Source organism: Haliotis rufescens, unplaced genomic scaffold (assembly GCF_023055435.1).
Source record: "Haliotis rufescens isolate VD_foot unplaced genomic scaffold, xgHalRufe1.0.p SCAF_6, whole genome shotgun sequence".
Taxonomy (NCBI): Eukaryota; Metazoa; Mollusca; class Gastropoda; order Lepetellida; family Haliotidae; genus Haliotis; species Haliotis rufescens.
The window spans coordinates 39,986,662-40,125,782 of record NW_025964334.1 but is presented as its reverse complement, the minus strand read 5'-3'; the positions used below and the strand labels follow the sequence as shown (position 1 = coordinate 40,125,782).

The following is a 139,121-nucleotide window of genomic DNA, read 5'->3' as shown; positions in this document are numbered from 1 at the left end:
TCTGGATCATAGTGACTGCTTGGTCAAACTTAGCATACTAAACAGAACAAAATGCATCATCAATGTGATCATTGACAGAGGAGCCTTGGAGTTAAGAGAGGTGACGAATAAGCCTGAAATCTTGTGAAAACTTACCATTGTGGCATGATGCTGTCGTCTTTTTTTCTTTTTTTAACTCAACCAACGGATGATACGTTGAGCCTCTTAGTAGGACGTGTAGAAAAGGGACCTGCTACCCTACCTAAGAGTATTTCTTTGTACAGGGAAGTTGTACTGTTGTACTGTACAGAAATGGAAAGTGTAATGTGATTTATTTAAATCCCCAGGTAAAATTATCCTGATTACCTGTCGCCTGTTTGGCAAACGTGTTACCTGACTTACCAGTATTTTGACCCCACCGAGATAGACCCTGCTTGGCTGGAGATCACCATCAATGATCCCCCAGTTATTTTGAAGGGTTCTTGCCATCTTTTGACGAACGTCCAGCGTCGTGTGTTGTAATCTGGCTCCTCATCCGACTGTAAAGAGAAGCAAAGTACATACTCACCATTCCAAGTCTTTTGCCTTATTGCGTCTCTGACGTGCACTGTCAGCGTATCTGCCTGGTACGTCAGTTGGGTGTGAAGTTGGGCTGCCGGGTTATTACTAACTTGACATGTACTGGTGACAACAGACGATAACCATGCCAAAGTAGGCTGTATTTCTGATGCTGGGGGTGGATAAGGCAATGTGTTTTGTATCGGATGGCACTGTTTTCGGCCGGTTTGCAGTTAGATCATGTGTGTAAACGTTTGGGAATGAATTGATATTGCTATCAGGGGGTGCCGAAGTGGTAAACGTCTGAGACCTGCATCACTTCGAGCTTTCCTTCCATATGAAGCTAATATAACTTGAATAATGTTAAAAGCTGTGTTACAACTCATTCACTCACTATCAGGTGGTATTATATCCCGTGGGTCTACATGAACCCCAAACGATGTGTCTATACCCGAACCAAGACTAATCATATTCATACCTGATACGTCTGGAGCTCGAACGGTGGCTGCCATGTTGATGTTGGGTCCCTCGGTAGTTCAGCCGGTCCGTGCTGATCGGGTAGTCCGGGTTTTTAAGAGCGCTCTTTCGTCCGCGACTGCTAAGTCTGAGGCTGAGACTTTACCAACCTGTGATTTAGGATTGCTTTCCTTTTGAAAGACACGTTCGAAAGAAAAGGCCGAACAAGAATGGCTTAATCTGAATTCGGTAACAGTGTTCAATGTTTAAGTAGGCGAAGGATAAGGCTTCATTATGATATAGTCATGTCTCGAATGTGAACATATAAGATGTATATTTTATGGTAGAAATATATTTGCATTCCAGGACCTCCAGAGTCAACCATTGATTCGAATATGCAATGTCACACTCAAATATTCTATATGTATAGGTAGATGTTTTGTGTCCAAAACTGAAATCGTAACCTCTGAAATGACCCCCTGCCTGTTCTATCACTTTTGTATTTCTCTCCTTCCACGTGAACAGTTCTAAGTACAGTTGAGGGAAAGTTGTCTTGGATATTATGGGTTGTACTAACATGATTAAGGTGGACACACAGTTCTTTGTAGGATAACTAAGATAGGTAATGTATCTTCAACCCTTGTATTCTCTGCTGACAAATCGATTGCCCTTGAAAACCTATATGTTTCCTCTAATCCGGAGTAAAGTTGTACCTATTTTTACCAGCTGTTGATTTCAGTCGTCTATTTGCTGGATTTTGCGTGAGACTACCTCGAAGAGGTTTAAGAAGTTCATCATTGTGTGCACATACACTATAATACCCATCTGGTAAATGTAGATTCTTTGAATTATTACTGATGTTTGGTTGATGTGTCCCTTTGAGCTATTCACAGCAGTGTAATATGCATATTGAATATCTAAAAATATAACATCTAATATATTTAATCTGACTCATTAAGCATTCAGTTATATTTCATACCCGACATGGGGACAATGTGTGAAGCCCATTTCTGGTTTCCCCGGGCGTGATATTGCTGGAATATTGCGAAATAACGGCGTAAAACCTCACTCATTCACTCACTCACTCACTCACTCACTAAAAAACTTGTTAATTATCAGTCTTATAAAATACAACAGCTCTAATGTTATACGTTCACTAGCCATGTTGTTGAAAACATATATTCTCTGTCAGATAGTTTGATGTTGGTATTGCGTTTCAGCGTGGTGCGTGTGCCATCTTCATTGTAAATAGCATCGAGCATGTCATTATAATAATTGAGTGTATAAAGTGCTGGAAACAAATACAATTACGATTGATGATTTGCCATTTATGATTATTCGAGGTCATGTACAGCATTTAAACATCGTTTATGTACCTCGATTAATATTCGTGTTTGTAGGAGTTATTGTCAGGTTCTAACCACCATTTGCTCCTAATTAAGAAGAGCGAGTGTCCATTCCTAATCCTAAACTACAGCCTTGTTTAGCGTGATGCGTGTAGCATCGACAACACCTCAGTCAAATCGAGAGAATGCTTTATACATACATCATTTATAGAGGAACATAAGATGTGATAATAGCAACATAGCGAAACACAAAACCAGGATAACGGCAATGTAGTAGACTATACAATGATGATATCATCAGTGTAGTAAACAACCAAACTATGATAACAGCAATGAAGCGGGCGACACAACCATGATAACAGCAATATAGCGAAACACAAAACCAGCATAACGGCAATGTTGTAGACTATACAATGATGATATCATCCGTGTAGTAAACAACAAAACTATGATAACAGCAATGAAGCGGGCGACACAACCATGATAACAGCAATGAAGCGGGCGACACAACCATGATAACAGCAATGAAGCGGGCGACACAACCATGTGACAGCAATGTAGCGGAACACAAAACCAGGATAACGGCAATGTAGTAGACTATACAATGATGATATCATCAGTGTAGTAAACAACCAAACTATGATAACAGCAATGTAGCGGGCGACACAACCATGATAACAGCAATATAGCGAAACACAAAACCAGCATAACGGCAATGTAGTAGACTATACAATGATGATATCATCCGTGTAGTAAACAACAAAACTATGATAACAGCAATGAAGCGGGCGACACAACCATGATAACAGCAATGAAGCGGGCGACACAACCATGTGACAGCAATGTAGCGAAACACAAAACCAGGATAACGGCAATGTAGTAGACTATACAATGATGATATCATCCGTGTAGTAAACAACAAAACTATGATAACAGCAATGAAGCGGGCGACACAACCATGATAACAGCAATGAAGCGGGCGACACAACCATGATAACAGCAATGAAGCGGGCGACACAACCATGTGACAGCAATGTAGCGGGCGACACAACCATGTGACAGCAATGTAGCGAAACACAAAACCAGGATAACGGCAATGTAGTAGACTATACAATGATGATATCATCAGTGTAGTAAACAACAAAACTATTATAACAGCAATGTAGCGGGCGACACAACCATGATAACAGCAATATAGCGAAACACAAAACCAGGATAACGGCAATGTAGTAGACTATACAATGATGATAGCATCAGTGTAGTAAACAACAAAACTATGATAACAGCAATGAAGCGGGGTTAACGACTATGAGAACAGCAATGTAGCGGGCGACACAACCATGATAACAGCAATGAAGCGGGGTACACAACTATGATAACGGCAATGTAGCGGGCGACACAACTATGATAACAACAATGTCGTGGGCGACACAACAATAATAACAGCAATGTAAGGGGGTTAACGACTATGAGAACAGCAATGTAGCGGGCGACACAACCATGATAACAGCAATCTAGCGGGGTTAACAACTATGATAACAGCAATGTAGCGGGCTCGTGGTAAAAGTCCCCCCCCCCCCCCCCCCCCCCTCCATTAAGCTTAAACACTGCTCAAAGTGACGTATATAAAAAGATATTTTCATATAAGCGGTCACAGCGACATGGATAATCAAGAAGCTATTTGAGTGCAGAACATTGTGGCCATGGCGTCCAGGTCCAGGTCCAGGTCCAAACCTGGCTTTAATGACTTCATCACGCTTCTTCCGTCAACGTATTTTAACCGTTGGAATATACAGCCGATCAGATTGAGTTCATGTGCCGAGAACTGTTGCCAGGGGATCACAATAAACTGTGGTCGCACCAGATGCACCACTCATATGGACTCAATACACGTATAACATGTGTTTGTGTATACAAAGAAAACATGGCACTATTTTCTATATATTGTGACAATTTACTTCAATAATCAGGCGCGTATAAAATATGGTAATTGCGATCAATTATATCTTTAGACAAACAATGCATTGTCAGTAGCAAAGTGTAATTAGTCACAAAAATGACTGCAGACACAGACACTGCAGATTAGTTCAAACAAATTATAGTGTTCAGAAATAAATTGCTCTGTTACGAGATAAATATAAAATACAATTATTTCCCTCGTTACAGGCAAGTAACACAAAAGGCAATGGTGGGGGTAACTGACACTTGTTATCATCGCAATTTAGCGGGGTACACAACCATGCTAGCAACAATGTACTGGACTACACAACTATGATAACAACAATGTACCGGAATACACAACTATGATAACAACAATGTACCGGAATACACAACTATGATAACAACAATGTACCGGAATACACAACTATGATAACAACAATGAACTGGACTACACAACCATGATAACAACAATGTACCGGAATACACAACTATGATAACAACAATGTACTGGACTACACAACCATGATAACAACAATGTACCGGAATACACAACTATGATAACAACAATGTAGCAGGCGACACAACTATGATAGCAGCAATGTAGCGGGGTACACAACTATGAAAAAGGCAATTTAGCTGAATACATAACCATGATAACAACAGTGTTGTGGACTACACAAACATGATAACAGCAATCTAGCGTCCCCCCCCCCCCCCATCCCAACACCCCCACCCCCACCCCACCCCACCCCACCCAACCCCACCCCACCCCACCCAACCCCACCCCCCTCCCCATGCTGAACACAGCGGTTATGAGTTTAAATCCTTAAAAAAGAGCCCAGGAAGTCAGTTCTTAATAAAATTAAAAAATTAATGAACTCCAGCAAAGTTGAAATCTTAAATCATGAATCAGATACCGGTAACGCTTTCACTCCGCAAACATTTCTTTTTGTATCAAAGCATCAAACAATCAAACAATACCAATCCCAGTTCATCTCGGTACCCCCGAGCATCTCCCCCTCCCTCCCCCAGGTCCTTGTTTACCACACAGTAGAGCGTTATACTGGTAATATACTGCGTCAGATACTGTCTGTGATATTTGTTTATGTGTCCATTCAAGTGAAAAATATGCTCCAAGTTAACCCTGTGACTGGAAGGAAGGAGAGGAACTTGTTCATGTGTAATGTTTATTCTAAACAGCGCCAGTGCCGGTAGTGCTTGGCTGTTTACCCAGATGTACACCCCACCTCGCTGAAGGTTGTCTTGACCCTTCAAAGCTTCACGGAGTGCAAGTATATGATCGAACCTGGAGTAGACACACCATTTATTGATAGGCAAGGTTGTCTGTCTGCCCAACTATACTAAGCTAACCTATCTGTACATGTATATTTCACTGCTTGTAGATAGCATGAGGCATGAGTACTCCCGTGGTACAGGCAGATTGTAGGTTAATGAACGTCTATGCCTTGCACCACATCTGTTCAGTTTGATTGTCAACCCAACTCACACTTGCATGCGTACAAAAAACATAATGACACAACTGATGTAGAAATAATAACTGTAATTGATAAGAACAGTTCATTTATACAACTCTGCCATTATTAACGCGCAAGGACACGTGTCATTTGATCACTCAGCTTACCCCTATACATCGACGTCGAATATACACAGATGTCGACTTTCAAATATATCAGACAACCCAGTGAAAGATCCCCAGGTACCCATTTACTGTGGTGAATGTAACTAGTACCATTTCAAACTATTAAAGCCAATCTATAGTCGAGCCTCGTTGTGTCGAACTCGTGGGAGCTTGGAAAAAAGTTCGAGTTATCCGGGGTTCGAGATATCAGGGAGATTTTATGCTTAATTTGGATACTTGGGACTCCCGAATGAGTTCGAGACATCAGCGAATTCGGCACATCCAAGTTTGACACACCGGTAAGGAAGTTAAGTTAGATATTCATCAATATTAGTTCATTCATGTTTATACAAGATGAATGTATCCGGTGTCATATCCCGCTTGAATTCTGACATAGGTGCTGCTGTTGAGGAAACAGTTGTAAACACTCGCTTGCACTGGCACACCATATGGGATGGTATGTGTCGCACACCCTGCTCCACAATGTTGCATATGTCTACTGCATAGGACAGGGGAAGTGCGTCACGCCTCCCTTCCATTGACCTTAATCTTACTCAACCCGGATCTGATTGGCTTAGAGAGTTGCACTAGGCTGCACCTGTTGAACAGATTATTGATGACGTCATAATTGAACTTGCCAAAAGTTTTGAGTATAAATATGCCAGTTGTACTGATGGGCACTTATTAAAATGCGTTTCTTCTTGCAGGTAGTTATGGTATGTTTGTCCGTAGGGGTGGGAGAAAGTGCCTGTCCCCACCTAGAGGCTGGGCTGGAGAAGTGGGGGGACACAACGTCCTGGAAATCTGGGGTACTGCCGAAAGAAGGGGACAATCTCCTTATCCCATCAGGTAAATTTTTAATAGTTTCGTGAACATTCCACTCTTTCGTAGCCTAAGGTTCTGTAAAGTCGTGACCGCGGCTACAGGTGTAAGACATGATGTTAACACGATCAAAACAAGCAAAAGTTGCCTCTAAAATTGACTAAGCGTCATCACCTCTGTTTGCCAAACAAATAAATACACCTTTATAGTAACAATTTGTCTGAAATACTGCCGATGTGACTTTTAGACTTAGAAGTTTATTCAAAAGTGTTTGTTCATGTGGCCAGTCCCGTCTAGATGAAAACTTCACGGGGAAGGTCACTGTCAGCAGAGCATCATTAATTACTAGATACCCTAAGAAATATAAAATTTCATATTCAACACTATCTATATGTTATCCCGATTCAATTTACTCAAAACTATTTACGGTTGAAGTTGAACAATTGAAGTAATGTAGTCAAACTGTTTCATTGTTAAGCACGGTCTGCCGGCTACAGCACTTCAAGTGCGTTGCCTTTAACCTTTACGGTAATTGTCTAAATACTCGAAATAATCACATCAAGTGAGGGAAGTGATTTTAGAATGTTTCATAAAAGCAAATTTCATGATGTCATTCATTTACTCGTGAACACTTTTGGCATTTTACTATCATAATAATAGCCATTACTTACTGGAAAACGGAATCTGGTAATTTTAAACAGCAACATTATATGAGATCTATTTCGTGTCTTCTATCTTAATATTTGCAAGATAATTAATAGTTATGCTTCGCTCATTTTGGATTAAATAAACCTATACTGTATGTATTAAAACAATGTGTCATAAAAGTATGGTCTCTCTAAATAATTACCCTTCATAAATGTCTACCTATGTGGCATATTGATTGAAGAGCGGTTTAAAAGTTCACTCGGAATTAATCTGATCTGAGAGTCACAGATTCAACGCACCAATGCCCATTGTTAGTCGTTCGAACTAACATCTACGAAAACCATTTTTTTCAATGAAAGCATCTAAAATCGTATGACACACCGCGACCGAAAAAGTCCCCGGTCCATTTTGGACATTCGTAACATAGTTTGAGCTTAAGTTTCATTCCAGGCAAGAAGCTCCTGCTGAACGTGTCCCCGCCCTGTCTGTCCTCCATAACCATCGAAGCAGGGGCAGCGTTAGTCTGGGGCGACGTGGACAACCTCAACGTCTGTGTCAGCTACATCCTCATCAGAGGCCGCCTCCAGATCGGCAGCGAAGACTGCAGGTTCACCAGGAAAACTCACATCAGACTTATAGGTAGGACATAAGATTTATTAAGCGTCAGATATATCGTTGTGTCTGAATGCCTGGTGGATACAGAAACTATGAAACCACAAAGGGGCAAATGGATCATGCGAAGTGTATATAGAACATATTTAAACAACATAACAGTGAAGTAAATGCAATGGGAAATTTTGTAGGTATTGTTTTACTTTCTTCATAGAAATGTTCCCCATTTACCAAGAGCCGTCGGACCCTAGGGTCCTTATGGTTAGTACAAACTTCAGTGGTCAATGCCAATGTATCGATGAAGACAATCTGCCTAAATAAATACCATCATCTCCGGTCTGTATACCTTGAAACACGTGCATATCAATGCAAAGGAATCGTGGGATGACTTCAAGAAAGAATACTGAGATCTACAACATTTCCCTTCCCCAGGCGAAAGTAACTCCACGCTGTCTGTTTCCGGCTTTGGGAGGAAGTTTATTGGCGTGGCTGCAGGAGGCACGATTGAGGTGCACGGAGAAGAGAAACCATCGTGGACGAAGTTGATCCAGACAGCTAAACCCGGCGGCTGTGACAGCCTCTTTGATTTCAAGGTGAGTTGCAGTTGTGTTCAGATACTTTCACACGGTGGTCACTGTTGAGATACCGGTGACAGCCCCTTCAACTTACAGGTGAGTCGATGTAGGGCTGAAATACCCGTAACAGCCCCTTTAACTTACAGGTGAGTCGATGTAGGGCTGAAATACCGATGACAGCCCCTTTAACTTACAGGTGAGTCGATGTAGAGCTGAGATACCGATGACAGCCCCTTTAACTTACAGCCAGTCGATGTAGGGCTGAGATACCGATGACAGCCCCTTTAACTTACAGGTGAGTCGATGTAGGGCTGAAATACCGATGACAGCCCCTTCAACTTACAGCCAGTCCATGTAGGGCTGAGATACCGATGGCAGCCCCTTCAACTTACAGCCAGTCGATGTAGGGCTGAAATACCGATGACAGCCCCTTTAACTTACAGGTGAGTCGATGTAGGGCTGAAATACCGATGACAGCCCCTTCAACTTACAGGCCAGTCGATGTAGGGCTGAGATACCGATGGCAGCCCCTTCAACTTACAGCCAGTCGATGTAGGGCTGAGATACCGATGACAGCCCCTTTAACTTACAGGTGAGTCGATGTAGGGCTGAAATACTGATGACAGCCCCTTCAACTTACAGCCAGTCGATGTAGGGCTGAGATACCGATGGCAGCCCCTTCAACTTACAGCCAGTCGATGTAGGGCTGAGATACCGATGACAGCCCCTTTAACTTACAGGTGAGTCGATGTAGGGCTGAGATACCCGTGACAGCCCCTTTAACTTACAGCCAGTCGATGTAGGGCTGAGATACCGATGACAGCCCCTTTAACTTACAGGTGAGTCGATGTAGGGCTGAGATACCCGTGACAGCCCCTTTAACTTACAGCCAGTCAATGTAGGGCTGAGATACCGATGACAGCCCCTTTAACTTACAGGTGAGTCGATGTAGGGCTGAGATACCCGTGACAGCCCCTTCAACTTACAGCCAGTCGATGTAGGGATGAGATACCGATGACAGCCCCTTTAACTTACAGGTGAGTCGATGTAGGGCTGAGATACCCGTGACAGCCCCTTTAACTTACAGCCAGTCGATGTAGGGCTGAGATACCCGTGACAGCCCCTTTAACTTACAGGTGAGTCGATGTAGGGCTGATATACCCGTGACAACCTCTTCAACTTACAGGTCAGTCGATGTAGGGCTGATATACCCGTGACAACCTTTCAACTTACAGGTCAGTCGATGTAGGGCTGATATACCCGTGACAACCTTTCAACTTACAGGTCAGTCGATGTAGGGCTGATATACCCGTGACAACCTTTCAACTTACAGGTGAGTCGATGTGGTGCTGAGATACCCGTCACAGGCTCTTTAACTTACAGATGATCATGAGTCAGTGTTGTGTTCAGTTAACCGTGACCACCACTTCCAGCTGAGTCAAGGTCGTATTCAGTTACCCGTGACAGCCACTTTCAGCTGAATCAAAGTCGTGTTCAGATAGCCGGGACAGCCACTTCCATCTGAGTCAAGGTCGTGTTCAGATAGCTGTGACAACCACTTCCAGCTAAGTCAAGGTCGTGTTCAGTTAACCGAGACAACCACTTCCAGCTGAGTCAAGGTCGTGTTCAGATAGCCGTGACAACCACTTTCAGCTGAGTCAAGGTTATGTTCAGTTAACCGTGACAACCACTTTAAGCTAAGTCAAGGTCGTGTTCAGTTAAGCGTGACAGTCACTTCCAGCTGAGTCAAGGTCGTGTTCAGATAGCCGTGACAGTCACTTCCAGCTGAGTCAAGGTCGTGTTCAGATAGCCGTGACAACCACTTCCAGCTGAGTCAAGGTCGTCTTTAGATAGCCGTGACAATAATTTCCAGCTTAGTCAAGGTCGTGTCCAGTTACCCGTGACAACCTCTTTGACTCATAGGTGATCATGAGGCAGTGTAGTGTTCAGTTACCCGTGACAAACACTCCCAGTGGCATAAACAAATTATGTACAAATGTTGATGATTAATAACCTTCAGTCAACAAAATATACTGGAGTTCTCTAGGTGCGATATCTTAGGTTTTCATTATCTAGTATTAACTAAATATGGGATACTGAGATACACGAGGAATATATATTAGAAAAGACGAATAATCGTGTGCTATCTTACAGAAAAGCGTGTTCCAGGCGGAGTCTGCCCGAGGCCTGTACGTCTCTGTGTTTAATGAGGACAGCTCTCTGTGGGACTTTGCCGTGTTCAGGACCGGAGAGGACATTGCTGACGAGGACCTCCAGTTCCAGGAATTTATAGAAGGTGAGTTAATAAAAAAGCGATTTCATTATAGTAAGTTTTTGTAAAAAGAGGTTATTTTGCTTTTTTGCTTGGCAATGGTTGTTTTATTATGCCACTCACATACATTAACGACTTGTCCGAACATCAAAGGTTCTGCTTCATTTTGCTTCACCCTACTAGGTGTGGCGTGCATTTGTTAATTTACAACAAAATGCCATCCCGTCGATATTTGTATTGGTGGCACAAGTACATGTATTTACTGTTAGAACAAGTCACGGTTCCATTTCAGGAGTGATCCAAACTTGGATTCGCTATTTAAATTCATGACGAAACGTAGTCATCTTGTGGTATGCTTTGAAAAGCGACACTTTTAAATTAGTATAGCTTGTTTTGCACTAACAGGTATTCCCCAAGACAAGATCCTGGCAGTCGCTCTTCAAGGTGAACTTGGTAGTGGGGACATGGCCGCTGTGTACGAAACACTGGAGACAGCTGGGGGTCTGACGTCATCAGCCATCAGGAACGTCACAGGCAGACAGGCTTACGCCTTTATCACTAGAACAGGTGAGTTTTAATTGTATTCACCCGACATCGACGAAAACCGACTGTTTCATTTTAATATTGTGTGTAGGATTTGATCCCCAGCAATCTCTGCTTGTCAACTGCTGAAATTCTTTGATCTTCAATAAACTAATTGTCACTTTCAATCGATTTCAATTAATCATGAGTCCATAAACATTACATATAAACTCCTATGTCAATGTAATAGTGTACATTCTATCAGGTCACAGTGATACAACAGCCGAGAGACATGTCCTCTTCCCGCGTCACAAAGAAATTGCTGAAACGGGCTACCTGGCTGTCGATGTCAATGGATTCCAGTTCAGTGTGAACAGCAAAGTTTTTTCAAATACGAATATAAGGAAAGGTGTGGACTTCCGGGTTCTTCCAGCAGAAACAGCTTACCCATGCCTGAAGCTGAATGCCGAAGTCTCAACCTGGAGGCCGGGTGTGTTAACTGTGAATAAACTTAGAATATTGTTATTCTAAGCCACGTCCACATATGAAGAATGTGTGCGCAGCGGAATCTATTTAGCACGACAACCTTCTGCGACATCTACATATGTACAAACCGCGTCAATCCGGAAATGTGTTTAACTTCAAGTGAGACGTTGCTCGGCCAAATTGGCAGTCCTGGCAAGTTCTGTTCCAGGTCACAGACCACTTAATACGTCAATCAATTTAACACATACACAAACACAATGTCTGAAGTTCGTACAAACTAGAGCATCTAGATTAGGGCATGTACAGCAGACCGCGGAGCACACTCCCCCTTTAACCATGTTAATGTTGTTTCACTGTACAGTTTGTGCGTCTCAGGACATACGTACGTGGGTCTACAAACTGTATCGAACGACCAAATTCTAGGGTGGATTTGAAATAGTCCACGTCAGCGGCGAATCTTAGTGCAACTTTAAACGCGTGTTAATTGTAGATTTGCTTATTGGGTTGTATATGCAAGTGCTTGTGAAAATATAACTTGGAACTGGGTTACTGTTAAACATATGAATGGTGTTTGAATCCGTTTTATTTTATGATCATAACATGAAAATGAACGACAGTCCATCGTCTTCGCACCACATATCCAACTACATTTAATCAGTTCTAAACGTCTTCCATTAGTCAAATACATCTCCAACTACAAAACACCTCCTACCGGTCCCGTAACACCTAGTACCATAAGTTTATTACCTCTTCAATGAACAGGTTTTACTTTGTGTACATGAAGAAGTTGTTCAATTAAAAAAAGGCCAAACAGAGGGCACACTGGGCCTAGTCGCCTCAGGAAATTCTCTGTGCAGAGCTGCCTTCATTTGGAGTTACACAATCCAATCATCGTGGTCTCGAACCCCATATTCAGATTTTTGGTTTGTCAGAACCATACCCGTTTACGATGGTTTTCACCAACTTGTAAAATCTTTTCGAGTTTTCCTCAACATTCAGCTGCCACGACTGAAATAATGTTCAAAGCGGCTTTAAACCCAACTCCTTCACTCTATCCCAGTAGGACAGTGTCGTGAGAAGCACATTCATCACACTGACCAGACAGCTGTTCCGGCCCAGAGGCTGTAGGGATCAGGTAACAGCAATCCAACAGTTTTATTGGGTAATGCAAATGGTATGAAAAAAAACTTATGTTTCGCATTGCGCATCAGGTGACAAGATCGTCATAGCATCCACCGACTTCGACTGGAGACAGGCTGAAGAAATGACCATCAAGAGTTGTCCTTCTTGTGCGGTCAACGAGATCTGTCTGACAGGTATGTAGAGCTGGGGGATCTGGGTTGCTGTCAATGCTTCCGTAGATCAACAAGTTTCCTGTATTCAAGGTCAACAAACAGTCTATTACTTTCCCTAAACATCTGTCAGATGTATAGAAACATGAACAGGACATTAAGCTCATACATGTAATATTTTGTACATTTTAATAACTTTTATGACCAGGTTTTATATCCATTTATTCTCCAACAGAGCCACTGGAATACATGCACTATGGGGAGGTAACTCTTGGTGTTGACGAGAGGGCGGAAGTGGGGCTGCTGAGTCGGAACATCCTCATAGAGGGCGTGATACCAGAAGACGGGTGCAGTGTCAACGAGCCGGAAGATCAGTACCTCTGTGACCTGTTTGGATTTGACACATTTGGAGGTCATATCAAGGTGAATAAACATGGTTTTCACTCTTGCTCAGAAGTCACGAAATATTTGTCTGAAACCAACATTTAAACAGGGAGTACAGCAGAGTTGCATCAACCAGTTGTACACCACAGTTAATCTAATTCCAACATCCTCACATTTCAGACTTGCAGACAAAATGTACATAGTTGGACATTTTGGAAAAAAACCACTTGTTAATTCTTAGAAAGACAAATAATATGTTTTGATGTTTGATAATGATTTGTTCTGATTTAGGTTGTTAGAGGCTTCACAGCTGCTCACATCCAGGGCGTTGAACTCTACCACATGGGGCAGCAGCGATTTGTCGGTGAGTTCCGAATGTCAGCTTGGAGAGTTAATGTCATGATTGTGTTTGGATTACAGAGGACATGGTTGGCAAGTGATCTTAACTGCAGCTGGTTGATGTGAGTCCTGGGTTCGATTCCCATATCATTCATCCCGATTGTAAATGTCTAGCCTTGTCAGCACCATACTCAAAGGTGTTCGTCTTCGGACTGCGTCACTTTATGTATTTCTCTACTTGAATCTGGTACATCGTTATATAACTGGTACTGCAGTTCCAAACAGCTTAAACACTCGCTCAGTAGAACTTTGTTGTTCACGTGAAATATAAAAAGCATATTCTCTTCCTCAGGCACCTACCCACTCCACTTCCACATGTGCGACGACGTGGACGGCAACTGGTTCCGTCAGAACTCCATCCACCACTCTCTGACGAGATGCGTCACTGTCCACGGCTCAGATGGAGCTGAGGTTAGTGAAGTGTTGAGCCATCTGTATTCACTGCGTCTGCTGATCTTATCTTCTGGTAAGATAAGTACATTACTTTTAAACTGCTATCTGTTTGCGGTCTCTCTATTTGTTTAGCATGGAACGTGGGTTATCTGTGTCTCATAGAACGTGTCTCACATTACCTTCTACCTGAAATACATTGTAGGTTTGCTATATACATGTCATATACGCACACATCCATGTTCACACCATATTGGCTGGTGCGCATCATTTGTACAAAACAAGGTCGTCTTACAGCTTGTCGTTAATGATATTTTGGAACACCAAAAGTAGGGTTTATATTAAGGCACGTGACACCAAATATCTCGCAACGTATGATTTGTTTACATTTCTGACAGAGAGTCATCGCTATATTTTTCTCAACACAAGGTGTCTGACAATGTGTGCTATCTCCATCACGGGCACGGCTTCTTCCTGGAGGACAGCGCGGAGCAGAGGAACGTCTTCGACAGCAACCTGTGTATCGGCACCATGCACGGCACCCACATCATGTCCGACATGAAGAAGGAATGGTGCAATGCTACCATGAAGGAATTCTGCGAGTAAGGAGGATGGGTTTTGTAGTAGGGCCCTGTGTTGGGGTGGGTTTTTTTATTCACGTGTTTGGGGTTAATTCTACCCCTTGTGCTTGCAGCGCCGTATCCTCCTACTGGATCACACACCCAAACAACACCTTCATCAACAACGTTGCCGCCGGCTCAGATGTAAGTTACCTGTACAGTATAATTAAACTTAAAATTAAGCTAAAAGCCGGACTCTAATATGGAGGATCTCTTTGCATTGTTTTACGTGAGAGAATGAATAACATATCTGAGTCTATGTTTTCGTATAGCGAAAGTAGAATACAATAACCAGGAATTACATGAGTAATTTTCATGTGTTTTGTAAGACGATGACAAATCATCAATGCGTCCGTGGTGTTCATGTATCAATAGTAATAGTGAATGTTTGCTTCAAACATGGAGTTAATGGATTGATGGATTATAGGTAATTTAACATTCCATAACTATTTATCAGCATGCAGGATTTTGGATCCTTGCGTCTCGTCTCCCCCTCGGCCCCTCCCGACAACGCCAGCAACAGAGGGGGCTGGTTCCTGAGTTCCATGCCATGCAGACAAAGGTCAAGGAATTCAGAAACAACACGGCTCACTCTAATATGAATGTACGTTCCAAACCGTTTCATATTTCCTAAAGTATAATGACTTAGTTGTTCTTATTTCGATGTAAAATGTGTGAGAAAACCCCGAAAGGGTGCAGGTTGTAGACTCTTGCCACTTAGCTACGAGCAATGATATGGTACTGCCGAACCTAGTGAACCATGTGGGATTCGAACTGAGCATCAGCGGATTTGGACGGGTATAGGATCTCAACTCTGTCTAACGAATTGCGACACCTTAGACAGAACACTTGGTACTTGCTGCCCTCACGGTCCACGTGTAAGGTGTCCATTGTTTTCTCAGTACTTACTTTATAACAGTACAGTAGCACGGTGTGGAGGTTAATGATAGCATTCATGGCACTGCAATTTGGATTGACTCTGTCTCAACAGAGAGGTCTTCGAATTGACAGACGTATTTCGCACGGAGAATACAGAGACAAAGTATACATCCCCGAGAATGGCGTTCTTGGTGCCCAAGTGTCTCACACACCCATGACTACCCCAACAGACACCGGAGGACCGTTTGATAAGTCCTACCTATATGAGTAAGTGTTACTTAATCAAGTAATACATTCTATGCCGATAAGCAATTTATATAGAGTTGTGTGTGGTAAATATATATTGTTATTTGATAGTATTCTGTATCCAATAAAGCGACAAAACGCCTTTCATAATTATGATAAATGTCTGCTAAAAGTCCATTGTGTCATTTCGACTACAGCAAAGCACGCGTTCACGAATATATGTAATACCTCTGCTGTGCATGAGGTCATTCAATCATGACAAATATGTGAACTGTTGTTTTATTAAGTTCAAGGTGACATAAAAGATTTATGCACTTGCCGTGAGTAGTTTCCTTGAAATACAGATTTACAGCATACAAAAACAGAGGCCACAATGTTTGGACTAAAGCTGGAATCGTCATTATGAGTAATTTCACGTAAGTATTTTCTGAATATCTGAAATGGTGTTATCTCTGTTCCAGGACATACATTCCTCTATAACTAAAGTGTATCCCCATGAAGTACTCCAGTCTGTTCCAGGACATACATTCCTCTATAACTAAAGTGTATCCCCATGGAGTACTCCAGTGTGTTCCAGTACATACAATCCTCTATAACCAGAGTGTATCCCCATGGAGTACTCCAGTCTGTTCCAGGACATACATTCCTCTATAACCAGAGTGTATCCCCATGGAGTACTCCAGTGTGTTCCAGTACATACATTCCTCTATAACTAAAGTGTATCCCCATGGAGTACTCCAGTCTGTTCCAGTACATACATTCCTCTATAACTAAAGTGTATCCCCATGGAGTACTCCAGTCTGTTACAGTACATACATTCCTCTATAACCAAAGTGTATCCCCATGGAGTACTCCAGTCTGTTCCAGTACATACATTCCTCTATAACTAAAGTGTATCCCCATGGAGTACTCCAGTGTGTTCCAGTACATACATTCCTCTATAACTAAAGTGTATCCCCATGGAGTACTCCAGTCTGTTCAAGTACATGCATTCCTCTATAACCAAAGTGTATCCCCATGAAGTACTCCAGTCTGTTACAGGACATACATTCCTCTATAACTAAAGTGTATCCCCATGGAGTACTCCAGTGTGTTCCAGTACATACATTCCTCTATAACTAAAGTGTATCCCCATGGAGTACTCCAGTCTGTTCAAGTACATGCATTCCTCTATAACCAAAGTGTATCCCCATGAAGTACTCCAGTCTGTTACAGGACATACATTCCTCTATAACTAAAGTGTATCCCCATGAAGTACTCCAGTCTGTTACAGGACATACATTCCTCTATAACTAAAGTGTATCCCCATGGAGTACTCCAGTCTGTTCAAGTACATGCATTCCTCTATAACCAAAGTGTATCCCCATGAAGTACTCCAGTCTGTTACAGGACATACATTCCTCTATAACTAAAGTGTATCCCCATGGAGTACTCCAGTCTGTTACAGGACATACATTCCTCTATAACTAAAGTGTATCCCCATGAAGTACTCCAGTCTGTTACAGGACATACATTCCTCTATAACTAAAGTGTATCCCCATGGAGTACTCCAGTCTGTTACAGGACATACATTCCTCTATAACTAAGTTGTATCCCCATGAAGTACTCCAGTCTGTTACAGTACATACATTCCTCTATAACCAAAGTGTATCCCCATTGAGTACTCCAGTCTGTTCCTGTACATACATTCCTCTATTACTTAAGTGTATCCCCATGAAGTACTCCAGTCTGTTCCAGTACATACATTCCTCTATAACTAAAGTGTATCCCCATGGAGTACTCCAGTGTGTTCCAGTACATACATTCCTCTATAACTAAAGTGTATCCCCATGAAGTACTCCAGTCTGTTCAAGTACATGCATTCCTCTATAACCAAAGTGTATCCCCATGAAGTACTCCAGTCTGTTCCAGTACATACATTCCTCTATAACTAAAGTGTATCCCCATGGAGTACTCCAGTCTGTTACAGGACATACATTCCTCTATAACTAAGTTGTATCCCCATGAAGTACTCCAGTCTGTTACAGTACATACATTCCTCTATAACCAAAGTGTATCCCCATTGAGTACTCCAGTCTGTTCCTGTACATACATTCCTCTATTACTTAAGTGTATCCCCATGAAGTACTCCAGTCTGTTCCAGTACATACATTCCTCTATAACTAAAGTGTATCCCCATGGAGTACTCCAGTCTGTTACAGTACATACATTCCTCTATAACTAAAGTGTATCCCCATGGAGTACTCCAGTCTGTTCAAGTACATACATTCCTCTATAACTAAAGTGTATCCCCATGGAGTACTCCAGTCTGTTCCAGTCTTAAAGTGATGTCGTATTACGACTACTTTCCAAACATATTTATTTATCAATATATGTACTGAACGTGAAACTAGTCTTGCAATCGGGGATAAACTTTAATACATAGGACACTAAAATGTTGGTTTGAGTATATTCTATGAATATTTCATAAGATGAGAATAGTGTACTATGATAGTGTACTGTGATATCTAAGTTGCAATACGCGACAGAGACGGATAACTGTTTCATCTGCATTAATGGTGCGCAATCCGACTGCATCCTCAGCCTGGCGGATGCTGCGCAGGGTATCACTATGGCCGCGGCTTCAACAGGGACGTACGCCAAGCTGACCAACTCCATGCTGGTGGGCGAGACAGAGAACCTAGGTCTACCCCAAGAACCATTCGGACGTTCCAGATCTGGAATAGCGTATGTTGTTTCCTGAACATTATTTCTCTAACTGTGCGACTCAATGCATTTGAGTTTGTTCAACAAATCAAAGCAGCTCCTTAGCACAACGTATCATCTTTAACATATGAATGAAAGTACTAATATGTCTTTCTTCATTCTGAGCATGTAGCATTTATTTAAGTTGTTGGTGTCGTAAGAGGCTGCCTTCAGCTGCCCCTGTGTTGACGCCTCGGAAACCCAGTGTTGGCCTGCTGATTGTCACTCACTCACTCTCGACCCTGGATTTCAGGGTGGAATTGGTCCCAAGAAACTAATGCTTGTCGACAAGGACGACTAAATGGGCTCGGTGACTTAACTGCGTGTCGTCCTGCCCCGATGGGCCCCGTCGACCTGTTTGCCTATTACATACCTATTACATTACATACATACGCCTGCGATTATTTTGTCATTAGGCTTGGGAAATAATCAAAGAGTCAATGAACTTTGCCTTCAGAGATGAACCTCTACAAGGGGTGGTCTTCTACCAGGGTCCAGGTCACGTGACTAATACCTTCTTTGACAAGTATGAGACGATTACATCAGATCGGAATATCACCAGATACGCGGGGGCCATCAGTGTGAAGCGCAGCAACCCCTACCCCCCTAAAGCCAGCAGCCATGTTGACGGGATCAAGTTCGGTTTCTGCGATGTGGTGCGTTCTCCGCTTACAATGTTCGATCTTCTGAACATTAGGGAAACAATGTTGTGCTTTACTAGTGTTCTGGTCTGTTATATACAAGCACCTGGGTTTATAAAGGAGAATTAATCTATAATACTGTAATGTTCAGTGGTACATACCCTACGGGCTTATGACGGGAACTGGTCGGTGGGACATACAGGACCTACTTACTATTGTGCAATCTGTGGGATGTGGGACCATCCTGTAATGTGGAACTGATCTCTGGTATGTGGAACCATGTCACATAGAGCTATTCCGCGGTGTATGGGCCTGTTCTGTGTTATGTGGGGCCCTGTCATCATATAGAATTGTTCTGTGGTATGTAGGGCCCTGTCATCATATAGATTTGTTCTGTGTTATGCAGGACCCTGTCATCATATAGAGCTGTTCTGTGTTATGAAGGATCATGTCATTATATATAATTGTTCTGTGGTATGTAGGGCCCTGTCATCATAAAGAACTGTTCTGTGGTATGTAGGACCCTGTCATCATAAAGAATTGTTCTGTGGTGTGTAGGGCCCTGTCATGATATAGAACTGTTCTGTGTTATGCAGGATACTGTCATCATATAGAACTGTTCTGTGGTATGTAGGACCCTGTCATCATATAGAATTGTTCTGTGGTATGTGGGCCTGTCATGTTATAGAACTGTTCTGTGTTATGCAGGACCCTGTCATCATAAAGAACTGTTCTGTGGTATGTAGGACCCTGTCATCATATAGAATTGTTCTGTGGTATGTAGGGCCCTGTCATGATATAGAACTGTTCTGTGTTATGAAGGACCCTGTCATCATAAAGAACTGTTATGTGGTATGAACGACCTTGTCATCAAATAGAACTTACCTGTGTTATGCAGGACCCTGTCATCATATAAAACTATTCTGTGTTATATAGGAACCTGTCATGACGTAGAACTGTTCTGTTATGTAGGTCCATGACATCATATAGAAGTGCTCTGTCTTATGTAGGACTCTGTCATCATAGAATTGTTTTTTTATATGTAGGACCCTGTCATGATGTATAACTGTTCTGCGGTATGTAGGCCCCTGTCATCAAATAGAACTATTCTGTGGTATGTAGGACTCTGTCATGATATATAACTTTTCTGTGTATGTAGGACTCTGTCATGATATAGAACTGTTCTGTGTTATGTAGGACTGTGTCATGATATAGAACTGTTCTGTGTTATGTAGGACTGTGTCATGATATATAACTGTTCTGTGTTATGTAGGACTCTGTCATGATATAGAACTGTTCTGTGTTATGTAGGACCCTGTCATGATATATAACTGTTCTGTGTTATGTAGGGCCCTGTCATGATATAGAACTGTTCTGTGTTATGTAGGACCCTGTCATGATATATAACTGTTCTGTGTTATGTAGGGCCCTGTCATGATATAGAACTGTTCTGTGTTATGTAGGACCCTGTCATGATTTAGAACTGTTCTGTGGTATGTAGGACTGTGTCATGATATATAACTGTTCTGTGTTATGTAGGACTCTGTCGTCTTATAGAATTGTATTTTGATATGTAGGTCCCTGTCATGATATACAACTGTTCTGTGTTATGTAGGTCCCTGTCATGATATAGAACTGTTCTGTGGTAAGTAGGACTGTGTCATGAAACAGAACTGTTCTGTGCCGTGTTCCAGATTGAGGGGAACTGGGCTTATAAGGGAGACCCATCTGTTCCGCTGATGAGAAACAGGGACGGCAACAGACAGATCACCTTCAGGGACATCGACGGCAGCGTGTCGGGGATGGCAGGGACCCAGTTCGTGCCGAACACACGTTTCCACACCACCAACCAGTGTGACTATAGACCTGTGTCTAACTTTGCTGTGTGCCCTCATGACTACGCTAAGGTATCACATTTTTACAAAATCTCTATATCTTTCTTCGCACGCTTTGTCTTTGTCTCTTTAGCCTGTTCATTGCAAACAATCCCGTATTGCTGTATTCAGAAACGTATCCATTATGAGATGACTAAATGTTTATACTACATGTTGTAGCGGTATTGACATCCAGCCTTTTTTACCGAGTTAAAGGGGCACTGATCTAACGCAATTCCCCGGGACTGGTTGTTGCCTTTGTTATTGTTTTTTCCCAGTGAGTACCCGGATGTATAGCAGAAATCTAGACTAGTTCGCGACCTCTGCTGCGCAATTCGTAAGCGCATCAGTCACTTTTATGGGTAGTAATAAGGGCGTATGGTCACATTGAGGAACAAAATGAAATACAGTTTTCGAGATAATAAGGAAATGTAGGTATCTTTGTGGGTAGCATCGGTAATGGTGACGAAGTTTTGATAAGTCACTTGCTTGGTAATTTTGCGATTTTCGTTTACACTATTTTGACTTGCAACACAAAGTAAATATTTCACCTGAGCATTGCTTTTTTTATAGTGTGTATATTTTTTACTGTCAAAATGTGTAACATTTTCAAATTAATTTAAAGTCTAAATATTGAGTTATTTTACAAAGTGACTGAAAAAATTTTCCATCTGTATTATTATGATAACGAATTCCAAACATTTTGATGTTTAATGTCATCACCAAGAGACTGAAAATGTTACGTAGAAAAGTACATGTCTATGTTGTTTGGTTTCTAATCCTACATAATAATCTATTGTGATGTTTGTAGGCCCTTTTGATCAGACAGATTTTTTAGTCAAAATGACTGAAATATTTACACATTTTATAAATTGCCTGAGAGAATCACATTTTACAAATTGACGGCAATATATACACGCTTACAAAGGAAAAGACCTGTGAAAACAACGTCTATCGCGCATTGAAGAATTTCCCAACCAAGACGTAGAGAAACAAGACCGAATCGGTTCAAATGAAGGAAAACAAAATGCAAATACCATAATTGCAACCTACCAAATTTATGTGTATAAATTTTAGGCAGCGTCCTTGTTCGAGGAATGTATCCGTGAATATCCACGCAAAGGAACACTATCCCACTCGTCTGCAGCTGTAAAAAGAATCTTATTTGATGTCACGTGTCTCTGTAACAATCAAATATTTTAAAAGATATATATCGTTTCGGGATATTATAACCCGTGTTCGTTTCTCAACTGATCACTTGGATTGTTTCAGGTGTTTCACATAGGTGTCAAGTCTCAAGGGTCGGCTGAGAAAGCCCACGTGACAACTATTTTCATAACGTCCACGGTTCCTAAAAAATCCATTGAGTGATAGATAACAATGAGCAATCAATCAACGTATTATCAGTTAACCCTTTGAACAAAGTATGTTGTTTTTACATCGGCACGCCATGGTATGAGTGTATTACCTTTGTTTTAGTAAACCTAGACATGTAAACACTCACTTTTGACATATCCACTGTGCAAGATAACAGTGATTAACCAATCAACGTATTTTCTGTTAATCCTTTGATGACTAGGAACGATCTGTTGATTTACAAAAGAAAGTAAATCAACTGATCATTCACCTCTTGCTGGTCTGCCACGTGCATATTACATAACACACATTTCACCTCACTTCAAACCTGAAATTAGATTGAATAATTACCCCAGACACAATAAATGCCAAATGGGAACCTTTGTCAGGTAATCTAAGTGGTGCTACCAATAATTGTACCTGTAATAAATTCATTAACTGAGCATCAAGTGAATGACGACAGATATACAAGAATAGGGTTATACGAGAAAACGTGGATGCCAACAAGGGATTAGTAATCGTATTATCGACGCAATTCGAAATCCGAAAATGCTTTCACTGCATAGATACTTTTTTTAGTATTAAACTATAACCATCTGGGGTATTTCCAAATGAGGACATCCGATGAGCTCCGCCGTTCTTTTTGTCTGTTTGTTTAGGGTGAGGAAATTAATTAACATGCGCCCTTTGTCGAAATCTTTATAGATCACAGTTAACCAATCAGTGGTTACGCAAAAATTCGTAAAACAAATATTGCCTCCAGCCTCCAAGTTTATTTAGCTGTCCTTGCAGACGGTAGCCCAGTCTCTGGTCACGCTCAGTTGCGTTGCGTATCATCCGGGTACTCACGGGGAAAAACCAATAACAAAGGCAACAACCAGTCCCGGGAATTGCGTTAGATCAGTGCCCCTTTAAATATACGAGAGCCTTTTTCTGTTTCAAGGGAACGCGCACATTTATTTAAATGTACCTGGAGTGGTCAATGTACTTACCAATTGTGCATCTACAGACCGATCAATATGCAAATATGCGCCGATTCCATTTCTGATCCCTATTTCGTCATCATTCAAATTTTGTTCCAAGCGTCAAATCAGCGCCACTTCCGACTCACGATTCCATATGCTATATTCCAGGCTGTCTTTAGTGGAGACGGAGCTCTTAAAACATTGAAGGAGAACTATCCCATGTACATGCGCCGGGACGACAGACCTGACGATCCCTTTGCCTTGCAAGGTAGTTGAGTATGCTTTTTTTATCTAAATACTATCACTTTGTAGCACTGATGTTACAGTAATTATAGGCTATGAAGGCTATATTTGGTGTCCCCTTCTAACTGACTGAATATTTTAAAGGCGGCCGTGAAGATCCGGGTTTTTAATTGGTCTTCAGCAACCCGTGCTTGTCATAAGAGGCGATTGACGGGATCGGGTAGTTAGACTCGCTGACTTGGTTGATGCATGTCATGTTATCCCATTTGCGTGTATCGATGCTCATTATATCAATCACTGGCAAGTCTGGTCCAGACTCGTTTATTTAAAGACCGCCGTCATGTAGCTGGAATATTGCTGAGTTCGACGTTAAACAACAAACAAACAAACAAAAACTTAAAGGCGGCATAAAACCACATTAAGCGGGAACTAAAGTGATTCAAATGTACGTTTCTTTCATCATATTTCAGTTTTACCTCAATCAGTGGAGACAGAAACATGCGTCTGTTGATGATGACATTGTCTAAGTGCATGCTGTTTGAAATCAGTAAATGTATTCCATTATGAAACTGTATATTCCAAATTTAGGCACAAAGGGAAATGCCTACCTGGTGATCAAGAAGAAACCATACACGGTATATTTCAACGGAACAGCTCCAACTAAACTAAAGGTCGCAGGACAGAACTTAGAAAGGTAGGTGGACATAAAAAGGTCTAAAACGTCTTCAGTTCGGGGACGATCATAAAACTGTAACTGTTCTGTTTACACATAGGTAATACTTGTCTATGATGGGGTAGCCCAGTGGTTAACGCGTTCGCTCGTCACGCCGAAGACCCGGGTTTGATTACCCACATGGGTAAAATGTGTGAAGCCTATTTCTCGTGTCCTCCGCCGTGATATTGCTGGAATATTGCTAAAAGAGGCGTAAAACCATACTCACTCACTCACTGACTTGACTATGATAGCTAAATGTTTAGTATGTTGGCGTTACAACGAGCGTCATTGAAACTGTTCAAGCTTTTGGGGAGGCCTGCATAAAAAACTAGAAATAATTGGGAATGTTATAACTAAAGAAAGCTGGTGTCTCCGTTTAATAAGACATGTTGCAGTGTTGCAGGCCGAACACATCTGTTTAATCTGTTACGACTGTTCTATGTTTCAGGGGGGACTATGTCAGACTCGGCCTGTGTTACCCGAAAGACGTGACAAGCTTCAGCTTCTCCAGTGGACTTCCCAAGATAGGGGCAGCTACTCCTGCAATCAGCGTCAGTAGCATCAGCGACCTGGACCGCGACACCACGGGGAGGGCCTACTTCTGGGACAAGTCCACAGGGTGGGTATAGGTGCAGCAGAGTATGGAAGGGCCAAGACATAGTGGTGTTTACAGGGTGGGTATAGGTACAGCAGAGTATGGAAGGGCCAAGACATAGTGGTGTTTACAGGGTGGGTATAGGTACAGCAGAGTATGGGAGGGCCAAGACATAGTGGTGTTTACAGGGTGGGTATAGGTACAGCAGAGTATGGAAGGGCCAAGACATAGTGGTGTTTACAGGGTGGGTATAGGTTACAGCAGAGTATGGAAGGGCCAAGACATAGTGGTGTTTACAGGGTGGGTATAGGTACAGCAGAGTATGGAAGGGCCAAGACATAGTGGTGTTTACAGGGTGGGTATAGGTACAGCAGAGTATGGAAGGGCCAAGACATAGTGGTGTTTACAGGGTGGGTATAGGTACAGCAGAGTATGGAAGGGCCAAGACATAGTGGTGTCCACAGGGTGGGTATAGGTACAGCAGAGTATGGAAGGGCCAAGACATAGTGGTGTTTACACGGTGGGTATAGGTACAGCAGAGTATGGAAGGGCCAAGACATAGTGGTGTTTACAGTGTGGGTATAGGTACAGCAGAGTATGGGAGGGCCAAGACATAGTGGTGTTTACAGGGTGGGTATAGGTTCTGCAGAGTATGGAAGGGCCAAGACATAGTGGTGTTTACAGGGTGGGTATAGGTACAGCAGAGTATGGAAGGGCCAAGACATAGTGGTGTTTACAGGGTGGGTATAGGTACAGCAGAGTATGGAAGGGCCAAGACATAGTGGTGTTTACAGAGTGGGTATAGGTGCAGCAGAGTATGGAAGGGCCAAGACATAGTGGTGTTTACAGGGTGGGTATAGGTGCTGCAGAGTATGGGAGGGCCAAGACATAGTGGTGTTTACAGGGTGGGTATAGGTACAGCAGAGTATGGGAGGGCCAAGACATAGTGGTGTTTACAGGGTGGGTATAGGTACAGCGGAGTATGGAAGGGCCAAGACATAGTGGTGTTTACAGGGTGGGTATAGGTACAGCAGAGTATGGGAGGGCCAAGACATAGTGGTGTCCACAGGGTGGGTATAGGTACAGCAGAGTATGGAAGGACCAAGACATAGTGGTGTTTACAGGGTGGGTATAGGTACAGCAGAGTATGGAAGGGCCAAGACATAGTGGTGTCCACAGGGTGGGTATAGGTACAGCAGAGTATGGAAGGGCCAAGACATAGTGGTGTTTACAGGGTGGGTATAGGTTACAGCAGAGTATGGAAGGGCCAAGACATAGTGGTGTTTACAGGGTGGGTATAGGTACAGCAGAGTATGGAAGGGCCAAGACATAGTGGTGTTTACAGGGTGGGTATAGGTACAGCAGAGTATGGAAGGGCCAAGACATAGTGGTGTTTACAGGGTGGGTATAGGTGCAGCAGAGTATGGAAGGGCCAAGACATAGTGGTGTCCACAGGGTGGGTATAGGTACAGCAGAGTATGGAAGGGCCAAGACATAGTGGTGTTTACAGGGTGGGTATAGGTACAGCAGAGTATGGAAGGGCCAAGACATAGTGGTGTTTACAGTGTGGGTATAGGTACAGCAGAGTATGGAAGGGCCAAGACATAGTGGTGTTTACAGGGTGGGTATAGGTTCTGCAGAGTATGGAAGGGCCAAGACATAGTGGTGTTTACAGGGTGGGTATAGGTACAGCAGAGTATGGAAGGGCCAAGACATAGTGGTGTTTACAGGGTGGGTATAGGTACAGCAGAGTATGGAAGGGCCAAGACATAGTGGTGTTTACAGGGTGGGTATAGGTGCAGCAGAGTATGGAAGGGCCAAGACATAGTGGTGTCTACAGGGTGGGTATAGGTGCTGCAGAGTATGGGAGGGCCAAGACATAGTGGTGTTTACAGGGTGGGTATAGGTACAGCAGAGTATGGGAGGGCCAAGACATAGTGGTGTTTACAGGGTGGGTATAGGTACAGCGGAGTATGGAAGGGCCAAGACATAGTGGTGTTTACAGGGTGGGTATAGGTACAGCAGAGTATGGGAGGGCCAAGACATAGTGGTGTCCACAGGGTGGGTATAGGTACAGCAGAGTATGGAAGGACCAAGACATAGTGGTGTTTACAGGGTGGGTATAGGTACAGCAGAGTATGGAAGGGCCAAGACATAGTGGTGTCCACAGGGTGGGTATAGGTACAGCAGAGTATGGAAGGGCCAAGACATAGTGGTGTTTACAGGGTGGGTATAGGTACAGCAGAGTATGGAAGGGCCAAGACATAGTGGTGTTTACAGGGTGGGTATAGGTACAGCAGAGTATGGAAGGGCCAAGACATAGTGGTGTTTACAGGGTGGGTATAGGTACAGCAGAGTATGGAAGGGCCAAGACATAGTGGTGTTTACAGGGTGGGTATAGGTACAGCAGAGTATGGAAGGGCCAAGACATAGTGGTGTTTACAGGGTGGGTATAGGTACAGCAGAGTATGGAAGGGCCAAGACATAGTGGTGTTTACAGGGTGGGTATAGGTGCTGCAGAGTATGGGAGGGCCAAGACATAGTGGTGTTTACAGGGTGGGTATAGGTACAGCAGAGTATGGAAGGGCCAAGACATAGTGGTGTTTACAGGGTGGGTATAGGTGCTGCAGAGTATGGGAGGGCCAAGACATAGTGGTGTTTACAGGGTGGGTATAGGTACAGCAGAGTATGGAAGGGCCAAGACATAGTGGTGTTTACAGGGTGGGTATAGGTACAGCAGAGTATGGAAGGGCCAAGACATAGTGGTGTTTACAGGGTGGGTATAGGTACAGCAGAGTATGGGAGGGCCAAGACATAGTGGTGTTTACAGGGTGGGTATAGGTACAGCAGAGTATGGGAGGGCCAAGACATAGTGGTGTTTACAGGGTGGGTATAGGTACAGCAGAGTATGGAAGGGCCAAGACATAGTGGTGTTTACAGGGTGGGTATAGGTGCTGCAGAGTATGGAAGGGCCAAGACATAGTGGTGTTTACAGGGAGGGTATAGGTGCTGCAGAATATGATGGGCCACATCACAGTGAGGAGAGCGTCCACATGGAGAGTAAAGGTGCTGCAGATTATAAACGGCTAAATCTCAATGAGAGAGTGTCCATGTTGAGGGTATAGGTGCTGCAGAATATGAAAGGCCACATCACAGGGAGGAAAGTGTCACAAGGAGGGTATAGATGATGCAGAATATGAAGGGCTAAATCACAGTGAGGAGAGAGTGTCACAGGGAGGGTATAGATGCTGCAGAATATGAAGGGCCACATCAAAGTGAGGGGCAGCGTCCACATGGAGGGTATAGATGCTGCAGAATAAGAAGGGCTAAATCAAAGTGAGGAGAAAGTGTCACAGGGAGGTGTTTAAATTGTGTTCGTAGTATGTTGTTATTATATTGAAGCTGATGCATTCATCTCTGAAACCGACAGTCGACTTGCCGCATAAATCTATGATTCGACCTGTGTTGAGTGGGTTAGCTGGTCAAGCCCATTGACACTGAATACGCAGGTTCCATACCCTGCATGCATGGTGTTTGATGCCTATTCGTGTCGCCTCATTTGTGTTCCTAATACATGCTCATTTAGACAATGTATTGTGTTTGACCCAGTTACCTTGCGAAACCATTTTTCCGACAGGAAAGCAACACACATGGTTACGATATGAGTGAAGTAAACTTGTATTTACTTCAAATGACCCTTGATGCATATACAGGAAATATATATTGACATTAGGCAGTATTCACAAGAGTGAGTCAGTGTTCGTTTTTACGAACGGGTGCGAACTACATTTGGAACATACCAATTAAGAGATGTCACATATATCCTCTTGAGTGGAATATTGCATGCACGAAGTTTGATATTGCAGTTATGTCTTGATTTAAGTAATGATACTGATACACTCATACTCGCCAATACTATTGGTGATTTCTACAAACTAGTCTAATCTCTTATTTGACATACATATAAATATCTTACTTACAACATTTCACAACGTTATGCCTCTGTAGCTGTAAGAATAATAACCGCTACCCTTCTAAAACAATTGGATGGTCAAACCAATAGGGTTTAACCACGTACATTATATCTGATTAAATAAAATGATTAAATTGGGAACTAGAAAATACTCTGCTGGAATACCTTCACCTGGTTTTAGCTTACTATTACCTTCTGAAAGTTCTGATTCACTAAGGTCATCAAAAGGTAAAATTATTGCAGCTCACCAAAATATATTCCCATACGATTTGAGCAGGGATATTTTTATCAACTGTTATTTGTAAATGTCTTTATTAACTCCCAAACTGTTTTACAGTCCCCTATTGCAGCTGTGGATAAATCAGAAACTCTAGGCTGGAATTAGGGCTTCTTTAACTTGCATGGTTGTTGAAACCTTCTTCTAGCCTCTTTTAAAAACAAAACACAAAACATTATAATGAGTAGAACATCTACGGTATACGTTTAGCTTACCGTATTCTGCCCTTTTGGAAAATTTACATTCTAAATCAAACCTTTAGTAAATATACCGTCTCATAGTGAGCCACAAACATTGAATACATCAACCATTTCATAAACGACAGAGCGAACACATGTTTACCTTAAAGGTGTTCGATATTTCCTGTACGATTGGTCTTTATAAACTTTCACCCTCTTTCCATATATATTGTATCCAACATAGTAAACTTCCATTTTAGTACTTGGGGTCACAACATTCTGAAATAGTCAAAACATTATCGACATCGAGATGCATGGGACATCACCGCCAATTGTTTAGCATATTCAAAAAGGGACACGCATGTGTAATCTGGGGTACTGTTTCCATTATGCCTAGTATTATTATAATCAGTGGAAATATCCGGAAATCGTCCATTACAAATATGAATATCAACCATTAACCTAGTTTTAAAATAATAAGTTACATCGCGGTCCTAACACTCAACGTCTTCAGCTTGCATAATCTTGGATGGATGTATTTTTTCAGCCTACTTTTCATCAAGATATACTCCAATGTCGACCGTGTTGATGGAGAGAGATGTCCAGGATACAAATGTCCGTCCATCATCATCACTAGAACCGGTGGCAGTAACGACCTTGCAGACTGCTATCACGACGCGTACGATGGGACGTACAACCAGCCTGAAGATGTATGTGCAAGCACAGTTCTGTCGTGCAACATTTCTTCATGTCCAGCATTAACAACCAATCCTTGCTAAAGAAATCGACCATAAAGAAACTCGCCAGATAATCAGTATTTAACATGCTGAAAACTAACCGACAATACGTGCATAGCGGTGGTGGCATATTCAACCAATCCACATCTTCTTTGTGAAGACACACAAAGTGTCTAATGTGATTTTAGACGATAAAGAACAGGAATTAAAACAATATAAAAACAGTATATATCTTTTAAAGGCTGATTTACTGTCGGTGTGATGGGCACGTTGTTCTCACTATTGTCTGCATGAGTGTACGTTGTCCCTCCAGAAAAAAAAATTGATGAGTGAATGCGTGAGTTAGGTTCCAGGACTCTTTTACCATCATTCATGTCATATCATGGATGAGGACACCGAGATTGAGCTTCACACACTCGAACCCGGGTCTTTGGCCAACACTTTAACTGTAAGATTACTCTACTGCCCACATTAGTATGTAACACACCAAGTACACCATGTGTGACAAGCTTCCACACAGTCGTGTTCGTGTGCTCACGTTTATCATGTTTAACCCTGATGTTGTTGTAATTGCAGAATGCAGTGAATATCCCTAAAGCTAAACCTTGTGTCAAGACTAAATCAAAGGTGAGTTGTAACGGCAACCTTCCCAATTCTTGTCGGTCAGACCCCTTCAGTTCGTGTCATCACTATAACAGTGATTCGCGTGTTCAGGTTCTTGTCGCTTCCTTTAGTGAGTACATTATCTTGTACGAATCTGAATACCTTAACGGTAGCGCTATCACAATACTTTCATCGCTTGTCTTCATTGTCTTCTATTTAATCTAAATCAGTATATTTCTCTTTCAGGCATTTGGTGCCGAGGTGGAGCCGAACTTCTTCAGTGCTAGACCTTCTACACCAGTGTGTCCCTCTGACCCTGTACATCAAGGTAAGTACTCAACACCAGTGTGTCCCTCTGACCCTGTACATCAAGGTAAGTACTCTACACCAGTGTGTCCCTCTGACCCTGTACATCAAGGTAAGTACTCTACACCAGTGTGTCCCTCTGACCCTGTACATCAAGGTAAGTACTCTACTCCAGTGTGTCCCTCTGACCCTGTACATCAAGGTAAGTACTCTACACCAGTGTGTCCCTCTGACCCTGTACATCAAGGTAAGTACTCTACACCAGTGTGTCCCTCTGACCCTGTACATCAAGGTACGTACTCTACTCCAGTGTGTCCCTCTGACCCTGTACATCAAGGTAAGTACTCTACACCAGTGTGTCCCTCTGACCCTGTACATCAAGGTAAGTACTCTACACCAGTGTGTCCCTCTGACCCTGTACATCAAGGTAAGTACTCTACTCCAGTGTGTCCCTCTGACCCTGTACATCAAGGTAAGTACTCTACACCAGTGTGTCCCTCTGACCCTGTACATCAAGGTAAGTACTCTACACCAGTGTGTCCCTCTGACCCTGTACATCAAGGTAAGTACTCTACTCCAGTGTGTCCCTCTGACCCTGTACATCAAGGTACGTACTCTACTCCAGTGTGTCCCTCTGACCCTGTACATCAAGGTAAGTACTCTACACCAGTGTGTCCCTCTGACCCTGTACATCAAGGTAAGTACTCTACACCAGTGGGTCCCTCTGACCCTGTACATCAAGGTAAGTACTCTATTCCAGTGTGTCCCTCTGACCCTCTACATCAAGGTACGTACTCTACACCAGTGGGTCCCTCTGACCCTGTACATCAAGGTAAGTACTCAACACCAGTGGGTCCCTCTGACCCTGTACATCAAGGTTAGAACTCTACACCAGGGTGTCCCTCTGACCCTGTACATCAAGGTAAGTACTCAACACCAGTGGGTCCCTCTGATCCTGTACATCAAGGTAAGTACTCTACACCAGGGTGTCCCTCTGACCCTGTACATCAAGGTAAGTACTCAACACCAGTGGGTCCCTCTGATCCTGTACATCAAGGTAAGTACTCTACTCCAGTGTGTCCCTCTGACCCTGTACATCAAGGTAAGTACTCAACACCAGTGGGTCCCTCTGACCCTGTACATCAAGGTAAGTACTCTACTCCAGTGTGTCCCTCTGACCCTGTACATCAAGGTAAGTACTCTACACCTGTATGTCCCTCTGACCCTGTACATCAAGGTAAGTACTCTACACCAGTGTGTCCCTCTGACCCTGTACATCAAGGTAAGTACTCTACACCAGTGTGTCCCTCTGACCCTGTACATCAAGGTAAGTACTCAACACCAGTGGGTCCCTCTGACCCTGTACATCAAGGTAAGTACTCTACACCAGTGTGTCCCTCTGACCCTGTACATCAAGGTACGTACTCTACTCCAGTGTGTCCCTCTGACCCTGTACATCAAGGTAAGTACTCTACACCTGTATGTCCCTCTGACCCTGTACATCAAGGTAAGTTCTCTACTCCAGTGTGTCCCTCTGACCCTGTACATCAAGGTAAGTACTCTACACCAGTGTGTCCCTCTGACCCTGTACATCAAGGTAAGTACTCAACACCAGTGGGTCCCTCTGACCCTGTACATCAAGGTAAGTACTCTACTCCAGTGTGTCCCTCTGACCCTGTACATCAAGGTAAGTACTCTACACCAGTGTGTCCCTCTGACCCTGTACATCAAGGTAAGTACTCAACACCAGTGGGTCCCTCTGACCCTGTACATCAAGGTAAGTACTCTACTCCAGTGTGTCCCTCTGACCCTGTACATCAAGGTAAGTACTCTACACCTGTGTGTCCCTCTGACCCTGTACATCAAGGTAAGTACTCTACTCCTGTGTGTCCCTCGTGTATCAGGTTTCATTTATCTTTCCACGTCGTGCATTATCTAGAATTGTTGGCATGTGTTTTTAATCTGTGCTTCTCCATGGATACTGTTATGCTCCCTTGCCCTTGCCAGGTCGATCCAACCCAGAATTGAAGGGCTGTTTCAAAGACTCCTCATACAGAGATCTCCCCTACGCCCTTCTCGAACTACCACTGTCAATGACAGTGAGCTTCTGTGTTGAAAGGTATTTACAAAACTGACGTAATGAAATTGACGCTAATGGACGATAACGATCATAACGTAGTGGAGAAACGCTAAGGGATACTCAGGTGATAGACGCTTACCACCTTGGTGAAACATACGGGCCAAAACCAAAGGATCAAAATCAGTATGAATCTGGGATTCGAACCGACGATCAGCGGATTCTGGAGCGACAAAAACGTCATCAAATTGTCTGGGCCAAAGTTGTTCATACCACAAACTGAGCATTTTTCTGACATCTAGATAACTGGATGCACAGAACCTCCTAGGTGTAAACGAGCAGGAATACAAACACAAATATTGTACCATGCTTAGTGTCAAGGAATGGTCAAACATGTGGGAAACTGAAATGTGGTCAAATATGAAGGAAAGTATATTTTTCAGATGCTACTACCGGGGCTATGTGTACGCTGCTCTACAGAACGGTAACGAATGCCGATGTGGGAATATGTACGGAGGCTTTGGAAACAGCACCATGTGCTCCAAGTCCTGCTCTGGCGACAACACCGTCAACTGCGGAGGTTCTCTGGCTAACGCTGTCTACACCACCGGCAACGGTAAGCGTCTATATCTGAAAAAACAATAGGTAACATCATCCAGCAGCGTTAAATGTGTCTGGGTTGTACCGAAAGAACAACACGGGGGGGGGGGGGGGGGGGGGGGGGACACTCGACGTATATGTTAATATGATATCAATATATATAGGTGAATGTATTTTGTGAGAGGTTTTTTTTTTCACTTTGTTTCGTTATATAGAGGAACATTCTTTTAAGATGTACATGAAAGGACCATATGAATCTTTGATCATGTCTTTTTCAGCTGTAAGTCCGGCCATGATCACGTGCGGACCTGGCGACAATGGCACAGTGATTGACGGGAAGTGTTATTACCTCACTTCCGGAAGTTTCTCTTACGTGGAAGCTCAAAGGCAGTGTGTCCAATATGGAGGTGACCTGGCGACCATCATCTCGGGAACTGTCCAGGTTCCATGTATCGTCTCATATAGAGTGGCATTTAAGACATAAATTGTCTGTTTTCTGTATTTGAAAGCATAACTATTTCTCCCTTCTTTACATGATTTAAGTAACATTTCGTAAATTCGAGATGTTTATGAAGTGGGGTAATTGGTGAGATGAAATGCGAAAGAATTACATTTTTTACGAGGCAAAGGTTACAGGAAATTGATAAAGTAAAAAGAGACGTAGCCTGCCCCAGTGGTTGCACCCGTCACAAGCACATGCAAAGGCAGGTCAATTGTTCACCTGTGAAGCCAGGGGTGCATATGGTGCAAGTCAAAATAGGAAATTGCATCAGACATCATATGTTTTACTGATGCGTCAACGAGTGTATGTATAGTCCAGTCAAAATGGCGTAACGAAATCAACATCAGGTTCATAAACTGTCGTGCATCATTTGGTCGATTGCAGGATTTATAATGCATGTATACCGTCAACTTAGCGCCGACAGATATTCAAATCGTTTCATGTTTTTAATCAAATTGCTCACGTGATTTGATGCACCTCGCGATGTAAGACCCGTTTTATTGCAATATAAATCTTGATTATGAACCAGATGGTCTTCACTGGAGGCCGCCATTTTGTTTGAAGCAAATACAAGTGATGTCAGAGGTGGAATCTGATTGGTCGCTAGGAGGAACATAGAAGGGGCAACACTCGTATTGGCCACTAGTGGCGCTACGTACGATCGAGCCCAGAGTTCCCATACAATAAAGATCGTGGGGGGGTTTCTTTTCAGTTTGAAGTGGAGCGCTACATGAGACCCTTCAAGACTGATACCTGGTTTGGTCTGAACGACGTTGCCAGGGATGGCACCTACGCCTTCATCGATGGGACTACACTTGGCAGTTACAGCAACTTCATTAAAAAAAGAGCCATGTCATCAAACCCTGACTTTGGAGGTTGGTATACATCAGCCTGTGCCAGTGTTTTTTTTTTATTATGAGTTATAAAGGACATATGGCTGTCGGGGCGTATACTAACTAAGGATAAGATATATTGATGAACAACTTCTCTATTACATTTAGGAGTTATAACTTCAACTTGTAAATGTCTCTCAAAGAACTAGACCTACCCAAGCCGAGATATACAAAAAGAAAGAGATATTTAGCTACACTGGAGTCCGTGGGGGCCTGCGAACTGCAAGGCTAGACCCCCGGTTGGTTTTCTCCGGGTAGCGATTGACTGTAATGAAGTATTCTGGTATAGGATTGTAAGGAATAAAATACCTCTTTGTTTCTCTTTCAGTGCTGAAAGCAAATAGCCTGTACCGTTGGGGCGTTAGAGAAGACGGGAGTTATCCCGCTTTGTGTCAACTACCCGTCCTTGTCACAACGCCAGGTATGAGTCAGTGAAAGGTTACCGTCACACAATATACAGTTGTCGAGTTGCTAAAGGTCTCTTGAAAGCTTCCTATTAACGTCGATCAAAATATTCGGAACTTATTTCGAGAACTTAATTTCATAAGGCGTAATTTGAAATATTCCAATGCATGGTAACGAAGAAATAATACTCTTTCAGTACGTTGTGGCCAGAATAATCACGGTCAGCAACTGCAAGGCGGCGACTGTTACCTTGTCATCAACACAGCCCTTGACTACACCATGGCTCGCTACGCCTGCCACACCAGACGGGGAACACTGGCGTATGTCTCGACTCCCCGCGAGCTGGTAGGCACAATGTAGCTCCTTACCATGTCTATCGGGACCTCATAGATATTTGCCATGTGTGTCAGTGCCTTGTAGCTACTTCCCATGTGAAAGCGGTAATTTGGTGTCCCGATACCCAGGCCATGCAATTCCAAAAGACGTTAAAAGATATGATAGTTATTGTTACCCTGCCTAGCGATGGGGATTTGGGGATAAAACAAACATGCAGTGAGTTATCACCTGCATGCACATAGCTAAATAAAAATATTTTGAATTTCACCTCACCCTCACCTCACTTGCTGTGTATATCGGTACCGCGTATCTACTTGCATGCATACCACTCAAAAGACGTTTAGGGTCACTCGATTTGTTTCTTATTGCTACAGTTACTTATTCGTATATTCTTCAGGACCTCGGAGCTACTTGTCATGTATATAGGTACCCCGTAGCTTCTCTGTCTCGGATTTAACGGTTCTACGGTTTGATGTTTCACAACAATGACATAGTGTGTGTCAAACATGCTTGCTGCATGCATGACCCGAGGTCACTTCACTATCCAGCCCGATGAATAGGGGATGTCTTAAAGACTTGTAAATAATTTTAAATGAGTTATGAGATGGATTTAGATACCTGTAGTACTTAATATATGAAAACTGATGATATACATAGACACACTGATGTCGTGCTCTTCTTTCAAGATTTTATGTTCTCTTTTTGAAAGGTTACACAAGATTTCTCGCCTATACTGATACTGTTGTTACAAACAGAGGTGTAGGGTGACCTTGGGTCATACATGCAGGAAGCATATCTGACATACATTACGTCATTGCTGTGAGACGTTAAACCGTCTGTCCTTAACCCCAACTACAGCACCATGTCAAATGTCACCAAACCACATGATAATAGTTTAGGAGGTGTTTATATTCGGAAATGAAATACTACAAAACTGGTATTTCTAGTTAGGTCAATAATAATTATTAAAAAATAACCATCTTTTGACACGTGATTTTGGTGTTAATTGAAAATAATTGAGACAAACCTGGTGACAATATGATCGTTGGCGGACTATACTGTGTGTTCCAACTGAACCTGTGTGTGTCGTTTTAACCACAGGCCGCGGTGACGGAACACATCTTCAGGTTCGGTGGGGCAATGGACTACTGGATAGCTGAAGAAGGAGGCGACATTATTGGTGAGTTGTTTTCGTGTCTTTGTACTGTACTACGGGCATTTGTACCAACGACTGATTTAGTGGCGTCTTCTACGTTGGTAGCCAGTCAGGCGTTCTGGAAGAAACGTTTAACTTTGAAACTAAAGTAGCCTTATACCGTTCCCCCGTGTCGAGCTTCTATCAAACGCATTTCCACTTTGTATCGAGTGTTCAGGTAGCCACATTCACTGTATTATGTCTGGGTCAGTCAAATTATTTCGGTCTCGGAGAACATATACAGTTAACTGACATAAATAAAATATGTTACATGGAAAACTGTTTACATCGGGACATGGGGTGCGCAGCATTTGCTGTGCTGTAAGAAATTGTCTATTTTCACTGAGTCATCGTTCGTTATACAGACGGATAGTATTGACTTCACTACTGTCTTATAATTACGTGCCCCGTGAAGATCCGGATTAGAATAGGTCTTCAGCAACCCATGCTTGCCATAAGAGGCACCGAACGGGATCGGGTGGTCAGGCTCGCTGACTTGGTTGATACATGTCATGGTATCCCAATTGTGTATATCGATGCGCCTGATGTCAATCGCTGGATTGTCTGGTCAAGAATCGATTATTTACAGACAACCGTCATATAGCTGGAATATTGCTGAGTACGGCGTTAAACAACAAACAAACAAAAACAAATCAAAGTACGAGGGGTCACGTCCCGGACCCTTAAGGCGTCGTAATCTACTGTGCTGGGTTGCGTGTCTAAGGCGTGCCAGAGTGGTGAACGTCACTATGGGCTTTCCCCACATTAGTTATGTAACACAAACTCACTCACTCACACATTTCAGAGTTGGACCACGCCCTGATTTATAATAAGAAGAAGGCGAACGAGGGAACCAAGAACGGTGTCGTGTGCAGCATTGGTGAGCATATGCAGGGACATCAACTACCGTGAATACTGTAACGAGTGTATGATCTATAGCATCATTGTATCCCGACAAAAGTACGGCCTTCTATAGTATATGACATGTTAGGTACTCGTGTATGCTGATTGTACGTTCTCCTCAATTTCCAGAATCCCTGTCTGCTGCAAGGCCGTGTTCAACCGGTAGGTTATTTGATAGTATAAGACTACAACAGTTTACGATCTTTTTGTTTTATTCATCTAAAGTGAGGATAGTGTTTTTAGACGACCAATTGATAGTATTATGTTCTCTTGGATAAGCGCCAGTTAGTCAATGATTTAGTAAGTTATTGATTTTGAATCCATTTTCCTTCAGTTGAGTATTACGGTATTTGCTTTGACCCTATATATTAATGCAAAATTGGGAATTAATGGGCAAACTATTGCGACCTCAATAATTATCAATCAAATCACTATACAACAATTTGAAATCGATGGTCTGAGGTGAGGTGAGGTGAAATTGGGTTTTAACGTAATGGGGTTTTAAGTGTTGCACTTAAAAAGCGACATGCACGCACGTGTGTGTGTGTGTGTGTGTGTGTGTGTGTGTGTGTGTGTGTGTGTCTGCTAATCCGGACAAATGCCGAGTTTATAGTGCTAGACCACTGAGATACAATGCCGCAGTTTAACAAGAATACCCCTACCACTAGACCACGGAGGCGATACCTCAAGGTTCTGAAGCTTATTGGTTGTTAAAAATACATACGAAAATCATTTAGTAATACTCTAACAATCGGATACCGTGTCTATTTGTAGCAAGGTGTTTGAGCTATCGAGAGTCGAACTGACTCTTGCATGAGGAATGTTTGGTCACGGGCACACTGTCAATTGCGGAAATAACGATGTCCGCTCCAGTGCAAACTGCTTACTACGGCTGCAAGTTTCCAATAGTTGTGTATATGGCACACGTGATTAACGCATTTGGCAGACAGCTAACTGATATGAAATGTGACAGGGATTGTGACCTCTATCTTTCAGACTGGCTCCACAACGATGGCAAGTGTTACCTGTACAGCGGGGACCGCGGCGACTACGACAAGACCAAGTTGTTCTGTAACCAGTGAGTGTAGCGGTCATGGTCAGTGTGTAGCAAGGTTGACTGACTGTGATTGTAATGAGTGGTACTCTAATCTCAGTTTTCATTATTCATCAATGTCGTACTGTTTCTGTTGAAAGTGTGAACGTTTCTTACACAATGTTTTCAATATATGTTTTCTTTTATCATTTTGAATTGTTTCGGGCAGCTACTATGGCACTGTTTTTATTACAGGGGTGACAGCCAGGTTCTCACGGTTCTCAGTGACGCAGAAAACACCTTCGTGGGAGACACTGTGAAGACAGAGACGCTCAATCCACAAGTCCATATCGGTGAGTATACTTGCGTCAGAAATGCACCATTGCCTCATTTCCGATTAGCTCTCAATGCCTCCTTCATGGAGATATGGAATTTATCATTCCGTTCATAGATTCAATGTCAAGCACAATTTAATAGTCCCGTTGGTCTACGGCGCCGGGTCTTATTGTGCGAAACTGGGTACCTCAGTCGAGCCAAGGCTCAAAAGTTGTATGTTCGAATCCCACATGTACACAACTATGTTCCTTCAACATACCCGCCGTGATATTGCTGGAATATTGCTAAAAGCGGCGTAAAACCTCACTCACTCACTCACTCACTCCTTCAACATAGCCATGGTCGTAGATTCTAATAACTAATGTAAGCCTCCTTGTCTCTACCCCACTGCAGGATACGTCTACAATAATGCCACCAGCGCCTATGAGTGGGAGGACGGGTCTTACTCAGCCTACACCAATTGGGACAACATGCAGGGGGAGGACAACGTGGCCAAAGGAAGCTGCGTTGTACTAAAGTCTCACAACTCCAAATGGCGGAACACCAAGTGCAGCAAGATCGGCGCCATTATGTGTAAGTCGCGGGCCGCGCAATGAAAAATGCTATGCTGGGGTACAGCCTGTGGGTCTGGTGTTTACAGATGTCTGCCCTGATATTATAGTGAATAAGTTTATGTTTCAAAATGAACATTATCACTTTACAAAATGTCACTCATGACAATATGACCTTCCCTAGACTGTAATGCAGACCCTGAAACAAATATATCCGATACAGCCCATATAAGTCTATAATAGTTGGCAAGTCTAGATTACTACAGTCTGAAAATGAAGAGCGTCTCTGAGCTCCTTTTTGATATATTTTATATAAATTTAACAACTGTTTTTGTGTAAACTATTTCCATTTCAGAGACTAGATGTTAGTGTAGACCGTCTCTTTAAGATCGGTGTCTGGTGTTTTCGGTTTCATTTATAAACCATTGAAAATGTAATGTTCCATTTCTGTCTTCATAATTGTATTGTTAATTATGTGTTTTTTTATGTGTTGGACTCGTGCAATGGTAGAACTGCATCTGATGTCGGTCATGTCCACATGTCTCAGTCAACATGTCTACTGTATGCTGACAAACATTTTGACTTCCTCACATTATCATGTTATTTATAGTTAAACCCGTTACTGGATGTTGTCTTCCATGACTTTAATGTTTGTGATTCACATGTTATTATCTTATTGTTTGAATAAATCATAATTGGTATAAATCTTTGTTAAATATTTGACTTGGAAGCGAATCAGCAGTTATACGAGGTAAGTATCATGCAAAAACGTGCCTTATATGTTACCAATGTACTTGGGCTTTGATTATGGAAACCTCGAGTAAATTTGCCCCTTGTAGACAGGTCAAAAACAAATCTGTGACTTTCTGTATATACACGACATGAACCCCTATTTTCGTTTCACGTTTCAGTAGCATATTCCAGAGACATCACACCGCAATGTTTGTTTGTTTGTTTGTTTCTTGTTTAAAGCCGCACTCAGCAATATTCAAGCTATATGACAGCGGTCTTTAAATAACTGAGTCAATCCAGTGATTGACATCACGAGCATCTATGTACGCAAACGGGATGCGATAACATGCATCAACGAAGTCTGACCACCTGATAAGTTCGTCGCCACTTAAGACAAGCATGGGTTGCTGAAGACCTATCTTTACCCGGTATACCGATATGGCATGATGAAGGTTATTATTAACATTAGTTCCATCGTTATCCTCATTGCGTAGAAATGGCACAATACATTCTATATATGACAACATGAGCAGATGAACATGAAGAGGATGCAGATGCATACCAGGGCCGATGACGCGGCAAGGGCGGGCGACTTCTGGGAAGGTCCGAGCCCGATACTTCCGGTCCCCTTGTCAGAGCCTGAAGTGTTCGAGCCGACTGCAACGCCGTCAGCAGTAGAGGGACTAGATTCATAGTCTGGACAGGAGCAAAAGGAACAGATTGTGAGCGAAAGAACATGCATCTTTAGGGACCGACAATTCGATATTCGGTTCGATATTCGGGGGGTCGATACAAATATATTGCCTCCCCCCCCCCAAAAAAAAAAAAAAAAGAAATTGCCTGCCACAAAATTTGCTGCAAGGTGTTTTATACAAACAAAATAAGATTCATAGTTTTAAATAACGAAACGTAACACCAATATTGGTTTCCGGAAGGTATCCGGGCCGGATCCAAAATGGGAAGGTATCCGGAAGGTTTCCGGAAGACGGAAACCTACACTTTTTTTGCTGTGAATATGTTTATGAATAATTTTGTCGAACAAATCTTTTCTTTCTCGTCCTTTAGCAAATGGATGCGATTCTTCACAAATCCCATTGCAGATTGTCCATTAAACCTTAATTCATGGCTACAGGCAATCAGACAGTCGTTAAGGTATATCAGATAAGGTACAAAGGTACCTGTAAAACGGCTGTGTAATGGACAGAAGTACTATTGACAGTGACCCCATTGTTTGATCTATCCAGAAAACCATGACTAAATTTCAGTGTATTCAAAAGTCATATGTGCAAAGGGGGAAAATAAAAACGTTGCAATGATGCATACTCATTACTGAGCTATACCTGCCTAAGTGCGTAAATGGCTTTCCGGGATCTGCAAATTGCCACTTACAACTCAACATAGAGTGTGTCTGAATGCGACGTCTGTGTGGCTCAGTGCTCACGATATCGGCCACATGTTTTCACGCTGGCGATCTAGTCACACATGAAGCTGCCCAGATGTGGCCGTGCCATTGATGGATATGTAACAGTGCTAAAATTGCTATATTTTATTCAACTTTTTGTCAAATTCGCCTTCAATTCATAAGTTGTCGGTTAACCATTTAAGACCTGTCGGTACATACTAGCGATAAGAAATTGTATAACAACATCTTGCGCTTCAGATTTACGCCGCCTGAAACAGGTCGGTGGGCGAAACTTTAATTACATGTTGAATAACAACTGGTAGTGGTCAAACTAGACTAGAAAATTGAAAACGCGAAACCAAACACGAGCTGAGTGATTCTATCGGCATTTGTAATCTTCTATTACTCAACTTTCCAAACTGACCGTCTGCTTTGGCTATTAACAGACCAAACCCATCATACAAAATTGTATAACATGTCCAGTCTTTATTAGTCCAAAGTCTCAAATTTCAAACTGGACATGCACGTGTAGACTTGCCTTCAGATTAACAAAGGAGGTCTCAGGTATAAATATAGGGGGAAATCGACTGTTAGTCATTCCTGCTTTGCCTGAGAACCTCTCTCTGTTTGTCTTTGAAGGTAAGTCACTTTTACTTGTTACTTTGCCATTTAGGTTGAACTTGCTTAAAATTGTCTTTAATTTTGTATGAATATCATGCTTGAACAATGAACTTATACTCTCTGTATTCGAAATGCCGTGCCAATCTAAGCTGCATATTATTCAAGTTTTACTGACACAAATTAACTAGAGTAATTTATATGCGTGCGTTGCATGTAGAACTATTACTATTCCACAATCAGCGTTCGTATCCCACATGTTTATTTATCGGGTTAAAAACTACTAGGCAAATACATTTGTAATTATTAATCACAGGTGTCGTGGATGCTTCACAATTATCATGTTTCAATGTGAATAGCGTGCATTATAATATTGTATGAAATATTTGTCCATGTATCGGTAGGACCAGTATTCATATGTGTGTCGTGTTATTTACCTTATTGTATGCTGTATCGTTAGTAGAGTGGTTTTATAATGCAACAACGTTAAATGCGTCAATATGCATTAACATGATCCAGTTACTCGATATAAATTACGTTATGTATATTTGTTTGCGTTCTTATGCCTGATAAATACGGTTCTAGAATATAACTTATATCCGATGTTCATGCATCAAATATATTTTTTATATACAAAATCAGATCAGTGCAAGTACAGCAAAGTATATTATTCTTATCTGTAGCCTAAAATATATTTCTTATTAGGTAACAACTTTGTGAGGGCATATCACTAGACTACAATACTTGAACGTAACTTTTTGTTCTAGATAAATGCACGCAAATTAAGCAATGCCTGATAAATTTATGTTTTCCAATTTATGCATATTATTTCCATTCGGTAAGATGAATGGACGCTGTATAGAATAACTCAGATACTATACTTTAAGTATAATTTGGACGCTACAGATAACGTAGTTGTTTTATGTTGTAGAATAGTTATAATGAAACAGGCTTTCCTATAGCAGTGTTTACACCCATTTCTAAATTACAGTTCACAAGCAATTTCTCTGTTTTGGCGAAATCTCCAATAAGGTTCATAAACATTCACAATAGAATATACGTTCACTAATAATCAGTTTTAATTCATATATATTTTCAAGTTTCAAATACGGTATTCAGTCATGTAGGATTTGTATAAGCTCGGCCCGCATAGCGCGGCATGCACAGGCGGTACCGCTCATTGTTATATAACGGCACACTCACCAGCGCTCGGCAGTGACGTCACGTACCGTATTTAACCATTTTGCGCATGGCTGTTATCTGAATTTAGTATAATGTATTCAGTCATTGAATGCAGGTCCCATTATTATTTACCGTATTAAATCTTGTATTCACTATTTAACTCTGAAGTGTACTTCTGAATCGGCTATAGTTCATGACGTCACATGTACCGTATTTAACGTAAAATAGGTTATTAGACATGTCATTGTTCAAGAAAGGTGTTGTTATAATCTTTCATATGAATGCTTTTTGTAAACTTTGTTCAGATGTTATTTATGAGTACCTTAAATATATATCAAACATTATGAGTAATTATCAATGAGTAATTTAATGTGAATTGATTATAATGTCTGCATTATATCAAATGTTCACTGCTATGATATAAATGAATATCCAATGAGTTGAGCTTACACTTTACACTTTGTTATTATTTTACAAATGGTATTTTTAATTATAAATGTGTTTCGTAGTCTTATGCAATGTTATATTAGGCTGTAACTTGAATAGGTACTGAAGTGAATGCATTGTTCTCAAAGTGAAATCACATAGCAAGTAATTGTTTATTAACTCATGCCTATTATATAACAACGAATATCTTAACAGTTTTTGTATCACCGCTTAATTATTTGTCTGATTATGTCTTTGTGTTTGATGATGATGAAGGAGATTGTCTGACTATGTCTATATGCTTGATGATGATGAAAACATTTAATAAAGATCCCTGCTTTGCCTGAGAACCTCTCTCTGTTTGTCTTTGAAGGTGTGTTGATCCCGTGGCTAATTCCCCGAAAGTCATTCTAGGTTTTGATCAGTTTTAGTGTAAAAACTAACTGTTTCAGATACATTAAACGTATGTTAGTCAACCGCGTCAAGCGTGTTTCTGTACTCACCGAATACCCACGCAGCTACTTCTCCGGAACCAATCACAACCATGGCAACACTATATGTGATTGGCAGTCGTTTCAGTGCTACCTTCTCTGTGCCACTCCTGACTCCGAACACGCACACTCCGTCGTCCCAGCTCACACACAGATGATCGGGGCTGGAGCACATCTCGATGTCAGTTTCACATTGATCATTGCATGTTAGGAAGGCGAAGTGAGTATCAAGTTCTGGAATCGGGATGTTGAAGGTTACGCTGTGGTTCCTAGTCCAGTTGGCATAAGTACGAAGCCGGTGCCACACGCAGTAATCCTGAAGGGCAGAGATGTTCTTGAGGTCACGCTAATACCGGTTGAGGACAGGAAGACTATAGCCTAAATAGCTGTCTCCACAGAAGTCATGCACGAACAGGGTGTGGATGCTAAAGGAAAGAGAACAATGTATTATCCGGCATTGGCTGCAACATATGGTCCCACCAAGAGTTGTCCATTTACCTGACCGCCTCCGTGATGTAGTGGGTAGAGCGTCTGCCCGGAGAGCGTAAGGTCGTGGGTTCGATCCCCGGACGCGTCATTCAAAAAGACATTAAACATGGTACTAGTTGTTACCCTGCCTGTTTCTCGGCATTAATGGGCTAAGGACTCGTCGGCTCGGAGTCAGTGTACTGTGTCTGAGTGGGGTATTCATTTCAAGGGATGTGGAGTGGCCTAGCGATTAAAGCGTTGGCTCGTCATGCCGGAGACCCAGGTTCGACTCCCCACATGGCATCTTCCCGAGGCAAGGGAGTTAACTGACTCTAAAAGTCCAGTTTCCACGTGGAAACTAGACTTTTACTTGCCTCGTGGTGATACCCACATGGGGACAATGTGTGAAACAACATTGATATTTCTAAACATCACTTTTCGTATGTAACGTGCACTCGAGATTTCATTATAAGGATTGCTTAACGGTTTACAAACTGTTATTATTCATTTTGTTTACTTGCTGAGCATGAACAGTGTTGAGGAAGAATTGACGAAAACAAATTCTTGAAAGACAAAAAGACGAAGTTTCGTCATTAGCATAATATTTTGTTAAAATTTCATCCTGTCTAAAATATTTTATTTTTTTGAAAATTATAAATAGAAATCGACTTTACAGTCTACGGCAAATCAGCTGTCAGGTCAACTGTCACTTACGGACAATCAGCTGTCAAGCAACGGACATCTACGGCCATTCCACAGTCAATCAAGGGGCATCTACGGGCAATCAATTGTCTGTCACAGGTTGGTCAACTGTCAATCAACAGGCACCTTCGACCAATCGACAATCAGGTCAACGGGCATCTACGGGCACTCAACTGTCAGGTCAACTGTCACTTAACGGACAATCAGCTGTCAATCATCGGGCATCTTCGACCAATGGACAATCAGGTCAACGGACATCTACGGGCACTCAACTTTCAGTCAACGGCAATCAACAGTCAAGCAACGGCAATCAACAGTCAAGCAACGGCCATCTACGGGCAACCCACGGTCAGTTAATGGGCAACAACGGACAATCCTTTAGACTTCAGAAAGTCTGCAGTTGGAATCTCACAACGGGACTGGAGAGGATGCCCTGGTGCTCAACGCACGCACGTGCTCAGACATGTGTACTGTTGGTCTCAACGCGATGTCACCCATCCAATTGCGACCCATTCTCCGCAGCCAATCGGCAGATCCAATCACTATTTTAGTAGCATGTTATGTCGTGAATGTTAGCAGCATTTCATGTCATGAATGTTGGCAGCATGTTGTGTCATAAATGTTAGCTGTATGTCATGTTGTGAATACAGTTTCGTAAATACGTTGCTACCCGGGATCGCCACGATCCTTGATAATGCGTACAAACGTACTCCTTTTATGCGCATCTCTCTGCATACTGGGATAACTTCGCAGAGACAAAATGACGCCAGTTTAAAGCATATGTCATATTCGCTCCGCCTTCCTGTCAACGCTAAGTCTACATGTACCCACCTTTAAGAATCCCTGACATGATGCATGCTATCTGTAGCTACCAGAGCCATGGCTGTCGAGCGTCTGTCCGGGTGTTACTACAGATTACCTTGCCATCAAAAAGATCTGATGTTATTGCAAGTCATTTTAATGCCCAATCTGACTGTGCATTGCATGGCTATCTAAGATTTCATATGTTGTCCTCATAAATTCTTTGATATGTTCTGGCTGTGTCCTTGAGCTATACCTGTGTCGCACCTCTGTAATGAAAGCACGCACCCATTCACATTATCGTTCATGTAAGATCCGAGTGAGCTGAGCCGGCTTTGAACAGAGTTGTCCGTTTGTTGTTTAACACCCCACTCAGCAATATGACGACGGTATGTAAATAATCAAGTCTGGACCAGACAATCATTCTACCATGAGCACCGATCCACGCAATTGGGATACGATGACATGCAGCAACCAAGTCAGCGCGAGCCTGACCACCCGATCTCGTTAGTCGCCTCTTACTACAAGTATAGTCGCCTAGTCGGTAAGCATGGGTTCGTAAAACCTTTTCTAACCCGGATCTTCATGGTTAGCACTTTAAACAGTATGTCAATTCTATCACGCATTCATGACCAACTCGTCCCATTCCGAAACAAGCCGAACGTAGACTCGTGCCCCTCTCGAAGGTTTCCATTTTGGCGTATGAACAGGACTACTTCAAACAAGAACGATAACTCTTATTCTACCCGCGCCTCAGTAAAATTGATGTAGGCGTTACAGCGCTCGCTTATCAAATCCCGTTGTAAAAATATTGAACCTCTCTGATATCAATACTAGAATATTCTTTTGTACAAAGGTATATTTGGCAAGCCATTCAACTCATTCATTCTCAGCTGTTCATCTTTTGTTTGCAAATTATTATTTTATAAATAACATTAAACTTAGATGAAGAAAACAGACAAGACGAAGGCGGTTTTCGGATTTAAGTTATTTTAACAATAAATTTCTCAGACATATTCAGTTAAGCGTGGCAAACTTGTCGTTGTCTTTTCAATGCTTGAAACACATTACAAAAAAACTCCTTTATTTCATGTCTGAATCTGTCCTTTCATGGACAGCGTTAACAAATAGTACAAACATTTTATATGAATTAATTAAATAAAAATTATGAAGAACAGCTATATCCGTCATGTCTAAGAGATGTATAGAAATATTTCGAAACATATACCAACAACATTGTGAGACCATGTTAATATTCAAACCCCGTGGGATTTCCCAAGTTGCGCCATGCCTGACTTAATGAATGGGGTGACCAGACTCGGGAACGTGGTTGACTGGTGCCGTCGTATCTCGACCGCTTGAATCGTTGCTTACAATATCAATTACTGGCTTGCCAAGTGAAGTCTCGATTATGTAGGAGCAGCCGTCATATAGGTGGGCTATAGTGTGGCGTTAAACAACCAACAAGCTTTGTATATTCAAAGCTTGCCCAAATTTCATATTTTAAGAAAAAAGGAAGAATTGCAATCTTAATAACTTATGTAAAGACATGTTGCTGAGTACAAACTATACGTGCTAGGTATAACATAAATAGCTCTAACTGATTGAATTGTGTTGGAGTAACGTACTAAACTAACGGGCAAAAGAAACGCCACCAAACAATTTTCTGGTTTAAAAGATAACAGGCGCAATATTTAGTATGTTTTATTATAAAAATATAATTATTCAAAAACGGGATTTGAAAATGACAAAAAAACATGGGTCATGAAGGGTTGTTTTTTTAAAAACCATGTACTTAGAGTTCTGCAGTCACGTTTATCATGCTGGGTGCACTGTCCAGTATTCGATCACACCCGCAGAATCGACGTCGATCTCTTTTAAAGTCCCGTGCTACAGACATGGCTCAGTATCGGATATGACCCCCCTCCAGCAACGATGCAGGCCCTAACACGACGTCGAACTGAGTACACGAGTCTCCTGACACCCTGATTAGGGATCCTATGTCATTTGTCCTGCATGGCAATTGCCAAGACATCCCTCGTCAATGGCGGCTGTGGACGTTTCCGAATCCTGCGTCCAAGTTGGTCCCAGATGTGCTCTATGTGCGACAGGTCCGGTGATCTGGCTGGCCAGTGTAATACGGTCACGTTGTTGGCGTTCAGAAAGTGGCTAGTGACTAGAGCTGGGTGAGGGGTGGCGTTGTCCTGCTGAAACAGCGTCCGTGGGTGGCGTTGCAGGAAGGCAGAACATAGGCCGCAAAACCTCATCAATGTAACGACGTGCAGTGAGATTCCCGTCGGTGATGACCAGATCTGTTGTCTGGTCCCCGCAGATGCCACCCCAGACCATGACACTACCACCTCCATAAGGCTCCACTTCTTGGACGCAACGAGGTGCCGTCCGTTCACGACGTCGTCAGTAGATTCGAACCCGCCCATCAGACTTGAACAACTGGCACCTACTCTCGTCGCTGAAGACCCCTCTTCGCCAATTTCTCTGCTGCCACTGCTGTACAGTCCTGGCCCGTCTCAGTCTGTGACGTCGGTGTAGAAACGTTAACGTAATGCCCTTGAAAGGTCGATAGGCACGGAGACCATGCAGACGGAGTCGGCTAGCAACGGTCCTTCTGCTGACTGGATGTCCAAGGCTGTTTGCGGATGATGACGTCACAGTTAGGAATATTGACCTTAGGTGAAGCATCCGTAAATATCGGTCTTCCTGTGGGGTCGTGTCCTTGGGTCTTCCACTCCTCGGCCTGTCTGCAGTACTGCCAGTTTGCCTGTGACGTGTCTGGCGATGGTGCACTTGAAGCAGCCCATGATCCTGGCAACGTGCTTCCTCTTCGCTCCCATTTGCAACATACCGATGGCTCTCTCCCTCTGCTCTGCGGGCATGTTCGTTGTTTTAAACGGTTTTATGTGATGAGAGAGTACGACCCATCATGTTTACACCAGAATTTCATGCCGATAACTCTTTACACATTTTTCATTTTTTTTAGTGATTAAATTCTTTTTTCTTGCAAATTACCTGATGCACGTGCATATGTTCACAGGAAATAGGTAAGTTGCATTCCAGCTGTGTGTTCCCAACTGTTTTCGTGCTGTTTGGCTTTTTTTTTTCAAAACTGATGACGATAATTTATTTGGTGGCGTTTCTTTTGCCCCCCAGTTTAATATATTACAGGTTCGATAAACAAGAATATATGTACGTCACACATTTAAACTAATTTTAAACCCATAACATTTATTACATTAAGTTTTCATTAACAGTTTGTGTCAGTATTTAATTGATATCTTTTTTACGATAGCGTTCTTTTCTTGTACAAATTTCGAAATAATTAATTCGGAATCTTATATATCTTTGCGTTCATGATTTGTGCTTGTGAATGTTTATTGAGGAATCGAATTTTCTTCTAGCAACCTGTATATTTTTGTTGTTCAGTTATCTTTTGTTAAAGTAATAAAGGTATGCGACACGGATCTGACATAACACAGAGGTGTTTGTGTAGAGGTATCTGAGAAACCAGATACTAGTTTGAAATATATTACCACTACCCGAATATTAATATTTATAATCCATCTACACGAATGCCCCCGTTTATATGATAGTAAAATAAAGTTAAACATCATTGTTAAAGCACTAGTTATGGAAGTGGATTGCTTCTATATATGTCAGTGCTAGCTGGTATACATTAAATTTATACCCAAGGACAATGTCCGATAAAAGTCATATTCATACATAGTTAATAAAAGCTATCATTTGGTACACAATCCAAACAAAAAAGGATGAATGATCTGACCAAATTCAGCCATCTCTATAGTTACATGTTCATTTTACTAATTCTAATCTTTAAGTACAACATATATATTTTCAATCGAAAGTGTGAAATTTATATATTTGACTGAATGTAAATAAACCCACGTGTACATTTGAATCTATCAACCAACAAGACCCTACAAGCAGTTAACAACATCAATCAATATAACACAATTCTGTTCTCCGTATATACTGCAGTGTGGAACCGACAATCCACATTGTTCCACATTTTACAAACAAAAGCGTATTCCCAAAATTAATTTAAATACTCGGGATTATATTGATCGAAGTACCCATATCCTGACGCGCATTCTGATTGGCTTGCGCCGTTTCGTTTTCGAGATGGGGACTAGCCTTGTTGTAAGTTACGGAAACACGCAAGTGGTGACGAATGTTCTATCACGGAGTGTCCTGTCAATGAGGACAGCTCAAAGTGATGCAGGTAGCCTGCGTCCCCCATAAATAGTGGACCTCTTCCAAAGATGGCACTGACAATTTTTACGCCAAGCCGTTGAAATGGTACAACACTTGGACTGCTCTTTTAATAATATTAATAGTTATAAGGTATATCTATGCTCAATTTACACTCAATTTATTGCAGGGATTTCGGAGATTACATCAGCCTATAAATATAATAGAAGAAGAAGAAGAAGAAGAAAATTGTTTTATTAAAGTGTCACATGCTGCAGTAATAAATATATGGACATATAAACATTTCATTAAAAAACAGCACCCGGCCAGTTGGCCTACGAGACACTAATTACATAATGGTACATTTAAAATATTTAAAAAAAATATAAAAAAATAAAAAAAATTAAAAAAAATATAAAAAAATATATAAAAAAAATTAAAAAAAAATAAAAAAATAAAAATTAAAAAAAGAAGAAAAAAAAAAAGAAGGGAAAATTAGTTGCAACTTTGTATATTACTACACCCACACTCACACCGATACACCCACACACACACATCCGCATTAAAATCCCGCTCAAAGCATTCAAACAGGTAAGCATACAAACAGGTAAGCATACAGGACGCTCACAGCAATCTCATACAGGACACTCACAGCAGTTTCATACAGAACACTCACAGCAATCTCATTCAGAATACTCACAACAATTTCATACAGAACACTCACAACAATCTCATTCAGAACACTCGCAGCAATCTCATACAAAACACTCACGGCATTCTCATACATGTCATACATTTATACACATATGCGTCCATATACACACAACTTTATACATCAATCGTGTATACTAACCTACATGTATAACTAGCATACATACTAACATACCAACCTATATACATACCTATATTCATCAAACATAAATCAATCCTTATTATACATACACAGGTCCATCCATACCTATGTCCGTTTAAACACACCTCAATCCAAATATACTAACACACATACAACCATACATCCATACCTATATTCATCCATACACATATCGATCCATATATACATACACACATACAACCATACCTATATCCATCCATTCACACCTCAGTCCATATATACATATACATATACACATACAACCATACCTATATCCATCCATTCACACCTCAGTCCATATATACATATACATATACACATACAACCATACAAGTGTCGTACTGAATACAGTATGAACATACATTAAATACAACAGATGATATAAATGAGAGGCAATGTGTACTAACGTACATAAACACACCCGCCTACACACCTACGTGCATATATAAGACAATGCATAACATTATGGATGGGATAAAAAGTAATTAAAAATAAAAGCTAACAGTTTATATAAAGTTTACGGCGCCTGTACATTCTGTAGACAAGGGAGGCTAGGGATTTACTTATACATGTAGTATTCATTAGATAGCAGGTCTGTTGCAGTAGAGAAAAGGTCGGGAAGGAGGGCTCCAAGGAGGCAATATAATTCCATAAATCATATCTTAGATCAGAATAAAAGTTACATTCAGTTAGAAAGTGGATTTCATCTTCGATTGCTTTAGAGTCACACATTTTACATATCCTTTCTTCCAAGGGGACAGTCGGTCGTGAAAATCTACCGGTCTCTATTTCAAGAGGTAAAGTTCCTGTACGTATTTTGGCGAGTGTACTTCGATAAGATCGGTCCATTATAAGTTGAACATATGGTTCAGTCTTAAGCGAGCCCTTAAAGCGTCTATATGTTCTAAGTTTGTTACCGTTTATAAGCCCTCGATCGTTCCACAGCTGACGTAGCCAGTCGTGGTAATCATTGGATATAAGCCAAGTCTTTATGTAGTCCATGTCAGGGGGTGTTAAATTAAATATATCTAAAATAGGTAGTTGCCACGACTTGATAAGTGTAAAAACCTTATTAGTCCATGATTTACGATAATTACGTGACCATAGATGGACTTTACTACTCACTCGAATGTTGTCACAGTTTTGTAGACGATACCATAGTTGTAACATTTCTAACTTTTGCTTGGTATAAGGCGAAGTCCAACCCATATCCCCTCGAACTGACAAGTTTGGTGACTTACAGCCCACTCCGAGAAAGAATCTACATGCTCGATTTTGTACAGCATTGATACAACTGAACTGACGGGTGCCCCACACAGCAGCTCCGTATGAGAGAATCGGTTGCACAAGGTTTTCATATAACTTATTAAATACACCGTAAGCCATTCCTCCACTGGCTTTGAATTTACACACAATCACACCTAAGGCACGATGAGCAGACTTGGCTATTTCCTTGGCTGTAAAATTAAGATCTAGGTGTTCATGAAACCAAACACCAAGATATTTAAATGCATGAGTATAACACACTTCATTTTCACCGATAGTGAAAGTAACACCTGATATACTGGAACCTCTTGACCGGAAATGGACAACTTGTGTTTTCTTCAAATTAACAGACATACGCCATAATAATATAATATAAAGATCTGAGGACATCCCATTCTGGGTCACGTCAGAACGACCTTTCATCTGACCAATCAAAGCGTCGCTTTCCAGATCATGAAAGTGACAGTTGGAATGTGTTTTCTTGTCCTACAACCTCGAAAACGTTAACACGGGGTATTCCGAACGACAGTTAGGGCCCGTACGACTGATTCCGTCAATCTGATTCGTACGACTGATTCCGATCTCTCGTTTGCGTTGGATAAACATTTGAACGGAGGAGGCGTTGCACAGTACGTGGGAAGCATTGCCATACAATCGCAAAGACATTCCGGAAGTACGTTTGTTCAGTTTTCAAAATTTTAATCGAGAACTGTGTAAACATATTTTTCAAGCGTAGTCTGAAATGGAAGTCGCCAGGTTGAAACGAGTGCCGTAAAGCTCGAGAAAGCTGCCTTCTAAGTGGCTGATGTCGACTTGTTGTCAGTCGTTTCAGTGGGAGGTCAAGGTTCAGGAAAAGTTGATCTGACGTGACCCGTAATGGGATGTCCTCAGATTAGTTTGGTTTGTTTAGCGGCAGCGAGAACGTATGTCTGATTTGAGTGAGGTTGGTAGACAGGTGGCTATCTGGGGCCATTACCGCTGTCACCACAAGTGTTTCAGTATGAGAGTATAATGATAAATGAACGAAATGTTGGCAAAGAGACAAAACACGTTTTTTTAAAGAAAACACTTTAAAATAGTAAGAAAGAGGTGGGATTCATTACTGTACAGTTGTACATATATAAAGAAATTCACACAATAATGACAATGACACAACATGATTTGTTCACCAACATGTCTCAACGATATGTTCTATATATGTATATTTATATTGTAATTATTCGCGGGGTATACACAGTCGTCTGACGTATTTGTCAAATGAGTGGTAATCAGACCATGAATGTCAACAAACTACACCCTATTATGTAAATGAAAGACAGGTGTAGCTATGCGGGGAACTGAACAAATTAAACAAAATATCATGAAGTCACAGTATCTGTCCACCGCTACTGTTGACCGTTATATGAGAAAACTTTGATTTATAGCTGTGAAACAGCAGTTCTACAAAATGTACTAATTAGAAAATAAATATCATAAATACTAGTAATCTTCTTGCATACCTATTGACAGAAACCAATAACTCCTCCTGGAATGACTACGGATAAAACTTGCTCATAATATAACTCCAAATAGCATATAGCTAATTATAGCTTGGTTTGACCAATCTTTTCTTTCCCGGTGCGTTCCTGTGACCACACAGTTCAGGGGCCAGTCGTCTGGCAGGTGTCACCCATTCACTGGTGGAATCCCTATCTACATTCTCATTCCAACGTAAAACAGCCAAATGACTTCTCCTAAAATATTCTGATTTGCCAAATGATACACGTTTATTATTGAAAGATTCTACATAGGCAGTGTCCATTTTGAAGTGCAATAACATGTTTTTCTGCTTTCGCATCATTTATGATAATCTATGATGATTCATAATGTTCTCTCTTCTACATCTGGATTGCATCACATTCATGCTGAATTGTGTAATGATTTTCAATATTTACTACCGAAGACTTAAATTTGATTTCATACCCCTCTGAATGCCTCAAAGCATAATTAATGTGTGTTCTATTTGAAGAAATGTTGTCAACCCTCATGCCCGGTAACACCATGCCTGTGCTGGGATCAACTGGAAGGTTTCCTTAGCTCTCTTTCCACAGGGCCGCCTCCGTGGTCTAGTGGTAGAGCGTCTGCCCGGAGAGTGGAAGGTCCGGGGTTCGATCCCGCGTCATGACGAAAGACGTTAAAAGATGGTACTTGTTGTTACCCTGTTTGGCGCTCGGCATAAAGGTGCTAAAACAAGGAGTGGTCGACTCGTATCTGTGTCTGCGTCGGGTATTTATGTTAAACTGCGGCATAGTATCTCAGTGAGCTAGCACTATAAATCGGCATCAGTACAAGCAGCCACACACACACACACACGTGCATTCACGTCAGTGCAGAAATCTTGGACGTGACGTTAAACCCAATTTCACCTCACCTCCCCTCCCCTCACCTCACCTCTTTCCACAGCCTTCAAGGCATGCCAGGTATCATTCTGGTTGACAGTGAGATGCTGCTGCGTATGAATGTACTTGTTTATAGACATGCTTCTATCATGGGCATGTACTCTCACAGATACAGGTCCAGATGGGTAAGGATCCTCTCTGTACCCAGTCGTTCATGGCGCTGTGAAACTGAATCTTCTTCCGTGGTTACGATTTCGTCTCTAAGAACTTTGTGGCTCTTAATTCCGATGCACACAACATTGTGTTGACAGTTCTTACGCCATCCATGTCGCGCATCTGTCATAATGTCAATTCCTGCCTAAGCACCCTGATCTGACATGAATGTAATACCGATCTCTTCTCTCAAGGCATTGTCACAGCTGTCTTGATATTCCGCTGCCACACAGTTGTTATAGACAGTTTCATCACCTTGCATATTTTCTCGCATATACCCAAGAGATACATGTCCAGTATTGGCAGCTTGGCACATGCGCTCGTACTGCACATGGAGCATTCCACTACAGAAGTATCCATGGGCCATTCTATAGTTCACGAGAAACTGTTTATTTAGGAGGTATTGTGACGATGCCCGTGGGGGGATAGGTGTTTTGCAAGTCTCGCAGGATATATCCAAAACCTCTGCATGTCCACGACAGTACTTTTTGACTGCAGAGAACAATTCTGCAGGTTCGTACATGATCAGCAGACATATTTGCAAGTGTATCCAGGACATAAATATGCACTGGTTGACATCCCCCTGTAGGTGGTGCTGTAGTTTGGTTGACATTCCCCCTGTCGGTGGTGCTGTTGACATCCCCCATGTCGGTGGTGCTGTAGTTTGGTTGACATCCCCCCTGTCGGTGGTGCTGTTGACATCCCCCATGTCGGTGGTGCTGTTGACATCCTCCTGTCGGTGGTGCTGTTGACATCCCCCCTGTCGGTGGTGCTGTTGACATCCCCCTGTCGGTGGTGCTGTAGTTTGGTTGGCATCCCCCTGTCGGTGGTGCTGTAGTTTTGTTGACATCCCCCTGTCGGTGGTGCTGTAGTTTGGTTGACATCCCCCTGTCGGTGGTGCTGTAGTTTGGTTGACATCCCCCTGTCGGTGGTGCTGTAGTTTGGTTGACATCCCCGATGTCGGTGGTGCTGTAGTTTGGTTGACATCCCCCTGTCGGTGGTGCTGTAGTTTGGTTGACATCCCCCTGTCGGTGGTGCTGTAGTTTGGTTGACATCCCCCTGTAGGTGGTGCTGTAGTTTGGTTGAGATCCCCCTGTAGGTGGTGCTGTAGTTTGGTTGAGATCCCCCTGTCGGTGGTGCTGTAGTTTGGTTGAGATCCCCCTGTCGGTGGTGCTGTAGTTTGGTTGAGATCCCCCTGTCGGTGGTGCTGTTGACATCCCCGATGTCGGTGGTGCTGTAGTTTGGTTGACATTCCCCCTGTCGGTGGTGCTGTAGTTTGGTTGACATCCCCCTGTCGGTGGTGCTGTAGTTTGGTTGACATCCCCCTGTCGGTGGTGCTGTAGTTTGTTGTTCCCTTACGTGCAGGAGTATACATCTCTGTAAATTATGTCTTCTGTTGGAAAGCTTCTGCGGAAACATGCGCAGACACCGACGAAGGCGTTTGACCGCACGTCGCGGGAAGCTGACACAATAGTGGGTTGGGGGAGGGAGAGATCTGAGTCTTTCTCACATTTACACTATGTTAAACAAACTCCTAAACATGGTCAGATCCTTCAAAACGTCACAATAGATGACATTAAAGATATTGGCATTACCATGACATGAATGGTGACATCTTTCCTTGATCTATTTCCGGTTCGGAGGATGTCAATTCCAGTTCTGACGTCACTTCACATACTTAATCTCACCAGTCATCTTAATTTCAAAGGGTTTCTTTTCATAATTAACATAGCTTCCTTTTAGTGTGGACTGTTAAGGCATTGGGACATCAAACAGGAAAAACACTTCTTTCATTTAGGGAGGTAGTGGGGTATCCGGGTGAAGACCTGGTTGAAGATCACATCTGGGTTTCCCTGTGTGCTATATGCCATGTGGCATGAGAAGATGGGCACTCTGCAGCTTTGACATTCAAAACAATCAGGAATGTAGGTCAAAAAATTGGGTACAAATCGTCATTTTTGTTTGAGCGCCACTGCCTATTTTCACTTATTATATTCATTGTCTTGGGCAGGGTTATCAAGTTAGGACTGTTACATTCACAGAAAGAGTTTGAAGCAAGTCAAATTAATACTACGTCCATTCACAAAAAAATATAGTATTGGCTTGACTTTTCGCAATCTCAGAAAAGAACACAGTTTAATTCTGTCAAAACATTTGATTTTTCAACTGGAGCATGGGGCTATGTGTTTATACATGGTGACCATAGATATCGTTACATCTCCCTCTTCAGACGTGCAGGACAACTTGTCAAACATCAAAGCAAATGTCATTTACTAAGAAAACAGTATGCAAAATGCTGGACATCCTCATTGATAACATCTATGTAAAATTTGGGGGTAAGACATTAAGTAGTCATTAAAGAAGTAGGCATCCCCATGGGCACTAATTGTGCTCCCCTCCGGACTAATCTGTTTCTTTATGCACATTCATCAGAATTTCTGATCGGATTGGCAAAATCAAAATAAGGTAATTGTCATTAAGTTTCAGGTACAATATAGTTCAATAATGGTCAAATAACTAACTCCTTTCCACTGATTTACCCACCGAACTAGAAATTAAAACCAGTGAGACTGCTTCATCTGTTTCATATTTAGGTTTATGCATAATAATTCAGAGTGACAAAAAAACTCTCCACAAGACTCATGCCAAGAATGATGACTTCAACTATCAAATTGTCAACTTTCCCTTCATGTTGAACAATATTCCAGCAGCACCAAACTTTTGGTGTCGCCATTGCACAGTACAATCAAGCATGCTCTTTCAATGAAGATTAAAAAAGCGTCACACAACTCTTGCTAATAAGTAAATTGATCAAGGTTACAACATTCAAAGCCTCGGGAAAGCTTTCAAACTGTTTTATGCTTTACATGTGGAGAACATTTCCAAAATTGACGCATCATGGACTAAAATGATGTCAGATTCTATTACCTATTTTTACTCATTCCATATGTTCTCGTGTTTTTTCAGGTGTACATTTGACTTGCCTATGCATGTGTTTGTGATAGGGGCAAAATATGCTCAATATTTGGCAATCAACTGGTATTATCATCTTTTCATAGAGATTCCTTAACACATGCTCATTATATACCGGAATCGTACAACTGACAATCTTGTGAATATGTTCAGGGTTTTTTTCATTACTGAACAACAAAAGTTCCTGTGACACTGAATAAGATTTAATGCAAAGTTATGATTTTTACCAAATCAGAAACAATTTCGGTTGGCAACAGATAAATGACTCCTCTAAGTGTTCAAATGGTTTAATTTGCCATACTGACTTCAGAAAATGCGTGATTTCATAAAAAACCATGAACATGCCAAAATGTCAATTTGCAAATCAATAGCGTGTGTGTCCTACTCTGGTTGCGATGCAAGCAACACATCTTCGTCTCATGGAATGGACCAGGCGTCGCACAAAGTTCCGGTGGGATATCTGTCCATATCTGCTGGAGCATGTTTCGAAGTTCCTGAAGTGTCTGTGGTGAGAGATCAAGGGAGCGAGCCGGCCAGGGGATGACATTCACGTTGTTTTGTTGAAGAGAATCCTGGACAAGTCGAGCAATATGGGGCCGGGCGTTGTCATGTTGAAAGGTAATGCCTGGGCCATGACGACGCAAAAACGGTAGAACAACAGGGCCGATGATCTCGTCGCGGTAGCGCTGTGCATGGAGATTTCCCTCTACTACTATCAAACGGGTCCTCTGTCTTGCTGTAATCCCACCCAATACCATAACGCTGCCGCACCCGAACCGATCTTCTTCCATGACACAATGATTGACGTTACGTTCACCTCGACGTCGGTACACTCGGATCCGTCCGTCGCTGTGGCTGGGGTGAAAACGAGACTCGTCAGTGAATAGAACTTGTCCCCACTGCATGGCCGTCCAGCGTAGACGCTGTCTGCACCACTGTAGACGTGCTTGACGGTGGTTTCCTATCAAAATGGGACGTCTGGCGGGTCTTCTGGCGACAATCGCTGTACATCGGAGGCGACGACGTACGGTTTGAGAAGATATTCGTCGAAGGCCAGGGATGCTTCTTGCAGTCACTGTTGCTGGCTGGAATCGATTTCGTAGGTGTGTTGTTCGAATCCAGTTGTCTTGTCGATTATTGGTTACGCGTGGCCTGCCACTCCGAGTATGGTCTCTGACTGTATTCGTCTGTTGCCAACGTTGCCATAAACACCAAATGGTGTTTCTGTGGACGTTAAATTGTCTTGCAACATCACGTTGACTCGATCCTGCTTCAAGCATACCAATGGCTCGCAGACGCGTGGCATTTCGTTATGTTGAATAATTGGGTAACTTTGTTGTTTTTCTGAGTGGTTGTTGTCAGCACGATGCTAAACAATGCATATGGAATCCCGTTAACGTACATGTTTTTATACCCATTCTTGGGTATTGAAATGTATGGGGCTTGCATAAAAGTCAACTTTTGCATGGAATGCATGCTTTTCTGTAGCAGTTGCGTTTTTGTGACTTGATTCCATACATGTTCTACAATATTGAAAACCAAACTTTACTTGTTTGAAAAATGCACTAAAATATTGGTGTCACAGGAACGTTTGTTGTTGAGTTTATATTCTCATGGTCACCTGTGAAGATCCAGGTTAGAATAGGTCTTCAAGAACCCATGTTTGCCGTAAAAAGCGACTATGCTTGTAATATTAGGCGACTAACATGATCGGGTGGTCAGGCTTGCTGACTTGGTAGATGCATCTCATCGTATCCCAATTGCGTGGATTGATGCTCATGATGTCAGTAACTGGATTGTGTGGTCCAAAATTGATTATTTACAGACTGCTGTCATATAGCAAGAATATTGCTGAGTGCAGCGTTAAATGACAAACAAACAAATTCTCATGTTACTTCAGCAAAGAAACCCAGTCAACTATTAACCAATCTGTGACTTAATATGGGAGGATGGAAGTTTTAGCCAACTTATCTGCATGTAGCATTATACAGATGTTGAAGTTTACACCTGAAGGCCATCATCTCAAGCATGACACTACTTCAGACAAGCTTACAATGCACTGATTATCAAGAACCATGCTGAGTCACAATTCTCTATTACTTGTAGACACAGAAAAGGTTTACAATGCTTGCAGAAACAAGGCCATCACATATATATTCATATCAGTTTATTTTTAGATCCACATATGCATCAAACATTGATCAGTGTAGAAAGTAGGCTATCAGTACAACTACTTCATCAGTAAAATCGGGATATCAGACAGCATTTGATTTCTTGCTCTAAAGCAAAAACATAATTTTGACAAAAAAGTAACATACATCTCAGAGTAAAGAAGTGGCTGTGTGGCTGCATAATTTTAGAAAATGCTGCCTTAAAATCAATATTCCCCAAAACCTCATTTACATGGTTGCAGATATTTTTCTCATGTTTGTGAAAGCTTGTACAAACAGAACATGGGACATTGACATTGCTATATTCTTTAAAAGTACTTGGTAACAATTTTATTCACTTAACAGAAGTGTATGCTATCACAAATGTACAAAAGTACTACCTAATTTGTAACAGAAAACAGTGAAAGTTAGTAATCTAAGTATGATATCATATTATTGAAGACACACTCACTCTTGCAATTAATTGATACACACAAAGTATGGAGTTTAGTTGTGAACAGATGACGTGTCACTGAAAGTAAGCCACTAAACATGTAAGACTAGCCCTCCTTGAAACTGTGTCAGTCAGTAAGGCAGGAACACGTCCACAGTCACAGGCACATCCCGAGGTTGCAGGTTGTAACCCATTTATGTCTTTACACTCACATCAGCATGATCAGTGCCACATTTCACTAAGTTGTGAAGCTACAAAACATACTCCTGGAACTCAAGCTCTCCAATAATGCCACTGCACTGTACTTTACATGGATATGTAGTCCAGTTTCAAATGTCAGCTAAGACAAATAATTATTTTCTGCATACATTAAATAACAAACATGAAACAAGAAATTTCATGAACATTTCTTTTTCTGTCAAAATGAATTCCACATGGCATAACAATGTAAAGCATCACATACGCAACACTAAGTGGCCTTTTGTGCCAGTGAGGATTGTTCTTTCCGGTCACTACATTATTTTTACTTGTTTCACAAACCATAAACTCTTACATTTGATGCCTTTTGCTAAACTAAATCTAAATATTTCAGTCCCCTGCATCTTAGAAAAAGGTTCAGAAACCAAACATTTCTGTATTACATGCAAACATAGATGCAGACCGATCACATCCTTTCCCATGATGCACTGAGCACACTTGACTCTACATACAGCCATGATCATTCACAATAACAACTTCCTAGTCTCTGACTTTTGAGAAGATGTTTAAAGTTTTCATGGAATTTTATTTTATTTTCATATTATTAATAAAAGAACAAATGCCAACAATTGGAAGAAACTATGCTGTCATAATTAAGAACAAACATGCATGTCAAACTGTAATTTCATCAGAGAAAATATATTTGCAGAGCCCATAATGTACTTGGGGATAACTTAAGGCTTCGGTTGAAGTTATTCAAAATAACTAAACTACTGAGCATATATGATGTGCCCTAAATAAAACTATCTATACATACTAAGAGTTAAACTTTTTAAATCTGAGGTGGCCTAATTAGCAGGAACAAACATTCCAAGTTTCAGTTCCAAGGGTCCTGCAGTTTTTGAGAAGGTGAAGTTTCCATGTGCCAGTGCTACCAATGGTTGCCAGACAACTAGGCCATAGCAGATGCTCACATCATCTTACAGTCAGATGAGCTAAGAAGTTTACACCTTAGGAGTACAAGTTTTATACAGTGAAAAAGAAGCCTTGATAACTAATTGCCTGAGAACCAATTATGTCTTTGATCCAGCCTAGAAGGAAAGAAGATTCTCTGCTGGTTGGGCTGGTTGGATCTCAACATGAGGCAGGGCTGACTATACCACAGCATGTCAGATAGCACACATATCATTCACTCCTATGTTAGAAATCAACAATGACATATATACAATAGGTTTCACAGCATGCATAGATTAAAATTACACTTGCTATGTGCAAATGAGAACAATAAGCTAGGTTGTTTGATCAACCTCGAACTTCTTTGATTGATAAGCATTTACTAAGTGCAATACAAATGGAAGTAGAAACACTAGACAATGTACATATTCTACATATAATTATGATAAATTCAGTAAAATACAGGTGGCTATCACAAGGTTTGAAAGACGTGAAAATGAATTAAATTATACATGTATGAACAATATGAATCTTTGCTGTTATTCTGCTTAATAGGCCTTATCCACAAAGAGCAAGCATGGTTATCAACATTGGTTTTGATACCTTCACTTCAAAATGTCTGCAAGGAAAGATATACATTTAGGTTTCTGAAAGTTCAAATGATAGAGATCTGTCCTCAGGTCTTGTAGGAAGTTGCTGGTATTAAATGGTTTGCAAGCATCTTTACTTTCAGGCAAGTTAATATTTTTATTAATTAATCCTTACTGTTTCTGCTTACAGTTAAATGACAATTCCCTTGGCTAATGTTTAATGAATATCCTGACTAGAGCATATCAATTGTTACCATGCCAACCAGTTCACAGTACCAGACAGCAATGCTCATGACAAGAACACCAGTATGTGGTCATAGACTACGGTATGTGATCAGCTTCGGGGATGAGAGAGTCGGTGATATTCCCGCATCAGCAATTTCCCATCTGGGTCTACCCTCGGTATATTGTCAGTTGTTTTTCATCAGACTCAGACAAGAATAACTACATCAGAAGAAGGGGTCCATCCAGTGCTGTACGTCCATGGTCTGAGCAATAAGTTAAATAGCAAAACCACTGTATCTAGTAAACTGAACACCATTCTTTCATTTCTTGAGGTCTCCTATCTGCTCATATAATAGTATTGGTCACGATATGGCTGAAATATTGCTGATGTGACGTTAAACTTTAACTCACTCACTATAATAGTATTGATTAATCTTAATTAATTATATTTAAAATATGTTGCAAATCCTTGGACCAAACATGACAAATCAAACAGAATTCACTGACATAAAAGTATAGAATAACATAAGTTCACTTGAACATAACTATACCTATCGGTATTCAGTATAGCATAACATGACTTATTACAGAACATGACAGCATTTCAGTGAGAAACCCCAGGAACATCAACTTTCACTATCAGTAGCTTACATCAACCACTGACCCTTATGTCTATCATCGCCCTTGTGGGTCAAAAGGTCATTATGATACTTTCAAACTTTATGCAGGTGAAAGAAAATTGAAAATATGCGCATAAAAGGAATACCTGCCATTTTCATTGGGAATCGAAAGAAGGCATGCACAATTTGGAAGGTGCATGCTCACTACATTGAAAGTATAGAGCGAAAGACCATCACAATTTTCAATTATGCTGTGTGGTGATACAGAACAACACTTATATACTTGGTAAATACAACTTGGAACTATTCTGGCCATGATCACGGCTGACTGATATCCCCCGGTAATATGACAGGCTATTTTGTGTAGCATCCATGCACTGTGTTCATCACTGGCCCATGTTTGACTTTTCTCTACAAAAATAAGGTAGTCATCACAGACTTGATAGCCATTTTGAATCTATATACATGTAAAATTACAACTCAGGGAAGAGTGAGTGAGATGGGCTTAATGCTGTTTGGAACAGTAATCCCAATACGTCACCCCATTTCAGCTGAACCACCTGAACGAAACCCACCAGCACATTCAGCACAGAGAAACATTTGTACAATATGTAGTTGTGTTCTGAGATATAAAAATAGATATTATTTCAGAGGTTTAAGACACACATCAAACTTCAAATCAGTCCTCTTTTGTCCCGCATTCCATCACAAGACTCCATGGCCAGGGGATAATCACAGTCTTACAAGACAACAGAGCTGGTGACCGGCATGCAGAAGTAGATTATACCAGTACTCCGGTGAGCCATGCCATACTTCATCAAACATCATTTCTTATCATAGATGCCCCACAAGTGGAATCAACAAATATCTCCCCAAGTTTTTGCATAAAATGTATGATACTTGTATCATTCAACAACATAATTTGTCAAGTGTTAATGTGTAAAACTGGAGACTCCCATGATCCCATTATGCAACAGCAATTGTTCTTCACTTCACATATTTCCAAGTTCAGTCATTAACAATTCTTGGAAATTTTTAATCACTCATCACAAATAAAAGCACTTGTAACTGCCCTGTCCCATTGGTGATTTATGTCATCCTTTGCTTTAATAAGCAATACAAACAACTGGAATTTATACAACTTTCTGTCCTCAGATGGCAAGTCTTCGATTAGCTGTGTGAATATGTAGCATGAAGCCTACAAATGACAAGTTTAGTTCTGAACAATCTTTCTGTTCATTTGTATAAAGACCAATCTAATTCTTAAATAGCTTTTTCTGTTCAGAAGTTCTTGTAGATAAATCTGCAGCATGTCCGACACATTCAAAGGATCAAAACAAACTGAAGGAATAATCAAATCATTTCTCCAGTACATACGCTCACTTGAGTCCGGTGGCAACATCACTGTCACAGATTCTCCCTGCACTTCCAGCAATCAACTTGCGCACCAATGTGCCATCACATTTACAACTCGGCTTAACATACACATTTGTCTCCAATGTTAGTATGATGGCTACTGTGTACCATGTCCTGTCACTAACACCATCTTCCAGACACATACAACTGGCCTTGTTCAAGTCAACTGTCACTCAAGACACTAATGACCAGTTACACATCTCTGGCCAACAGGTCAACTGGGCATAGAATCTTTGCCGAAAGCAGTGCATCCTTGTACCACCATCACTTCCTGCCATCAATATATATGCTCTTCACCAAACTGTTACTCCTTGTACTCTGGTCCACTCATTTGCATAATTACATATTATGCTTCATCAAATTTGGCTAGAGTTGACTCTAGCTTCTGTGTTATCTGAAAATGAAGAGACAAATGTGTTACTTCAGCTGATGTGTCACATGAGGTGTTCAATGCCACATTGAACAGTGTTATATTATATCACTGTGTGTCAGCTGGCAGGAAAGCCTGAAGAGATGCAGATCTGACGGTCCACAAGGATAGGGACAAATCTGGATCTTAAACCACTGACAAGTCAGCAGACACTGACAGCTGAGGGGTCAGCAGTGCAGCAGCTCCTTACAACACTAGGCCACTCATGCATGTTTCACGTATCCATCCATCCATCCATCACAACATAGTTGATGTAGTTACAACAATAATTGTGGTGGGATACAAAGGCATAACTTTGCAACAAGTTATCACTGGAGTATTTATAGGACACAGCCTCATCTTATCTCATTATAATTACAAAATGTATACAATATGAAGACATTGAGTTACCGTTTTAAAGAATTTGATTTGTTCCTGCAGATAGCTCTTGGTCATTTTCTTGTAGTCAATGACCCTTTCCTTCTGGAAGTGGTTCATCTCGGCCAATGTCCCGTAGGAGATGATGTCGGACTTCTGCATGACCTCCTGCACGTCTTTATCTGTCATCTTCCCCTCATCTTGCAGCTTCTGACACTCCTTTGCCTTCCCAATAGCTCCCTAGCGGAAGAAAATACACAAAATGAAACATACCTAAGGTCTAACACCAGTATCAGAGACAAGTAAGCTCTGCAAATGCACTACAAGAGTCATGTCACTGCTGCCTGCAGTGGGCAATATTAGAAATACAGTCATACCACAGCTGCCTGTAGTGGGCAATAGTAGTAATACAGTCATACCATAGCTGCTGTAGTGGGCAATAGTAGTAATACAGTCATACCACAGCTGCCTGTAGTGGGCAATAGTAGTAATACAGTCATACCATAGCTGCTGTAGTGGGCAATAGTAGTAATACAGTCATACCACAGCTGCCTGTAGTGGGCAATATTAGTAATAGTCATACCATAGCTGCCTGTAGTGGGCAATATTAGTAATACAGTCATACCACAGCTGCCTGTAGTGGGCAATATTAGTAATACAGTCATACCACAGCTGCCTGTAGTGGGCAATAGTAGTAATACAGTCATACCATAGCTGCTGTAGTGGGCAATAGTAGTAATACAGTCATAACCATAGCTGCATGAAGTTGATGATTTCAGTCATTTCACTGCTACCTGTAGCAATATGTATTATACAATATCACATCACCTAATCACTTTGTTCTGTAGTAGGCAATATCACAGATATTTGTATATCATAGTCATATTTCAGCTCTTTTGTCTGTCTGCTGTTTATGCTGCATGTATGATAGAGGTCTGTAAATAATTGAGTATGGACCCGGCAATCCAGGCAGTGATATGATGAACAACAATTCACGCCATCGGGGTATGGTGACCAGCTATCAACCGATTCACCAGCCTGATTTTCTGATTCATTCGGTTGCCTCGTATGACCAGCATAAGCTGCTTTGGACCAATTCTCACCCGTGGGGTTCATACCTGTAGAAGTAATTGACAATGATATAACCATGTTTTACAAAGCCCTGCTAGCTACCTCACAGTAACCTTGAGCTCGGACACATTTTTACCAAAACCTTTTCAAAGGCTTATCCCATTCTCGGGAAGGAACATTTCAAATTAGAAGATAAATGTATTAATACCTTTTGGGAAAGGGAATTAAGAAACATTTTTGTAAGTTGTTTTTCCTATCTGGCTCCCATTACCTATAATATATCATGTCAATAATCTTTTTGTAGTGGACCTTAGAAAGACCTCAAAGCTTTCTCATTTTCAGGGTCATGTGTTGTTGTTAAATGCCGCACTCAGCAATATTCCAGCTGTATGACAGCCGTTTGTAAATAATTGAGTCTGGACAAGACAATCCAGTGATTGACATCATGAGCATCGATCTACGCAATTGGGATAGGATGACATGCAACAACCAAGTCAGTGAGCCTGACAACCTGATCCTGTTAGTCACCTCTTACGACAAGCATAGTTTGCTGAAGACCTATCTAACCCCAATCTTCATGGGTATCAGGGCTACTAAATATATACCATTTGCAAAGGACATGACTAATACATGTATTGTCCACTACAGGCAGTGAGTGTTGACTGTAGGCAATACAAAACAGCACCTGGTACAAGCTTCACACATAACATCCTTGTGGGGAACTGACCATAGGCCTTGGCATGATGATCTGGACAAGCCAATCACCTCTAAATGACCAGTTAATTAATTATGTGCCTGAACAATTTTCATTTCAGAAATCGATATCAGTTTTTGTTCACATTTTCTTTCTCTCAATAAATGATTCACTGATAAAATAACAATCCTCTGCAGGTTCCCTATTCTGAAGGGAAAAATAGGTAAAAAGTGTGAGTGGGCCTGAACTAGCTACAACAGATACCATTGTCAGGCTGAGAGAGGTTGAATAGCGTACCACTAATACTGACCTCATGAACTTTGACGACATCAGGGTACACATGGAGAATACCCTTGTACTCTCCTACAGACTCAAACAGTGGCCAGGTATCATTAGTTGGCTGAAAGGGGAAACTTGCATATACTAATACATAGATTTTAGTAGAGATTTCTTATGATTATGGAAATGATTTTTGATGCTTTTTATCCTAAACAAATGTTAAAACTTCAGAAAATATGCATTGGTATACAAAATGATTTACATAAACATACTTTCCACCTCTGCAGGCTAAAGTACATGCTACACTAGCTTCTCTAACACAAAGGTCAGTTCACAATCTCAGTAGAACAACACAACAATGGCGACACTGACAGGGCACATAAATGTGATGGTTCTCATCGCACAGATTCCACAAAATCAAGTTGAACTATTGTACTCTAGTTCACCTCAAAATGTTATCAGAGATGTCACTTTTAACAAAAGTTGCTGTCTGGTTTGATATTCAAAAATGTGTTTAAACCTTAAACTTTTAATGATTTGAACAAAATATTACGTCATCAAAAGGAGAAACAAGCATACCAAAGTTCAACATCAAAATTAAAAATACCCCTAAAAGTAAAAACAGTGTGCATGTTGAGCCACACTATTTCAATACACTATCAAGGAAAAGACTTATGGCCATAAGAAGTTTCAGCTTTAAGTATGGCTGAGATGCAAAGGTCAAATCAGGGTCAAAATTAAACATATCGCAAAACACCGACATGTACACATGTATGTCGAGCCACACTACTAACCAAACAAATACCAACTTTTATTAGATTTTGAATGAATATGGCTTGCAATAGCCATAGACAGCTTTTTCAATATGGCTGCTGTGGGAGAACCACTTCAACAAATCGGTGTGTCATCACTGGCGTGAACAAGCATGTGTGGTTTCCGCTATATTGGTCCAGTGGTTACTGTGGAGGAGATGTTTACCCGACACACGACACACGCCAGACAAACAGACCACAACACAATCTCAGTTGACTTTCAATGGACAAAGTCCTGTGAGTGGTGATGTGTTAGTGGTGTCGACTAACCTGTTCTCCATACAGGTCTCCGATTTCCTTGTATGTATCTCCAGTATAGTCCATAGCTGCAGTCAGACTCTGGGAATCTGCAAACACAAGAACACTTTCTGACTACCACCTACACGGATATATCTTACACGGACTACCACCTACCCCCTACAAGGATATATCTTACACTGACTACCACCTACCCCCCTACACGGATATATCTTACACTGACTACCACCTACCCCCCTACACGGATATATCTTACACTGACTACCACCTACACACTACAAGGATATATCTTACACTGACAACCATGTACACATTACAAGGATATATCTTACACTGACTACCACCTACCCCCTTCACGGATATATCTTACACTAACTACCACCTACCCCCTACAAGGATATATCTTACACTAACTACCACCTACCCCCTACACGGATATATCTTACACTGACTACCACCTACCCCCTACACGGATATATCTTACACTGACTACCACCTACCCCCTATACAGATATATCTTACACTGACTACCACCTACCCCCTTCACGGATATATCTTACACTAACTACCACCTACCCCCTACACGGATATATCTTACACTAACTACCACCTACCCCCTACACGGATATATCTTACACTGACTACCACCTACCCCCTACAAGGATATATCTTACAAGGACTACCACCTACCCCCTACACGGATATATCTTACACTGACTACCACCTACCACCTATACAGATATATCTTACACTGACTACCACCTACCCCCTACAAGGATATATCTTACACTGACAACCACCTACACACTACAAGGATATATCTTACACTGACAACCACCTACCCCCTACAAGGATATATCTTACACTGACAACCACCTACACACTACACGGATATATCTTACAAGGACTACCACCTACCCCCTACACGGATATATCTTACAAGGACTACCACCTACCCCCTACAAGGATATATCTTACACTGACTACCACCTACCCCCTACACGGATATATCTTACAAGGACTACCACCTACCCCCTACAAGGATATATCTTACACTGACTACCACCTACCCCCTACACGGATATATCTTACAAGGACTACCACCTACCCCCTACAAGGATATATCTTACACTGACTACCACCTACCCCCTATACAGATATATCTTACACTGACTACCACCTACCCCCTACATGGATATATCTTACACTGACTACCACCTACACACTACAAGGATATATCTTACACTGACAACCACCTACACACTACAAGGATATATCTTACACTGACAACGACTTACACACTACAAGGATATATCTTACACTGACTACATCCTATACAGATATATCTTACACTGACAACGACTTATACACTACAAGGATATATCTTACACTGACTACCACCTACCCCCTACACGGATATATCTAACACTGACTTCCACCTACCCCCTACACGGATATATCTTACACTGACTTCCACCTACACATTACAATGATATATCTTACACTGACTACCACCTACACACTACAAGGATATATCTTACACTGATAACGACTTACACACTACAAGGATATATCTTACACTGACTACCACCTACACACTACAAGGACATATCTTACAATGATAACCCCATGAACACTACAAGGAAATATCTTACACTGACTGGCACCTACACATTACAATGATATATCTTACACTGACTGGCACCTACACATTACAATGATATATCTTACACTGACTACCACCTACACACTACAAGGATATATCTTACACTGATAACGACTTACACACTACAAGGATATATCTTACACTGACTACCACCTACACACTACAAGGATATATCTTACACTGATAACCCCATGAACACTACAAGGAAATATCTTACACTGACTGGCACCTACACATTACAAGGATATATCTTACACTGACTACCACCTACACATTACAAGGATATATCTTACACTGACTACCACCTACACATTACAAGGATATATCTTACACTGACTGGCACCTACACATTACAAGGATATATCTTACACTGACTACCAGCTACACACTACAAGGATATATCTTACACTTATAACCCCATGAACACTACAAGGAAATATCTTACACTGACTACCACCTATACACTACAAGGATATATCTTACACTGACTGGCACCTACACATTACAAGGAAATATCTTACACTGACTGGCACCTACACATTACAAGGATATATCTTACACTGACTACCACCTACACATTACAAGGATATATCTTACACTGACTACCACCTACACATTACAAGGATATATCTTACACTGACTGGCACCTACACATTACAAGGATATATCTTACACTGACTACCAGCTACACACTACAAGGATATATCTTACACTGATAACCCCATGAACACTACAAGGAAATATCTTACACTGACTACCACCTATACACTACAAGGATATATCTTACACTGACTGGCACCTACACATTACAAGGATTTATAGCTAAAATGGATAGAATTATCATTAAAGCGCTCACATGTCATCAGAAATGAGTGGGCCACTGTAACTTGATAATGCCCTCATATTGCTTGACGGCGGGCCATTATCACGCCCGTTGTTAGGTGACGTCATAGGATAGGGATAGGTGATGTCACATTGAATAGTGACGTCATCTGGTTTGTTCCATGACGTTTCCATATTTGTAAAAGTGTGTCAGTGACATTCCTGTTGATTGCAGTAAATGTTTCAAAACCGATATTGTTTACTTGATAACAAATTCCTTCCATCTTAGCTATAATAACGGTAACACTATTTTTGGGACATCATCATTTGCAGAAGCCCTCGGTCTTTTCAACTGCACTCCTTCGTCGGGCAATTAATGGAAGACCTCGCGCTTCTGCAAATGATAACTTCCACCTTCAATGCAAGGATGTACCATACATTTGTTTATTGTTTGATGCTGCACTCAGCAATATTCCAGCTGTATGATGATGGTCTGGAAATAACTAAGTATGTTCCAGACAAACCAGTGGTTGATATAATGCTCTCCGCACCACACCCAACCCCACTCCACCCCACTACCACTCCGCTGTGTACAGTGACAATTAGTCAGGAGAGGGGAGGTGTCCACTAATACCAGGTCCTCTAAAGCTGATACAAGTATTACTATTGCTACTCACACTCTCCTCTGTCCAGGTTAAATGAAGTTGCGAGCTGTTTGAATCCCGTCCCTATCTTATGGTACTGGCCTTTGAATCCTGAATCCAGAGAACAAACAAGATTAGTCAATGCTTTTATGCAGAATTAAACTCTAGAATTTTATCAATTGAAGACATATTCATTAACACATTATCATGATTATAGTTACATGTACAGGTATTATACTATATATAAAAGAAATTTCTATACAATATTTATCTGTGTACAGAGCAATCTATATTCAATGTTTAGTCATGTTTGTTTGAGCTTCTCGTCAAGGGGTAGTTTGTGATAGAATCAACTAATAATCAACCCAGACAACATTACATGAAAAACAAACGATAATGTGATCTGAAACTTTATGCAATTCCTACAGTTTATGTGATTCCTGGACAGATAAGACATATCAATGTAACAAGTTATGTTACATCACAAATCTCATGATCATAAGTCATTTTCACCAGAATTCATTTATTTCTTATATGAGGTTTCAACATAATGTACAGCCTCTTTAAGGGTATTAATAAAATATACAACCTTTAAACACATTTACCTGTAATTAAATAATGATGACTCCCTGAATACAATCAGACCTTGTCAATGTCGGACAAGGGGGGTAAGTTTGGTATTTATCGGATGTTCTCACAATTGTCAAGTTGATTATCTGTACCTTTTATCCCAATAGCAATTGTCATATTTCTCCTATATTTGGGTTCGGTCGTTCGACCACTGCATTTACCTACGTTGCCCAAATACCTCTATGGGCAAAAACTCACTAGACACTTCCCTATCAAAAATAACTTTGTCCAATTTTCGATGGTAGCGAGGGCATGTTTGAATTTCCAGAAATGTTATCATGATGAAACAATGTTGTCTTGAGAAATAAACCACACTTTGTTCTTCATTGTTCTTGGCGATTTATGGCGTAGCTATGTTATATAGCAGTATAACCAAAGCCCCCCCTCCCCAGCATGTGTACGGTGTACATTGTTATCTTGTACACAAGGAGTGTCTCCATCAGCTGGGCCACACAGATGTCCACTTACCACCTGATTGCTTCTTTGCGTGTTCATGTAGCACATTCATGAAGGATTTTGTACTCTCCATCATACTCATCACAAACTTGCAGAAGTTCTCCATCTTAAGCTCTCTGTAACCAGCAAATAGGAAAGTTAATCAGTGAGTTGTGTCGAACATCACAGTTACAGGTATTGTAACTTATTGTGTTAAATGTATTGATAGTTTCCTCCACATCGGGTAGACGATGTCTACAGATACTGGCATTGTGTCAAGGACCATAGAAGTAACAGTATTCAGAAAATCGGTTTGATATACTCACACTTCTCGTAAATCAAGTGGATGGGGTGGGGTTTGTAATAACAGAAAAAATTTTCCTCCTAAAAATTCATCCTTTTCAGCTTTTCGTTTCCCAGCTTTCCATCTCTGAAATTCACATTACAAATACAGTTTGAATATGCACTAATATGTAGCATTAATGGACTTCTATCAATTTCTTTAAACAGTTCTGATGTATCAGATGGTACAAAATGTATTCATGATATTCATTAGATAGGTCGTGGGAATCTTATTTAAGCAGAGCTACAGATAAGCTGCGTATTTGCGTAAAATACCCCTCAAAACTATTCAAAACCCAATTACCTTCAATTAACTTGCATACAGAAACGCATGCATTAAATGAAAAACTCAATTGTTGGAAAACAGCACACGTAAATACCCAAAGAAGCTTTTTCAGCATGCGTACAATGGTGTCTAAAACATTTTTTCATTTTTTTTAAATCTCAAAAAGCTTACTCATTTTGGGAAAACCCCAATAGAGTGATGAATAGATGAGTGAAAAAATATTGGTTACCCAATGAAAATTGTAATAACCCAATTAAAATAGAAACCTTCGAGTAAAAACACAATTGTTCAAAAAGTTATCTGGAGCTCTGTTTAAGCCTTCAGTCCATAATGTATAGGCCTACACAACAACTAAACATACCTGCTAGGCCTTTTTACATACATTAACTGTGTTCTGAAAAATGACATAATTCATGCCATACATTATTGAGATGACCCATCCCCCAAAACAGACAAAAGTCAATTTCTTACAAAAACATCTTGAACAAAGTGCCATGGCTCCTGGACTTCCCTGTGAGTGTATTGCTGACTATCCAGGGGTAAGGAAGCTTGTACAAGAAACACCTACCTTTTCATCTGTACAGGTGAGGAAGTGAGAGAAGACATCCGACTGGGACACTATGGGGTGACGGGCCATCCTGTCCACCCACATCTGAAGCTGCCTCATCCTCTCGTTCACGAAGTCATCCTCATAGCGACCTGTAGATAGATGGTTGTCATTGATAGTTTTACCATGGTTACTAGGACACTAGCTCCTGTCCAAGGGCTCACTCTCTGTCTTATGTGAATGGCAGTTCCGCAAAACTACAAAATTAGCAAAATCTCAATATTTTTTACATTTGTATACTTTTCCTGCATTTCTCCTTAATGTATTCTCTGCTTACCTTACGACAACAAAGACAGCGCTCAGCGATGGTCTTGGGTGAAAAAAAAGATGTTTTTTCCATTTTCAATTCCTTCTTTTTGCATAGACCATCGCCGCTGTCATATAACCTTGATGACAAGTCACCTTCCTCACATCACTGCCTGTCACCCAAGCTTAAAAAACAATTATTCACACCAAAAAACAACCTACTGTGTCACCGAGCCAAACCTTGACTAAAAAAAGCTTGTCTTCATTTCATCCACTGGGTTATCTCATACGACCTGCGCTGGAAGTAGACTGGCTCTGTATAGGGCGAGTTCATTATTTGCATCGAGGGTTGGTTACCTGCTGGGTTACTACCAGCGGGCCAAAACTGTGCACGCCTTTGACGTCTTCACAACCACATCACGAAAGATAATGACGAGCGAAAACTGTGTTAGAATAACTGTGTTAGAACAGTTACTATGTAACTACGTTACATGTTACTACGTGAGGATTAATCGCTCTTTGCGGATCAAGTTTGGCGATCTCTTTAGCCTTAAAGGAAGACTGCACGTAACCAGAGAGATATGGTATTGTGACTAACTTCAGTCTTGGACGTATGGAATACAGGTATGAATAACCGTTTCGTCGAACAACGCCTAGTTTAGGAGTGGCGGATGAAAACTCATAGTGTGCGCACCGGACACCAGAGGAGTTTACCTTCATCTTCAACTCCCACAATCGTAGAAATTGATGGTATAGTGAAGAAACGATTAGGTTGCCTAGTGGTTGATTTTTTGCTATAAAATCCCAGCACAACCCAAGATGCACCATGCTCAAAACCGACCCGGGTGATGTTCATCATATGTAATTCGCTCACCCGTGCCGCAGTGGCTTATGCCAAGAAAAATATTGTTTTCTTGGTGAGGCCATAAAATGAGGATGCTTTGAGTACTCAAAGTACAACATTCAAAGCAAACGCAGGGGAAATTTGGAAATTTGCATTCTGATCCTCAAGCCTAAAGGAGCGTAGTAGGGCCTGTATTTCCAGGGTCTTCATCATTTTACGATTTCCCAGAACGGCCAACACTGAATTAAACGCTACCAATTACATTGTACGCTTCAAATGTCTTTGATACGCAAGTGTAGGAGGTATTCAGCTAGGAATTGGAGTGACGTGGGATCTCGATTCTTTACCTTATCAAAAAAGGTTAGAAATGGTTGCCACTTGTCATCGTATAACCCTCTGGTAGAGGGACGATGTGTCAAAATAATGTCCTTAGCTGTCCGCTCCGAATAATAATGGGTGAGCTAGTTTGTCATGAGGGTGGATGAGTAGGTTGGACCACTCTGGGAGGGGTAGTGGATCGTTTTCTGCAAGTTTATTTTTAGGTTAACAAACCACCTCCTCATCGTCCACCAAGGCATGATCAAAGTCAGAGCAATTCTTTTGTAACTTTGGTCCTTAGTATCAACCTGGGAAGTAATGCAAGAGGGAAAAAAAGCGTATGCTTTTAGCCCTTCCAGAGGATGCTGAATGCTTCGAAAACCCAAGCCAGCAGATCTGGGAGCAGGAGACATACAGTGGTGGTTCTGGTGCATCGCAAACAGGTCAGTGTTTGATTGCCCAATCATCAGTTGCCCCTGAGTGAAGTTTCCACTCCATGGGAACCACCCTGTCTGGCCAGAAAGGTCATCATCGGTCAGGATGTTTCGACGCCGGGGGATGTACTGGACTCTGAATTATAGTCTCATGCGATCCACTAGATGAAAGAACCTGAACGTCTGTTGCAGAATGGAGTGTTTGTGTTAATTATCTCTTGATTGCGCAGGCACCACACCACTGTGCTGTTGTCGGTGGATATTGTGAGTTGGGTGGACTGTAGCTGCTCCTGCCAATGTGAGATGTCCAGAATGAGCGCTTCCAGACTCTGCCAAATCTGACACTAACATGCCAAATCTGTTGTGTGCACGACCACAACCCTGAGGCTGTCTGGCCCTGTAACACAGCACCCCTGCCGGGAAACATTTACAAACAGATGTAAATTCGGGGCTAGCCCGAATAAGGAGATGTTCGACTATCAACCACCAGTTGAGAATGTCCTCAGTTGAGACGGTAGATTGATAGCTGAATACAGGTCTTGGCACCTGCAACACTTGCCACTGACAAGAGTGTATGTGGCTGTTGAATAGTGGGTAGCAAATTGTTGTCTACAAGTTTTTGTAAAAGTTAAAAAAATCAACTATGAGAGAGCTTCTAGTTGTGTCAGCAATTTGTTCAATGAACAGGATGCTAGTTGATCAAGGAGCCTGCGCTTAAACTCGGAATCCAAGTTGGACAGTGCTAACCATATCCATCAACATCGGATCCACCAGAATCGAGGTGTGATGTCCTTCTTATCAACCCCATTACCAGGGGAAGGCGCAACTGACACAGTCTGCTGCCCACTCAGGTATTTGTGCTAAGCTAAGATGAGTATTCCACTCAACAGAGGAATCTCCATCTTAGCAATTTGATAAGTCCAAAGAATTGGAACAATGGTGACGCGCTCTCCCAGGAGGAGATCATCTTCTCCTACGGTGCTCAACCCTTCCTCTATCAATTTTTTTTTAAAAGAATGCCTGGTGATAAGGGCTCGTGCGACAATACCCACGTACAGGCTGGAGTATTGGCGCTAACCAAGGGTGTATGGTTTGAACAGAATACACATCAGGTGTTTGGTAAATGTTAGATGCCGGTGTAGACGCTGACGCATGCATAAGAGTTGTAGCTGACGCTGGCATCTGGTACATAGGTGCAGGTGTTGGGTACAATTGTGCCATAGACTGCTGCCACATGATTGTATAAAATTCTGAAAGTACTACTGTTGCGCTGCTGGATAAGTAAGTGGAACAGCACTAAGCTGATCATGTGTCGCTGACATAATGAGGTACGCTGACAGCCCTGAGGCTGATGTAATCGTAGACGTGCCTGGGGGGCAGGGGGGTGGGTGGGTGTAGGAAGGCGCTGCGCTCAACTCAGCCCTTGAGAAGTGACGCCCATCAGTGTCAACTGGATCATGGCTTGTGTGTGCCCTCCCCCAACAAAAGTGTCATAAGCGGCCTTTGCAATGGAAGTCCTAGTCACCTGATAATAAGAAGCAGGTATGATAATCACAGTAGCCTCCAACATTGTTGAAATTGGAGGAGGGTGAATGTCTGCAGTCACTATTACGGAAGCCATATTACCATGATTACCAACCGAAGATAACGGTTGCATAGTTATGACAGAAGAATGTCCGTTGCTCGCATCCTGCGACTGAGACATTTTCCTCGCAACACGACGGGACTTCTGCAAAATATGTTTGTGTGTGACCTGTCCATAAATAGCAAAACACGATGGAGAGAGATGTGAACAAACATCACACTTAAAGTTCAGAGAGCAAATTTGCATGCAAGCCAAACAACGTGGTATAGGATCTTTGAATGATTTTTAACCACGACAAATGGTACACCAAGCAAGCATATGTTACATAAATAGGGAGTTGTTGGTTGATACGGAGTTGAAGAATTGCCAAAGAATTTTACAAATATCTACCAGCAAATATTTTACGAGTTGAAAGTGTATACAATGAAATGATACACAAACTCTATGTAATGCCCAAAACTACCAGTATTTTAATACACATAAACATGTTATAAACACGTAGCTACAAATTGAAAACAATTAGACTACCCATGCAGGTAAACAATTGTAACATAAATTAAAAATGGCAGGAAAGTCTTTTTACACCAAAATCACCCACATATTGATACACAAAATAGTGAAGGTAATATGAATAGAATACATCACCCATCGCAGACATAATTTAGAGTAATAGCTGATGGAATGGAACCTAATAGCCGGTCTAAAAATATCCAATTTGAAGAGCTCAGCTGAGAGTGTCCCTGCTGTTACGCTAGAGGCAGTGATGTGAGGAAGGTGGCTTGTCATCAAGGTCACATGACAGCGGCGATGATCCAGGCAAAAAGCAGGAGTTGAAAATGGACACATTATCTTTTTTTTCACCCAAGACCATCGCTGAGCGCTGTCTTTGTTGTCGTATGGTAAGCAGTGAATGCATTAAGGAGTAATGCAGGATAAGTAAAAAATTTACAAACTTAATAATAAAATGTACTGCATCGTATGTGACGATTTGTCAAGCCTGTCTCTAGATGTTGATTTAGATGTTGAAATTCAAGTTTCATTAATGACTGTATATAATAATGATGTATGATGAAAATAAGCTTGGCAGAAGATTCAAAACAATTATATTAACACAGAATCAAACCAGATGTTACATGATATCTGATACTATTACTGGATACTGAAATTCATCTTGGTCCAAATCACAAGATTGGACATTTGTGATAAAAGGCAAATTTAACATCAATAGATGACAAAATCCTTGGACTTTCATCAAAGTATTAACATTATCAATTCAACAAAATAATCAGCATTTGTTCAAAATTAAGAACAGTTCATTGTGGCTGAGTTCAAATGTGCCTCTGTTCACCCAGCAGGGAATGGATAACCGATATGTGAGGTGGATGTAAAGACTCCCCAGGGAGTTGAGAAACATAACCGGAATGCATACAGATCCACTGGTGGGGAATGATCAACTGCATTTGAGCAGATACAAGTAGCGGGATATGAGTGAGTGAGTGAGTGAGTGAGTGAGTTAGTGAGTGTGGTTTTACGCTGCTTTTAGCAATATTCTAGCAATACAGCGGATTGGATAATATACTCATTTTTGTACTTATTCTCTAATGTTAAAAAAATTATGATTTAGAAAACATAAAACTATCAATAACCTTTTAATTTCTTTCTCTGATTACGCTAGACTATGACTAATAAAAATGTATTTTTAGAGTAAAAATATCATTTATACTTATCCTGACTCATACTTATTGCTCTCTCTCTTCCGAATAGGTAGTGGAAACATCCTGTGCTGTTCCCAAAGAACAGAGAAAACAGCTCACCTAAACGCACCCTCACTCTGCGCATGCGCACCGGAACCATGTGACCAAGCCCAGTAACTCATCACTCTCTCTTTTTTCCTACTTAATGGTCGGAACACATCAGTGGAAAGAGGGGAAGGCCGGGAGGGTACTCATTTGTATGAGTCACGATAAGTATAAATGATATTTTTACTCTAAAAAATACATATTTTATCTTATCCTGACTCATACTTATTGCTTGAATCTCACAGTAGGTGGTGGGTTCCACCTGTATGTGTGATTAACGTCGATCTGTTCTATAAACCCCATAGGAACGTTGTTAATCTTCTGTGTAAATTCTTAATTGGGGACCACCTTCCTTTTTTGTGAGCAGCAAAATGGAAGTAAATCATATAGATTTGTGGATTTATAAGGTTTCTAAGATTAAATCTTGTTCACCGTAAACGATTAGTGTGTTAAGAGAAGAGCAATAATCTTAACACAATCATTTCTCACTCATGTGCTGAATTACATAGTAAAACAGGGGGTATGGACTCTCAGTCGTTGGTTATGGAACGGTAACCTGACGTCAACAAGTCTACGTGATATTGGGTGAGTGTGATCTTCTAATGTCGTCTGGTAGGATTCGTGAGTTGTTGTGCCACAACTAATGGTCCGAATTGGTAAATACCAGCTAAGTCTTCTGTTGCAAGGTCTCTGAGGTAGTGATTGGCGAAAACCGTATCTGATTTCCAGAAACAGCCTTCCATAATAGTTGTTATGGAGCAGTTGCCGTGAAGTGCCAAAGTTGAGGCTAAGGCTCTTACTTCGTGAGGGTTGGAGGCTGAAGGGGGGTCCAATCCCACTGTTCTGTATGCTCTGAGAATAACAGCTCTCATCCAAAATGAGATAGTTGTTCTGGATACCTCTGTGTGTGTATTCCTTAATAAAGGAATAAATAGTCATTTAAAACCTTGTCTTCTAGGTTTAGACTTTTGTAGGTATAATCTTAAGGCTCTGACTGGGCATAGTGATAAATCCTCTGTATCCTCTGCACCAAGGACAGAGGAAAGAGCGGGAATGTGGAATTGTCTGTCTGGTTGGCCTGGTAACTGGTTCTTTGCAATAAAGTCCCATCTTAAGCCAAGGTGCGCTGATGAGTTGTTACCACTGTCAAATGTGATGCGATTGAAGTCTATCGCGTGGATTTCAGACATTCTGGCTGCCGTAGCTAATGCCAGAAGAAATAGGGTTTTCTGCGTCAGGTGTTCAAAGTCGGCCTGTTGGAGCGGTTCGTATGCATCACTGGTTAGGTGTTGTAGCACTATATTTAGGTCCCATGCTGGGGTTCTTAATCTTTTCTGTTGGTCCTCAAGTCTTAAGGATCTGAGTAGGGCTATCAGTTCGGGAACTTTAGTAAGTTTTATCCCGTTAGCCATTGTCAGCACAGAACTGATAGCGGCCAAATAAGTGCCCAGTGTCGAACCTTTAAGATTCCTTGTACTTCGTAAGTGACATAGGTAATCTGCTACTTGTGGTATAGTAGCTTTGGCTGCCGAAAAACCCTTGGATGTTGCAAACTGGTCAAAACTTTTCCATTTATCATCATAGAGATTCCTCGTTGATCTACGAAGTGCTAAGGAGACTGCCTTAGCTGCTCTTATGGAATATCCTCTTTTAACAAGACTGCTCTTGATATGCTCCATACGTGAAGTTCGTATAGATCTGGTCTTGGATGGACCTGATTGGAGTGAGGATGTAGCAGTAGATTTGGCCAGTTTGGAAGTTTTAACATTGGATTCCCTGCTAGTTTGACGAGATCTGGAAACCACGTTCTCGCCGGCCGTAAGGCCGTAAAGCAGTTGTAGGCTGCTCGTGTGTAGGATCTTTTGTAATATCTGTGGTATCACGGCTGGTGGAGGAAACGCATACGCGTTTAGTCCCTCCCATGATATTGACAGAGCATCGACTGACCAAGCTAGTGGGTCTGGCACTGGTGATACAAATGTTGTTATCTGATTGTTGAATCTGGTTGCAAATAGATCTATCAGTGGGCAACCTTTCTCTTTTATTGCCAGTTGGAATGCTTCTGGGTGTAGCTTCCATTCTGTCGGTGATGGTTTAGCTGGCCTGGATAAGGCGTCTGCTAAGACATTTGCCACTCCTGGTATATGTCTTGCCTTTATTGTTAAGTTCAGATTGTCTATTAGCTCGTAAAGTTGAAATGTCAACTTCAGGAGGGTCTCTGATTTTGTCGTGCCTTGAAGGTTTATATTGTATGCCACAGTTGAACTGTCTGTTCTGATCATCAGACGTTGGTTTCTTAACTGTGGGGCCCAGTGAAATATTGCACGGATTACTGCCTCCAGATAATTGATATGGTAGAGCTTTTCTGCTTCTAACCATAGGCCTGCTGTTACTTCTCCGTTGAAGTGAGCTCCCCAGCCTTGAAGTGAGGCGTCCACGAATAGGTGGTTGTTGTAATCTGGCTCGTTTAAACAAGTTCCTGCGCAAACGTTCAATTTCACTGTCCATCATAAGAGGTGTTTCCTCAAAGTTTGTGGTAGTTGCAGTTTTAAATCCTGATACTCTAGGTATGGATTTAGAAATCTCTGAATAGGGCGTAAGTGTAGTCTGCCTCGGAACGCTTGGGCTGACGTGAGTAAGCCTAGTATCACTTGCCATTCGTTGACTGAGATTTTCTTGTAAATTGCTGTTGGCAAGCAAGTCTTGATTTTTATCCACCGATCTCCTGGTACCATTATTAGGTTCTGATTAGTTAGAAATCTGATCCCCAGAAATTTGAGGTCCTGAGATGGTTGTAGATCAGACTTCTGAAAATTTATTAACCAACCCAGTTGTGTTAATAATTTCAGGGTGAAATTCAGTTGTAGTCTGAGTACCTCTGTTGATTGATGGGCTTGTATCCCGTCGTCTATGTAAAAAGCACAACAAATTCCCTTGTTGTGAAGAAATGTCACAATTGGTTTGGTCACTCGTGTAAATAGCCACGGGGCCGTGGAAATTCCAAAGGTAATGTTGTCCTTTGAAGAGGAAACGTAAATATTTCCTGAAAGTCCGTTTTATGGGAATGTGTAGGTAAGCATCCTGTAGATCGATGCTTCCGAGAAAGTCGTGCTGTCTTATCATCTGTTTTAGTTGTGGTAAATGAATCATTCTGAACTTCTCCGGTTTGGGGAGGTATTTCTTGTTGAATTTCCTCATGTTGTAAATCAAACGAAACTTTTCGTTTGAATTCTTTTTGGGAACCAGAAAGATCGGGGAATAGAAACCCGGCGTTAGTAATTCTGGTTGAATTTTCTCGACTGCGCCCTTGTTGAGAAGTGAATTGATTGCTTCGGTCAACTTCGGCAACAGTTCTTTCCGATAACGTATTTCCGGTGGTTTCTTGAATAAAGTCGGGGCGTAGTCCTTTCTTAGAATGTTGGATTCAAATTCTTCTCCAAGAATGTCCCAATTCATCCAAAATCTTGCCAATCTTCCGCCTACTGGGGAATGCTGTACATGAACGGCTGGGGGGGGAAGTTCCCAGTCGTTCATCTGCCCATCTTCACCGGTAATTGCGGGATTCAATCGATCCGCGGCCGCGACCGGCATCACGTGACGTTTCATGTGACTTGCGAAAGGCAGATGATTTCCCGCCTCTGTAGTTGTACGAGCGTTTCTCTTTAGCTTTTTGAATGCCCGTGAAACGGCTTTTGAAATGGGTTTTCTGCATGGATTGACGATACATAGAATTCATAGTCTGAACTGACTTGATCAGCATATGATCTTTGGAGTCTTGAAGCACTTCTTTGTTTATTTTGCGTATGTTACCATTAAAAATGGTTGCGGCCTCCCAGGGTTGTCTTAATAATTCTTTGGTATAGGTATCTGACCAATTAGAATTATTTATAAGACCTTGTCGTCATAGTAGTGTTAATCCTGCCGACACTGAACTCATATGATCAGAAATAATTTCTTGATTTTTCTTTTGATTGACGAGCGCTTAAAGTAACATTCTTTCACGGTCGTTCTGAGGCTCTTTTAATTCATAGATCATAGCTTCTTTCATAGCGCGTGACATCGCTAGTCCAAAGAATGCATGTCTTGTAGTTGTTTCAAGTTGTGCAATTTTCTTATACTTTTGGAGTCTGACATAAGTGAGTAATCATCATCAATCTCCGGTGAGCGAAGAAATTGCGACATGGTGTGCATGGGGAATTTCTTAGAATAAAAGCTCGGTGTTTGAAGTCCTTTTGATTTCGTGGCTTTCGCAAAAGAAACGTTAAGATTCTCTGCAATGTTGGAGATTGGTTTTATCGGTGGGATGGTTAGTGTGTCTATATCGTCCCCTTTGATACAGTATGTATCAGTGGGAGAAGAATTTCTTGACAGTGATGATATCGGTAGTCTATCTGTAATCCATGCCATTAATTCATGATCCTCATAAATTGAAGGGTAATTTTCCCCCAATGTGTCGTCATTTTGAGGGGGCTCGAACACATCCTCCTCTCGCAGAAGATAGGAGGCGTTAGGATTCAGAGCCGTAAATGAAGGCTGCGACATCTGCGAGCTATTGTGTGAAGAGATAGTCGACTGCGTGCCAGGTTGTTTACACATTTGTTGTTGCATAGCCATTTCAACTTGCTGAGTGATATTTGCTATCATATCTGTATTAATAGCAGGGGTTGGCAAAGTACCTTGTGTAAAAAAGGTAGGCTGCGTGAAGGTAGTTGGCAGTGTAAACGTTGAAGGCTGCACGAAGGCGAGAGCCTGCGCGAACGCTGGCGTTTGTGTATACTCTTGTTGATTAATAGCATGCGCGCAGGCTGAAGCCTGCGGGAAGGTAGGGGATTGCTTAATTGCTGTGTTGGGCTGCGCTAAGGCCGGTATCTGCACGAAGGTCTGAGGCTGATTGAGGTTTATATCAGCTTTATTTGTAGCCTGATTGGATGACACTGCGGGCTGCGCGCACCTCTTGGGTTGTGCGGACGTAATTGTCTGCGCGCAGGCTTTCTTCTGGCTAGAAGAAACAGCTGATTTTCTTGAAATCCCCTTTGTGACCGGACGAAGTCCGTGGTTCTGTAGAGGTGATAACCTCTGCAAAAACATGCTTTCTCCTAGGGAAAGACAGCTTCAAAGTAGATGATGCAGCACTCTTTTTCTTAGCTAATTGTTGTAGATTGATCGCTGACTGAAACTTTCAGTAGGTTTATTCCTAGACCCTCCAACCTTCTTACTGGTAGACGAGGAAGTAAGATGGGGGGTGACTGCATCATCTTCAGCGGGAGTAATTTGAATAATATCAAAATCGAATTCCTCTGACGAAGGGCAGGGCGTAGATTCTCAACTCTTCTTACTTTTTGCCGTCTCCGTGGATGACAACGAGCGTGATGACTCACGTTGTTTTCGATCCATGTTTTCCCTCTGCCCTGCACAAAGATAATTACAAAATTCTTCCTTCCCCAAGGGGGCGCAGAATTTGCATCTATTCTCTGCAGTGCAGTTCTGTACTGTGCAGCTGGTACAGGTTGGATGAGGGTCCGAATCTGAAACACGTAATTTACATCGGTTACATGTTTTCATAACTCGATAGGGGCTGCTTTAAGTCCAAATTACGAAAAATTCTAATGCCAAATATATAAAATAATGGTTAGATATGATGTATATAATACCACAGAAGATAATCCAAGCAAAACATTTTGTTAAAAGGGTGAATTTTTAAGGAAAGCTTGGATTACGATGCACAGAAAAAATTTCCAGCTGCCAAGATGGCGCGAAAAAGAGAGAGTGATGAGTTACTGGGCTTGGTCACATGGTTCCGGTGCGCATGCGCAGAGTGAGGGTGCATTTGGGTGAGCTGTTATCTCTGTTCTTTGGGAACAGCACAGGATGTTTCCACTACCTATTCGGAAGAGAGAGAGATAAGCAATAAGTATGAGTCAGGATAAGATAAAATACAGATTATTGTTTTCCATTAACCTTGTTCAAGTTGTTGTGCTAGGATGGCGCTAGATGGAGGATAGACACACATCTTTACAGTTACTCCTCCATTCAACATGACACAACTCCGGTACTACGGAGATGATAACACAAGGTCACTGGGTGTAGGGAGTAAGAATAGTTCAAGGAAAGTAATGTCACATGGGGGTGGTGTCAAACTGGTGGTAAAAATCAAACCTGTAATTGAACTGAAAACTGGAACTGAAAATAATAATATGAAGATACATAACTTTGGAAAGCCCAAGGGCTGATCGAGAGAAGTATGTATTAGGATGAAGTCTCGTATCGATATTAAACAATATATACCAGCAAGACTGAGAATCGTCGTGACCTGGGCCCAGTTGCATCAAACTGTAACATGTTTGATAATGCATGAATGTGTCATTACATCTCCATCAAGTGATATGCCATTAAATTCAGTTGGAACAAGGAGGAAATGACACCATCCATACACAAGGGGCCATCAACTTCATGGATGTTTGGGAGTTCCATTAACCGGTAACATAACCAAACATGTCTGATAATATATCTATAAACATCTGTAGTAAAAAAAAATTATCAGTATGAATTCTTGATTAAAAAATAGAGAGAAAACCGAAAAAAGAGATTAATGTATGACGTAGGCTGGGAAATATTTCTAAAACCCTCATTGATTTATTGTCAATACAATATTGAAGTTGTAAAATATAAACAAAACAATTAGAATTAAGATGTAGAACTGCATCTGTTTTACTATACATATTCCTTCAAATATTTAAATGTGATGTATAATGTCTATTTTATGAATATCAATGTTACAATAAACTTTTAAAATGATATCTGAATCACACATACCGTATTCGACCCATTAAGCGCCCAGGGCGCTTAAAAAAGACAGAAGGGGTGGGCGCTTATTGGGGCCAATTCAGAGTCAAATTGGCGTAAATTCATCAGTAAGCCTTACCGTATTTTCTTAAGAATAGTGCGCACTTTTTTTCCAAAAAACACAGCTGTGTAGAAGGGGGTGCGCATTATACACAAATTAATGAGTTTTGATGTTTTTTCCCCCATGGAAAGGCATTACTGTGAGCACGTAACACCGGAAATACCATGTCAACAAATCCATACTGAAGTTCGCAAATTATTCATGTAATTACACTGTCTGGCTATAAAAAGTGTTCTTTGTATATCTGGACTTTTGTTTGTAACTTATTTCATTAATTTTATTCAAAATTCCTTTTAATATTGTTTTAATTAATTTCGGCAAAATCGTGTGTGAAGCGATCGGAAGATCGCACAACTCACCGTTATTAACAGCAACCACGGTCAGATTACCGCTATTGACGCCTTGAAACAAACTTAAGTTGACAGAGAATGGATACATATATAAAAAATGCCATACTTTGACTCGTTAAAAGTCATATTTGTTATAGTTTGACGATTCTATGTCAACACGTAATTCTCGCGACCACGTGATCACGTGCACGGGAGCATTGACGGTGACTGGTCAGACTGGTTCCATGTAAAAAATAACACCCGGCAATAGCGATCAGCTGCTTCGCTTAGGGTTATTATTATTTTAAATATGTTTAGTAAAAGCTGCATCTAAATCAACAAGATATTGGAATATATTATTCCTGATAAAAAAATAGTTTCAGATACAATTTTTGCCGATCCTTGCATTTAAAATCCTGTAAAGTTATATCATTGGGTGTGTCTTGACCGAATCACGGGTAGATTCCAAGAAAACGTGTGTACAGCTGATTGCTGTGTCCGGCTTAGTTTACGAGAAAATACACAAGGTTATCTTAATCCCTGGATATAAAACAATGCCTAGCTGAACAAAAAATACAATTTTAACGGTAAATCAACATGTCTGGTGATTTTTTTATCTCAAATTTCGAATTTGTACTGACGAAGTTTTTCATCACCCGTTCGTTTGCCGGACTTCGCTGAAGGGGTACGGTGTAATTTTTTTCTGCTCATAATATTCAAAGTCACAAATATCTAAAATAAACAGAATACAGTCATGCCCCGCTTATACGGACTTCAAATATCCGGAAACCTCGGTTCCCGGACAATTTTCATTTAAAACGAAATAATTACTATATAAATTATTGGGGGAGGGGCGCTTATTGGGTCGAATACGGTAATCTATTTAATTGTTTTATCATTACTCAAAGGGGAATAACTCAAAATTGCATCAGGTAAGAGAGAATGTCAGGCAAGGTAGCATCATCAATGGATCATGGTATTTATGATTTCTTGGTGTGTGTTTATATTTACACAGGCTTTTCGTAAAATGTCACAGCTGGATACACATATCATTTAACCTACCGTCCAGCACAAATCACATCACAGCTGGGGCCACATGAAGTCAATAATGTCACCATGTGCACTTACTTATTTCAATAAGGCCTTATTCACATTCATTCAAATTCTAATATGTTTCTTAGGTTACCATGAATTCAAATACAGAGCTTAGATTTCCAATTCATAGTAGTTTCTGATGTGGTAATAGTGGTGTACTTAAGAACAATAGGTTGCTTCATTTTCTTGAGGGATGTCAGTTTGACTATTTGAATATTTCAAGGTATCTGCCTACTATGGCTAAATAACAATAGGTTTATCTTCTGAATGGAACCTTAAAGAATCATTAGGGTTTAATGTAGCAGTTACTTAGTGAGGGTCAGATACAACTTGGTCTTGATTATCGAGGGAATCTGGGATTTAAGCCCATGATCAGCAGTTGGGCATATGACAGACATCACTCTACACAAGCTGTACTATGTAAACTACTGGACAACCAAGCAACTCTCACTGTACACAGATGTTTTTTCATGGAAACCATTCCAGTAGGAGCTGGAGGGGCAGGAGCTATCGGTGTCGGTCGGTACTCACCAGATATTGCCTTGTCTGGGAGAGGAGGGATAGGGATGCAAGGAAACTTTTCTTCCAGTCTTTCGTGCAGCCAGTCAAAATGTTTGTACCTTCGACTGACCTGAATACCATTGAACTGAAAAAAGAAAGGTTTTTTACATGAATTTATTAGAATGAATCAAGGACAAAGCTACAACAAGAAAACAGTGTTCAAATTATCCCCTGCCATGGGGCACATTAGAATTTTGTTTGTTCATATAGTAGTCAACAAAAACTACAAAAACAAGAGTCCTATAAAGCCTTAGAAGAGACAGGCACTAGGTTTGCTTTGTTTACACACAAAAGGCCCATTCTCTGGAAAAAATAATTAATGGCACCAATTCTCGAACTCAGTCTTAACAAGTATCACTTGGATAAGAATGCAAACTTTCATTCATGTAAATTCAGTAGTTTCAGAGAAAACCTGTCCCCAGTGCAGACACTACGCACTTAGTTGAAAAGCATAGATCAAAGGCCATAACTCCGTAAAAAGTTAACGGCACCATATTTCATACTCAGTCTTGACAAGTATCTTTTAGCTAAGTATGCAAACTTTCATTCACGTAACTTAACTAGTTACTGAGAAAATTTGTCCTCACTGCAGACACTATGCACTAAGATGAAAAGTATGGATCCAGGGCAACAACTCGGAAGAATTATTCTCAACGATAATTTGATATGCTAAACCCAATTGTTTTCAATTATGTAGTATCATGAACAAAGTTTTGCTATACATTTAATATCAGACTTCAGTGTAGAATTTCAACTCAAGTAGATAAGAGGGAAGAAATCTTCACACATTACCTCCCTTCACTAAGAAAAGAATGTTGACATGGAGGTCATTTTCAACTGTCTCGTAATAATGGTATCTATACAATATCATAATAATATCAAATCAGCTTAAAACTGAAACAAATGTAATTACAAAGTAACACAAAATTCCTGATAAACGTTAGTTGGTATCTATTCAAGGAAAGAGAATGGACCTGTGTTGGCCTGCACTACTCACTGATGGAGTTATCTGGTATGCAATAAAACTTTTGAGTCCCTTCATTTTACTCTCCTTCTTTGGCGATGCCACCTCACATGTGTACTGGCTCTGTATGGGGGTCCACTCCGGCCCTTCAATTGTTTCCTGGAAATACAAGCAAAGGTTCCAACACCCCACCATCTTTGCTTTGAAGAACTGAATCCTACCCATTTTAGTAAGTTTCCTGTTTATTACAGTGACCCTGTCTGTTTCTGTTAGGCACAGTTACATATATATATATACAAGAGACTTTAAGAAACAAGGATTCCTTAAACATGTTGAACCAGCAATTGTTTAACGAAAATGATTCTACTTATTCTATCTGTTAGGATGATTGTCCATTCTTGTGCTCCACACATCCAGTGTCCTCCACAATACTGACATGAAGTCAAAGAGTAGGAATTAGTGCCTACAAATGATTCCGAAAGTCAAGCATATGGAAGCTACAATTTGTTGCAGTGCTGTCTTACAATCATCCTGATGAGGTCACTCTCAGCTACTCGTGTGTTCCCTGTGTTCTGGCCCATCATGAAGGCCTCGCCACCAGACTTTGCAAAGTGAGACCATCTGCAGAAACAACAGCAGTATCAGAAAGTTGATTACATTTTGCGTTTTATAATAATCTTGCAATAGTTTCACAAAGAGATTAACAAGCAATAATCATAATAAAGGGTTAAATGAAACTAAGCAACTTGTAACTCAACCAACTGACAACTAGACTACCCCACACGTAGTCATCCTGAAGAACACACGGAAACACTGAACTTTCAAACTGAATTCCCCCAGGAAAGATAATCTGCATTTTCTCATAGCTTCAACCATAAATTCTGTTACTCTCACCTATTAAAGCTGCTCTTAATGGTACCATATTTGGACATTTCAGAGGTGGGTGAGTGGGCCTTGTGTTCCCTCTTTGGCACCGACAGACCAAATGATCCTGATCCTTGGAGGTCCTACAACAAAACAGTCATCTGATGTCTGAAGCTGAAGCTTAGGCAAGTCTGTATGATGGTTGTATCCTGACTTTAAACAATCACCAAGAACTGCATAATAGTGTGACAAACAAACCGCACACCCTAGGCAGCAAAAACAGCTTCAATAATCTGCTGTAGATGAGCGTAAGGTGAGCATGGCCAGGAGATTTGATCACCTTCCTCAACTCAGCCTGGGTGATAGAACAATATGCCTGTAAGTGCAAGGGAGGGCATGTCTTACATGTCATCACGCCACTGCTGCATCCATTTGTGCCATATTTGTATGGGTAAAAGGTTTCTGCACACACTTACCATGCATATAGATGTAATAAACACAAACATAATACTTCTCCGGATTCACACTTTACCATGAAGATTGTTTAGCTATACATTAACATAAGATTTTATATATTAATAATTAATTATAATGTGTGTACTTATATTGTGCCAGGGTGCATGCTCAAGGCACTAACATTACCCCGGTCTATGGATCAGTGTGCACTCGCTTATCATTCTCAGCTGCCTGGGGAGTATACAACCCAAGCTGCCAGTGAGGCGTCAGAAGATTAACTGCCACATTACCATCTCATCCTACCAGGTAGCCATTCACTGCTGGGAGAACAGAGGGACATTTCGAACAAAGTCACTTGCATTATAGAGTGTAAAAGAGCATGACAATTTGTAAAATCAGCTTAACTGTTTTCTATGTTTATAACAGTGTTTTAGTTGTCACTGTATGATAGCATAGTATGGGAGGAAAACCCAAAGTGACTTTAAGGAAATCCATGAGTGTGGTGACAAACCACTGGCTGCTGCCTCACCCCCAATTCACACATCCCAACCCCTACCCCAGTAAACATGTGTACTGATGGTACCTGATTTGCCCCTCCAGTGGTGCTATTGCTGGACTGATCATCTTCATCGTCATCCCAGTCTTCGTCCCATTCATCATAGCTCTGCTGCTGCTGCATGGCACCGTGCTGGCCATTCTGGTTGTACGCTCCCCCCCACCCATTGGCAGCTGGGGTTAGGTCTGCTGGACGGGTGGCTGGGACGGCTGTTGGGATGGTAGATGGGATGGTAGCTGGGAAGGGCACTGGTGGGGGTGGGAACTCAGGCTCGGGTATTGACACCACCTGAAACATTAATATTGATCAAGAATATTTGTGCTACCAATCATTCTTAGAGGAAAATTATCAGTCTACCTGAGGGCTTCTTTCCTTGAATTTAGTAGTGGGTCTGTCATGTTTCATGGATTACCCTCCCCTAAATTCTCTCTGCACAATATACATCAAGTCAACACTGATGGCATTTCCATTTACTTGTTTATTGACCTCCTGCATTTCACTGATGTTAGCATGTGTTTACATAGAGTAAGAAAATCCACCCAAGAAGAAAATAAATGGCTCTTGTCTAAACATATTACAACAGTCAATCCCTTTTAGAACTAACAATGCTGATTCCAAGGAACCCTCAACTCATAAACACCACTTGGCATATCCAACGTCGTTAATCACAGGAACCCTCAACTCATAAATCCCACTTGGCATATCCAACGTCGTTAATCACAGGAACCCTCAACTCATAAACACCACTTGGCATATCCAACGTCGTTAATCACAGGAACCCTCAACTCATAAACCCCACTTGGCATATCCAACTTCATTAATCACAGGAACCCTCAACTCATAAACCCCACTTGGCATATCCAACTTCATTAATCACAGGAACCCTCAACTCATAAACACCACTTGGCATATCCAACATCGTTAATCACAGGAACCCTCAACTCATAAACCCCACTTGGCATATCCAACGTCGTTAATCACAGGAACCCTCAACTCATAAACCCCACTTGGCATATCCAACTTCATTAATCACAGGAACCCTCAACTCATAAACCCCACTTGGCATATCCAACTTCATTAATCACAGGAACCCTCAACTCATAAACACCACTTGGCATATCCAACGTCGTTAATCACAGGAACCCTCAACTCATAAACCCCACTTGGCATATCCAACTTCATTAATCACAGGAACCCTCAACTCATAAACCCCACTTGGCATATCCAACTTCATGAATCACAGGAACCCTCAACTCATAAATCCCACTTGGCATATCCAACTTCATTAATCACAGGAACCCTCAACTCATAAACCCCACTTGGCATATCATCTTCATTAATCACAGGAACCCTCAACTCATAAACCCCACTTGGCATATCCAACTTCATGAATCACAGGAACCCTCAACTCATAAACCCCACTTGGCATATCCAACTTCATTAATCACAGGAACCCTCAACTCATAAACCCCACTTGGCATATCCAACTTCATGAATCACAGGCATAGGTACTGAATTGGTCACTCGGAACACCCTGCAACATGACTGCCTCAGGACTTCACTATGTCCACAGTTGACTATTACAGCATTTTAAATGCTTAGATATGTACATTTGTACAGTTTTCTTATTCATCACTTCTTTTCTTTTCTGCAATGATCTTAATAATTAAGGTTCAAACATTATCATATTTAAGCCAAATTCCATGCATTTTCATCCAAATCTGAAATTGTCAACAGGGTTTTGTTTGCAATTTTAAAGTTTCTTGTACCGTATTTTCTTGAGTATAGTGCACACAGCTGTGTAGAGGGGGGTGCGCATTATACACGAAATAATGAATTTTGATGTCCCCCCCCCCCTGGAAAGACATTACCATGAGCACGTAACACCGAAAATACCATGTCAACAATCCATACTGAAGTATGCAAATTAATCATGTAATTACACTGTCTGGCTATAAAAAAGTGTTCTTTGTATATCTGGACTTTTGTTTGTAACTTATTTCATTGATTTTATTCAAAATTCCTATTAAATATTGTTTTAATTAATTTCGGCAAAATCGTGTGTGAAGCGATCGAAAGATCGCACAACTCACCGTGATTAAACAGCAACCGCGGTCAGATTACCGCTATTGACACCTTGAAACACACTTTAGTTGACAGAGAATGGATACATGTATCATAAATGCCATACTTTGACTCGTTAAAAGTCATATTTGTTATAGTTTGACGATTCTATGTCAACATGTAGTTCTCGCGATCACACGATCACGTGCGTGAGTGCCTTGACGGTGACTTGTCAGACTGGTTCCATGTGAAAAATAACAAGCATGAAATACTCACATATATATATATGTATATGTCGGGTGTGTGCAATGCATTAGCTCCTGTGAACTATGTTCACTGGGCCTTTTTGTAAATGGCCTAATTGCAGCACTAAAAAAGGTTATTACTGGTGTTGTTTTTCCATCTGCAGTTTATGATAGAATATTTTACTGAATTTGAAATGAGTAAGGATGAGACATATGGACGAACAACTTCTTTATTACAATTAGGAGCGATGGTTTCGGTGTAGGTTCTAACACCATTATCAAGCAAGTGAAGTACAGAGTATGGTTGACAAGAATATATATTGTTTATACAGTTGAGTAGGTTTAAGATCAGTTACACTGTTTTATTTGTAATGAGTTGTGTTTCTGTATGAAGTTAGTCAGTGAATGCAACAACTGTGTCCATGACACTTTTGGAGGAACATACACTCAAGCAATGCAGAACTTACCGACAAGAAAGGAAATGTATTCAATAGTGTGAGATGAAATTATGTGCCAAGTTTGGTAAAGAAATATAGTATGGTTTTTAAGATCTGCTCCGGAAACGAGGACTACCGCCATTTTCAGTCTAAATCAAAGTCGTTGCCATGGAAACTTGAAAAAATTTTTTTTTTAAATCCCAAACTATCAAAAGGCACCAGTTCACCACTAGACCTATCTATGTGCCAAGTTTGATGAAGGAATATAGTACGGTTTTCAAGATCTGCTCCGGAAACGAGGACTACCGTCATTTTCAGTCTAAATCAAAGTCGTTGCCATGGAAACTCGAAAAATAACTTTTTAAAAAATCCCAAACTATCAAAAGGCACCAGTTCACCACTAGATCTATCTATGTGCCAAGTTTGGTGAAGAAATATGGTACGGTTTTCAAGATCTGCTCCGGAAACGAAATGTGACGGACGGACAGACGGACGGACAGACAGACAGACGGACGGCACCCATTGCTATATCCCCCTTCCACTTCGTTGCGGGGGATAATAACTGGCAATAGCGATCAGCTGCTTCGCTTAGGGTTATTATTATTTTAAATAATAGTAAAAGCTGCAACTAAATTAACAAGATATTTGAATATATTATTCCTGATAAAAACAATAGTTTCAGATACAATTTTTGCTGATCCTTGGATTAAAATCCTGTAAAGTTATATCATTGGGTGTGTCTTGACCGAATCACCGGTAGATTCCAAGAAAACGTGTGTACAGCTGATTGCTGTTTCGGGCTTAGTTTACGAGAAAATACACAAGGTAATCTTAATCCCTGGATGGAAAACAATACCTAGCAGAACAAGAATACAATTTAAACGGTAAATCAACATGTCTGGTGATTTTTTTATCTCAAATTTTGAATTTGTACTGACCAAGTTTCTCATCACCCGTTCGTTTACGGGACTTCGCTGAAGGGGTACGGTGTAATTTTTTTCTGCACTTGATAAGCGAATTTTTTTGTAGGGGGTGCGCATTATACATGGGTGCGCACTATACTCAAGAAAATACGGTATTGAAAACGCTTAAAAGAGTATCGTCTACACAGATGATCAGTAATGCATATAAAGCCACCATGAACATGGTGCAAGGTTAATCTGGTGTAGTGCAGTCACTGGTACAAGCAGTGGCTTACATTACAGCCTCTACTGATCATCACCACACGTTCTTCTATACAAGCAATGCCATGACTACTGTGACTCACCTCCAGGTACGACTCTGGCACAAGACCTTGATCCCCTCTGGAATTCTTGGCCTCCCACCATCCTTCTCCTATGTCCTACAACAACAAAGGTGGTGCTAGATTCTAACACCTATTGCTGAACACCTCAGCAGGGACCCAAGTGCCCCCTTAACTACTCCTCTTACCCAAACAGTCAATGCAGATGCCTCCTGATATTTTGAAAGTGATCAGTATTCCTGTTTACTTAATGGTTAAGAACTCATATGAATAATGGTAATAATTATTCTAAAAACACATAGAGAAATTATTTGCAGTTTACTGTTTAGCGTCTTGCTGCCTGTTTAACTGACTGGTGCTCTGCCCGGACACCTACCTGTCTCAACACATAGATTGTCTCCCCTGCGGCCAGGTTCAGTTCTCCATTCTGTGTGTCCCCATCGAAGTCGTACAGGGCAGTCGCCTGTAAATAGGACCAACATGAAAATTAACTACCCAAATAGACATCACACATCCTCAGTCTTGTCAGTCAACCAAAATAAAATGGTAACAAATGGAGAAAAGATATCTTCAACTGTTTTTGTTTTTTATTTTAAGTGTCAAATTGTTACAAATTTCTAAGAGATTTGAAGTCCTTTGGTATAAATGAAAAATATTAGATGTGAATGTCTCCACCCCCCAGTGGGTCCTAGATGCCATTATTCACAACAGGTAGAACGGAGGGATAAGTCTGCCAGTGTAAGCTGTTGTGCCTGCAGCCCAGAGCTTCCGATTGATGGCAACATATGTGTATATGGGTCAAATAGGGGACCACAAGACTCATTCTGCTCATCAATGAATGGTCATTTGCCTTCCAGTTATCTCAAGCACAGTAAGCACTTAACATACTTATACAAAGAGAAAACATAAAGTTAAATAAATGGTACACCATGTCATACATGAAACATTATAATGGCAATTTAATAAACATAAACATTTCCAATATGAGAGGCATGGATGCCGACATGAGGCAGGTGTGAAATGCTGGATACATCAGGACCAGTGTGTAGTCCTACAGGGGGAAATGTCAGTGCTGTCCTGAGCAAAGTGATGCCAGGCTGGGTGAGCTTACAGACATGGAGTATTCAGGCATTCAGACAGTAAACAGTCTGGCAGTGTGGGGAGATGGAGGATAATTCCATTTATCTTATGAATCACACAGGAAGAGTCCATTCATCAGGCAAGCTGCAAGCACATGAGCAGCAATATAGCACAACTACCGGATTGATTCCAATAAGAACACCATTCATAAATAAACAAACAAAACAAAATTTGAAAAGGTTTCTAACTTTTAAAAATGCTGACTGCCAAACTTACTTTGCATAAAAAATATTTCTGAGCACATTCCAAAATATAATGTTAATGGTGTTAGTGCAGTGGCTGGTATACAGGACTGTGATGTCACTCACTATCCAGGAGCAGTTATACTTTGACATGATGAACACTTCAAAACTGATAACAAGCCAGAAAATTAAAACAACATGGTTTTAATACGACAGTTTTGTGTTTTCCATCTCTTATGATCAGAAGATACATTTAGTCTTTATTTCTAAGCAAAAGACAATTACATTATTTCCAATAAATTTCTAACAGTTCATTTTGATATTGCATAACATTTATTTCACCTGTTCCAACTACCGGTAAACGTGTTAAGAGCATAACTATGGTAAGCATGGTAAGTTTGCTGTCCGATCTGCTTCCTGCCATTTAGTATGATCATGTGCTATCATTCAATCATGTGGTCACCAAATGGCCTAGTTTATGTATTTGTAAGCAGAGAACTAGGGCAATGTTGTGACGCATGGCAATGGGTACTGGGGGTGGCTTAAAAGTGAACAGGCAAGGTCTATAACACTTTATTTCCTTTCACTTGCAATAATAACAATAGCAATAATCACGACAGGTTCCTGTTACAGGTTCCTGTTCATCAACATGTTTAGAGACTATTCTCTGACCTTTCTCCAATGTTCTTATTTCTGCCTATTGGTGTATATCATACATTCATCACCTTTCAAAGCGGCAAAGCTGCACAATATGGAAAATAACAGGCTTAGACCATTGTCAACCATATCAAAGATAAACAATACATTGCACCATTTGACATTGATGTTGCAACTGATTAATTCCACAATTTTATAAAATGTAATTGCCACAAAGGCATGCATGGTAACAGGTTGAGCACGGCCTGGGCAGCAAATGTTTTAAATGAGAGTTTCATTGTTTGTCAATAGAGCAGAATTATCACCTAAGTTTTATAACCATATTTCCACAAACTCCCCATGAAAACACATTACTGTACAATGACATTGATTATGACTATTGCTGATTATGCATGTTTGATTTTCAATTTACCTGTAGTAGTCCCACTGAGGTGTTGAGATGAATTTGAACAATAAAACAACAACAGAAACTAGCACCTTGAGTTTATCAACAGTAATTGATTCCATAATACAGTGAGGTTGCAACTGGTGCAAGGGCACTGGCACTGTGGCACAGTTCATTCAACAAGGAACACTCTACTGTAGATAATGTAGATAAGCAGGACAGGCCTAAGATAAGTTAGCTGACATGAGACCCAAACAAATAAATGACATACTTGCAGTTATCTACAAGACCCTACTTACTTAACATGCTATTATAATGATGATTATGTCTTGAATATGTTGAACATGTTGAACCCTTCTTGTGCAAACATTTACAGAAGAAAACATAACCATTTGACCTTTGGAATTGATTAAAACATTAAACAAGAAAGCAGTTTTATCACTATCCCCTGCCATCGGGCACATTAGAATTGAAGCTGATTTTCTAAATGCATGCACTGGAAGCAGGAAGCACAAATTCTAAAGCATGGAGAATTGTAACCATAGTGCAACTATGGAAAAAATAATAATTAAGGCATCATTTTTTCATCTCTGTGTCTTGGACAACCATGCAAAGTTTCATGCATGTAACTTCAGTAGTTTCTGAGAAACCTCTCCCCATTGCAGCCACTATGCACTTAGTAAAATAAGGAAACAAAAAATATTTTGTCTAGAAATACATCCAAAGGCACCAGTTCACCATGTGTCTGATACATATGCAATGTTTCATAATAAAATAAGAAATGGTTTCGATCTATGCTCCGGAAATGGATGCTACATGTATTTGAGTCTCGGTCCAGCTTGTTGCCAAGGAAACACAATTATGTAAAAAAAGATTCAGCACCAGTTAAGCATGTGTTTCAAACATATGCAAAGTTTTATAATAAAATATTTAACGGTTTCCGAGTTATGCTCTTGAAACGAAACGTGACAGAAAGACAGACATTCCCATATACCCCTCCCCCTTCGTGGCGTGGGACAATAATACAAAAACATACAACACAGCCACAACACATGCTGCAAGATCTGTTTGAAGATGATCCTGCATAAATGTACACATGCATGCTGACTTATTGTTCATTTATCCGTGGGGTGTTGATAATCTGTCTACATTCAAAGCACATGGCCTACACATCACAATAAACACAGCATTAGTACTGTGGTAACTATTGAGTCTTATCACGGCTAACTCAGCAAAGAAGCATATCATCTTAAGAGTTATTAAGACTAGTATCTTATATTACTTGGTGAAAGGATCTACCAATCCAATTAGACAAATGTGGCGGAATAATTAAATTTTCAGAATTATTTTACCATAGAATGATGCAATGTAAGTATGACATGAGTAATGGAAACTATCTTCTTGGGGAAACATCACCCATGCTGATGTCACTTGATATAACCTGATCTCATTAAAATCAATATGTACACATTTATCATGCTGTATACTTGCCAATACTTGGACACAAGTGCAGGTGCTTTGCCCAAATGATATGGAGCTAGTGTTTGGTTAAGGGCTATGCACATTGGTACAGATGTACATCACTTGTACAAGACTGGCAACATTACCTGTCACACATGTTACAATATTTGACAAACATCTGTATCAGGTGACACCAGTAACTGCTGCTGCCAAGTGAGTGCATGAGTTGGCGTAACACCACTAGGAACTAGGGCTGGCTAAGAAGATCGATGGTCAGAATTATTGTTGATGTGAAGAAGTATTTAGATTATCAATATAAAAAATGTGTCATTGATAATAATCTTCCATGAGCTATTGTGACGAAATAAATTTTTAATTTACCCAAACAGACTTGTTATTGTCACTTCAGAAGATGGAGAGCAACTGTTTTGGTTATATCTAAAATGTCCAGAAAGTAATCCATGGATACATTAAGTCACCACTCACCAGGAACATAAAATATGTTGTTTTCTTTTGTAGCCTGTTGCATATTTGCTCTACATTTACTTAAAGATTAAGGGGGGGGGGGGGAGAGGCAAGGCACATTGGGCATTACATAGTTTTTGTGATTGGATTGAATAAACATGCAACATTGAATAAGAAAAAAGAAACAATAATGAAATATTTAAGACACTTCAAGTTCATTAAATCAAGATAAAAAACAAACAAATCTAGAATATGAAATCAACATACGTTTTCACAACAACATTACCATGATTACTGATTATCATACAGACTAAATGGCACAAGAAAAACAAGAAATGCCATATTATCCTGATGACTGTCAACACAACAAGCAAGGAGAGGGAGGGAGGGCATGGGGACTGGAGGAAATCACACCGATTCCTTCACAGCTGCACAGGCCATGCAAGAAACTCTTGTGGGTCTGGGTCACAAAGGGAGACAACTTCAAGTACATCACCTCAAACATAACAGGCAAGTCGTCCTCATCCTGGCAGCATTGAAATGGAGAACACAAGTCAATAATGTCGAAATTGTTGACACAAGACAAAGCTAATATGACATTCAATGAATTGCCCTAGCCCTCATCAAACAACTTAATTCATTGTCTCAGACCAGGCTTAATATTACCGAACAATGGCAGTCTTCTATGTGATCAGCGGGCTTGTGTGATCAGCTGATTTGAGGAGTTTACCTGCCCCTAATGTACATGAAATGCAACCTAGCATAATCAACAATACACTGATTATCTCTCAGGAGAATGTATATGTACACAATTGACCTCTGAAAATTAAATATGTATTATCCTAATATGTCCCTGCCATGATATCCATGATAAAGATCATGGTCATAATGCCAACAGAAGGCTTTTCAAAGTCCATGCATGTCAAGGCAAATCCGTAAATGTTCTGGAGGAGGACTAGTCATATGAAAATCATAGTCATGAAACCAGTTGAGTAAATTATACAGTTCATCTTTGGTCTTTTGTCTTTTCTATATAAATTAAAAACACTTACATGCACATTAGTTAATTATAAGTCCTTGTGATAGTGTCCTACAGTCACCTTCACTACTGACCAATTTTGTCTTTAAGGCAGTGGGACATCTCCATTCCTGGTTCCTTTGTTGACATTTTGCAAATTGAAAATGGTATTGTTATGTCTGAATTCCACCCTTTAAACATGATCTAAATTCTAATTGTATACATATACATTATCACCGAAGAGGCTTATGCATGTATATATATTTAAGAATTGACCTTCGCTTTGAGTGAGTACATTGGAAGCTCTGACGTTCATACAGTTTGGCCCTCACTCTATGAAGGTTCATACTCCAATGAACTCACACAAAGTGAAAGTCAATTCTTATAATTTTTTTATCACAATTTCTTACCTCAAAGGATGTAGGCCAATATCTTAACACAATTTTATTTAGTATGTGTGACCACAACAAGGGGCCACAAAGCAGGATAAAACCTGTGAGAGAGATGGGCCTGGCTCTACTAATACAGGGTTATCATGGTTAATTGATCCCTTACTGCTCAGAATTGCTCAGGGACATATCATACTTTAGGTCATGGCCCATGGCGATCTGACCCATTGAATATCTGGTATCTTCAGTAAGGAGAGGAGATATTTAATGGCACAATTGGAGATTCAATATCCAAGTGGAACTCAGATTTTTTGTTAAAAATGAATTAATTACGATCTCATTAAAATCAGACCTTAGTTCTCGCTACCGCCAAACAAAGATCTGAAGACATCCCATTAGGGGTCACGTCAGAACGACCTTTCATCTGACCAATCAGAGCATCGCTTACCAGATCAGGAAAGTGACAGTCGGAATGTGATTTCTGATCATACAACCTCGAAAAACTTTAACACAGGGTATTCCGAACGATAGTTACGAGTTTAACGACTGAATCCATACAATCTAGACCATCTATTAGCCATTCCAGAATGTTCTTTTGTTTAGGTTTCAAGTTTGTAAACGAGAATTTGTCAAAATATGTTGCGAAGCAAGGTCGCTTGAATTTGAAATTACATGTAGGGCCGTAACGCACAAAAACACTGCCCTCTGATTGGACATTCCATTGGTCAGTCAAAGTTCGCGCAATGTCGGTCTGATGTGACCCTTAATGGGATGTCCTCAGATCTTTGTTAAGCGGTAGCGAGAACTAAGATCTGATTTTAATGAGATTGAAACCTACAATTGAGCCAACATGCTAAGTCAGATCACAGCACATTACATCTGGGTCTGAGCCAACATGCTAAGTCAGACCACAGCACAATACATCTGGGTCTGAGCCAACATGCTAAGTCAGATCACAGCACAATACATCTGGGTCTGAGCCAACATGCTAAGTCAGACCACAGCACAATACACCTGGGTCTGAGCAAACATGCTAAGTCAGATCACAGCACAATACATCTGGGTCTAAGCCAACATGCTAAGTCAGACCACAGCACAATACATCTGGGTCTGAGCCACCATGCTAAGTCAGACCACAGCACAATACACCTGGGTCTGAGCCACCATGCTAAGTCAGACCACAGCACAATACATCTGGGTCTGAGCCAACATGCTAAGTCAGACCACAGCACAATACATCTGGGTCTGAGCCAACATGCTAAGTCAGACCACAGCACAATACATCTGGGTCTGAGCCAACATGCTAAGTCAGATCACAGCACAATACATCTGGGTCTGAGCCAACATGATTTACCAACAAGCATTTTCAACATATTTCCTTCATTGCCAAACAAAGCTTTTTCCCATGCCTTACACTACAATAACCTTGTCCAGACTGAACACAAAGCAATACTTTCAGCAGGTTCAAAGAGCCTACACAGTACATTGTGTCATAATTACTCTTTACTTAGCCATGATAGCTATTTATGCATGCACAGACCATCACAGTATATTTCTAATAAGACAACACTTAAACACATCATAAACAACTAATAAACAAACACGTGTTCATGAGTATATTGCAAATCAGGTATAAAAATAGATGTATTTAGGTAAAAAGTATGCAGTATATGGTAGGTTACCTTGGCATCCATCATAAACAATTAAGAAATTCTTTCCTCAAATCATTAATCTGTTTTTCCTGTGAAGATAGAACAATGGAACTGAGTCAGCCACTGTGGCCCTCGGGAGAGACTGTAGCCTACACACACTGTGTCCTGACTAGGGATCCTAGGGATATGACAGCCAACAGTTGCTGAAGATCAGGTTGGACACGGATACTGATAAATGTTCATTACTGATAAATGATGACCTTGAACACCTGCCACACTTGATGGGACTCCATACCAAACATCCACACTCTGCATCTTGTACATGTTGTAGAAAGCATGGTGAGACCATGAAATTAACTAATTGTGTTTCCATTAACTATATTAACTTAACCTACCCATTATTTCACTTGCAACCACCTAGATTTGTATATAGTTGCCAAGGAAACTCATCAGGACTACTGACCTACTGTCCCATGTTTGTCATGGGCATGTAACCTGAAACACAAGTGTCATTATCTGAGGCCCAACTCACAAACCTGATAACACTTGACATGCAGTCTGGGTCAAGAGTGAGTCCACAGGGCCAACTGTAGGAATTTTATCAACAATCAGTTTGTTCCCCACAATCAAAAATCAATTATTATCTGAAGCTAAGTGTGTATTAAACAGAATGTAAAAAACAATTTTCAACATGGTTTGGAAATTTCACACACATGACCAATATTATAAATGAAAATACATTTTTCTTAACAATGACACTTACTCAAACTGTATCATTACATCTGTTGATGGTAACCATCCAATCATCACTGGTTACCTAAGATAAAGACTATGAACATACCCACTAAAAAAACCTATTGTAAATATGGTCAGGACTGAAATAGGCTCAACTGCAAAAACAGAAGTCACAAAACATTTGTCAACGTCAGAAATTAGGGAATCAATGATAGTATTGATACCACCACTGTCCATCGATCATGAATATGGGTAACTGGGTATAGTTGTCCTTTTGTCGCAACAAAGCTTTTGGAAGAAGAGGTTTAAAATAAACATACTTAACAAGTTTTGATTAAATCCTACTTTAATTTCGTTCCATTTTTCTTCACAATCAGAAACAGATTCATCAACAATACAATGAGGTAAATTCATGGACTACATGTGTATATCAATAGAATTAACCAAATCTCAGACATCTAATCTGCAAACATTCAATAAAATATCCAAAACATCACATTGGGAAATATCCCTGGCACACATGCATGATGACAGAATCGGCCTGAGTGAGTGACCTGGGTAAAACACAACTTCAAACAGTAGTTCAGATACATGTCAGCTTTATCATGTTAGTGAGATCAGAAAACATTCATAAAGTGAAACAGTGACACATATTGTAGATACCACTTATATCAGTGTCTGTATGCTCCACCTCATACAATATACTGTGCGCTCCAAACAATCCCTGCTGCTCCCCTTATCGACCATGTTGAAAACTTGATTATCTAATTCCAATCTCATGTATCTCCATTACTTTCGTGCACATCTGGCAATCTCTAGGATGAGCTATTGGATTGTGTGGCAACTATCAGCAATGATCAACTCTGAGGAAGAACACCTATCCTTACAACAGAAAATATCAACAAAAAGGAAGATATCAAAACTAGAACCTTTATCATAATCCATGTGTAGTTATACCAGTTAGATCTCTGTCCACTAAATGCAAGACAAATGTTGAATTGGAAACCTCATTATCATTGTAAAAAACCTCATTGTTAATCAGTTGGTGATTGTCACAAACATGACAAGTGACTTGTAAAACTGTCCATAAATGTTCAACAGAATAAACACAATAATATTGGAGACATGTTGGACAAAAAACTAAGCACACATGCACACAAGCACACGGACATGCACGCACACGCACACACACACACACACACACACACACACGAAAAGATATTTCCAAAAGCTACCTTCCATACAAATACTTGGACCCATGAAGATCTGGGTTAAAATACGCCTTCAGTGGTCGTCAGGCTTGCTGACTTGGTTGATGCATATCATTGTATCCCGATAGCGTGGACTGATGCTCATGATATCAATCACTGGATTGTCTGGTCCAGACTCGATTATTTACAGGCCGCCTTCATATAGCTGGAATATTGCTGATTGCAGCATTAAACAACAAAACAACAAACAAATAAAACAAACACTTGACCCTGAAGCACACTTCATCTTGTACATGTATAGACAATGGAGAATTGGATTACAGAACATGCGAAGGACCAGATACGGCCAGTGGTCTGCTTAACTAAGCCTGAGGCGAGTGAAAGTCTGGAAAGCCGAAACATTTGCCAAATGTTTTCCTGAAAACCTCTATGTAACATTGTAAGTTAAATGATCCACTAGAGACATAACTTGGCCACTGACCAATTAGAGATAACTCATGGCGTCTACACACAATCCTGATACTACAAACACCAGAGAATGTTCTTACCAATACTAATTTCACACACAGGAAATAGCATAAATTAAGTTTGGGGCCTCAACATCAACCAGTATTAGGTGCTTCCTCTTAGCCAAGCTGATAATGAGATGATGAGGGTGAGTGGAATTGTTTAAGTTCAAGTGCTGAGCTGCATACTGTCCTGATACACACAGTAATGAAGGACGTGAGAGGGATCTACCTGGATCTCAGTCCCTCCTGGGTACTACAGCAGTCACAACAGCACAACCAACACAACAATAATGCTGAAACATGCCCTTAAACCAGCATCTTTCACGTGCTATAGTCACATTGTTCTGAATATTATGAATGTCGTGTCCATAGCTTAGTTTTCTAATTCTGATACATTTTTTGAAAATTAAGAAAAAAGCTGGCATTAGTCTTTTGATCTGAAATACCAATCACTAAGTTTTAACATTAATCTCATCATGCTCATTGAATTGCTACAAAGTAGCTGAAGGGGTTATTAGCAAGTGATGTGTAAACATGTATAGTATATGCTACAGGAAAATACTTTAAACACTGATCTGGAAGTTCATTACCACTGATTACTTACACACATATAGAAGTCAACTAGTAGCACACCTAATCGTGAGACTATTGATGCTCATACCATGATGAACATGATGAAACAGGCACTGTGCCTAAATTTTTCATGAACCATCTAAGCAATACACCACACCAATCACATGAAGAGATAACAGTATCAGCGAGCAGTCATAATGTGAGGACAGAATACAGCAGAAAGTTTCAGATTTTACAACAAAGATTTAGTAAATCCATAAAATTCCACATTTCGCTTTGAAATTCATTCAGAAAACCTTTAATAATGTTAATGGGAGCAGAAGACATGCAACATTAACTTATATTGTAACAATATATCTAATTTTCATTTATTTGAAATAACACTTCCAACTAACATTTCAATAGCCATCAAAGAGTAACTAGGAAGAGTAACCAGGAAGACTATGGTTGATAACATGTACCGTTAAACATCTGGAAGTACAAGGAAGTCCAAAAAGTTTATTGATGAGTGTTACTTTAGACTGTATGATTTTATTGCTTTGATCAACATTGGATCAACATCAATAGCCTTATAGCCTCATAAGTCCAATGATTTAGAAAGTGTTCAACAAAAGCAGTTCCTCTAACCACTAGTCCAAAGCATGAGTGTAGTGAAAGAGAATTTAAACGACTGGCAGTTGTTCATCGCACACTAAAACACTGCAGGCAGGCAATGAGCACGAGTCGTTTTGTTTCTTACATGAGATATCAACATTATGTACAGCCTCTTCAAGGATGTTAAAAAAATGAACAAGCTTTGAAAATGTTTATCTGTATTTAAATCAAGATGACCCCCTGAATACAATTTGATCTCCGCAATGTCGGACAAGTCCATTTTATGAACAGTGGAGTGAAGTTTGGTATTTCCTGGATATTCTCACAACGATAATCTGTACCTTTTCTCCCTGTACTGATTGTCTTATCCCGCCTACTTTTGGATGCAATCGTTCAGCCATTACGTTTATCTGCGTTGCCCAGCTACATCTATGGGGAACAACTAGACACTAAATCCTTCCCTCTCAAAAAATTCTCTCTCTCCAATTTACGACTTCATCAAGTTGCTAGCATATGTTCAAATCTCATAATAGAACAATGTTTTATAAACCACTTAGTTCTTCATTGTTCTTTGCAATCTATCGTGTAGCTATCTTAGATAAGGTAATAGTCTTTATACACACTAAAACTACTGAAACTGATACACAGCACAGATCAAGTACAATGAGAACTGGTAGAATTTGTTCACAAAAATGAGAAGATCATGTCAACATGGTCAACATGGTCACGGTAAAAATGAAATCCTGAAAAACTAATGTGAGTTTCAACATAAACATATTCTACTTGCACAAAAACATCACAAGACATGACAAAATCCTATCTTCATTTGCGGTAGAATGGTTTGTTTATCTGACATGTTTATCTAACATGTTTCAGAAGGAAAAGTCCAAGTGTTAAAAACAGTCAAATATTGTTTTCACAAAGGTCAATCTTACAGCAAGCCTGATTAAAACCCAATAAGTAAAAACAGGAGTAAGAATGACATCAACTGTATTCCTGCTCAAGATTCCCATGTTCAAAATAGGATTTGACTTTTATAAGCAGCATCACCCAAAATTGGTGCTTAATGTTAATTTATAATATGGGAATACTATACTGAACAAAATAAGTAAGGAATCATGAATATTTTGGGGGATATGTTTTTGAAGTGAAGACTGAACACACAAATTCATAAAAATATCCCCCAAAAAAATATTCATGAGCCCGAAACATGTTTGTTCAGTATGTTTTTGTTTTTCTCAGCACCCTGAATAATGACAGCATATTGACAAGGCATATAATAAGTTATTATTATAAGAAGTTTGCCTTAACATGCTAAATGATACCTTTAATTCTCTTTCTGGTGAGTGGATGAATTGTATTCAAACTAGAACTACAGTGTACAAAAAATCATTTTCTTCGATACTGGTATTTCTCACATGACAAAGCAATGTTAAAATAATTATAATATTTCAAAGTTCTTAATGACCTTCTCCCTTGCTTTGATTTACACTTGAACACCCACAATCATAATAAGAAGAAAGCTTGCTAACGTCATCAACTGTGACCAGCTCTCGTGTATTGTATTGATGCCTTTGTGCAGGAGACACACTGACGTGTCGGCAACATGGGTGTAGTTGTGTGCGACTGTATTGTTGTCGTGTACTTCCTCAAAGTGTCAGTACGTCCCACCTACCGGAGTGCTGATTTCCTCTGGCGGATCAGGTAGCGGTAACTCTCTCTCCACATTCGGTTCCAGCGGATGAAGCGTGTATGACCCTCGCGAGTTGCGGCGACGTCGGATATTTGCTATGCTAAATGTGTGAAGCAACATTTTCCCAGGCATTTTTCTTATTATGTGTTCATTTCTTGTATCACTAAGTATGATTGCAGGCTGTGATGATTAGAGTCAATCAGTCCACTGTCAAGCACCATCCATGTATCAAGTCACAAAAACAAACTTGAGAAGTTGAAGAAGCAATGATAACCAGAACAAATGTGATCCATATCTTCAGGAAAGAAGATCCCAAATTGTTTAAAAAAATAATTGTCAGGCAAAAGTGTACAGAATTTTACAGCCTTTATTTGCTTGTTTTAATTATCTGTAGGTCTAGTCTCCTTTTTAACCCTCACAAACCACTTATGTCTAACAAGTTCTTGATTTTTGTTTGTCACCTGCAGAAATGACAAGCTTGGGTGACCTTAACCATGTACATGTTGACAGGGACTGGTATGCACTGAGACCTAATGTTAAGGTCAAGAGATCATCAAGGTCATGGCACAACCAAATTAACAGAGTATCTGTGAGAACAATCAATCCTTGAAACAATGCCTTCACAACCTGTCACTGATATCAGGCGAAGGGCAACAGGATTCCTTCACCTTGCTGACAATGCTGTTTCCATGTCAACCTAAATGTTAGTATGGATCATAACAATATATGACAGAGGTAGTCAACAGGTCAGACACATTCCATGACATCAATGGGTCACCCTGTTCACAACAGCTGACTATCTCCAGCAATCTCCATGGTGGAGCTGTAGGTGCAGATATCCAGTACAGGGTAGAAGGGATCAGTGTGACTTTTCTGTGGATTATAGCTATATAACATTGCCTCGTGATGTGCAACAGCTCCGGTATTACTTCACAACTGATATTCTGATTACCCAGAGTCACCCACTGTTAACATGGTCATAAGCTCTCGTCTACATGCATCTCAACATGCTCAATATGCAACTGTGATCTTATTCATCCACTGGGCATCACATGTCATTGTTCACAACATCAAGAGGAAAATGTTGATAAAATCTGGTTCATGTCCCTCTAATGGAGCATTTTTATCCTTGACAATCTTCCAGTTATTCTTTCTGACGAGTCGATAGCGACTCCGCTAGCTGTCCTGTGATGACTTAAGCACAAGACCACTAATTAAAGCTTCTCGTCTGTCTGCCACAGGATTGCCAAGGTCATCACAACCATGTAGAACATCATCAGAGATAAAACAGACACAAACAATCAAATTAAGGCACATGGCACCAGTTCTGATATAATCCTATCTGGCTACAGCAGTCCCATTAAGTGTACATGAGTTGTGTGCAGGCGTGTGGTGAGTGAGAGGTGTATCCATGGAGGCCCAGGCCCTGGGGACTTGGTGAACAAGTATGTGGTGATAAGTGATGAGTAGCTGTCCACACCCCCAGGCAGAGTCTTGACACCAAGCATACAGCTGATAGATACCTAGTAGTGATCCTCATCAAAATGCAAATATTTCTACAATTCATATTTCCCTTCACCATAAAAAAGAAACTTTTTTGAAGGTTGACTTTCAGTTGACATTATCATAAGGCCAGACCAAATGTTTTTTTTATAGAAAACAATATCATGACAAAGGACAAACCTAGCTTTTCAAAAGTAAAAGAACAAACAAATAAATAAAATGTTGCATCAGCTTTTATCTTCGATTCTTTATTGTTCAACCTTGTTCAAAACCATGTAACACTGACAATATTTTATTTAAGTTGTGTGTTAGCACAGGAAAATCTGTAACACAAGACGGTTGGTCCGGCCTTATGAAGCTGGAAACAGATGTCAATTAGACCCACTGGCAGTAGCTTCCTTCTTTAGTTCATATTATCTGTCTTTCCTTCCGAACCAAAGTGCTGACAGTATAACTGAGTGAGTGAGTGAATAGGTGAAGATGAAGAATGAAGCATGTTTATTTCGTTAAACAAGATTTGAAAATATGTTCACTAAAAAATTCGACAATCAGAATTATCGTCGATGGGTAGAAATATAAACAATTAGCGATATAAAAATTGTGTTATTGATAATATCTTACATGAACAATTGTGATGAAATAAAGTTTAAATATACCAAACAGACTTGTTATTATCAATCATGTCAATTGCCAAAGACGGAAAGCAACTGTTTTTTCCATAGAGTAATCCATAAATTGTGTCACCACTCACCAGTGGCATGAAATAGGTTGATTTCTTTTGGACTTTTTTTGCATATTTGCTCAAAGTTACTTCTCCAATATTTATTGATATTGATTGATATTTAGGTAACGATTATCAATCTCCATGATCTGCATTGATAGCCAGCCCTAATGTTCGCAACTTGATCGCGTCTTATATTGAACGTTATTATGAAAGGGAAGTGTCTTGCGAGTTGTTCCACTTAGATGTAGTTGGGCAACGCAGATATATACAGTGGCCGAACGATCGCCTCCAGAAGAGGGAGAGATGAAAATTGGTATTGGTAACAGGTACTGATAATCAACGTGAGGGTTGTGAGAATATGCAGGAAATACCAAACTTAATCCCCTGTTCCGAGGTTGGATTCTATTCAGGGAGTCATCATTATTTCAAAACGGGTAAATCTTTAAAGCTTGTACATTTTATTAAAATCCTAAATATCTGTTGATATCTCATAAGAAATAAGAAATGTTCCAGCAATATCATGAGGGACATCAGTGAGGTATCAAACCCAACCAATAGGTTACTCCAAGGTCTCTAGCCACTAGTCATCATGGACACCTCAGTTTGCTTGATATATCATCTGACGTGTCAAAAGCAAAGTAACTGTTTAACTTTATGGTCCGGCCTCTTCCATTGTCTGACACTCACACTCCGCAAGTGTCAACATGCTCAAATTACAGATAAAATGATAATATAATACATGCTTGGATTTGTTATGAGTTGGTATACAAATTGTTAGGCAAAATATTCAATGTAGTTGGTTGAAAAACACAATAAGAAACTATTTCAACTTCCAAATTTACATACTCTTTCTTAATAAATCATTAAATGAAAAACAAACAAGTTTGACTTGGGAGGGCATCATGGGACATTGAGCTGAGTGCTCAGTGGTAGTCAGTAGATCAGTAGATCAGGCTTTGATTGTAAACTCTAAAATAGTTTCAGGAGCCTATCAGTTCAATTTGTTTCAATTCTAATTTCAGTTTCTTGTTAACCAACTACAAAAAAAAGCCACAATAATTAATTCTTACGTCATGTCTTCAGGAGCTTATTTTGAGAAAAGAGTCTCTTTAAAGCTTTTGTTATTAATGCTATACAGAGTTGGTCCTGGATCTGTCCACATTGTCAGTTGACTATCTCAACTATGTTATCTATGAGGAGAATGTGCATGAGATGCTGCTGTCATGACTGTGTTGGCATAAATATGACAGCTGCCATGAAAATACATCATCGTTACCTGTGACACCAATCAATGAGCATGATGAGGGCACTTTGCGAACAACTTCAGGTATTTCTAAAATGATAAAATTCCACATAATTCATCAAATGTTTATGTGTTCTGACACCTAACTTATATTGTGGCTTACCATGTGCCCTAAATATTCCTGTTTACAGATCAGTCGACATGTTAGCTGTGTGACTTGTAGAATATATACATGTTAACCTGGACATCTTTGTCAGCATTGGTGAGTAATCAGCATTTTAGTCATTAATCACGTAATAAACATGTCATGATGATATATGAATGATGCATGCATTTTGGATTATTGAATAAGTATCATTACATACCAAACATAGTAAGCTATGACACCTAGGATTCAATCAAGAGCTGTTAGTCATGCTTGTACAAGCATTTGATAATAACTGTAATAATATCTATACTCACATGAATACTATTATAGCCAATTTTAATGATATAGAAGTTCTTCTTACAAGCTTTATTACAGTTTATTTCAGTGTATAAACTGATTGTGGTCAAAACTGTTTAACTAAGTTGTATTTTATTCATATTGCCTAAGATTTGTCCCTTACATCCAAAGTACATATTGCAACCATTTATTTCAAATGCCAAATATAGGCAATAACTCAGTCAGTATTAAATCAGCACTGTTCTCACATGTAAAACTGATCAGCAGATATGTGGTAAACCAGATCACAAGTTTAGCTGTACAGTTTGAAAACACAATCACCATGATCATAGTATCTTAACTCTGAGCCGTAGCAGTGGTACTTGAAAGGCCATGGCATGATTAAATGTTTTAAGTCATAAATCTTTTAAATATACACTTCATAAATATAAACTTGTTTAATTCATCAACTATAACCATGATAACAACTACCTGGTTAGGGTTCTCATTTTTTAACACAGCCTATAGCAAAAACTAGAAGTTCCCAGTTAGCCATTGGCCAAAACGTTCACACATGAAAGATGAAGTGATTGATAAGTCCTAAAAGTTGGTCATTCCCTCCAGAGAGTTGGCTGAAGTGTTCCACTATTGCTATGGTGGATCAAGATCATGCAAGGTAGGAACTTCTTCATTGATTAAATTACAAACTTTGGCAGCAGAAAGTACTCACTGAAATAACAACTACAAAATTGGAAGCAGCTTTGGAATGCAAGTAAATCCAATCATGTGAATAAAATGTTGAAGTAATAACAAGTTTAATGCTTGCAAGCTGGAGAAGTCTTGACAATGCAACGATTTCAAGCTTTATCTCTGTATACCACACTGTACGTAACTTGGTTAATTGAATAGTAATGAATACCATTTACATTCTCAGAATAACTAGTGAAAGTAGTATACCTCACATTCCGTCACTCAGTAGCCGACATTTTCTATCACATACTTTCAGGTTGGCACAGTGTCTACTCCTAACATGTCTAACCCCAAGTCAAGCTCTGTACATGCTGCACACTTCAGATTAAACTAAAATGTTGAATGCCATGTCAAATCCCATCCATCCCTTCTTCACAATAACATTTTGGTTACCATACCATCTCCCTACCTTTGAAAGCACTACCACCCAAATATACCCACAACAGTTTTCAATGTTAAAAGAGTGCTTTGTTGAACACTCAGCTGATATCGTAAACCCTATTCCATTTGACTGCCATCGGCTACTTCTTTTATAAATATTTATATTTCTAGACGTTCATAAGCATTAAATAGCAGCTCATTACACTTTTGAAGAAAACATTTGTCTGGTTTCAGCTGTTTTCAAAACCCCTTATCTCAACATACTGATGTTGTAGTTGTAGAAGAAATCTGATGATCGATGTCCAAATGTTCCCCGTCTATACCAGATGAGTTTACTATACAAATGTTACACATTCAGGAGAGATACTGGATGAAGAGCAGCCTCCTGTTTGTCCCTGATATCAGATCCCAAATAATCAGTAAACCATCATATTATTTTGTTTACTCTCCTCTCTCAGGCTGATTGCACAAACAAATACTTCAAGCCACATCAGCCACAAGCTAAACTTCACATAAGAAATGGGTTAAGCTGGAAAGAAGGTCCAGCTCAATGGCCTAAAGTAGCACTCTGGGGTTAATTGTTTACATATTGTGATAAAGGCCGATCAAAATGGGCGTAACGTGACTAAGAAAACAAACTAATCACTGCTAATTCCAACCCAAACGGGACAAACACTGCCAGGAGAATGAACATCGAGATGTCTAAATACCAATCATTCCTCAAATACAACACATACCTTTACCTGGTGCATGATGGCCGACTAAGTTGCAAAGGTAAATCCAACGAAATGAAGACCCCAATGTTCGAGCAAAGGGACCGACCACAGGTTAAAATATTCTCACATCCAGACGATGTTGAATGTTGTGAGCTGACAATTGGAAGACGTAAACAATGACTGAGTCTCTGATGTAATGTTCTTTTGACTGCAGTCACACACAATGGGCCGTGAGTAGTGAGGTCAACCGTGACTCATTAGTCGTGGTTACTGTGTCGGCAGTCCCCAGCACAAGTCAGGCTAGTTCAGGGGAAATGACATTACGATGCAGTAGTGTGGTGGAAATGTCAGCAGCAGCAGGCCTGGGTCTACAGCATGCATGAGTGTGTACACTGTCAAGTGGGTGTGTTGACACTGCTGGAACTTAAGTACACAGTGCTGACTGGTTAACACTTCATAACACACACCTCTATCATAGACCTTGTCCCACCTTACTGTCTCTCTTAGAGCTGTCTCACCTTCTCTCAAACAGCCTATTCTATGTGGGCATAATGTTGTGGCAAGGGGCTAAACGTGCCCTTGATCATCATGTTTGTGTTTGTGTTGAAGTCAGGGAGGACAATCATGATGAACCTGATGAGAAGCCTGTATCAATGTCTACTTCTTCAGTGACCAATTAAATGTGGGTTCCATGTACATGCTGTATGGCCAATCACTTGACCTGGGTAACTGTCAGCAGGTGATGTGTGCACTACAGCAGTGTGAAGCCATGTCATGCATCACTTGTCATCATGGTCATGGTTCTTGAATAAACCAACACTTCACAGTGCTGACTCAAACAGCACATACCTACCTGCATAAAACAAGGACATGCATACATGACCATACAAGTATATCCCATAATCACTGAACTGTGTCACAGTACTGTACCTAAAGCACTGCATTGGTTTGAATAGATGTGAGGCATGTAGACCTGCCAGTAATGAGTCACAGAAGTTTAACACACACGATCACAACCCCAAGTCTTCAACACCATGAACACAGGAACAAACTGCTGCATTAATAAACACAGATGTTACATCATGTACATGGATGCAATCAATGACGCTCCTCCTGCAGTAAGCCCTGTGACCTAAATGTGGACCAATTATTGCAAGCAAGCATATAATCTGATAATATGATGGTAGACATGTATTTCTGGCCGCATCAAAATGTTGACACAATCTCTCCATTCAAACACATGCAGACAGGAAAGGACGAAAGCCTAATACCTGAAAGTTTTTATATGATAAAATCAGGTGAACATACAATACTAGATCAACATAATGTCAAACATGTCAATTACGATTTCCATTGAGCTTTAAAACTGCTACACTAGTCACTGTTATCTACACACTGGTCCACTAGTCCACTAGACAACACAGACACTAGTCACTGTTATCTACACACTGGTCCACTAGACAATACAGACACTAGTCACTGTTATCTACACACTGGTCCACTAGTCCACTAGACAACACAGACACTAGTCACTGTTACCTACACACTGGTCAACTAGACAATACAGACATTTGTCACTGTTATCTACACACTGGTCCACTAGGCAACACAGACACTAGTCACTGTTATCTACACACTGGTCCACTAGGCAACACAGACACTAGTCACTGTTACCTACACACTGGTCCACTAGGCAACACAGACACTAGTCACTGTTATCTACACACTGGTCCACTAGGCAACACAGACACTAGTCACTGTTACCTACACACTGGTCCACTAGGCAACACAGACACTAGTCACTGTTATCTACACACTGGTCCACTAGGCAACACAGACACTAGTCACTGTTACCTACACACTGGTCCACTAGGCAACACAGACACTAGTCACTGTTACCTACACACTGGTCCACTAGACAACACAGACACTAGTCACTGTTACCTACACACTGGTCCACTAGTCCACTAGACAACACAGACACTAGTCACTGTTACCTACACACTGGTCCACTAGGCAACACAGACACTAGTCACTGTTATCTACACACTGGTCCACTAGGCAACACAGACACTAGTCACTGTTACCTACACACTGGTCCACTAGGCAACACAGACACTAGTCACTGTTACCTACACACTGGTCCACTAGACAATACAGACACTAGTCACTGTTACCTACACACTGGTCCACTAGTCCACTAGACAACACAGACACTAGTCACTGTTATCTACACACTGGTCCACTAGGCAACACAGACACTAGTCACTGTTATCTACACACTGGTCCACTAGGCAACACAGACACTAGTCACTGTTATCTACACACTGGTCCACTAGGCAACACAGACACTAGTCACTGTTACCTACACACTGGTCCACTAGGCAACACAGACACTAGTCACTGTTACCTACACACTGGTCCACTAGGCAACACAGACACTAGTCACTGTTACCTACACACTGGTCCACTAGGCAACACAGACACTAGTCACTGTTACCTACACACTGGTCCACTAGACAACACAGACACTAGTCACTGTTACCTACACACTGGTCCACTAGTCCACTAGACAACACAGACACTAGTCACTGTTACCTACACACTGGTCCACTGGACAACACAGACACTAGTCACTGTTACCTACACACTGGTCAACTAGACAATACAGACACTAGTCACTGTTACCTACACACTGGTCCACTAGTCCACTAGACAACACAGACACTAGTCACTGTTACCTACATACTAGTCCACTAGACAACACAGACACTAGTTACTGTTACCTACACACTGGTCCACTGGACAACACAGACATTTGTCACTGTCACCTACACACTGGTCAACTAGACAACACAGACACTAGTCACTGTTACCTACACACTGGTCTACTAGACAACACAGACAATAGTCACTGTTACCTACACACTGGTCCACTAGACAATACAGACACTAGTCACTGTTATCTACACACTGGTCCACTAGACATCACAGACACTAGTCACTGTTACCTACACACTGGTCCACTAGACAACACAGACACTAGTCACTGTTACCTACACACTGGTCCACTAGACAATACAGACACTAGTCACTGTTACCTACACACTGGTCCACTAGACAATACAGACAATAGTCACTGTTACCTACACACTGGTCCACTAGACAATACAGACACTAGTCACTGTTATCTACACACTGGTCCACTAGACATCACAGACACTAGTCACTGTTATCTACACACTGGTCCACTAGACAACACAGACACTAGTCACTGTTACCTACACACTGGTCCACTAGACAATACAGACACTAGTCACTGTTACCTACACACTGGTCCACTAGACAACACAGACAATAGTCACTGTTACCTACACACTGGTCCACTAGACAACACAGACACTAGTCACTGTTACCTACACACTGGTCCACTAGGCAACACAGACACTAGTCACTGTTATCTACACACTGGTCAACTAGACAACACAGACAATAGTCACTGTTACCTACACACTGGTCCACTAGTCCACTAGACAACACAGACACTAGTCACTGTTACCTAAACACTGGTCCAATAGACAACACAGACACTAGTCACTGTTATCTACACACTGGTCCACTAGACAATACAGACACTAGTCACTGTTACCTACACACTGGTCCACTAGACATCACAGACACTAGTCACTGTTATCTACACACTGGTCCACTAGACAACACAGACACTAGTCACCGTTACCTACACACTGGTCCACTAGACAACACAGACACTAGTCACTGTTACCTACACACTGGTCCACTAGACAACACAGACACTAGTCACTGTTACCTACACACTGGTCCACTAGACAAACTAGACAATACAGACACTAGTCATTGTTACCTACACACTGGTCCACTAGACAATACAGACACTAGTCACTGTGATGCAATGTGGTTAAAATGGAAGAAAATGTGTCAGTCTTCTCATTTTGTTTACCACCTACAGAATGAAAGGGCAGGGCCTTGCACAATATTGGTGACAAAATGGTGTGAGGCAGTGCTCGAAATAAGCGCCTGCCCATAGGCCTGTGGCAGGTGGATTTCTTGTCAGACCCGAAATTTCAAAGCTGTCAGGCCTTATAGTCTCTAATAAACATACATGTCGATTTATTTAACACAATAAGCTGCAGTTTCTTAAATGAGGTCTGAAAAGTTTAGTCAGGGCCTGCAGCTTCTAAAGTTCGTGGGTCCTGACAGCAGCCCCAGGCATTATTTTATTTTCAAACACTAGTGTGAGGCATCACTGGAATTGTTACATACAAATCTATTTGTTTTATGTATACTTTATGTATCAAACCATGTCAAGTTGTTTGAAACTGTTGGCTGACTTTGACATATATAGGTGTGTCAAGCCAAAGGTCAAACACTAACGTGCACCTACTGAGTGACTAGGCGAGACACACTAGGCTATCAACAACAGACACACACTGCATCACAGTACACCCATCCGACAACAGCCCATGTCAGGTGAGCCAGCCAACAGAGGGAAGTGATTGGGACAAATACAAATGACATCATATGGTGATCATGATCATAATCATCATCATCATCATCATCATCACCACCACAGCAATGTTCTACACAGCTAACGGTCAAGGTTTTTAAAGAGTACCTCAAGCATGTCAGGAGTATAGCTAATTATTTATATGCCCATTTAGGCTTAATGATGAAATCTGAAAGTGTCAATTATAGTGATTGACTGTATATTGAACATGTTCAATCGATAACATAATAATAGAATAGATAATAAACCTTAATAGCATATCTTCCTCAAGAAAAATCATTCTTATCTAACATGATAAATATATGTTTGTCATTGTCTCATTAAATAAGCCAGAAAATAGCAATCAGCGGTTCCACATTTTCTCCCATGATCTAAGGGTGATTCAGTTAAAAATACCAGATAATAAAGACCCTGAAAGCAATAATCGGTAGCAATTAAATCTGGTCCATACTGATACCAGGAATAATATAGTCTATTACTTGTAATATTAACAGCTGATATTGCAATATATATATATATACTAAAAATATAAATATAAAAATATATATAAAGTGGAGTACTAAGTTAGTCATATTCAACCTGATATCAGAATGGAGTCATTGTTCAGATAAGGTGAGGTGAAATGGGGCTTAACATTACGTCCAAGATTATTGCGCTTAAATAGAGACATGCATGCACGTGGGTATGTATGTGTGTGTGTGTGTGGCTGCTTGTACTAGTCTGGGCTGATGCCAATTTTATAGTGCTAGCCCACCGAGAAACTATGTCACAGTTTAACATGAATACACCATAATGCCTAGTGCCGGACAAGGTAACAAGAAGTACCATCTTTTAACGTCTTCTGTTATGACATGGCTGGGGTTCAAACCCCGGAACTTCCGCTCTCAGGGTGGACACTCTACCACTAGACCACGGAGGCGGTCCTCGTTGAGATAAACAAATCACCGATCATGATGATGAAGGCACCCCACATTTACAATAGTCAAATAACAACAAAAACCTTACACCAGTCAAAGTATGGTTTCATTAATTATTAATCGTTTCGCTGGCATCAATAGTGGGAATCTGATCGTTGTTGGTGTAAACAACAGAGAGTTAGCACTATCTGCCAACCAGTCCACACATGAGAGCCAAGGTAAATGAACATAGAAACAAATCCTAAAAGATTATTGTGAAAAAACATTCACTGTCAATAAATTGTTGACTATTGATCCATTTATGAAGTTGATTATCGACCACAAATTTCGAGGTAGATTCCCATCACCAGTCAATAACAAGTTGTAGAGAAGAAAGTCTGTTGATCACATTGAGTATTGAATGTTCATGGGATATTTTCACCACTATTCTATTTTTTACACAATATATCACATGTAATAATAACTGGCATTCTTAATCCCTTATCATATTCTTACTTATAGTCGAAAGGTCATTGAATTTCAAATCTTGGTTTAAAAACAGGTTCAAAAAAAATTGCAGGACATGTGTACCGTCAACTTAGCGTCAACAGATATTTTCCAAATCTTTTCATGTTTTTAATCAAGGTACTCACATGATTTGATGCACTTCACAAAGGAAGACTCATTTTATTACAATATTGATCTTGATTATCGATCAGATCATCTTCACCATGTTCACTGGGCATTTCACATTTTGTTTTAAGCAAATGCAAGTGATATTAGAGGTGAAATCTGATTGGTCAATTGGCGGGACATAGAAAGGACATAACTCGTGATAGCCACTGGTGGTGCTACAATGGAACCCAGAAATTCCGTCCTTGTTCGGTAAGGGTGGAAACTGGACTTTTAGTAAGTTTTACAGTCAGTTAACTCCCTTGCCTAGGGAAGATGGGGCTGGGATGGATCAAAAGTTATTACCCGGACACACACACCAGACCAGACCTGGCTACTTGTTACCGTGACCTTGATTTGTTTATTGAGGCATTTCCCTTAAGCCGCTTTTAAGTTATTATCATGATTATATCATGTATATTGGGCATATTTCATCTTTAGTATATTACGTCACAGGGGGTCCACTGGACCCCTAGTTTTGTAAGTCAAGGGTAAAACCCTAAAACCCTGGGTGTTTATTAAATGAATCACTGGTAGATCATGGGAGCAATATGTTCAGCTCAAAGACTAATGATGGGCAAGATCACAAGAAAGGGAAATATCTGGAGTCAAAACCATGCAAGAAGAATGGGATATCACGTTTGGTCAGTTAAGTTGAACCCAAGGTCTCTATTAACTGCATAAACATTTGCATCTTTGCCAAAGATGACTTGAACCATGAATCACTACTCCACTACATGCATGAAATAACTACCGTATTCGACGTAATAAGCGCCCCGCTCTAATAAGCGCCCACGGCGATATTTGCTAATATATTGGCTAATGAACAATCCCAATCAGCACCCCTTCCGATTGATCAATGTACACAGGACTTTTTTATTCGTGTATAATACGCACTCGTGTGTTATATCACCCTTAATTATTGGCAATTAAATTCTGGAAAAATACATCCGTCGCATGTAAACATTTCAGGCTGTTAGCATAAACCACGAAATTTACGATCTTTCAACTCAAAATAATATTCTAATAAGCGCCCCCTATTTCTAATTTTGAGAGCGCCCTGGGCGCTTATTACGTTGAATACAGTAATACTAATAGCATTAAAGGTTTTGTCTTTGCTATAAAATTAAATCTAGCTAAACAGAAGATGAACACAAACTTGTTATAAATGGTTTCTTTCTCTTTATTAACAGTCAGATGTTCACAGGGCCAGGTAATGAATTTAATACACAGGTGACAGCATGACCCTACCCGAACTTGGGTAATCCTGGCCCTAAAGAACCCCCGCTAATTTCGAACAAAGCTGCATGGCTCAAAGAATAAAAACAATTCTTTTCTTTTGGTCAGGGCTGGCAAGTATTTCAGCTAGCCAGTCCTGTGGTCTGGCTGAAATTTTTGGGAGTTTCATACCCTGCTCACCCTATCTAGATCATAATCTGCAACAAAATTTGTCAATAATAATAATAATAATGATAAAATGTAGGCTTAAGAAAATTTGGAGTTCAGAGCTGAAACCTCGCAATAAAGTTAAAGCCACAAATACTTATGCTGTACCCGTCCTTTCATATTCTTTTGGTGTTGTTGAGTAGATGAAACAAGAAATTCAGGGTATTGACACCCTCACACGAAGAATCATGTCAGACAATAGATCCCACCACCCTCACTCGCTTATTTTTACCAATCATAATTGGAGGGCGTGGTTTGATTAATATGGAGGCTCTTTATGATAGAATTGTTTTGTGCACTTTGCACACATTTATTTGTCTGATGATCTTCTTGTGAAGCATGTCAAGACTCATGATGAAAACAAGGCATTCCACAGTTTACTTAAATGAGCCAAGGGTGTGGGACATAATGTCAATGTTAATGTTGATTTTGTTGAAGGTTCTGTACTGCTGGACGGTACAGAAATGAGTGTCAACCAAGCGAAGTGCCATATCAAATTGGCCCAGACTCAGTTTTTTAAGGAGAGGCTATCTGAACAATCACTGCATCGAGTTTATGTGCAGTGTGTTGAGAAGATCAGCAACCCTTCAGAGTCCTTCGCTTGAATGAAGTTGGCTGGCCTGAAAAGTGAAACAGAAGGCTTTCTGTTTGCTGCTCAGGACCAGTCACTTCCCACTCAATACCGTCAATGTGTGAGTTTGCCTCAAAATGTGAATATGAAATGTAGCATGATTAGGATGTAGCATGATGTAGATTATGCAATGAATTTAATGAGACTGTCCAACACATTGTCAGTGGCAACATGATCATGATGATGGAATGGCTCGATCTTCGCAATGCTTGTGGTTTTGACACCGAGGTCCATCCATGGTACGACCCGGAGTATGTAGAGGGTGTCATGGAAAATGATAAATACAAAATTCTTTGGAATAGGCCTGTATACAGCCTCAGAAGTATCCAGGCCAACAAACCTGATCTTGTCCATTTTGATAAATCCAATGAAATCATTTATATCATTGAATTTTCTGTTCCTTTTGACACTAATGTGATTGACAAGTTTGAGGAAAAACATGGTAAATATGCAGACCTCACTTTCGAAATGTCATGCTTGCATCCCAAGTACCAAGTTGTCAGACTCCCCATAGTTCTTGGTGCCTTAGGTTTGGTACCTCCCAATCTGCTGACTGACATTGGGAGAGTGTTGCAGTGTTGGAGATCTTCACATTCTCCAAAAAGTTCTGGGTGGGTTTGACTAGGCAGCGCTTCCTGGAAGAAGTCCCATTCGCTGTCTGGGCTGCACGTAGAGGAGGGGGAAGGACCCTGAGCTGATGATGAGCCTAACCAGCCTGACTGTGCCAGGATCACACAAACCGTCTTTGCTGCATTTTTTAATAATTTTAATCTGTACATAATAAAAATGATGATGATGATGATGATAAAGTAAATAATTATTTGTGTTTATTGTCGTAGTCAGCATGGTCATCAATATTTCACAATGACCCATATATAATATTAGCGAAACAGTGACCAATTGTGACTGCAACCATGAGTAACAATCAGGATACGATGACACTCTAGCGGAGTCAGTAAGCCTGACAATGTGATCCAAATTTTCTTTGACTCTTACAAGGATGGAGCAATGCTCAAAGTGAGGGGCATCATAAGCATCTATCCACGCAATTGGGATGAGATGACCTGGATCAAGCAAGTCAGTGAGCCTGATCTCCTGATCTCGATAGTGGCTTCTTATGACAAACACAGTCGCTGAAGACTAATTCTAACATGGAGCTTCATGGGTGTACTGGAGCTTCGATACCCACACATAATAATGCCAAATGTCAGGTTTGGGACACAGGCCTCGATTACTCTGTGTTGGGGTGGAGATTGTGTGTGGAGAGCTTTTTAACTATTGCAAGAGTTACAAGAAGTTAACTTGGCTAATATTCAGCCCTGTACATTGTTCTCAGACAAATGCTCCTCGGCACAACTTGTACCGTTACATATAAAGTGGTTTGTTTCATATCCAGGGTATATAGCAGAGCTCCAGATAAGCTGCGTATCTGCGTAAAATACGCACAAAAATGCAGAAATACCCAGTAAAATAAAATCCAAGCGTATCAAATACGCAACGGACATTACAGATTCGCTACAAAAATAAAACTTGTGCGTATCATCAAAATATTGTGAAGTAACCCTGCGTATTCGATTAGCAAATCAGCAACTTATTTTGAAATTATAAACAGACATTCCGTCAACCTTGCCAAACTCCACGATGACAGTTACATCATGATCATTTGCCATCACACTTTCTTGTGGAAGTATCGTGGTATTTTTTAGTCCTATAAAGCTCTCGAACCCACACGACACCAGTTTGCAGGGACTGGATGAATAGTGTTTTTAAATATTTAACTTAAATACCCACATGTGTAAAAACTAGTGGGTAACAGAAATTTGAATACCCAGATAGAATTACTGATACCCAATGATTTTAAAATGCATGGGTAAAATACCCACACAACCAAAAGCTTATCTGGAGCTCTGATATAGTAATATTGACAAAATAAGTTTTCTACCATTATGAACAATATCACTTTACAGTTTGAGCATGTATGAACATTATTGAATAAACTATGGACAACCCATTGTCTCAAGTTGTGACAAAAGTATCCTGAAAGGTTTTCTTAAGGTGTGCCTATGCAACCTGTGACAACTGACATGCCAGGCTCATGTCTACCCAATAACCCTTGATGATCCTCAGAGATCAGTGACACACTGAAAATAGTGAAATACAGTAACATTAACAATGCTAGCAGAGATAAATCTGGGTGTAACAAAAGTCTTGACAAATGTAAATTGGTCAATAACCATGGTAAAGTTTTTTTCACTAAACGTTCAACAATTGGATTAAAATGTTTTCCCCATGGATGCCTTGAAATCTGCAATCCATTTTCCTTGTCTTCAGCAAATAATCTGATTAAGTGACAGGGAACATTAACTAATTTCCTGACATGAGTACTCCAAAATGTCAGATTTCAATGCTACATTATTCAGTCACTGGAACTGATGACTTGATAGCAAACCATATGCCAGTTATATCAAGACACAGTGTTGTCAAACTGAAACATACACTTATATTCTGAATGCTCATTACAACAAATCACCTGTTTAGCAGATTTTTTGAGTAGTTGTAACAATCAATATTCCAGCTACAACACAGTGAACTGTATATTACTGAGTCTAGGACAGGCAAACCAGTGGTTGATATTATCACCAATGTCCCAAGCCTTCAGGGTAGAACACAAAATCAACTAAGTTATTGAGTCTGACCACCTCATCCATTATCTTATGATAAGAATAGATTACTTTGCACCAAATCTACCAAAGTATCCCGACAGGGATGTTTGCTTTCAAAAAATATAGTATCACCCTAAACATGCTGCGTGTCAGTCATGTCCACCAATTAGGAACCGGATGTCCAGTGATCATGTGACAAGGTTCATACAGATATCATGGATATAGAACACTAAATTTCAAGGCCTTATAAAAAAATTTCAAGGCTACCAATTGTCATTTGCGAGGCTTTTTATGTTGGGTTATTAGCCCTAGTCTGTCAATATTTTATTAAATCCAGCTTACGATATATTAGTTGTAAGACCTAAAAAGCAATATGATCATTACACAAGATTTAAGTTTCACCAAAAAAGGTGAAGTAAGTCTGTCATGAATTGTTCAGGGTCTTTGGCACACAAATCTATCACTCTGAGAAATCTCACTTTAACATCTATTGTACATATTTTTTGTACAATTTCAAGACTTTTCAAGCTAATTTGGTGTTTTCAAGAGAGACCTTAAAACTGAAGGGGTTTTTTCAAGCCTGAACAAACCCTGTGTGATGATGTTGTATTGATATTTGAGGTCTGATTCTTCATCCCACCATTTCCCTCTACTCGCACACGGATATCTTTTTGTTAAAATCTTGCTGCATAATCACAGCTATGTACTGATCCGCTATAGATATTCAACATTGATTTGGTAGCTAAAGCATTTACAAATCGCTCCTACAGAACTTTCTTATAGAGTCAGATACTGATTGTGCTAAGTTGGATCATTGATGAATAAATGTCGTAGGAAGTTTAATACCCTAGTTCTCCAATCATTTATCTATAGAGCAAAGCACAATGCAAACATGTCAAGTTCTACCACTCTTCTAGAACACATCAACAGGGACAAACATTTGACACATTCTTAGACAAAGCGCAATTTCAATGGAAACATATAGTAAATGGTTTGGGAAATAGGAGAATATAAATGGTTTTCTAAGGCTGGTGTAAAAATCAGCATTGGACTATCAGCACAAGAACCTTTCCAACTGGCATAAACATACATCAACTGAAGGAATACCTTATACATAATCTTCATAACCATCTTGCATAGGTATCTGGATTTATCAATAAGATCATGGTAATACTTGAAAGTTGAATGTACATGATGTTCAGTAGACTGCCACACTGCTGCATGCATGGAACTATCTAGAGCCAGACAATCTGTGACAGAGATCTGCTGGTACATAGGACTAAAAAAGACTAGATTCGTTGAATGTGAATGGTCTATATTTCGGGGATCTGCATCTACAAACCTCCAACTGCCTCTGTTGAACTTCACCCACTAGAGTGGGCATCTTCCTTCTTTTAAAATATTAAGTTAGAATCTTAAATTTCAAAACAACAGTAGTTTGACTTCAGTTTGACAAGTTTTTCCTCTCGATAGCCTATTTCCCCACCACGTGAACTTTGGAGTGAATGAAATAATAACTTTTTTTTGTGAGTTCTTGACACAATATGAACTCACCACCCGGATAATTTGTGAGTCAATATTAGTGAATTGCGACATGTGTTCTGTCAAACTGTAGTTGAGCAATGCCACCGTCCACAGCCGTCACTGGGGCCAGTGGGGGCGTAGAAACCAAACTGTCACTGTCAGAATCTAATGTATTTTGGATTTCCGCACTACCTAACTACACTACACGCTGTCAGCTAGGCATGAATTGGTCATGTTGTGCAGAATACATGTCAAAATACTCGCTGCAGCATATAATAACAAATTACAGACAAACACTAAATTCCATACTCGATGACTAACCTGTATCTCCGCCATGTTTATTACTAGGTCAGCTGACTGGAGCTGCCACCTGTTTCTGATGAAAGGTAGATAACTCTTCCGGGTCTGGCAAGAGAGAATATGGATTCTTCCCGGCAACAGACGAACTTAAAACGAAGAACTAACCATCGAACGGCTGCAAACTTTCTGTTTTAAGTTAGCGCTATTTATTTCTGAGTCTGTTGCTTGCCAAGTGATGGCCATTTTGATGTGTACGTGTTCATGAATCAATTAACAAAATACTTTCGATAAAGAGGTAAACAAACGACTTGGCAGAACCAGTCAGTAGGGAAAAGAAATGAGATTTTGGTTTCAACACTGCACAAAGAACTCGGACACATTCATACAAACAAAACCTGTGAAATTTCCTTCTTTTCAGAAAAAGATACGGAAGGCCCGGTCAAAGACGTAAATGTAAAGTTATGCGACTTTTCAAAGTTTGATTATTTCTACTTCATGTGGTTCGCATATCACTTAGTGAAACTAAAGTGGTCGAATGTAGATCTATATATATTTACTGACTACACAAAATCAACAATCTTTAAGTTCAGTAATAAGCCGCCTTAAGCTATCCATAAGCTAAGCAATTCATAAAAAAGCCTTAACGATGTAGATGTGTTGAACACTAAGAACTATAGCGACCACCTGTGTCTGTCAGAAGAAGTATTTCACCTATGTCAAGTGAGAGCGAGATGAGGTGGGGTGTAACTTTTTTCACTCTCATAGCGACCGTGTATGTGTGGCTGCTTATACTGAGAAACCATGGCGCAGATTAACATGGATTCCCAAGTCGGACACATTATACTGACCCCGACCCGGCCAGTTCTTGCTTTATCCCTTCAATGGTGAGCAGTTGTAACAAGTACCATCGTTCAACGCCTCTTGGTGTGAAACGGCCAGATCTAAACACTCAGGAGTGAGTGTATCAGAGTGTGAGTGAGTGAGTGCCTGCGTGAGTGCGTGGGGATGTTATTTTATTGTACACTTCGCAATATATTACATTATAACGGACTACATCAGGTAGTAATGGGGATGTGGCTGGAATATTGCTAAAAGTGGCTTGAAACCGTCACTGCACACTGGTGTGTCTGATCCCATTTCATTGACTTCCAGTGATAAAGTGTTGCACAGCTTTTAGCAATATTCCTGCCATAGCATAGTGAGTGAGTGAGTTGGGTCTAATGCCGCTTTTAACTGTGGTGCTATCGTATCATGGCGTACGTGTCAGCTTAATGTAGGAAGAAAGCCCGAAGTGATGCAGGTCTCAGTCGTTAGCACCTTGGTTAAAATCACTAGCATGGGTATGGTGCTGCCAAACCTAGAAACATAATCGGTGAGAAACGGGATTCGAAGTCCTAATGAAAGGTTTCTGGCATGCCCTTAGGACGCAACTCTGCACAGCGAATTGCGGCGCCATAGACGATTAGGCCACCCGTTATCACACATAGTACCCATATGGGCAAACAAAACCAATGTGGCCTTGACTATACCCCACAGACCCTCAAAGAGAACCAGGCTGATAAGTATGCTGTAATATCAATGATTACGGTATAAAGCTACAATCAATTATTCGCTGAAAGTAACAAAACAGGGAAATGTGTACTCTACAACACGCATGGAGTCAATGCTCCATGACTACAGAAACAACCAGTTCATTAAAATTATTCATTGTTTACCATGTTTACAGTAATCATACACTTATGCAAATTGTTTAGATTAGAGGTTAACATCTTGGCTGCATCAGATGGGGGATAGCCAACGTGATAACATGGCATCACACGTTTCAAACACAACTGAACATATTCGATGATCTGATAAAAACAACTATAACAAAGTGCAGAAATATCAAAACACTCGACCACCCAACAACATAAATCCTATGATTTGACCTCATAACAACCAGAATGAATCTGGCACTAAAACGGCACGGGGAATGAGTGAGTAAGTATGGTTTTGGACCGCTTTTAGCAAATGACGGCGGGGCGTGACGAGGGAACGCTTTAACCGCTCGGCTACCCCGTCACCCTGACCAGGATGGTGGGACTCTCAGGGCTGCTGTATTACATGAAGTCATCTCCAAGCATACCAAGATGACTCAAGTGCCAACCTTCCTTGCACAAGTGTCCAGCTCAACAAATTGAGTGAGCGAATGTTCCTGCTACATCCAAACAAGTCTGGACCGGGCAAACCAGATTTTGAAAACATGAGAAAGGATGACACAGCATGACCAGAGTTCCGCATCTTCGCAGGCTCGAACAAGGTACTGGGTCGGCAAAGGGATAACAGCAGCATGATTATCATTGCTAAGGGATTACTACAATCATAGCGCTAAGATTGCTTTATAAAATCTCAAGAGATCCAGCGGGAACTGATTTACTGCAATGAAAATCCTTGTGCATCGTAAGAAAATGAAGGCCAACAAAGCATATAATTCAACAGTATGGCACTATTTCCTCAGTGACACTAATCTATTTTTCCACAACGTAGTCCATAGTATACAGCAGTTTTGTTCATAAAATGTCATTCAGATGAGATTGTCATGTCTTGTCTGGACCAGAATTTGCCATCAGTTAGAGGCTGATATAAGTGTGTTCATTCATCCTTGCGAGTTTGGGCACTAGCTTCCCCTACAAGTGCTGGCTGAAACTCGGCATCCTGTCTGTTGTGGAATCCAGGCATCCCTGATCACAGACTGACGGCTTGATCTACACGGGGGTGTTGTTTGTTGGGAGGCCAAGGTCACGTTGTGTGAACTGTGACCTTGATGTGAGTGAGTCTGTGAGTTGGGCAAGTCTGCATGGGGTCACTACAGTTGTCCCGACTTCACAAAACTACCTAAAGCGAAAGAATTTTATCTACAAGAAAAATATTCTTCTAAGAAATCTCTCTGGGATTGCAGTTTCTAATACACTCTGGGGCAAATGTTAACGCAGCGTATTTCTGACCGTTTCCATGCAGTGAAATAGTCCAAATTAACAAAGTTCCAGGTTAATGATACATGGGTACGTAGTAATTCTCATGGGTCTCCGGATAAACTGAGGTTCACTGTACTTCTCATCCTATTTTTAAGAACCATAGACCACACACACATTGATATATGTTTCCACAGTTACGCACAACGTCTTCAGATAACTTATTCACAAATATGCGTATCAGTTATGTAATACGTACAATCTTTTATGAAAATATATTAAATATGTTTAGTTATATATCGATAATGTGAAAATCTCTGACGAAATATCCAAATTGCATTGTCGTGTGTATTCTTGCTATCATTTATTTGTATTTGTTGTTTCTATTCGTTCCTTAGTTGGAGATAAATACCTGTCTAATCTTCATATTGGAAGGTAATAATCACATCGTTCATGCCTTTATTCTTGCGTGACTTCAAATATAGTACCACCATTACACCTAAATGCATTTTTGGGGTGTGAAAACGGACCAGCCTATTTGAACCTCTTTTCTAGGCAAATCTGACTTGCGAAACATTTAACTTAAACTTTTTTTCTGGTTTTAATACGCATAATATATAAATATCTAACGTTTATTTGGTTTTTAGAGGTTTTGAAAAGGGAGGTACTTTTTTATAACTTTAAGAGTAGGCTCCCTTCTAAGAATAATATTTAGGTCAGGTAAGTTTTCTATATTTAACATCGGGGAATTTAACTTGGTTGAAATACTAAATATTTCATTCATTCATTTAAGAAATATTAAAAAAAATAAAAGTCAATTCCGGTGTTGCTATGGTAACGGTTGCCAAGTTCAAGCTCGACTCTTACGAATCTTCGTTTGCCGAAGCGTATCATTGCTACCACACCTCTGCTCTTTTGAAGGTTTCTTCGGTATATTTGAGTTCCCGTGCTTTGATCCTACTGCAGTAAGGTAATTAAACGTCTTGCCTGTATAGATATAGTCTGCTGTTGCTCTAATGTTCCCAGGTTTACCTTTGTTGGCAATTTAAACATAATAACTCATCCTTGACAACAGCCCAAATGTCCTCCTTTCTAGGTCCACTTTGTAATGTCCATACAGTGTAAACTTCCACATATATCCTCAACGGTAATTGACAGGCCATAAGGCCCCCGGGTTTATAACACTAACTCTATCTATACCAGGGGTTCGAATCGACATGACAGCGTTAGAAATTGGCACTGGTCCTATAGGCCAAACTGCCCAATAGTATCATAAGGACAAGAAGAAATTTGCCTTTTGTGGTTTTGCTATTACGTTTTTTAATAAGGACTAGTGGTCTGTGTTTCTATAGCTGCATGATAGAACAGTATTCAAAGTGAGTGAGTGAGTGAGTGAGTTGGGTTTAACGCCGCTTTTAACATTATTCCAGTTATATCACGGCGTGTCAGCTTAATGTGGGAGGAAAGCCCGAAGTGATGCAGGTCTCACTGTTCTACTGTTATCTGGTCTCCTTACCGATATAAATTTGAATCTGGCCGTTCTGTTGTGATTTCAATTTAAAATATCCATGACCACCTGGTAACTCCCAGTGCAGTTTATGGTAGCTGAACAGACTTAATACAAATGCTACTGAAATCTTGTAAAGAATAGTTCATGGTTTACACACCATTAAGCCAAACTATTTATTGTGAGTTTAAATAACTTTTCGGGTTATATTTGAAGTCGAAATATTGACCTTTTGACCATATCTAGATATATGTCAGAAACTAACTAAATTGATATGTTGATATAATGTATCAAATTGTAACCTACTGAGAATTTACAATCGTAACAAATCAGAAGTTTGCATCAGTTGCGTATTTGATGTAAATTGTAATGGACTCAAATGCATTCCAATAAAATATTAGACCTCTCGATCTACTTGTGCTGTTGTGATTGTGAACAGTTGTTATTTTGATTGTCAATGTTGACAGATTAGATAGCATGAGGTGTAATATTTCAACAGAATTATTACACAAAGGGTGTGTAAATATTTAAAGTAAAGTACAGTTTGATCTGCAATTTTGGTTACAATTAATATTTCTACCAAAATGATATTTACTTTACTGTACCAATTAAATCATGTCATGAAATGAACAAAAACCCAACTAATTTATGTCCAGTAAATGTTCAATTTACATTTGATCTTTATATAATTTACAGAAACAGATAACTCTTTAACAGTTTGTATTCAAATATTTCAAATGCATAAATTTATAATGACATTACTAAAACCTTAAAGTATAAAAAGAATTATTTTTAATTCCCATGTGTATTGCAATCATAACTCATTAATTCCCTTTGTTTAATTGTGAAACCCATCTGGTTTTATGTCCACAAACATGTTTTGAAACTTTTAAAACAAAACGATTTCTTTTGTGCAAGCAATTGCCATGTATTATTGATTATTAATCATATCAATTTATATATAAGAATATAGTTGTGCTTACTGTGTCATTTTGCAATAATTATATTGTTATGATGTAATATTTTACTATTGTTAACAATCTTTAGAACTTTAGTTTATTTCAATTAAGTCAAGTGGTGTGATCATTTTGATATTTTTTTATAATTCAATCAAAACAAGAAAAAAAAAAATATATAAATACATAGAAGAAATTTGTTTTCCTTGTCAAATAACGATGATAGCATGAATTTATCTCATGCTCCTTGTATGCATGCTCCTTATGAAAATTCATTCCATTTCTTCTTCGAATGTACCTTATATGATGATTTTAGGGAGCCATTACTGACAGCTATCGATAATCTTGGAGGACAAAAAACTCTACATAGTATTCTTTTTGGTGATCCAAACTTAGATGTTTTCCTGAATACAAAAATATTCTTGTCTGTACACAAATTTATAGAAACGACTAACAGATTCAGTAGCTAGCATATTATTGTTTCCAAACTGTTATTCATTAATATTGTTAAATCTATATTCAACACTAAAATGTATAATATTAGGATATGTATGAGATGCACACTGTCTTCACTTTCCAGCACATTTTACATATCCTTCATATGAGCACTGTATATATATTGCGCACTATGTTTCCACAATGTGAAGCTTCAACTGTAAATTGTTCATTTTCATTATGCAATATTATGTATAACTGTATATAGGGAGAAGGCGGTAATAAGTGCTGCCCTTTGTCTTTTTGGACAATAAAATATGTTTAATAATATTTCATCTTGTGATCTGACAAAGTTAATATTTTCAAGTCAAGATATCAACTTTAGTAAACCACATGAAGGGATAAACATTGCATTTGACAAAATAAATTCAAGTCTTATATTTTCTTTGTGATCTTCATGACCTTACTCAGAAGACCATAGTGTCAATGAGGCAGACTGACTGTAGGTGTGACAAAGCGTGATATTTCACCTGATTTTCACTCCAGCAAAAGTATGTTTTCAACATGGTTAGACTAAACAAAGTATTTCATGATTAAAGACATACCGGTAATGCAAATATCAAAACGTGTTTCATTTAAACAAGAGTGAATTTCTGTGTGACATTGATTTAAAGAGCTTTAGTACACTGTCATTAAATTGATGCATCTGTTGAGTTTACTGTTTACAAAGAATATACTGTTTGAGTTTTCGACATATCAGATGAATTGATGCCTTCAAGATTGTTCGTAGCATGTAATGTTACACACTGTGATTGAATTTCCTTAAACTTCTCTATTTCAGAGGAATGTTGTTTTCTAAATAAGCAATATTTTGAGAGAAGGTGAATATGCATTGTTTATAAAAAATGTTATTGAAGTAGGAATATTATTACAATATTATTGAATTATTCATTTCAGGCCAGCGAGTCAACACAATGAAGTACTAGTATCCGGTGACGGATGTCTGGAGGAGCTTTCTGCTGACAGTAACACAATGGTTACAATGTGCGTCCTGTCAAAGGACGAGGAAGTGAAAAGCCATAATCATTTAATCAACAAATGTGCTTCCTGTCATATTTCACTTAAATAGGACGAGGAAGTGAAAAGCCTTATTCACTCACAAATCAACATGGCCAATATTTATCGAACACTGAAAAAGCACATTGTACCATTTGTTTACAAGCAAGAAAATTATTTTCTCCTGGAATTTAATTAGGTGCTTTTGACTGACAAAGACACCCAGTCCATGTTAAGTTTTGAAAACTTATATTGTGAGAAATAAAGATATGAAAATTTTGGTTTGTTTTTCTTTGTTAAATATGAGAAATCCAGATTGTTCCATCAACATAATTTGTACCGATACATATATTTTATCTTGGCTTGATTACCAATTGAAGTTGATTCCTTTATATCTTTTGTTATTTTATCTGTACTCATATCTGATCAAGACATTTTCAAACTATCCAGGATAAATGTATTAGTGGCTTCCTTTTGATATACAATTACCTATCATCATACAGGATTAGGTGAGGGTGTTCAAGAAGTTGGTAGTTGTATCAATTCTTATATTTCTTCAATTTCATACATTATTTATATTTATCAATTTTTAGTTTCCCTTTAACTTATTTTAAACAGTTCACACATTATTACTTTTGTCGTGCACGGTGCAATCTCAATCGGCAATAATCAGTTAAGTAAGTGATGTTTGAAAGTATCATCTGTCATTGTACACACTGAATAGAGTTATCGCCCCTTCTGAATATTTATTTTGACACACGAATTATTTTCATAATTAACATTGTAATATGTTAAAATGAAAATCTTAGCAGAAAAAGTGTCTTTTGTCAACTGAACTCATGGCAAAACGATAGTGCGTTGTGCAGCAAACACCACTATGAAACGTGAAATAAACATGATCTCAATCTTGATCTAGAGTTCGCCAAGCCACGCATTGGCAGCAATTTTGCAAAAGGAAACTGACGTGTTTCATGGTATGCGGTTTATTTACGATACAAAACTTCTGTCATTGAATGTACTGTCACATTGTATCTATATGCCGACGAGGTTATGATAAAACAATCTATTTCTGAAATACGTATCTCGAAATGCACCTTTCGATTCACTTCCGGGATCCTGACAGCAAAATGCTAATTCCAGTGTATTACAAGCATATTTTAGTTGGACCTCATGATTTAATGTGAAATATCTTCTGTATTAGATACAGAGGATACCATTTTTTGTTTGTTTAAAATGTCCATCACTGAAATGCACAACATGCTGTCTGTTCCCTATGAGCTGATGCGACTCTCACTGCATGGAGCTATGCTCTCCAAGCCTCGTTTTCGATCCAAGATGGCGAAAGTGTGAAAAAGGTCATAATGGCCACTAAACGAGTACCTAACCCTAATGATCGTAAAGGGGATCCAAGGGTTAAGGATAGACTTCGGGTAATCTAATAGCCACTAAACGGGTTCCTAACCCTAATGATCGTAAAGGGGGTGATTGATCGTAAAGGGGATCCAAGGGCTAATGATAGAGAGTTCGGGGTAACCTACCCTAAAACTGGCGACATTTGGATGTGTTCAGCGCCAATATAATCCCTAATAAACTGCATTCTTGTGCATAATAATGAAAATTAATGAACTGAAAAAATAATATGTGTATATTAGTTCCCATTTATAACCACTTTATCCACTTCAATTACGAGAAAAACGAAATAAAAAATAAATAAAAAATAAAAGTGCTTTCGTAAACTAGCGCTTGCTCTAAAATGCGCCGCCGCAGGCTATAATTAGTAAACAAATACTCAAAACTCTCAACACTGCAGGGCGGATTCAATGACATTGCGTGTAGAGATGATAGATCACTGGGAGGAGCTTATGCACACTCGACGACCCCTGACGTCACTGGGCATTGTCTCCCCGGTGTGATTGGCAACAAAATACTACACATTACGTCATAGGGTATGATCACGTGTTTGAAAAGTTTGTGGTACTGAATTCTAAAGGTAGGCCCTAAAGCATGTAAAGGCTAGCTTTTCAGTTTTCTATATTTATCTCTGAATGGAATACTTTCTGCCATTATATACTGTGATACTGTGATATACTTGGTTACACTACATTTTATTGTCCCTTCTATGTTACATCTCTATATAATTTCTCTAAATAGTTTAATATTTTCTCTATTATTGCCAATGTGAATGTAAGTCACTACTATTAGTTTGTAATAGCTTAAAGCCTTACTCTTGTCACTGTCTTTAAATTGTGTCCCGGTCAGCCATTGCCTCCTCTCAGTGTTATTTTTCAGGTCATCAACAGTCCTGCCGTTTCTTCTACTGTTCACTCATAACACAATCAACACTGCTTTTATGTAGTATCTGGTAAGGTGAATCTGGCATTTGTTTCAGGTTAGAACTATATGTAAAGGTAACAGAAAGGTGAATAGATAATTTGTTGTCCAAAATTGACTAAGTGTAAACTTTTGTTTTAAAAAAAAATCTGTGCATTAAAAAAAGGCTCATTTCCATTGGGCTGTTGGAAATCAGATACTTTTCTCTATCATTCATTCATAAGATGTAATGTTAAAGTCATAGCTAGTACAGGTGGTGTACGCGTGGCTGGAAGGGGAGGTGGAGGCCACTGTTTGGTTAGGCTAGTAGTTTCTATACAGTGTGTAAATAAGCTGAACATTGGTAAACATTAACTGTATGAAATGAATTGCCTATATGATGTGTTTTTCTTATGATTTTAAATGCAATAATAATTGTTTGTTTCTGTTTATTCATGCATTAAAAATATAAATCCTAATATCTTAAATCTGTGTCTTTTGTTGTCATTCATACCCAAGGCAATATATGGGCGGCTTACACCAGAAACGGGCTTCACACTTTGTACCCATGTCCTTGGCGTGAGGAGCAATACTTTACCCACCAGGCCACATCCACCGCCCCTACCCAAGGCAGATGTGGGCCGAGTCAGTGTGCTCTGAAAGTGAGGTTTATTCCTCCCTTTGACCATATATTCACAAGAACTGATGTTTGTCGTTTGTTTGTTTGGTGTATAACGCTGCACTATGTGTCATTAGTCCAGCAATTTCACTCTTGCCTGAAAATAATTGAGTCGGGACAGACAATCGAGTGATTGATGTTGTGAGCAAAGATATTTGGGATACTGTAATGTAGAAGTATCAAATCAATTAGAATACCTCCAGCTAGAAGCTGCCAGAATAGTTACTGGGCTCCCAAAGTATACTCCCACAAACATCTGTATTATGAAACGGGATGGTAAACGTTAATAGAACGGAGGGAGCGTATGCAATGTTTGTTCTACGACATACAAAGAAATATTGCATCAGCTTATCTTAAAGACACTGTTCCAACCAATGTAGGTTCAAATGTAAGATATAATTTCAGAAATTCAGACAATATTGTGGTTCAAACTACTAGACGAAAACACTCAACCTGTTCTTTTATTCAATCAACTGTAAGATTATGGAACACTATTCCTGTTCAAGTCATACATGTAGAAAGAGCAATGTGTTGCACCTTCATATTTTCCCTATGGTGTTGGGAAGCTGAATATTTATCATATTCGATTAAGATACATAACAAGCTAGTCATCTAAAATATACAGAATAGAGATAAAATGTGATCTGAAATGTGAATGTGGTGGTCCATGTAAAAAATCATTTCAATATTTATTAGAGTGTCCATTGTGTAACCACCAAGGAAAATCTATGTTAACCATTCGGGACATTTACAGAACGCCTTGAACAAAAATGTTGAATTACATTTTTAAGGTTGATGTTAAACGGACATGAATGTTTGTCAACAATCGAAAATCAACATATCTTAAAACCAGTGCAAATGTTTATAAGTCCTACAAAGTGATTTGGGTAACTCATAAATGTAAATACTAGGGTACATTCCTATTATAGCTAAACACTTATCTTTCCTTGTGTATGCTTTGCTGTACAAGCTTTTGTAGATACCATGGAAAGGGAGTCCTAAGTTGGATAACTTGTTCCCAATCCTTTTCAATCTGAATAAAATATGTTTAAAACAAAACAGACAGTCGGGGAAGGATGTCACTCAATAAACATAATACTCACAAGTAAAGTCACGGAATCTGACAATTCGTGACCAACTCGTGTTATTCCGGGACAAGTCGAATTGCCCCTCTCCATTCGTGACCAACTCGTGTTATTCTGGGACAAGTCTAATAGCACCTCTCCATTCGTGACCAACTCGTGTTATTCCGGGACAAGTCGAATTGCCCCTCTCCATTCGTGACCAACTCGTGTTATTCTGGGACAAGTCTAATAGCACCTCTCCATTCGTGACCAACTCGTGTTATTCCGGGACAAGTCGAATTGCCCCTCTCCATTCGTGACCAACTCGTGTTATTCCGGGACAAGTCTAATAGCCCCTCTCGTGACCATTGTTGCGACCAGGTTCCGTCTAAGCGCAAAGAGGCATAGCTTAAAGAATTGTCTACTTGTTGCGTAATGATTCACGTATATTTCCCCATATATTATATAATTTCAGATGCAATTTAAAGCACATATGGACATGCGGTATTATACGGCATGATTGAACACATATATATGTATCTTGGGCATATTTTTAGATGCAAGACATATATAAAATCAAAAATGATTCCTGAGGGATTCTTTGACCGAAGAACTTGAAGTCATACGCGCATTTTGATTGTTGTATATTTTCGCACATAACATTCAGCGATAGGGGGACGAGTGCAGAATACGGAAAGGGGCGAGTGGCGACGAATGATTCTAATCGGGCATTCGTGACCAACTCGTGTTATTCCAGGACAAGCTACTTGCACGTTACGGAAAGGGGCGAGTGGTGACGAATGTCTTATCGGGCAGTCCACTGGACAAATGGAGAATAACTAGATCACGACATGCTGTTTATTCTGACAGGACCATAAACATATCAGAAAGATTAATCGAGATGGAAAAATTGAGTTACCGAGACTATTTTCACTGTGAGTCTTTGCTGTACAAGCTAAGATAATGATATCACCCATCCATAAACATTCTAGGCGTTTAATACAATTAAACAATGCCAGACAGGACTACAATACGGCGTTTTGCCATTGAGTGGGGCTGTTTTTACCGGGAACGATGTTGTTCTATTATTCTCATATTTGGTGGATTTTATTCAAGCTATCACTGCAGTGGACATGACACTTGATATTTCACTGCAGTGTATACGACACTTGATATTTCACTGCAGTGGACATGACACTTGATATTTCACTGCAGTGGACACGACACTTGATATTTCACTGCAGTGGACATGACACTTGATTTTTCACTGCATTGGACATGACACTTGATATTTCACTGCATTGGACACGACACTTGATATTTCACTGTATTGGACATGC

General features: G+C 40.3%; 2 protein-coding genes and 1 long non-coding RNA gene across 9 annotated transcripts; 2 read left to right on the top strand and 1 right to left on the bottom strand.

The window, feature by feature from the left end:
- The first annotated feature begins 6,613 nt into the window (after window positions 1-6,613).
- Window positions 6,614-40,807, top strand: LOC124115554 (cell surface hyaluronidase-like). The gene is made up of 36 exons (XM_046476583.2): window positions 6,614-6,768; window positions 7,840-8,028; window positions 8,434-8,594; window positions 10,731-10,872; window positions 11,254-11,415; window positions 11,636-11,860; window positions 13,068-13,172; window positions 13,384-13,571; window positions 13,824-13,896; window positions 14,224-14,342; window positions 14,751-14,923; window positions 15,016-15,085; window positions 15,399-15,545; window positions 15,933-16,087; window positions 16,411-16,482; window positions 18,650-18,793; window positions 19,269-19,467; window positions 21,147-21,359; window positions 23,816-23,915; window positions 24,479-24,584; window positions 25,054-25,224; window positions 30,177-30,339; window positions 30,943-30,993; window positions 31,216-31,297; window positions 33,283-33,394; window positions 33,796-33,968; window positions 34,231-34,394; window positions 35,167-35,329; window positions 35,676-35,768; window positions 35,949-36,097; window positions 37,190-37,268; window positions 38,089-38,163; window positions 38,316-38,348; window positions 39,183-39,264; window positions 39,475-39,572; window positions 39,949-40,807. Exons 1-36 carry the CDS (start codon window positions 6,633-6,635, stop codon window positions 40,149-40,151), a joined length of 4,770 nt encoding a protein of 1,589 aa, XP_046332539.2. The 5' UTR covers window positions 6,614-6,632; the 3' UTR covers window positions 40,152-40,807.
- A 20,201-nt stretch (window positions 40,808-61,008) lies between these two features.
- Window positions 61,009-126,893, bottom strand: LOC124115555 (sorting nexin lst-4-like). Of its 7 annotated transcripts, none has more exons than XM_048386341.1 (18): window positions 126,845-126,893; window positions 100,527-100,556; window positions 96,117-96,203; window positions 95,765-95,839; window positions 91,779-92,039; window positions 90,770-90,882; window positions 90,400-90,496; window positions 89,909-90,034; window positions 88,882-88,996; window positions 86,179-86,202; window positions 74,758-74,888; window positions 73,888-73,991; window positions 73,595-73,698; window positions 72,530-72,607; window positions 69,377-69,453; window positions 68,326-68,415; window positions 66,284-66,490; window positions 61,009-65,857 (listed from the first exon to the last, which is right to left on the bottom strand). In XM_048386341.1, the coding sequence occupies exons 1-18, from the start codon at window positions 126,857-126,859 to the stop codon at window positions 65,810-65,812; spliced, it is 1,782 nt and encodes a 593-aa protein (XP_048242298.1). In that variant the 5' UTR covers window positions 126,860-126,893; the 3' UTR covers window positions 61,009-65,809. The 7 variants fall into 7 exon arrangements, with proteins under 7 accessions (XP_048242298.1, XP_048242296.1, XP_048242297.1 ...); XM_048386339.1 differs by lacking the exon at window positions 126,845-126,893 and adding an exon at window positions 114,167-115,027; XM_048386340.1 differs by lacking the exon at window positions 126,845-126,893 and adding an exon at window positions 103,120-103,146.
- Window positions 111,548-133,894, top strand: LOC124115557. Its single transcript, XR_007218757.1, has 2 exons — window positions 111,548-112,974; window positions 133,630-133,894. It is a non-coding gene; the product is annotated as an uncharacterized LOC124115557 (long non-coding RNA).
- The last annotated feature ends 5,227 nt before the right edge of the window (window positions 133,895-139,121 follow it).

Excerpts from the sequence above, each read along its gene's own strand:
- LOC124115554 (XM_046476583.2), top strand. The coding sequence starts at position 6,633 with ATGGTATGTTTGTCCGTAGGGGTGGGAGAAAGTGCCTGTCCCCACCTA. Across the intron at positions 38,164-38,315 it reads CGGTGTCGTGTGCAGCATTG|AATCCCTGTCTGCTGCAAGG; the intron begins GTGAGCATATGC and ends CTCAATTTCCAG. Across the intron at positions 38,349-39,182 it reads TGCAAGGCCGTGTTCAACCG|ACTGGCTCCACAACGATGGC; the intron begins GTAGGTTATTTG and ends TCTATCTTTCAG.
- LOC124115555 (XM_048386341.1), bottom strand. Across the intron at positions 69,454-72,529 it reads TAACCTGGACAGAGGAGAGT|ATTCCCAGAGTCTGACTGCA; the intron begins GTGAGTAGCAAT and ends TTGTGTTTGCAG. Across the intron at positions 65,858-66,283 it reads AAATCAAATTCTTTAAAACG|ATAACACAGAAGCTAGAGTC; the intron begins GTAACTCAATGT and ends CTTCATTTTCAG.